Raw genomic sequence first — 144,179 nt, 5'->3', positions numbered from 1 at the left:
AGTAAATATCAGGGCTGGATGGGTTGTTGTTGATGGTTTTTTACTATTATTAAAAGAACTGTATGCCGTATAAATAGGAAAATAAGTTATTACCACCAGAGAATGTAGCTTTCAGCCTCTGCCATAAATCCAGGGTAGCAATTGACTCTGTGTTTATAAGCAAAGAAGACGAGAGTTGAAGGTGAACAGCAAGTGTAAGTGGAAGAATGTGGGGGGGGGGGAGGAAATGCAGCCTTTTGATTAATCAGGCTCTGAATATTAACCATGCATTGCGCTGATTTTATTGGAAATATATACAGTGGAAAGTGCTTTATTTGCCGGTTTGGCACCGCCCTTGCAAAACTCCAGTAAAGCGGAAGGCAGTTGGAATTGGCTTCCAGAAAACTCTAATCATGGCTCCAAAGCTGGTGTGGAGCATAGAATTATAGAGCTGGAAGGGACCCCAAGGATCATCTAGTCCAGGGATCAGCAAACTTTTCCAGCAGGGGGCCGGTCCACTGTCCCTCAGACCTTGTGGGGGGCCGGACTATTTTTTTGGGGTGTGTGTGTGAACAAATTCCTATGCCCCACAAATAACCCAGAGATGCATTTTCAATAAAAGCACACATTCTTCTCATGTACAAACACCAGGCAGGCCCCACAAATAACCCAGAAATGCAGTTTAAATAAAAGCACACATTCTACTCATGTAAAAACACGCTGATTCCCAGACCATCCGCGGGCCGGATTGAGAAGGCGATTGGGCCGGATACGGCCCCCGGGCCTTAGCTTGCCTACCCATGATCTAGTCCAGGGGTCAGCAAACTTGTTCAGCAGGGGGCCGGTCTACTGTCCCTCAGACCTTGTGGGGGGCTGGACTATATTTTTTTTTGGGGGGGGGAATGAACGAATTCCTATGCCCCACAAATAACCCAGAGATGCATTTTAAATAAAAGCACACATTCTGCTCATGTAAAAACACAAGGCAGGCCCCACAAATAACCCAGAGGTGCATTTTAAATAAAAGGACGCATTCTACTCATGTAAAAACATGATTCCTGGACCGTGCACGGGCCGGATTGAGAAGACGATTGGGCCGGATCTGACCCCTGGGCCTCAGTTTGCCTACCCGTAATCTAGTCCAACTCCCTGCAAGGCAGGAATCCCAGCTAAAGAATCCCTGACAGATGGCCCTAAGACCTATGTTTAAGAACATGCAAGGAAGAAGTGTTTACCACCTTCTGAGGGAGCCCATTCTGCTGTTGAAATGTCCTTACTGTCAGAAAGTTATTCCTGATGTTTAGTCAGATTCTCCTTTCTTGAGCTGGAATCCCCTTTCTTGAACTGCCAATTTCTGCAGCGGGGTAAAAGTAAATGTACCCCTGACCATTAGGTCCAGTTGCAGATGACTCTGTGGTTGCGGCGCTCATCTCGCTATACTGGCCGAGGGAGATTTTTAAACTTCCAGGTTCCCAGACTGACCCTTCAGAATAATAAGGGATTTTAATGGGGGAAATGGTGATTTAACATCTTGCTGGTGTGGAATTTGTGCAAGAGGCTCTTCCTCAATTTTAGCACACAATTCCCAAGTCCTGCCTTTTAAGGGGAACAGAGGGGGGAAAGGAAGGGCTGTGCTGGTGGAGGGGTGTGTGTGTGCAGAATGGGGCGATTTGACATTATTTGGGCAGTTGCCACACCAGAAGACGGCAGATGCTAGGCCAAAATCCCCCCCCCCTCGCATATGTAGAGCCCTCGAAGGTTACAAGAGTCCTGATGCTCTCCTTTGCATCTGGTCCATCAGGGAGGAAGTGAGGGATGTTGTAAGTGGTTGCTAAGCAACAGCCAATGACATTCTTCCTTGCTTCCAGATTTGAAGAGGAATAGGTGTTTCCCCCCAGTCCATCTTCGTCCATCGCTGTCAAGAGCTTGCAGCAGCCTCAGTTGGTTTTAGATGCTGAAGATCCATATCAAAGGAAGTGGAGAGGGAAGGGGCAGGATGCTGGACAGTTCTGGCCTGATTTTGGAGTGCACCTGAAGAACATCCACTGCTTTTCCCTCTGCCTCTTTCACCACTAAATAATTCAGCCCTAGATCCTTCCAGCTGAGAAGGGGCTGTGAGGACAGAGTCCTTTTCGGGATGAATTTTTTAAAAGCCAAGTGCTTTTGAAAAGAGCAGAGGAACAGAAAAAGCTGTCTTATACTGAGCCAGAGCATGGGTCCATCTAGCGCAGTATTGTCTACACGGACTGGCAGCAGCTCGCCCGGGTTTCAAGCAGGGAGCAGAGCCATCATGGCTGGGAACCACTGTTGTAAACAAAAACTGCCCTTTTCCCTTATGGATATCTAAGTGCCCATATAGAATCCTTACATAGGTTCCCTATTGGTAGGAGAAAATAACAGGGGCCCACCAGAGAATATTGAGAAGCAAAGCAGCTAGTAAGCTTGATCTTTATTGAACTGTTGCAACAGGGTGCTCCCCTCACTTGCAGGAGAAGGAACCCAGAAAAATGGCACACAAGGCCTTATAAAGACTTTTGAAATTGCCACCCTGTAGATCAAGACCACCCCCAGAAACATCATACATACATCACAGAAGGGGTGTAACCTAAGACCACCCCTCAGATATATCATACCTATATCACAAAAAAGGCGGCCTAAACAGAAATTTGAATGTTGTTTTTCTCCCCATCATTGTTTATCTCCTGTCTGGCAGGTTACTTGATTGGATTTCCTGGGGAGCCTGGCCAGTCTTTTGTAGTGATAAATACTTAGTTCCTGGGCCAGGTCACAGGCTCACACCCTATTCAAACACAGACATACCCTTAAGACAGGATTTGTGAAGGAAAAGACAATGGGGAGGCTTTTCCACTTTGACCTTGCAGAGAAAACATTTGCTCAGTTGAGGAATCAAAATGGTTCCAGGTTGGTCTTCCTGTGCTGATCTATGTATGTGCTTGGTTGGTACACTTATGAACATTATCATATATCTAAGACCATAAAATTCCTATCACGTGCTACGTGAAGGACTTTCTCTTATCTCTTCTGAATTTTCCAACGTTCAGCTTCGTTGCATGTCCTCAAGTTCCAGTATCTTGGAAATTGTATCTTGATGTGCTTTTTTAAAAAAGATTATCTTTATTGATTTTTTTAATTACATACTATAGATACATATATTACATTACATTTTACATTTGTTCTTGCTCTCCAGAGCTGACTTCCCTCCTTCCTTCTTCTGCCTTTTTTGTGTCGTCTTTAACTTTTCGCATTGTCTTTATCCATTTTGTATATAGTTCTTCTTCTTCAATTTTTGTCCATGAAATGTCTGTAAACAAATAAATCTTTCTATATGTACAATTCTTGTTGTCTGTCTATAGTCAAATACTGTTCAACAATGGTCATAATATACATTTTCAATTCATTTTGATATTACTATCCTATAAATTTCTTTGTATTTTCCCGTTATGAGACTTATTTCAATTCTACCGGTTTCCCTATTTCACATCATCTTCTCTATATATAACATAAATTTTCCCCATTCTTTTTGATATGTTTCATCACCCTGATGTCGGATTTTTGCTGTTAGTTTAGCTATTTCTGCATATTCCATAACCTTGTACTGCCACTCTTCTACTGTAGGCAATTGTTGCTGTTTCCACACCTGGGCCAGCAATAACCTCGCCACTGTTGTTGCATATAAGAACAGTTTCCGGTCATTCTTATCAATATCTTCTCCCACCATTCCCAACAGGGATGACTCTGGTTTTTTCAAAAGCATATACCGTATTTTTCGCTCTATAAGATGTACCAGACCACAAGACGCACCTAGTTTTTGGAGGAGGAAAACAAGAAAAAAAATATTCTGAATCTCAGAAGCCAGAACAGCAAGAGAGATCGCTGCGCAGTGAAAGCAGCAATCCCTCTTGCTCTTCTGGCTTCTGGGATAGCTGTTCAGCCTGCATTCGCTCCACAAGATGCACACACATTTCCCCTTTTTAGGAGGGAAAAAGTGAGTCTTATAGAGCAAAAAATACAGTACCTAAAAATCTTCTTTAGTTCGTTATATATGTTTTCCCAATATGTTTTCACTTTGTCACATGTCCACCACATGTGGAAGAAACTGCCTTTTTTCACCCCACACTTCCAACAATTCTTAGTTTCCAACATTCCCATTCCCGAGGATTACACAAATTGTGTGTGATTTTTCTGTGACTGATCGGAGTTCAAAGTGACCTGCTAGATTCCTCCCCCATCTCCTCTCTCTGGCACAAAGACCCTAAACTCCCTGCAATCTCATTTCCCCAATCCCCGTTCAATCTGAATAATTAAATATGAGCTTCTCTCTGCTTGGCAATATATTGGATGCAATGGATATTGCTTCGCCCCGGCTTGTCCTTATTAAGGAACTAAGCCCCAGCTTTAGTCATTAAAGGTTGTTTAAGCAGAGGTTGAACAGCTGATCCCTTCCATGGCTGAGAAGACATGCGAGGGAGACACTGATTGCTTTTGAATCCTTTCTGCTCATGGGGAGGAGGCGGTGGGGCATTGACTTTGGAGGAAGAGACAGAGAACGCTGTCGCTAGGGCCCATCAAATTTTAGAAAGGGCGATCAGTAAAGTTGCCAGACCTCCGTGGCTGACCTGAAGACTTTGCCTGGCGCTCTCCAGGTAGCAAGGGGGGCAGGAGTGCCTTTTTTTTTGTATATAATTTTTTATTAGTTTTTTAACATATCATTTTCAACAATAATTAAACATACTTTTACATCTTATTCAATTTTTTGACTTCCATCAATCCTGTCTGAAAATTTTCCAATCTAATCTCTCAGTATGCCTTTCTTATCTTCCCTATTACATTTCAAACTCATAACCAATATCTCTATCTTTATCTACTTTGTAACATTTTGTATATTTCTCCTTACAAAACTTCTTGTAATCCTACTAGCGTAATTTGTTGATTACAGTTGCTCTTCAAATAATTCATATACTTCTTCCAATCTTCTGTAAATCTCTGGTCCCACAGGTTTCTAATCCTTCCTGTCATTTTGTCCAATTCTGCATAGTCCATTAATTTCGTCTGCCATTCTTCTTTCATCAGAATTTCTTCTTGTTTCCATTTCTGGGCTAACAACACTCTTGCCGCAGTTGTTGCATATAAAAACAATTTAACATCTTGCCTATTAATGTCCTGACCTATAATACCAAGTAAAAATGCATCTGGCTTTTTAAAAAATGTATATTTCAACATCTTTTTCATCTCATTATATATCATTTCCCAGAAGTTCTTTACTTTTTTACATTCCCAGGCAGGAGTGCCTTTAAAATATTTTTACCTTTGTTATTAGACAGAGTGTGCATGCAGCTTGTCAGCTTCAGCTGGCAGGAGCTGGCATCGACACCCTCAGCTGGGGGTCTGCCTTCCTCTGCTCCCCTTTCCCAATTAACCTCCATCTCCAGGGCCCATCCCTGTGACATCATCAGGGACCACCCCTACATCTCAGGTTTGGGTCCTGAAATCTCAACAGCTGATATGCTCCTGACAGGGGAACCCTGGTGATCAGATACAAAAAGGAAATGGGGTCCTTGCCCCATTAAAACAGGCCTGGGAGAGCTCAGGCTCCAGAGCCTCAGGTTGTACTCTGCACCTGCCCTCCTCCATTCCTCACCTGGGTGCCTTGGCCAGACTGGATTGTGAGGGGTGGGTGGGTGTGTCTTTGTGTATATATCTTTGACTTTTCTGTGGCTTGGATTTCCTCTCACTGCCAGAAGTGAAGTTACAGGGAACCAGGCAGAGGGCCTTCTCGGTAGTGGCTCCCTTCCTGTGGAATGTCCTCCTATCAGATGTCAAACAGATAAACAACTACACCATGTTTAGAAAACACATGAAGGCAGCCCTGTATTGGGAAGTTTTTTTTATGTTTGAAATTTTATTATGCTTATATATTTGTTGGAAGATGCCCAAAATGGCTGGGACAACCCAATCAGATGGGCAGGGTACAAATACAGTGGTACCTCGGGTTAAGTACTTAATTCGTTCCAGAGGTCCATTCTTAACCTGAAACTGTTCTTAACCTGAAGCACCACTTTAGCTAATTGGGCCTCCTGCTGCTGCTGTGCCGCCAGAGCACGATTTCTGTTCTTATCCTGAAGCAAAGTTCTTAACCTGAAGCACTATTTCTGGGTTAGCAGAGTCCGTAACCTGAAGCGTCTGTAACCTGAAGCGTATGTAACCTGAGGTACCACTGTAACTTCATCATCATTCAGCCTACTCTACAGAAGTAGGGGTCTGATGTGCTGCTGTTCCCTCTGTCCTCCCCCTGACCCACAACTGATATGCAGCCTGAAATAAATAAATTAAGGTCTTACATATATAATAAAGGTTCATAAATGTACCAAGCAAACATGTACATAGATATATAGGCCACATGTCTGAAGCTGCACAGGAGAGCAGCCATGGAGCCATTTTGATTCCTAAACTGAGCAAATGTTTTCTCTGCATGGTCAAATGGAGGAGCCTCCCCATTGTCTTTTCCTTCACAAATCCTGTCTTAAGGGTATGTCTGTGTATGAATAGGGTGAGCCTGTGACCTGGCTCAGGAACTAAGTATTTGTCATTACAAAAGACTGGCCAGGCTCCCCAGGGTATCAGTCCAGTAAACATTAACAGGTGACTTGCCAGACAGGAGGTAAACAACCCACTCAGATTTCTGCTTTAGCCTGCCCTTTCTGTGATGTAGGTGTGATGTATCGGTGTGTGTGTGTGTGTGTGTGTGTGTGTTATGTACTGAAGTTCTCACCCTGGGCCAGCAGGGGGATACTGTAGATAGTTTTCACTCAGGTCCACGTCAGTTATTTTAGGCGGGAAACCCTGGGTTGTTGTTGCTACAATGTTGACAGCCGGCTGCCTATAAAAGCAGGCTGGCTGAGCTGTTTGCAGTCAGTTCTATTCCAGCTTACAAAATAAAGAGCTGCTTTGGAGAGATCGCTGTGTTGTCAACCCACAACTTAACAGGGGGAGGTGGTGGTCTTGGGCTACACCCCTTCTGTGATGTAGGTATGATGTTTCTAGGGGTGCTCTTGGACTCCAGGGCGGGTAATTTAAAATATCTATATAAGGGGGGACACACCTTGGTTCTGGGTCCTCCTCCTTCTCCTGTGTGTGAAGGGGGCACCCTGTTGCAACAGTTCAACAAAGATCAGGCTTACTAGCTGCTTTGCTTCTCAATATTCTCTGGTTGGCCTTTGTTTTTTTCCTCCGACTGATGGAGAACCTACAAAGGACTCTGTTGTAAATAAATATTGCCCTTTTTCCTTATGGGGTATCCAAGAGCCCATATAGAGTCCTTACGTAGTTTCCCTATTGGTAGGAGAAAATAACAGAGGCCAACCAGAGAATATTGAGAAGCAAAGCAGCTAGTAAGCTTGATCTTTATTGATCTGTTGCAACAGGGAGTTCCCCTCACCCGCAGGAGAGAGGAGGGACCCAGAAAAATGGCCTGCAAGGCCTTATAAAGACTTTTGAAATTGCCACCCTGTAGATGAAGACCTCAGATATGCAGATGACACAACCTTGATGGCAGAAAGTGAGGAGGAATTAAAGAACCTTTTATTGAGGGTGAAAGAGCAGAGCGTAAAATATGGTCTGAAGCTCAACATCAAAAAAACTAAGATCATGGCCACTGGTCCCATCACCTCCTGGCAAATAGAAGGGGAAGAAATAGAGGTAGTGAGAGATTTTACTTTCTTGGGCTCCATGATCACTGCAGATGGTGACAGCAGCCACGAAATTAAAAGATGCCTGCTCCTTGGGAGAAAAGCAATGACAAACCTAGACAGCATCTTAAAAAGTAGAGACATCACCTTGCCAACAAAGGTCCGTATAGTAAAAGCTATGGTTTTCCCAATAGTGATGTATGGAAGTGAAAGCTGGACCATAAAGAAGGCTGATCGCCGAAGAATTGATGCTTTTGAATTCTGGTGCTGGAGGAGACTCCTGAGAGTCCCATGGACTGCAAGAAGATCAAACCTCTCCATTCTTAAGGAAATCAGGCCTGAGTGCTCACTGGAAGGACAGATCGTGAAGCTGATTCCCTGGTGGCCCGCTGGAATGTGGAGTTAACCAGGGCTATTGACTGTTTGGCTCTGAAGCGCCCTTTCCGATTGCATGGAGCCCGGACAGCCCCGTGGTTTTCCACGGATTTGAGGGCAATGAAACAATCGTTGAGACGGCTAGAGCGCCGGTGGCGGATAACTCATTCCGAATCTGACCGGACACAGGTTAGAGCTCAACGTCGAGCCTACCAAGTGGCGATAGCGACGGCGAAGAAGAATTTCTTCACCGCCTCTATTGCATCTGCAGAAAACAGCAGCAGGAGACTTTTTCAGGTGGTTCACAATTTAGCGGAACCACCTGCAACATCGGGGCCCAGTACGGGCCACATGTTCTTCTGCAATGATTTTGCAAAGTTTTTTGCAGATAAAATCGCTCAGATTCGGGAAGAAGTAGACTCCACCGTGGGAGCAGGACTGGGGCGGGAGAGTGCTAGAGTTCTGTCTGGTCAAGCTGAGTGGGATCAATTCCAATCTGTTACCTCCGAGGATGTGGACAGGCTGCTTGGACGAGTGAAACCAACCACCTGTCTCCTGGATCCTTGCCCATCCTGGCTTATAAAAGCTAGCCGGGAAGGACTGGGCGATGGGCTTCGTGGGGTGGTGAATGCTTCCCTCCGTGAGGGAGCCTTCCCAGACCCGCTGAAAGAGGCGGTTATTAAACCGCTTCTTAAAAAACCATCTTTAGATGTGGCCACGATGGCCAACTATCGCCCAGTCTCAAATCTTCCATTCTTGGGCAAGGTGATTGAGCGAGCGGTTGCCGAACAACTCCAGGCACGCCTGGAAGAAGCGGACCATTTGGATCCCTTCCAGTCGGGATTCAGGCCTCATCATGGGACTGAAACTGCCTTGGTCGCACTGGTTGATGATCTCTGGCAGGCTAGGGACAAAGGTGAGAGCTGTTTCCTAGTTCTGCTGGATCTCTCAGCGGCGTTTGATACCATCGACCATAACATCCTTCTGGACCGTCTTGAGGGGCTGGGAGCTGGGGGCACTGTCATACGGTGGTTCCGCTCCTTCCTCCTGGGCCCTGTTCAGAAAGTGGTGGTGGGGGATGAGTGTTCAGACCCCTGGGCTCTCACTTGTGGGGTGCCTCAGGGTTCTGTCCTCTCCCCCATGCTTTTCAACATTTACATGCAGCCGCTGGGAGAGATCATCAGGAGGTTTGGGCTGGGTGTTCATCAGTATGCGGATGATACCCAGCTCTACCTCTCTTTTAAATCAGAACCAGTGAGGGCGGTGAAGGTCCTGTGTGAGTGTCTGGAGGCGGTTGGAGGATGGATGGCGGCTAACAGATTGAGGTTGAATCCTGACAAGACAGAAGTACTGTTTTTGGGGGACAGGAGGCGGGCAGGTGTGGAGGATTCCCTGGTCCTGAATGGGGTAACTGTGCCCCTGAAGGACCAGGTGCGCATCCTGGGAGTCATTTTGGACTCACAGCTGTCCATGGAAGCACAGGTCAAATCTGTGTCCAGGGCAGCTGTTTACCAGCTCCATCTGGTACGTAGGCTGAGACCCTATCTGCCTGCGGACTGTCTCGCCAGAGTGGTGCATGCTCTGGTTATCTCCCGCTTGGATTACTGCAATGCACTCTACGTGGGGCTACCTTTGAAGGTGACTCGGAAACTACAACTAATCCAGAATGCGGCAGCTAGACTGGTGACTGGGAGCGGCCGCCAAGACAATATAACACCGGTCTTGAAAGACCTACATTGGCTCCCAGTATGTTTCCAAGCACAATTCAAAGTGTTGGTGCTGACCTTTAAAGCCCTAAACGGCCTCGGTCCAGTATACCTGAAGGAGCGTCTCCACCCCCATCATTCTGCCCGGACGCTGAGGTCCAGCGCCGAGGGCCTTCTGGCGGTTCCCTCATTGCGAGAAGCAAAGCTACAGGGAACCAGGCAGAGGGCCTTCTTGGTAGTGGCGCCCGCCCTGTGGAATGCCCTTCCAGCAGATGTCAAAGCGATAAACAACTACCTGACATTCAGAAGACATCTTAAGGCAGCCCTGTTCAGGGAAGTTTTTAACGTGTGATATTTTACTGTATTTTTGGTTTTTATGGAAGCCGCCCAGAGTGGCTGGGGAGGCCCAGCCAGATGGGCGGGGTATAAATAATAAATTATTATTATTATTATTATTATTATTATTATTATTAGCTGAGGCTCCAATAGTTTGGCCACATGATGAGAAGAGAAGACTCCCTGGAAAAGACCCTGATGTTGGGAAAGATGGAGGGCACAAGGAGAAGGGGACGACAGAGGACGAGATGGTTGGATGGTGTTCTCGAAGCTACCAGCATGAGTTTGACCAAACTGCGGGAGGCAGTGGAAGACAGAAGTGCCTGGCGTGCTCTGGTCCAGGGGGTTACGAAGAGTCGGACACGACTAAACGACTAAACAACAACAACAAAGATCAAGACCACCCCCCAGAAACATCATACCTACATCACAGAAGGGGTGTAACCTAAGACCCCCCCCCAGATACATCATACCTACATCACAGAAAAGGCGGTCTAAACAGAAATTTGAATGTTGTTTTTCTCCTGTCCTTGTTTATCTCCTGCCTGGCAGGTTAAAGGTAAAGGTAAAGGTACCCCTGCCCGTACGGGCCAGTCTTGACAGACTCTGGGGTTGTGCGCCCATCTCACTTAAGAGGCCAGGGGCCAGTGCTGTCCGGAGACACTTCCGGGTCACATGGCCAGCGTGACATCGCTGCTCTGGCGAGCCAGAGCCGCACACGGAAACGCCGTTTACCTTCCCGCTGGTAAGCGGTCCCTATTTATCTACTTGCACCCGGAGGTGCTTTCGAACTGCTAGGTTGGCAGGCGCTGGGACCGAGCAGCGGGAGCGCACCCCGCCGCAGGGATTCGAACCGCCGACCTTTCGATCGGCAAGCCCTAGGCGCTGAGGCTTTAACCCACAGCGCCACCTGCGTCCCTTGCCTGGCAGGTTACTTGACTGGATTTCCTGGGGAGCCTGGTCAGTCTTTTGCAGTGATAAATACTTAGTTCCTGAGCCAGGTCACAGGCTCACACCTTATTCATATCTTAAATGTGCCCTTAAGACAGGATTTGTGAAGGAAAGAGACAATGGGAGGTTTCCCACTTTGACCCTGCAGAGAAAACATTTGCTCAGTTTAGGAATCAAAATGGTTCCAGGTCGGTCTTCCTGTGCTGATCTATGTACGTGCTTGGTTGGTACACTTATGAACATTACCATATATCTAAGACCATAAAATTCCTATCACAACTCAATAAGGGCTCCTGTGTCCCCCGTAAGGGAATAAGGGCAGATTTTCGTATATTACAAGCCCCACGGAAGTTTCCCTAAAGGGAACGTGGACCTCGAGCTGCACGAGTTTCCCCACCCTGCTTTTGCAAAATGTGTGCAGTAGCTCATGCTGGTTCTGCTTCAACAAGGCTTGTTCTTAACTATAATAATAAAAAGAAAGAAGTCAAGTATTACCCACTGTTTACAAAACCTTGAGTCAGCCCTCAAAGTGCAAGAGGCAGAAATGTCACGATCTGATACTTCTTTTGATTTCTGTTTTGTTGCAATAAATCAGTTCATCTGAATGGCCAGTTTGATGTCCCTCCCTGAGGTACATAAGTAGCTCTCTCACAGATCAATCACAGCAGTGACCAGGTGATGGTCACAAATGGCACAGAACCTTTTACAATTCTTCCAAAAAAAACCTCCCCTACCCGCCAAGAAATCTGGATTCATTTTCCTGCAACCTGGCTAAGCAGTTTATGGAAAGCCGCCCTCATTAGGTTAATGATTCTCAGGAAATTATTCCATACCCAGCCTGGTTAATCTCCCAAATGGAACGTCTAATGCTGGTGGATCAATTTTACGCAGTTATGCAATACTAATTGGAAAGAGATATTTATCAGGGTTAAAATTTCCTATTTGGCTCATTTGTTGAGAGTAGGCCTCCTTTGAGAAGGAGAAATGCCATGTGGTTTGTGGATTTTTGTTTTCTCCATGTCGGTTTTCTATCTTCTTTTGCTGTTAGAAGTCTAGACCGGGGACTCCTCAGATATTGTTAAGAACATCAGAAAAATTAAGGTGAAAAGGTCTGCATCATTATGGTGGCCAAATGGGCAGACAGAAGAAAAAATTTTCATGCCGTGCTTACCGTATTTTTCGCCCCATAGGACGCACCGGCCCATAGGACGCACCAAGTTTTTTTAGGGGGAAATAAAGGGGGAAAAAATTATTTCCCCCCCAGGCGCTTGTGGGGCCGGCAGCGGGGAGAAGCGCTCTTCTCCCCGCCGCCCGCCTGCAGACCAGGTCCGGGGACAGCGGGAAGACGCGCTGTGCCTCCCCGCTGTCCCCGGAGCTTGCGGGGCAGGCAGCGGGGAGAAGCGCTCTTCTCCCTGCCGCCCACCTGCAGACCAGGTCCGGGGACAGAGGGGTGACGCACTGTGCCTCCCAGCTGTCCCCGGAGCTTGCGGGGCTGGCGGCAGGGAGAAGCACGCGTCTCCCCGCCGTCAGCCTCCAAACCACATCGGGAGACAGCGGGATGGCGGCCTTCCGCCTCCCCGCTGTCCCCCGATCTTGTGGGGCTGGCGCTGCGGCTCTCCTGAAGCCTGGAGAGCGAGAGGGGTCGGTGCGCACCAACCCCTCTCGCTCTCCAGGCTTCAGCGAAAGCCTGCATTCGCCCCATAGGACGCACACACATTTCCCCTTCATTTTTGGAGGGGAAAAAGTGCGTCCTATAGGGCAAAAAATACGGTAGTTAAACTATGGAACTCTCAAAAGGGTAAAAGTGTACTGGGAAATGGTCTATAATGAATTGAATTGTTTAAAAGTACTTTCCCCCCCAAAACCCCAGTCTTTTCTGTTGGGGATAATTCAGAGTGAAATTTCCAGGTGTCAAAAAAGGTTATTTATGTATGCCACTACTGTGGCCCATGTTTCGTTAGCCCCAAAATGGAAAATGAGCGAGGTCCCAACTCAAGAAGAATGGCAACTTAAGTTGACGGAATATGCACAACTCGCAGACTTAACACATATAATAAGAGAACAAGAAGAACATACGTTTAAAGAAGATTGGAAAACGTTTATTGAATATGTGGGAAATAATTGTATACAGCTGAAAACGCTGGCAACATTAAGATAAAATCAACATTGTAAACAAGTCTTGATGGATGCAATAATGGAATATTGAATGGTATAGTTTTTGTAAAATATGCAGGGATTTATAATATGTAAGGAACGCGGGTGGCACTGTGGGTTAAACCACAGAGCCTAGGACTTGCTGATCAGAAGGTCGGCAGTTCGAATCCCCGCAACGGGGTGAGCTCCCGTGGTTTGGTCCCTGCTCCTGCCAACCTAGCAGTTCGAAAGCACGTCAAAGTGCAAGTAGATAAATAGATACCGCTTGGGCGGGAAGGTAAACAGCGTTTCTGTGTGCTGCTCTGGTTCACCAGAAGCGGCTTAGTCATGCTGGCCACATGACCCGGAAGCTGCACGCCGGCTCCCTTGGCCAATAAAGCAAGATGAGCGCAACAACCCCAGAGTTGTCCGTGACTGGACTTAACGGTCAGGGGTCCCTTTACCTTTATGATATGTAAAATGAACCATGGAAAGAGAAGAAGGGAAGTCACTGATATCTTAAGGAAGTAAAATGAGTATTTTAAACTGTAAAACAGAAAATTTTACACACCCACACACCATGGAACTCTCTCCCTCAGGAGAGACAGGGATGGTCACCAATTTAGATGACTTTAAAAGGGGATTGGACAAATTCATGGAGGAGGAGGCTATTGATGGATGCCAGCCACAATGGCATAAGAGAGAAGAATTAGGGTCAATGCCCAATTCATGCCCAGGGGTCTGAACCAGAAGAACATGGGAGAGCCTGCTGAATCAGGTCAGATACCCACCTCTTCCAGCAGCCTGTTCTCATAGTTAACCAACCAGTTGCCTGTGGGAAACCTGCAAACAGGACCCGGGTGCAAGAGCCCTCTACGCACCAGGAACTCCCAGCAACTTGCATCCAGAGGCATAATGCATCCAGTAGCCTTTAATTCCTGCGAGATCGCCTGACCCCGTGTTTGCCCCTTCTACCTGCTTTGACCTTCAGAACTGTCACTATTGAAGGCACCGCATAACACCGGTTCCGCATTCGTAAGAAATCGATCTGTCAGTGTGGCACTTTGGAACTCCCTGCCTCTTGACACCAGGCAGGTGTTTTCGCTGTATTCTTTCCTGCGCCTGCTAAAAAAGCTTTTGCTTCGGCAGGCCTATCTAGATATGTACGACAGCTTTGAAGCCCCCCCCCCCTACAATCAAGTGGTATGAAATAATAAATAAACAGAATGTAGACACGAGTTTCAATATGTTTTTAGCTTATTGCGGATTTTAATTATTATTTGAACGTTTTAAATAGCTGTTATCCACTTCTTTTCACGGACAACTTTTTCCGTTCCGTCCTTTCTGTAAACCCATCTAAGGTTTATAGCATGGGTAGGCAAACTAAGGCCTGGGGGCTGGATCCGGCCCAATCGCCTTCTAAATCCGGCCCACGGATTGTCTGGGAATCAGCATGTTTTTACATGAGTAGAATGTGTGCTTTTGTTTAAAATGCATCTCTAGGTTATTTGTGGGGCATAGGAATTCATTCTCCCCCCCCCTTCAAAATATAGTCTGGCCTGCCACAAGGTCTGAGGGACAGTGGACCGGCCCCCTGCTGAAAAAGTTTGCTGACCCCTAGTTTATAGTCAAGCGGTATACGAAGCGGTCCCAAAAGAAGGCTCCCATCCCTGGTCTAGAGAAACAAACAGTAGCTGCCTTTCTGTTGCAAGCGGCAAGTTCTTATTCCCCGGAACTGGAGAAATGGTATCTCCTCCTTTCAGACTAGGCTCTTGGATGGAGGAGAGTCTTCCATGGGTTTCCTCTCCAGGTATTCATGAGGCTGAGCCTTCCAGCTGAGACAGTTTTAAATCTTGCTCAGTCCTTCTCTCTCGAGCGTGTTAGAGATTGCTTCTGCCTGCGATGGGCTGACTTTCAAATCCGCCCATGGAAGCCACGAACAGCTGCCGCGATGCAAAGCCAACCAATTTTTAGATTAGTTTCAGCCACCCTTAACCCCTGGACCATCAAATTCATTTGTTCCCTGATCTTTTATATAAATATATATATATCTCAAGATGTCCAGTACTGCCTGATTCCTCCACTGGGGTTTCATAATGGTAAGGATTTTCCCTGTGAGGTAGAAATCTGAAATTTGAAAAACACAAATTTGGAGGGAGGCTGGGAATCCTCCTCTGTTTTGGATTTTGATCTGAGCAGGAGAATAACTGAGTGACTGAAAGCTTGCCTCTTGGTTGAGGTCAGTTCTTACGAGCTCCCAAAACACTCCCTCCCCATATATATATTATTTTTATATATTATTTAATCTTATTATTCCAGACAATAAAGTGGCTCACATCAGTCTTATTGTGTTTTTAATATTTTGTTGTGAGCCTCCCAGAGGGGCTGGAGCAATCCAGTCAGATGAGCAGCATATAAATTCTGAATAGTAATAATCATTATCATGAAGTCAGGAGTGCCTGGCGTGCTCTGGTCCATGGGGTCATGAAGTGTTGGACACAACTAAACGACTAAACAACCTCAGATATGCAGATGACACAACCTTGATGGGAGAAAGTGAGGAGGAATTAAAGAACCTCTTAATGAGGGTGAAAGAGGAGAGCGCAAAATATAGTCTGAAGCTCAACATCAAAAAAACTAAGATCATGGCCACTGGTCCCATCACCTCCTGGCAAATAGAAGGGGAAGAAATGGAGGCAGTGAGAGATTTTACTTTCTTGGGCTCCATGATCAGTGCAGATGGTGACAGCAGCCACGAAATTAAAAGATGCCTGCTTCTTGGGAGAAAAGCAATGACAAACCTAGACAGCATCTTAAAAAGCAGAGACATCACCTTGCCGACAAAGGTCCATATAGTTAAAGCTATGGTTTTCCCAGTAGTGATGTATGGAAGTGAGAGCTGGACCATAAACAAGGCTGATCGCCAAAGAATGAATGCTTTTGAATTATGGTGCTGGAGGAGACTCTTGAGAGTCCCATGGACTGCAAGAAGATCAAACCTCTCCATTCTTAAGGAAATCAGGCCTGAGTGCTCATTGGAAGGACAGATCCTGAAGCTGAGGCTCCAAGACTTTGGGTACCTCATGAGAAGAGAAGACTCCCTGGAAAAGACCCTGATGTTGGGAAAGATGGAGGGCGCAAGGAGAAGGGGACGACAGAGGACGAGATGGTTGGACAATGCCCTAGAAACTGCCAACATGAATTTGACGAAACTGCGGAAGGCAGTGGAAGACAGGAATGCCGGGTGTGCTCTGGTCCATGGGGTCACGAAGAGTCGGGCACGACTAAATGAGTAAACAACAAGAATTGGAAACCCAAGGGTCTTCTTTTTAAAAAATAATAATAATATTTATTCAAATTTTAAAGGTTACAAAGAGAAACAATACATAAAAACAAGTCACATCAAAGAGAAAAATAAAAGAGAAAAAGAGATAAAAAAGAAAAAAAAACATACAATCAAAAAAAGAACAAATCAAACCTTTACATAACTTTCTTTCTTTAGCTTATTTCCTTGACCTCCTCACACCTCCCCTCTATGTATTCTAGTTCAGTTAAATATTTCAGCAAATCCTTCATCCTTGTTTTTATCCTAATAATTTATCCTAATATACTGTAATTTTACATTCTCTTCTTTCACCAATTAACCATCCATTTTTACTTTATTTAATCTTATTTCTCATTAAAACTAATATATTTGAACTTGATCTCTTAAGACATTTCCCCTAGGGTCATAAAAATTTCATTCCACGATTTTTCCATCTCTCATTAAATTTTTTCCCTCTTCCCCTCTTCCCTCCTTCCCTCCGCCATTTTAAAAATCTCCATATATACACTTCAAATTCCCAATTTTCTTCCACCGTCTCCCCTCCCCAGTCTCGGCCCCTGCCGCCAGTTCCATCAACCAATCCATGACAGATGTCCCTCCAACCTTTGTTTAAAACCTCCATGGAAGGAGAATCCACAACTTCCCAAGGGAGTCCATTCCACTGTCGAACACTCTTACCCTCAGAAAGTTCTTGCTGATGTTGAGTCGGAATCTCCTTCCCTTGTCCTTTGAATCCATTGGTTCAGGTCTGAAATATACTCGGAGTCGAGAGTGGATTTCATGCTCTTTATTCAGCTCATAGTGGTGAGGAGGAATGGAATTTCCCCCAGAATGTCTGCTTTATATACATTATTTACACAGTGGGCCCCACGTGATTGGCTAATTCTGGGATTCACCTGTAGGCCAATCAGGTTGCGGATTCACTTCCACCTGGAGCTGGGTTGGGTGGCTCCTGTGGACCAATCAGACTGCTGCATTCTGGGTCCTATTGTTCTTGGACCAATCAGACTGCTGCATTCTGAATCCTATTGTTCTAGGACCAATCAGACTGCTGCATTTTGGATCCTATTCAACTCAGTACATAACAAGGTCCTACCTTCTGGAGCAGGAGAAAACAAGCTTGCTTCGTCTTCAATGGAGCAACCCTTGAGCTATTTGAAGGCAGCTATTATATCTCATTGGGACGCAGGTGGCGCTGTGGGTTAAAGCCTCAGCGCCTAGGGCTTGCCGATTGAAAGGTCGGCGGTTCGAATCCCTGCGGCGGGGTGCGCTCCCGCTGCTCGGTCCCAGCGCCTGCCAACCTAGCAGTTCGAAAGCACCTCCGGGTGCAAGTAGATAAATAGGGACCGCTTACCAGCGGGAAGGTAAACGGCGTTTCCGTGTGCGGCTCTGGCTCTGGCTCTGGCCAGAGCAGCGATGTCACGCTGGCCACGTGACCCGGAAGTGTCTCCGGACAGCGCTGGCCCCTGGCCTCTTAAGTGAGATGGGCGCACAACCCCAGAGTCTGTCAAGACTGGCCCGTACGGGCAGGGGTACCTTTACCTTTACCTTTTATTATATCTCATATCTTCTCTTCTCCACACATACCCAAATTCTTCAGCCATACCTTATAAAGTTCCCAGGCCTTTAATCATCTCAGTCTCCCTCCTCTGCACGTGTTCCCATATCTCAGGCTTGCTTTGGTAGATGGCTGTGATTCTTAATTTTGTCTGTGCAATTTCTTCACTCTCGCTCTCTTTTCTCCGCTGCCAGCTAGACCTTCAAAGGAAAGAAATTCCTTGTGAATAACAAAAAAACAATGCAAGCGTTTTGTTCCCTTGCATCTACATCACTGCTTCATTAGGAGCTACAGCAGGAGAACAGATGCGGGGAGGGTCGTGTTAATAAATCGTCGTGTAATATTTCTTTTCATGCCGCATACGTACGATTAACTGATGTTGTCGGCTCCCTGATTAACTTTGTTTATTTCTTAATTAGGTTGAGCATTGCCTGTCTCGTGGTTAAGAAATAATTGTTTGATTAATGCCTCCGCATTTGCATTTTCATTAAGATCCCAAAATAAGTTCCGCAGCAATTAGCTGCGATGTTGTGCACAGATTCGGAGAGACCAGAATTTCAATTTTGAACCCCATTAAGTAATAACTGTTATATTGATTGGTGATAATGGGGCATAGGCACTAAATACATATTAGGAGGGTCTGGAAGGATTTGTGACCCGGGTTGCCAGGGGAGCGACTTTGGAAGGCGGGGTCGTTGCCTTAAAAGCATGGGGAATTACTTTATCTTGGGTCAGAATATTTCTCCCTTGAGTCCAGTTACTGACGACTCAGATTGGCATCAACTCTCACAGAAACATAGAGTTGGAAGGGACCCCTGAGGGTCATTTAGCCGAACCCCCAGCAATGCAGGTACAGTGGTACCTTGGTTCTCAAATGCCTTGGTACTCAAACGCCTTGGTTCCCAAACACCGAAAACCCGGAAGTAAGTGTTCTGGTTTCTGAACGTTTTTCGGAAGCCGAACGTCCAATGCGGCTGTCGGCTATTGTTTCTGGGGTGCCTGCACCAATCAGAAGCTGAGCCTTGGTGACTTCCAGAACAGATTAACTTTGGCGCTTTTGTTTTTGCTATTTATTTTGCATTTTTGTTTTTGAGGCTTTTTCGGTTCATTTGTTTTTGTGACTGTGTGGAACCCAGTTCAGCTACTGATTGTGTGACTGCGGAAGTGGATAAAAGCCCCCCATCCAAACAATGACTATTATCAGTGCAGGTAAGAAAAAAAGTAATTTTAATAATAATAATAATAATAATAATAATAATAATAATAATAATATATTTATACTCTGCCCATCTGGCTGGGTTTCCTCAGCCACTCTGGGTGGCTTCCAGCAAAGTATTAAAGTATTAAAATACAGTAGTCTGTTAAACATTAAAAGCTTCCCTAAAGAGGGCTGCCTTCAGATGTCTGGTAGTTGTTGTTCTCTTTGACATCTGGTGGGAGGGCGTTCCACAGGGCGGGCGCCACTACCGAGAAGGCCATCTGCCTGGTTCCCTGTAACTTGGCTTCTCACAGCAAGGGAACCGCCAGAAGGCCCTCGGTGCTGGACCTCTGTGTCCGGGCTGAACGATATCTGACGCTCCTTCAGATATACTGGACCGAGGCCGTTTAGGGCTTTAAAGGTCAGCACCAACACTCATCACCTACAATTCTGTCTTATTTATTTTATAGTACAGTTCATTGATTATTGCTTTCATTTTATGGATCAGTGGTCTCGTTAGAGAGTAGAATTCATGTTAAATTGCTGTTTTAGGGGTTGTTTTTAAAAGTCTGGAATGGATTAATCCATTTTGCATTGCTTTCTATGGAAAAGCGTGCCTTGATCCACTCTCTCTCAGACCTTTGTGGCAGGCTGGAGAAGCAGCCCGGGGGGGGGGGAGCTGGAAGAAGAGGCAAGGGGGGCAAGTAGGCCTCCTCCCCAGCCCCCAGCCCCAGCCGCTGCGCTTACCTTCCCAGGGGCTCCCGCCGCCACCACCGCCACTGCCACCGCCACCACCGCTGCTGATTCTTGTGGATAGGCAGAGCGAGCACATCTGCTCCACTCTCTGGCTCATGGGAGCACCATGGCAGTGGAGGGAAGATGAGCGGCACGAAAGGGCTGGCTCTGGAGAGGGGCTGCTTAGCCAGCTCAGTCCAACATCCTTCCTCCTCTAGGCAGGGCAGGGAGAAGCCAGGAGGAGGGAGGGAGGAGGTGCCGCCACGGTGTGTGAGGGAGAGAGGAAAGAAACGGCACAGTCCGAACGAACAGAATCCCCATGCCGATCCACGGACAGTCCGTGGGCTGGATCCTGAAGGCAATTGGGCCTGATCCGGCCCGCGGCCCTTTGTTTGCTGACCCCTGTCTTATTCTATATGTTAGGTCCGTAAGCTGTACAAATTCCATCAGTTTCAGTTGCCATTCTTCTTTAGTTGGGACCTAGCTCGTTTTCCATTTTTTGGCTAACAAAACAGGGGCCGCAGTGGTGGCATACATAAATAACCTTTTTTGACACCTGGGAATTTCCATCTGAATTATCCCCAACAGAAAGGACTCTGTTGGGTGTTTTTTTTTGGGAAAAGTGCTTTTAAACATTGTCAGGGACTCAGCGGGAGCGCAGGGAGGAGAGGAGATGGAAAGCGAGGGGGAGCAATCCGAGGGCAGCGTAGGAGAATATGACAGCAGCCCGATAGATTCCATGAGCCTCTCCAGCGAATCGGAAGATTCACAGAAGGGGGCGCCGATGGGCAGGGCAAGGGGCGACCCAAGGGGGACACCCCAGAAGCAAGGGGCCAGCGGGGACTCCCAGAGCAGCAGTTGCAAATCAGGACCAGCTTCCCCACCAGAGCGTAGTGGGGGGGAGGAGTCACAGGTGTCAGAGCCCACATATGCACCACCAGCGAGAGAAGATGAGTCAGGGTGGACCACGCCTCCATCGGAGAGCGAGTTAACGGTTAAGAGGAAAGTTGCAGGCTGGGCGCGCGCGCCAAGTTCAAAGGTACAGGCGAGCGGCACAGAAGGTAGCCCGGATAGGGAACCAGGTCCTAAAGCGCGCCGGAAGGAGGGGCAAGAATCGTCAGGGTCAGCGTCAGAGGAGTCCAGGAAGGATGAGACCCTAGCGGGCAGGAGGGCCCAGAGGAGAAAGGAATTTAGGAAGAGGTGGAGCAAAGCGAGAGTCTTAAACTGGTGTGGAGGGGGAGGAGACTCAGACAGGACTTCGCCGGTCTAAGGTCGGGACGTAGAGCTGCACGCTGCGGCTTTGAAATGGAGACTGAATCTCAATAAAGACTTTTGTACATAACTACAGCCTAGCGTTGGTCCTCTGTGAGCTGGGACCTGGAGGCAGCTCTGACAGTAAGTCCTGTCTCAAATTTCAAAGAACCTCGCAACGTGAGAGGACGCAGCGAGGGGCGAAGATTGGTGCTTCGCGAGCTCACAAAAGCAGCACAAGATGACTACAGAAGAACGACTGGCAGCTTTGCAAGAAGCCGTGGTACAACTTAACGCAGAAATACGAGCGGCAAGGAGGAGAGAAGAGGAATCAGATGCTGTCTGCAAGGATCTGCAAAACAGGTTGGAAATGTTGACTAAACAGGGGCCACCGGCAGCCAAATCAGAAGGGATCGGGCTCGGGAAGAGAGGGGGGAGCCTGGTGTCGCATTTCGATGGGAGTCTGCAGCAATATCCTAACTTCAGAGCAGACGTAGTTTTTGCGCTAAAGTTGCTGGAGAAGGACTTTAGAGATGAGCAGGAGAAAGTAGGCTTCATACTAACGCATCTCCATGGAGAAGCTAAAGCGTGGTTGCGCAATCTGTGGAGAGATAATGATCCAGCCCTCCAAAACGCAAAAGCCTTCATTAAGGCGATGGACGATTGTTTTTTATCGGAGATAGATGTAGATGTCGCTAGAAAAGAGATTCACGGTCTGAAACAAGGCAGAGCCACTGTAAGGCAATATCATTCCCGCTTTTTTGCATTGGTCAACGCGCTGGGATGGGAAAAGGACTCAGCGTCCGTCAGGGACCTGTTCTGGGAGGGGCTCAACGGGGCTGTGAAAGACGAAATCGCAAGGGGGGAGAGGCCACGGAGCACTCAAGAAGTGGTCCAGAAGGCGTTGACGATTGGTGTGAGGCTGGAAGAACGTCCCTGGAGCAAAGATGAAGGGCGTTGGGGACGCACGCCAGCAAGGGCACCTCCTTTCTTCCCCAGAGACTCAGCGCGCGCTCAATCCACGCCTCCACTGGGAGGGGGAGAGGAGCCGATGGAGATAGGTGGTGCCAAGGCTCAGTCAGCGACCAGAGCCCTCACACCAGGAGCAGCCAAGGTGAAGCCTCCTAGAGGGAACAGGAAGTGTTACATCTGCGAAAGTGCTCAGCATATGGCAAAAGAGTGCCCCCAGAGGCTCCACAAGCACAATGCAGCCTCAGCAAAAGTAACAGAAGCAGCTCAGCAGAGGGAACCGCAGCAGGGAAACGACGAAGTCTGGCTGGAAGCAGAGCCGCTGGGGCCCAGCCAGACGAATCAGTGAAGCAGTCCCCAGGAATCTTACAGCCCACAGACCCCCTCCCGCCCAAACCAGTGGTGCAGCTCACCGCAACACTCCAGCTTCCCAATGGGCTCACCATGGAAGTGCCTATTACCATTGACTCTGGTAGCAATGCAGACTTTATGGGGGTGGATTTCATCAAGCAACATAGCATAGCGCTCCTGCCTGCCACGATGCCCCTGAAAGTAGTGACAGTCGATGGAAGAGAATTGCTGGGGGGACAGGTGGTACAGCAAACGCCGCCAATGGTGATGCGCATTGGAAATCACCGCGAAGTCATCAGCTTCAACGTCACCCAACTGTCAGACACGCCCATAGTGTTGGGCATGAGCTGGTTGGACAGGCACAGCCCGGCATTGGCATGGTACCAGCGTAAATTGACCTTCTGCTCCTCCTACTGCGCAGAACATTGCATCATGACTAACCAGGAGGACGAGGGGCAAGAGGATGACCCACAGCTACAACTGGGCATGCTGCAAGCTGTACCCGACAAGTACAAGGCGTTTTTGGAGGTCTTCTGCGAGAAGGAAGCGGACAAGCTGCCTCCCCACAGACCCTACGACTGCAAGATTGACCTCCTGCCGGGGGCAACGCTGCCGACCGGAAAACTGTACTCCATGTCTGAAGACGAACTGCAAGAGCTCAGGGAGTTCATAGATCACAATTTGAAGCGGGGATTCATCCGAGAATCCAAAGCAGTGGGGGGCAGTCCTGTTTTCTTTGTGAAGAAAAAAGACACGCCCCAGAAGAGGCTTGTAGTTGATTTCAGAATTTTAAATTCGAAAACCAAGCCCACGGCTTTCCCGATGCCCAAGATCGACGACTTGCTCGCGACGGTGAGAAAGGGACGCATCTTCACCAAGCTGGATCTACGAGGGGCGTACAATCTTATACGCATGCGGGAGGGCGACGAGTGGAAGACGGCCATGTTCACGCCCTTGGGCACCTATGAGTATAGGGTTATGCCTTTCGGTTTACAAAATGGCTCCCACTGCTTCCAAGCCTTCATGCATCACGTGTTAGCGGGGCTCCTATACAAGAAGTGCGTCTGCTTCCTGGACGACATTCTGATCTTCTCGGAATCGCAGGAGGCTCACGAGAGAGATGTCAAGGAAGTCCTGCAAAGACTACGGGAGCACAGGCTTTACGCCAAGCTGGAGAAATGCCAGTTCGACATGACGGAGGTGGATTTCCTGGGCTACAAGCTGTCCGACAAGGGAATCGCCATGGACAGCGCCAAGGTACGATCAGTACTGGACTGGAAGAGCCCGCGCAATCGGAAGGAGGTCCAGAGGTTTGTCGGCTTTGCTAACTTTTATCGCAAGTTCATCAAGGGTTTCGCTATGCAGACGGCGGCCATCACGGACACCCTCAGCTCCAAGAAGAAGAAGTTCATCTGGACGGACCAGGCGGAGCAGTCCTTTCAGAAACTCAAGCGTCTTTTCGCTTCTGAGGAACAACTGCTGCATGTGAACCCCAGCAAGCCCATGAGGGTGGAGACGGATGCCTCCGACAGAGCCGTGGGGGCAGTCCTGTTGCAGCGAGACCCGCAAGGGGATTGGAGGCCGTGTGCTTTCTACTCCAGGAAGCTCAGCAAGTCGGAGCAGAACTACACCATCTGGGACAGAGAGTTGCTGGCCATTCATGCAGCATTCAAGGCGTGGCGGCACTTCCTCATCGGAGCCAAACACACGGTGCAAGTTCGCACGGACCATAAGAACCTGGAGTACTGGCGCACGGCGCGGTTCCTGAACCAGAGACACATCCGCTGGGCGGAGTTCTTTGCGGATTTCGACTTCAGGATAGAATATATCCCCGGAGACAACAACGTCATGGCTGATGCGCTATCCAGGAAGCCGCAGTATCTGGAGGAAGCAGCACCGGTAGCGGCCAAACACATTTTCGCACCCAAGGCGTGGGCATGCGCTTCTGCCACAATAGACCTGGAAGCGATACGGCGCGAGCTGCGAACAGATTCCTTCGCGCGCTCCAAGATGGAGGAGGTGCGCAGCGGCACGGCAAAGGACGACAAGTTCCAGATACGCGACGGACTGCTCCTCCGCAAGGGGGCCATCTACGTACCGGGAGATGAACTCCGCGCGACAGTACTGCAACAGCTACACGACGCACCCAGCGCCGGACATTTCGGCAAGGAAAAGACGGTGGAATTAGTAGCCAGAGACTTTTGGTGGCCCAAGATGCGGGGAGAAGTCGCGGAATACGTCACGAGGTGCGATACCTGCCAAAGGGCCAAGCCGGTACACAGACCGCCGGCGGGACTGTTAGAACCGCTACAGACCCCGTCCGAACCGTGGGAGAGGGTAGCCTTGGACTTTGTCACTGACCTGCCCAGCTCGAGGGGCAAAACAGCAGTACTCGTGGTAGTCGACATGTTCACCAAGATGGCGCACTTCATTCCTTGCGCGAAGGTGGCCACAGCGGAACAGACGGCCAAGCTGTTCATAGACCACGTGTTCAAGGTACACGGCCTGCCACGGTCTATCCTGTCTGACAGGGGGCGCCAGTTCATCTCGAGTTTCTGGCGGAAGCTGATGGGGATCCTGAACGTCAAGGTCAACCTAGCGTCGGCAAGACACCCGCAGACCAACGGACAAGCGGAGAGGGTCAACGCCGTCATGCAGCAGTACCTGAGATGTTACGCCAACCAGCAGCCCTCGACCTGGGTGGACTATCTGCCCCTGGCCGAGTTTGCCTACAACAACACACAACACGTGTCCACGGGGGTGACACCGTTTTTTGCCAACCACGGGCGACATCCCAGGACCTTCCCGGGCTTAGAGAAAGAGGGGGAGGGGGAGCCACAGGGAGCAGAGGCATTGGCAGAGGAGTTACAGGAGGTCCATGAACAGCTCCGTAGACAGTTAGACCTAGCAAAACACGTATACAAGATGCAAGCAGACAAACACAGAAGAGTGGGGGAGGACATACGGGTAGGGGACTGGGTCTGGTTAGCGGCCCAGGCAGTGCCGGCCAGATCCTTAGCTAAGAAGAAGCTAGGACACAAGCAGTTGGGCCCTTACCTAGTCGAGGCACAGATCAACCCAGTGGCTTTCCGTTTGACACTACCGGAGGGTTCCAGAATGCACCCGGTCTTTCATAGATCGGTGCTAACGCCCTACAAGGCACCTCACAGGTTTCAGGAGCCAGGAACAGCTCCCAGTCCGCTTAGAGATGCACCCATGACAGGGGGGTCACCGAGGGCGGGGCCACTCAACGAGGTGACAGAGATTTTGGACTCGAGATGGGGGGAAGAGGGAGTCGAATATCTCATCGCAAGGGAAGGTGCCCCGGCCAGCGCCAACAGCTGGGTGCCGTACTATGCGGTGGAGGAGCACTACCTCAAAGACGAGTTCCACGCACTCTTCCCACACAGGCCCATGCCGGAGGATTATTTTGACGAATATCTTTTCACCCCCACACTCTCAGCCAGTACGTTTCAGGGGTTCTCCTCGGTTGAGGAGACGGTTCCAGAGACTACCTCGCCGGAGGGGTCGGTCTCAGACTTGGGTGCGGAGCGCTCTTATTGGTGGGACACTCAACCCGAGGAGGAGTGGCGCAGGAGACTGCTCAGAGGGCCCTGGCACGCAGACTACCCAGAGGAAATGGGGGAACAAGGGGGCATGGACGGGTTGGGGGAGGATCCTGGTTTCGAGCACGCCGGCAACGAGATGGAAGCGGAGGAGAGCGACGTCGATGTACCCGTCACGGACTGGCAGCATGCCAGGGGGGAAGACCGGTATCCGGCATGCACCCCCACAGCATTGGAGCACCCGGAACCCACGCCAGAAGAGGGGGAGGGGGGAAGGGGGGGCTTCGAGGGGGGGATGGATGTCAGGGACTCAGCGGGAGCGCAGGGAGGAGAGGAGATGGAAAGCGAGGGGGAGCAATCCGAGGGCAGCGTAGGAGAATATGACAGCAGCCCGATAGATTCCATGAGCCTCTCCAGCGAATCGGAAGATTCACAGAAGGGGGCGCCGATGGGCAGGGCAAGGGGCGACCCAAGGGGGACACCCCAGAAGCAAGGGGCCAGCGGGGACTCCCAGAGCAGCAGTTGCAAATCAGGACCAGCTTCCCCACCAGAGCGTAGTGGGGGGGAGGAGTCCCAGGTGTCAGAGCCCACATATGCACCACCAGCGAGAGAAGATGAGTCAGGGTGGACCACGCCTCCATCGGAGAGCGAGTTAACGGTTAAGAGGAAAGTTGCAGGCTGGGCGCGCGCGCCAAGTTCAAAGGTACAGGCGAGCGGCACAGAAGGTAGCCCGGATAGGGAACCAGGTCCTAAAGCCCGCCGGAAGGAGGGGCAAGAATCGTCAGGGTCAGCGTCAGAGGAGTCCAGGAAGGATGAGACCCTAGCGGGCAGGAGGGCCCAGAGGAGAAAGGAATTTAGGAAGAGGTGGAGCAAAGCGAGAGTCTTAAACTGGTGTGGAGGGGGAGGAGACTCAGACAGGACTTCGCCGGTCTAAGGTCGGGACGTAGAGCTGCACGCTGCGGCTTTGAAATGGAGACTGAATCTCAATAAAGACTTTTGTACATAACTACAGCCTAGCGTTGGTCCTCTGTGAGCTGGGACCTGGAGGCAGCTCTGACAAACATTTTGTTTCAATTCAAATTTTCCCCAATGCTCTTTTACCCTTTTACAGGTTCACCACATATAAAATAATGTACCCTCGACCTGATGTTCAGCACTAAAACCCACAACTCTAAACCCAAAACTCTAAAGCCGGCTATTGCTTTCCATCCATAAGGTCTAGAAACTTGAAAAAGAACATCTCAAACCCCCAAAATGACAAACCAAAATTCTAAGAAATTCTGCACTCAATGTGGTATTTTCTGCTAGCATGGAATTATGGGGTGTATGCAGCCGTGTTATCTTAAAAAGTAGAGACATCACCTTGCCAACAAAGGTCTGTATAGTAAAAGCTATGGTTTTCCCAGTAGTGATGGATGGAAGTGAGAGCTGGACCATAAAGAAGGCTGATCACGGAAGAATTGATGCTTTTGAATTATGGTGCAGGAGGAGACTCTTGAGAGTCCCATGGACTGCAAGAAGATCAAACCTCTCCATTCTGAAGGAAATCAGGCCTGAGTGCTCACTGGAAGGACAGATCCTGAAGCTGAGGCTCCAAGACTTTGGCCACCTCATGAGAAGAGAAGACTCCCTGGAAAAGACCCTGATGTTGGGAAAGATGGAGGGCACAAGGAGAAGGGGACGACAGAGGACGAGATGGTTGGACAGTGTTCTCGAAGCTACCAGCATGAGTTTGACTTAAATGCGGAAGGCAGTGGAAGACAGGAGTGCCTGGCGTGCTTTGGTCCATGGGGTCATGAAGAGTCGGACACGACCAAACGACTAAACAACAACAACATGCATCCGTGTTCCAGGGTATTCCCAGGTATTCAGGGTTGAGTTTTCCCCACGTGGCCAGTATTCCCTCTCTTTTAAAAAAGACAATCTCACCCTTGGTTGGAGATATGAGGAACTCAGACTTGACTCCTTTCTCCACCTTTTTAACTACCTGCCAGTGTGGACTCATTTGGCTCCTTCAATGGTGCACTTTTTTAAAGAAATCAATAGCTTGCTTAAGGAAATGGTAGACAAAGGCAGCAAGGCTGGAGGCGAGAGAGAGAGAGAGAGAGATTTACGACCTGGGTGAGAGGTACGTTTTTATTAATCCCAAGAGCTTTCAATTGCTCCTTTCCAGTTCTCAGGTGCTTGATCAATATAAGATTACTAGCTGCTGCTTTTGCATGGAGCAGGGAGGCGAGGGAGAAATGATGGGCAGCTGACGTCTGCCACCTTGTTTATGGATCAGTCCAGGAGCAAATGAAACTGTCTTATTACACCTCTGGTCCATCAAGCGCAATATTGTCTACACTGACTGGCAGCAGCAGCAGCAGCAGCTCTCCAGGGGTTCAGACAGGGGACGTTTCCAGCCGGCTATGGAGATGTCAGAGATCAAACCCGGTACTTTCTGCATGCAGAGCAAGTGCTTCAAGCTTCTATCTACAGAACTGGCAGCATTCCAGCTGCCACATAATCCTCATTCCACATCTGTAAGGAATCAGTCTTTTAGTGTGGCAGCACCTGGACTTTGGAACTCCCTGCCTGTTGACATCAGGCAGGCGTCTTCACTGTATTTAGGGACGCGGGTGGTGCTGTGGGTTAAACCACAGAGCCTAGGGCTTGCCGATCAGAAGGTCGGCGGTTCAAATCCCGGCCACGGGGTGAGCTCGCGTTGCTTGGTCCCTGCTCCTGCCAACCTAGCAGTTCGCAAGCACCTCAAAGTGCAAGTAGATAAATACGTACCGCTCTGGCAGGAAGGTAAACGGCGTTTCCGTGCGCTGCTCTGGTTCGCCAGAAGCGGCTTAGTCATGATGGCCACATGACCCGGAAGCTGTACGCCGGCTCCCTCGGCCAATAAAGCGAGATGAGCGCCGCAACCCCAGAGTCGTCTACGACTGGACCTAATGGTAAGGGGTCCCTTTACCTTTACCTAAAAACATATTTGCTTAGACAGGCCTATGTTGCATATATGCATTTAATCTGTTTTTGACATACAGCTGGCTCTAATTTTTATTCAAATGTTCTAAACTGCTATTTTTAACTGTTTCCCCCCCCTGATCATTCTATCACTTTATTCTTTTTTAAAACCACTCTGAGGATTTTCTTTCTTTCTTTCTTTCTTTCTTTCTTTCTTTCTTTCTTTCTTTCCAATCAAGCAGTATATACGTTTTATGAAATAAATAAAATAAATAGAATAGCACTGTAAATGTTGTGGTTTTTAAAAATTAAAAATAAATAATACATCAGGGGATGTTTACTGTTGATGGAAGAACCAAGAGGGGCAACTTGTTAGACGGAGAAGGAATCGGTTTATGTGTATTAGTAATTCTGTATTATAGGAACATTTTTGTATGCAACTGCATATGTATTTTTTGGGTAAAATTTGTTGTTTTGTACACCACCTCAATATATATTTTTATATAGAAGTTACTTCATCGTGCAGGTGAACAATGGAACTCACTGCCACATGAGGCAGTGATTGCCACCAACTTGGGTTGCTCCCCCCCAAAAGAGGACAAATTCATGGAAGAAGAGGGCTATTGAGGGCTACTAGCCACAATGGCTATGTTCTGCCTCCACAGTTTGAGGCAGCAATGCTTCTGAACACAGTGGTATCTCGGGTTACAGATGCTTCAGGTTACAGACTCCGCTAACCCAGAAATAGTACCTCAAGTTAAGAACTTTACCTCAGGATGAGTACAGAAATTGCGCGGCAGTGGTGCAGCGGCAGCGGGAGGCCCCATTAGCTAAAGTGGTACCTCAGGTTAAGAACAGTTTCAGGTTAAGAACAGACCTCCAGAACGAATTAAGTTCTTAACCCGAGGTACCACTGTACCAGCTGCTGGAAACTGCAGTGGGGAGTGAGCTCTTGTGTTCGAATCATACCCCAGGATTGGCAGCCATCTTGAGCCATCTTGTTGACTACTCTGGGAATCAGATGCTGGACTAAGTGGGCCATTGGCATGATCCAGCAGGTCTAAATAAAATAAATAATAATAAACTACGCCCTGTTAAACATGGGTTGGATGGCGATCTGTCAGGGATTGTTTCGCTGTGATCCCTGTTTTGCAGGAGTTTGTCCTAGATGACCCTTGGAGCCTCTTCCATTGCTGCAGTCCTGCGACTCTGGGTTCAGTAAGCCTGGAGGAACCTTTCTTCTTATCCATCTGGGTGCATCTTATACCCTTAAAGGACACGGGTGGCGCTGTGGTCTAAACCACAGAGCCTCTTGGGCTTGCCGATCAGAAGGTCGGCGGTTTGAATCCCTGTGACGGATTGAGCTCCTGTTGCTCTGTCCCGGCTCCTGCCAACCTGGCAGTTCGAAAGCACACCAGCGCAAGTAGAAAAATAGGTACTGCTAGTGCGGGAAGGTAAATTGTGTTTCTGTGCGCTCCGGTTTCTGTCACGGTGTCCCGTTGCACCAGAAGCAGTTTAGTCATGTTGGCCACATGACCCGGAAACATAGCTGTCAACGTTTCCCTTTTTTTAAGGGAAATTCCCTTATTCCCAATAGGATTCCTCGCAAGAAAAGGGAAAAGTTGACAGCTACGCCTGGAAAGCTGTCTGTGGACCAAGGCCGGCTCCCTTGGCCTGAAATCGAGATGAGCGCCGCACCCCATAGTTACCTTTGACTAGACTTAACCGTCCAGGGGTCCTTTACCTTTTAAAAGAGGTCCCACCTGGCCACACCTGCCCCATCGTTCAGATGCCAGGCTTTTGCTTAACGCTGTGTTTCAAGTCTGAAGGAGCCTCCTCGGGAAATACTGAACCCTTCGCCCCCACCTCTTCCCTCGGGGACTGTCTGTCCGGACTCCTAATCGATTACCCGCTGATCTGCCACTGCTCCAGCGGCTGGACCCACGAGAATCAATTAATTTGTTTCTGTCAAAGTGGAGTGTTGCTGCAGTTGACCTGCCGCGGCTCTCCTCGCCGCCTCTGCCTCCCCTTCCTTGTGCAGTGGCGCTCCAGCTTTACTCAGCTCCCATCTGATCGATACGGGCCTCATCGATAATGCCTCGGAATAACCTACAGCTACCATTGGGCGCCGTTTAATAAGGCAATCGCTCATCACAGCTCATCGGGCCAGTTTTATTGGGCAGGTAAGATTATATTTCAGAGGCAGCCCATTTCTAGCAGTACATAATTCTGGTCTATTATTACTTTTGAGGGGGAGGCAGCCGGCGTCGCCTCCCCAGTAAGCCAGAAGGAATGAATCAGCAGCCTGCAAAAAAGGAGCAGCAGCAAAAATGAGGTTCCTGGAGTTGGGACTGGCAGGGGAATACCACCTCAATCTCCAGTCTGTGAATATTCAAAACCTAGAGAATAGAAGTCTGAGAGGGGATAGAAGAGCCGCCTTCAAATATCTGCTTGTTTTCTCCTACTCCAGAGGGTTGCAGACCCTCCAAGTGTCCCCATTTTCCAGGGATGTCCCTGATTTAGAGAAGCAATCCCAATTTCTGATTTGAACCCAGAATGTCCCACTTTTCCTTAGGATGTCCCTATTTTCCTTGGAGAAATGTTGGAGGGTATGGAGTTATCTGACCCCTGAGCCGTCTGAAGGCAATCCTGTACAGTGGACACTCGGATTGCGAATGTTATCCATGCGAGAGGCACGTTCGTAACCAGCAGCGTTCGCAAACCATAGTGCCGTATCTGCGCACACGCGGGTTGAGATTCGGTGCTTCTGCGCATGAGCAAAGCGTTATTTAGCGCTTCTGTGCATGTGCGACCGCCGAAACCCAGAAGTAACTCATTACAGCGTCTGTAACCTGAGGTATGACTGTATAGGGAAGGTTTTTTGGTTTTTTAAAATGTTTCATGTTTTATTATGCTTTTATATATGTTGGAAGCCACCCAGAGTGGCTGGTCCAACCCAGTAAGATGTGTGCGGTATAAATAGTAAAATTATCAACATGGAATGGGAACATCCCTATTTTCATCGGAGAAAACTTGGAGGGTACGGGGCTGGACCCGAATCAGTGGGTTCAAATGACAAGAAACAGGATGCCGATTAAACACTGTGAAGAGCTTTCTTACAGTAAGAGTTGTTCAGCAGAGTACTGGATTCCCCCGGAAGGTGATGGACTCTCCTTCACTGGAGATTTTTAATCAGAGGTTGGATGGCCACCTGCCAAGGGATTCTTTAGCTCAGATTCCTTCACTGGTGGGGGGTTGGGCTAGATGACCTTTGGGGGACCCTTCCAGCTCCACAATTCACAATTTGATTTGATGAAACCCAAAGATCCATGAGTGCAGCCCAAAGTAGCCGACTGAACGACACTGGAAACAAGGAGGGCTCAAAGGCAAGAGCCTTCTCCTGTTGTTTAGCCCCAGCACCTGGAAATTAGGGATAGACTACCATTGAACATGTGACGCGGGTGGCACTGTGGGTTAAACCACAGAGCCTAGGACTTGCCGATCAGAAGGTCGGCGGTTCGAATCCCTGCAACGGGGTGAACTCCCGTTGCTCGGTCCCTGCTCCTGCCAACCTAGCAGTTTGAAAGCACGTCAAAGTGCAAGTAGATAAAGAGGTACCGCTCCAGCGGGAAGGTAAACGCCGTTTCCGTGCGCTGCTCTGGTTCACCAGAAGTGGCTTAGTCCTGCTGGCCACATGACCCAGAAGCTGTACGCCGGCTGCCTCGGCCAATAAAGCTAGATGCGTGCCGCAACACCAGAGTTGGTCAGGACTGGACCTAATGGTCAGGGGTCCCTTTACCTTTACCTTTACCATTGAACATGGAGGTTTTCTCTGGAAATCAGGTCTAAGAGCTCTTGACAGGACTATCCCCCTCCTTCTACATTTGCCAAACCCATTTCCAAAGCTATCTACCCATTCCAGTGAATTCCATAATGTAGATACAGCCTGCTACATCAGACTCCTGCACCCCCATGACTATATTGCATTACGGAGCTATTTCAAAATGATAGTTAATTTGCCACCAAAGGAAACCTTTAGAATCGGGTCCGCTTGGAAGTTATTTGAAAGGTACTTTCTGAGATCTGTAATCTGCCTTTTAAGCACTTCTCTCGCATCTTAGCCACACACATGGGATCTCACAGGAAGCTTCTTATTTACTTATTTAAATTTGTTTACCGCCCTTCACCCGTAGATCTATGGGCAGTTCAAAACATAAACACAACATCTGTCTGACCCCTGTAGGCGATGTTTCGGTAGGGGTGGGTGGTTGGGGTTTGAGAGGGCAGTGGGGGTGTGTGAGGCACAGAACTAAAATTTCCAACATGGTTAACAGTTAATCTCTCCTCCCAGGGAAATCTGGGAATTGTAGCTCTGGGAAAGGAATAAAGGGCCTTCTTACTGGCACTGTGGATTAAACCACAGAGCCTAGGACTTGCTGATCAGAAGGTCGGTGGTTCGAATCCCCGCGACGGGGTGAGCTCCCGTTGCTCGGTCCCTGTTCCTGCCAACCTAGCAGTTCGAAAGCACGTCAAAGTGCAAGTAGATAAAGAGGTACCGCTCTGGCGGGAAGGTAAACGGCGTTTCTGTGCACTGCTCTGGTTCGCCAGAAGTGGCTTAGTCATGCTGGCCACATGACCTGGAAGCTGTACGCCGGCTCCCTCAGCCAATAAAGCAAGATGAGCGCCGCAACCCCAGAGTTGGCCACGACTGGACCTAATGGTCAGGGGTCCCTTTACCTTTAACTACTCTCACTTCCCTTAAACTACAGCTGCCATGATTTTTTGGGGGAAGCCACAACCTTTTAAAGTGTTTTAATGCTGCTTTAAATGTATGCCGAACTGGAAGGCAGTTAAAGAAAGTTTGTTTTAAAACAAAAACAACAAAGGAAAAAATCTGTAACTTTTTCGTTTTCTGCCAGAAGTGGATGAAATTTGCAGGCCTGGTCACTGCTTATTGGAAGATGGATGACGTCTCCCAGGTTTCAGAATGAGCAGGGATCTTCTGGAAGGATGGGGGATAATGTAGCACCCAGTCAGGATGTAGCACCCTGTTCCTTCTCCTTCTAATTGGTCATTCTAGCATTTCTTCAGGTCCCTAACCTGGGAGTGTTATCTCAACTGCTTCCCTTTCTCTACCCAAACATTTCCTCCCTTGCCGCTCTCAACTGTCAAGGAACTCTTGCATTTGCTGCCTCGTCTCCTATGTAGCAGCTGAAATCCTTGGACGCTCCCTGCTTCCCCGGCGCATCGATGGTTGTAGCGGAGGGATGATCTTTCCTGGCAACGGTGGCTCAGGGCTTAATTAATTAATGTTTGCTAAGGAGTCCAGGAGGTCCCAGGGTGACACTTTGCAAAAGGGCAAACGGCGAGAGCATTACCAGGCTGCGTAATCTGCACGTCTGTGCAGACAGGTGTCTCCGCAGATCCGATTAAAGGCGTATCCCATTTGGAGAGGGGCCACTCAATTAAAGTCTGATGAGATGGGAAGGCTGGGCAGCTGGGGAATGCGCAAAGCCTCTTTCCCAGCCAGCACAACCTTCAGCGAGCCTCGGATAATGTTCACACATCTAAGTGCTACAATGCTACTTGAAACAGCCATGGCCATAGCTGTCAACCGTCCCTTATTTGGCGGGAAACTCCCTTATCCCAGTGCTGTGTCCCGCTGCTGTCCCTTATTGATGATGTCCCTTAAATTTCCCGGGTTTCAAAGGAAGCAGCTCCTCTCCCTCCCTCCCTGCCGGCCAGGGAGGAGGGAGGCTCCAACTGTGTTGCTTGGCTGCCCGGCCTGCCCCCCTCCAGCCTCCTTTCACCTGCCTCGGTCTCCGGGAGCCCCTCCCCGCCGGGACTGGCGGGAGCCTCGGGCCCTTCTGCCGCCATCCTCCTTGCGGCTGCCGAACTGAGCGTCTCTGCTTAGGGCCTCCCCTCTGCCTGCCGCCGCCACTCCAGCTAGGCCATACTGTGGCTGTGCTGCCAAAGGACCCGGATGAGATGGGCAGCCTGGTGTGGCCTATGAATTGCTGAGGAGCCTTGAGAGGAGAGCGAGGGCAACCATAGAGAAAGCAGTTCAGAGAGAGGAGGCGGAGGTGGAGGCGCGGGCAGGTGTTCCAAGGGCTAACCATAGAGGGGTAAAGCGGAGGAAGGACCGCAAGCGCTTCTCCCATAGATTTGTAGTGGTAGACTAGCATAGATGGTCTGATCTGCGGGTTTACTTCAGGTGCTATTTCCCCCCCTCCTCCCGCCCCGCCTGATGGAACTGAGAGCTGCAGATGGAGCATGAGAGAAAAGATACAGAACTGCAGCAGCATCTTCATAGCTTGGGCTTCGTTTTGCGCGAAAAGTGGTTGCTGCTTGTAGTTATTTAATTGCAGTCTTTCATCAGCTGGTGTCTTGAGCAGCAACCTCTGGAAACGAAGGGCTAAAAACCGGCGCTGCTCTCCCAAATTATCTGGTCCCTTTTAACTTCGTATTTCAGCTGGTTGACTAAAATCCCTTATTTTGGCTGCTGGTCCCTTATTTCCGAGGCTGCTGGTCCCTTAATTTCAAATCTGTAAATTGACAGCTATGGCCATAAAGGTAAAAGGTAAAGGTACCCCTGCCCGTACGGGCCAGTCTTGACAGACTCTAGGGTTGTGCGCCCATCTCACTTAAGAGGCCGAGGGCCAGCGCTGTCCGGAGACACTTCCGGGTCATGTGGCCAGCGTGACAAAGCTGCATCTGGCGAGCCAGCGCAGCACACGGAAACGCCGTTTACCTTCCCGCCAGTAAGCGGTCCCTATTTATCTACTTGCACCCGGGGGTGCTTTCGAACTGCTAGGTGGGCAGGCGCTGGGACCGAGCAACGGGAGCGCACCCCGCCGCAGGGATTCGAACCGCCGACCTTTCGATCGGCAAGCCCTAGGCGCTGAGGCTTTTACCCACAGCGCCACCTGCGTCCCTAGCTATGGCCATAGCTCTCCCCAAAGAATTCTGGGAGATGCATTTTGTTAAGGGTGCTGAGAGCTTTTAGGAGGTGCCTTTTTTGTGGCATGGAAATAAAAATGATAAGGAAAGCTCCCTGCTCGACATTTTTGCATGCCAGGCTACTGTTTAGGGAAGATGTGAAAGGAACAGGAATGGAGGCTGTTTTGAAAGCTGGCAATCCTAGTGGAAAGTTGGAAAGGGGTGAGCTCCTTCAGCGACTCAGATCAAAGTGTGGGGGTGGAAAGGGGAGGGGCCTATTTTCCCATGATGTTCTCTCCTCCCCCAACTTTCTGTTGCCCCCAAGTCCAGCCCCCCCACCTTCAATCCAAAGAGAAATCAGATCACTAGAAATGCCAACAGTACGGTTTTAGTTTTTCAACACGAAAAGTGTTACGTACTTAGAAGGAACTATCCACCTCCCAGAATAACAATGTCTATTCTGAAAAAAAAGCTGACATTTCGCATCACCAAAAAGGCTCGGAGACTTCAAAAGGAAACCTATTTTAATACATTCCAGCTCATTAGCAACGGAGAATGGGAACGCAGCGAGCCAGCTATTTAAATTTTAGATGATGCCCTTTCTGCCTTAATATATTTTCGTGCATTCTCTCGGATGCTGTTCCACTCATCTTTCACTCCTCGTAAGACCCTTTTCAGGAGAGGCTCTGTGCAACAACAATGGGGCAGAGAGGGAGAACATCGCAACAGGCTCCAACCCCTGCTTGCCCCACACATGTCTCTCTGTTTCCCTGGCCCCCTCCAGCTGTCAGGGGGAGATCTTGATTCCCAGGAGGGTGAGACTGCTTTAAATAATAATTATAAAAATTCTTAAGAAAGACTGTGTGTGCAGTTTTGCAAGCCTCTCTCCAGCAGGAGCTGGCTGCAAATGATAACATAGATACCCTGGTGTGTGGGTGGGTGTCTGCCTTTCTATTCTCCCCTCTCCCAATTAACCTCCATCTCCAGGGGCTGCTCTTAGGTCTCACATTTGGGCTGTGAAACTTCAGGGCCTGCCAACCTAGCAGTTCAAAATCACATCAAAGTGCAAGTAGATAAATAGGTACCACTCCGGCGGGAAGGTAAACGGCGTTTCCATGCGCTGCTCTGGTTTGCCAGAAGCAGCTTAGTCATGCTGGCCACATGACCCGGAAGCTATACGCCGGCTCCCTCGGCCAATAAAGCGAGATGAGCGCCGCAACCCCAGAGTTGGCCACTACCGGACCTAATGGTCAGGGGTCCCTTTACCTTTACTATTGCCCCCCACCCCAACCTTCACTCTTTCTTTTTCTTTCTTAGAAAACAAAACCCAAAAAAACACCTAACTGGATGACATAACAGAGATCCATGATTTGGTTGTGGGTTGTTTTTATATATATTTAAATTTACATTTAAATGGATAGCAATGGTCTGTGTTTGTGTGTGACCAGGAGCAGACAGAATTCCATTCAGTTCACGTTTAAATGCAAACCAACCTAATCTGTGCTTTCCAAAACAAAATGTAAAGCAAAAATGTAAAGTCTTCAAAATCGACACGTCTCTGAATTTTGCATAGTAGTTCTCTTGTCAAATAAAATTACATACAGGCAGAAAGTTCCCATTCAGATGGGAGATACGTTCTGAGGCAACGTGCATTTAAGTGAAATAGCGTATATTTGAAACACAATTGAAAAAGCTTGCAAACACCCCCTTCTGCCCCTGCCCCTCATTCTGCCCCTTTTTATGAAGTTTTCAAGTCACTTTTGGGTTCAGTGCGATGCGCACATGCGCAGTCACACACCTATCAGATGCGCCTATCAGATACAGGTGGCAACCTTTTTAGGCACAGCCATAAAAGGTAAAGGTAAAGGGACCCCTGACCATTAGGTCCAGTCGTGGCCGGCTCTGGGGTTGCAGCGCTCATCTCGCTTTAATGGCTGAGGGAGCCGGCGTACAGCTTCTGGGTCATGTGGCCAGCATGACTAAGCTGCTTCTGGCGAACCAGAGCAGCGCACCGAAACTCCGTTCACCTTCCCGCCGGAGTGGTACCTATTTATCTACTTGCACTTTGACGTGCTTTCGAACTGCTAGGTTGGCAGGAGCAGGGACTGAGCAATGGGAGCTCACCCCGTTGCTGGGATTCGAACCGCCGACCTTCTGATTGGCAAGTCCTAGGCTCTGTGGTTTAACCCACAGTGCCACCCACAGCCAATTGATGCACAATCACCAATGTGCAGGTCCATAGGAGCTGACTCTGAAGGGTCTCCACTCTCCAATAAAGTATTTGAAGTTCATGGGCTTTACCAGTCAACTGGTGTGCATGCATGTGTCATGTGATTAGTTATGTGGGGTGGGGGTTTCCTGGGTGTCCCAATATTTTATTCAAGTTGAGACCCCTGCGTGGGTCTTTTTGGACCCTGAAGAAGGTAGAACGGAGCATAATGGGTCAGGGCATGCTCCGCCCACATGTTTCGGGGCCAGGGACAGAATCTTCAAGTGAAATGGTTGCCACCTGTACTCAGGTGTTCATAAAATGCATGTATTGGTGATAATAAAATTTTCAAATTCACTAGATCATGGGAAATCCCTTTGCAAAAATGCATATTAAATAAAATGGCATAAGTACATCTACTTTAGGAGAAAGTTGCTGATTAATTTTCATCAGGACTTTTTAAAAATTGCAGACTGATGCAGAACTATGGAGATTCAAAGTTAAGATTGGAAAAATGAGAAACTGAGGAAAAACCAAAATGACAGATCTGCCCACCCCATGGCAGGGGCAGTTAACATTTCCCACAATGCCACTTTCCAAATGAAGACCCCTTGTCCTTAAGGGGTTTTCAGGTTGCACATATACAAGGTTGTGACCAGAATGTAGGGTGAAGCATCCCTGTATACGATAATGGGAACTGCCGGATTCGCAGAGACACGTGGGAGGTGTTCGTCTGCGACATAACGTATGCGCACGTGTCTCTGCATTTGTTGACGGGCCTACATTCATGTGGTAGCAATTAGTAACTGTTAATAGTGCAGTTGGGATGCGGGTGGCACTGTGGTCTAAACCACAGAGTCTAGGGCTTGCCGATCAGAAGGTCAGCGGTTCGAATCCCCACGACGGGGTGAGCTCCCATTGCTCAGTCCAGCTCCTGCCCGCCTAGCAGTTCGAAAGCACATCAAGTGCAAGTAGATAAATAGGTACCACTCTGGCGGGAAGGTAAATGGCGTTTCCATGCACTGCTCTGGTTTCTCCGGAAGCGGCTTAGTCATGCTGGCCACATGACCCGGAAAATCTGTCTGCCAGTAAAGTGAGATGAGCGCCGCAATCCCAGAGTCATTTGCGACTGGACTTAATAGTCAGGGGTCCCTTTACCTTTACCTAATAGTGCCATGGGCTGCAAGAAGATCAAACCTCTCCATTCTGAAGGAAATCAGGCCTGAGTGCTCACTGGAAGGACAGATCCTGAAGCTGAGGCTCCAGTACTTTGGCCACCTCATGAGAAGAGAAGACTCCCTGGAAAAGACCCTGATGTTGGGAAAGATGGAGGGCGCAAGGAGAAAGGGGACGACAGAGGACGAGATGGTTGGACAGTGTTCTCGAAGCCGCGAACATGAGGCAGTGGAAGACAGGAGTGCCTGGCGTGCTCTGGTCCATGGCGTCACGAAGAGTCGCACACGACTAAACAACTAAACAACAACAATAACAACAATAGTGCAGGGTGTTGTGATTGAAAATGGAGCAGAGAGTCAGTGTGAAATTTTGTTTCAGATTGGGTAAATAGGCATCGGAAACCCACAAAATGCTCACAGTCTGGCAGACTGTCGACGAGCAGAACGGTTGCAAATGTCGACAGAGTTCATGAGTTACTGATGCAGGATTGGCTTTTGTCCATCTGAATGATGGTGGAAGAATTGCATATTCCACATGAAATCGTTACTGAGGTTACTGAGCTGTCCCACCCTCCATAGTCTCTCGATCTGGCCCCACCAAATTTATTTCTTTTTCCAAAATTGAAATCTGCAATGAAAGGGCACGGGGTTTCCCAACATTTCACACGTCCGAGCTGCTGTGATGAGGGAACTGAAAGCGGTACGGAAAGAGGACTTCTCCAGAAGTTTACAACAGTTCAACGAACATTGTCAACGGTGCATTGTATCAGAGGGGGCCTACTTTGAAGGCCTGTAAGACATGTATGTTTGAATATTTCTCGCTGTCCGATTTCTGTGATCATTCACTGAACTTTCCAGTCACACCTTGTACACCTTGTACATTTTCCTGCATGGAGCAAAAAAAAAGGGAGAGTGAAACACCCACCTTCTGGAGTGCCATAGCCCTTATCAGAATTGGGGGGGGGGGAGGGCTTGCAAGCCACTACTTGCTACGATTTAAAGATGGGCGATCAGATCACAAATCTCTGTGGCCTTTCTAAGCACGCCATAAAAGGAATTCAGGAAGGGATCTCTCCCAGCTCTACACAGAGATCCCAGTGGGGCTTGAACCGGGATCCAAAATCATAAACTCATAGAATTATAGGGCTGGAATAAAAAACCCCAGAAGTTTTCCAATTAGGTATCACAGGAATGGATTTACCAAGATCACAAAAGAACTCGTTTATGTATGCAACTACGGCTGCACGAGCATTATTAGCACAACATTGGAAGGAAGCAAGTGTCCCAGCTAAAGAAGATTGGCAAGTTAAATTAATGGAATATGCTGAAATGGCAAAACTGACAATGAAATTAAGAAGAAGAGATGACAACGAATTTAAGGAAGAATGGATGGACTTTATTGCATATAGTATACAGAAGCAATGTACACAGGTTAATACATTGGAAGGGTTTTAAGGATACTTGTAATTGTATTAGGAATAGACAATAAGTAAGTCAAATGGTTAAAACTTTATAATGGACATGTAGTACATTGATATATAATGGAACCAAGGAAGGGAATAGGGGGAAGTCAATCTGTTTTGTTTTGTTTTTGTTTTTATTGATGTTTGTTTTGTTATTGTTTTGAAACTGCAATTAATCCAGAATGCGGCAGCTAGACTGGTGACTGGGAGTGGCCGCTGAGACCATATAACACTGGTCTTGAGAGATCTGCACTGGCTCCCAGTACGTTTCTGAGCACAATTCAAAGTGTTGGTGCTGACCTTTAAAGCCCTAAACGTTCTCAGCCCTGTACAGTGGTACCTCAGGTTACATACGCTTCAGGTTACATACGTTTCAGGTTACAGACTCCGCTAACCCAGAAATAGTACCTCGGGTTAAGAACTTTGCTTCGGGATGAGAACAGAAATTGCATGGCGGCGGCGGAAGGCCCCATCAGCTAAAGTGGTGCTTCAGGTTAAGAACAGTTTCAGGTTAAGAATGGACCTCCGGAACGAATTAAGTACTTAACCCAAGGTACCACTGTATACCTGAAGGAGGGTCTCCATTCCCATCATTCAGCCCGGACACTGAGATCCAGCTCCGAGGGCCTTCTGGCAGTTCCCTCAGAAGTGAGGTTACAGGGAAGCAGACAGAGGGCCTTCTTGGTAGTGGCACCCGCTCTGTGGAAGGCCCTCCCATCAGATTTCAAGGATATCCTATTTTTAAAAGACATCTGAAGGCAGCCCTGTTTAGGGAAGGTTTTAATATTTAATGCTGTGTTATTTTTAACACTTGATTGGGAGCCACCCAGAGTGGCTGGAGAAACTCAGCCAGATGGATGGGGTATAAATAATAATAATAATTGTTGGAAAATTAATAAAATGTTATGGGGGGAGGAATTACAGGGCAGGAAGGGACTATGAGAGTCACCTGGTCCAACCCCCCTGAAATGCAGGAATCTTTTGTCCAATGTGGGACTCGATTCAGAGTGATCTTTTTATATGGATTTTTAATTGCTTTTGTTACAAGTTTTTATTTTTAAAAATCAGATAAAAATAACCATGACCAAAACAAAGCCTAGATATCTTCTTTTGCACACCACCCTCCCAACTCCAGCACCTCCCTTTTTCTCTGATCCTCAAAATTTAGACTGTAGCCTCCTAAGGGCAGAGACTTGCCTTGAGAAGAAAAAAAGCAAACAAAACCCCAATGTCAGCCATGGTTACCTTGACACACAAACAAGAAAGTCTATTCTGTCTGCCTCCATAAAGCCTCCTTCTTTGCTCCCATTTAACCTGCTGTTTAGGCTCGGCACACTTGAGCCAACGGAGATAACGGGGTCTCCTCTTTTGCAATTTGAGCCCGTTTGTGGGTGTCAGGAGCCTCTTGGCGTGAACGAGGCCAGTGAGAAATGTTATCTGCCCCTTGCATGGAGCCAGCCAGCCGCTGCCTGCAAGGGAGCGTGAGAAAGATGGCAGTTAAGGAGTTAAGCAGTAGGCAGTGCTAGAGGCCTGCAAATAGAACGCAGCTCTGTGGCTCTGGCAAAGACGGTGGCAGCAGCAGCAGCAGCAAGAGAGAGAGGGAGGGAGGGAGAAGAAATGAGAGAGGCTGCCAGATAGAGATGTTAAATAAGGGAGCCCAGCAAATCACCTCGCAGCAGTTGAGAGCTGCATCCGAGAGCTGGAAGCATCCCCGGAGGCAGGAGGGCATCCCAACCTCCCTTTCCTGGGCTGGTGAGCCAGCAGCGGTGATGAAGACCATCTTTTCTGGCAAGGAGGGATCTCTGGGTGCGTAGCAGCTGAGAGAAGCCAGTGTGCGGCTCCGGGGAACTCTGCAGTGACTGGTCTTTTCAGCGTGACCATCTTTCCAGAAGCGAATCTGGCAGCAGGGTGGCTGTCTCTGGAGCTCTGGCCAAATGCATCCGGTCGACCGAGAAGGTGTCCCTGTGATCCGGGTGTGAAAGGCAAAAAAAGAGGAGACTCTGGGCCGGCAGAACTTGGATTTGAACGCTTGGTGGTCTGAGCTTCTCCATGCTAGCCGTCAAGGGAGCCAGGCAACCGCTGCCTCCTCAGCAGAAAGCCCAGAGTTGGTGAGAAGATGGATGTTCCTCCTCTTGAGGACCCCATGAAGGCTTCGGTGTTCAGGTAAGATGGGCCAAGGAGGGTGGACATCAGTGTGTTGCTGGCAGGACAAAGACTCGGGGACCTTTGGCCCTTGAGATGCATGCAGAGGCAGAGGAAAAAGGTTGCGGGCCAGAGGCTTGATGGGCAAAAGTTTCACTCTCTGGCTAGTTCTGATGGTTTGGAAGCGACCTCATTTTACCTGCTTTTCTCCTTTTCCTGGCAAGCAAAAGAGGCTTGTGGGCTTATGACACTTTTCGTAGGAAATTCTCTCTGGGAGTCAGCGGAGCTTCTTGCAAGTCCCTCCAAAAGACCAAGATGGGGAAGGTGTGTGGGGGGGGGGTGGCAGGTTGCTGTAAGGCTGTCAGGTGTCATTGCAACCCCCCCCCCCACCGTCCTCCCAAAGGCTTTTTAAACCTCAGGTGGGATGATGGGCTCTTGATGGGCACCTGGAATGACAGAGCATCCTTTTCTGGAAAAGGCGGCAGATAAAACCTTTTGCAGAGGACTCGGTGCTCATGCTGATTCCTGCTGCAAGGGGTTGGGGAAAGGGTTTCTCGATCCAGGGGGAAAAGGTCCATAGTACCAGTTTAGACTTTGTACTGATGGGGGTACGAGTCAGTCTTTCAGGTTAACTTTTGGGATTCTGTCGGCACCCGGGTCCATTAAGACAACATTTCTTGAATGTGCGGTGCTATGTTTGAGATGCACTCAAGGCAACTTGACGAAGATGAATCGCCCTTTAATGACCTTATAAACAACTTTTTGATCTCAGAATTGGGGTGGTGGTGGCCAGAGGTATATCTCCACTCCCCCACCCCTCATTGGAAGGCATGTTTATGGGTGTAATGGAGCTGTTTGTGATGTCGGGTGTGGAACAAACCAAAGATGGTCTAGATATTCAGGGCTGATTAACATGTGTGTTTCTGTGTCTGAAATAGGGATGGGTAGAGTACAGCTGAATTAATGGAAAATTAAACATTGGAAACAATTTTTTTAAAAATTAAAATGAAAATTAAGAAGCTGCATTTGTTCCCGGAGAGATGTATCAAAGTTATATGATGAGTGGGCATGGCTGAAAAACCTGATCATCTTAAGACTTAGGACTGGGGATATTGAGGGAGAAAGGGAAAAGGTGGACCAGACCACATCTTGCATGGGTTGTGGGCACAGAAGAACAACTGGTTTGACTGGAGCAGAGAGCTTGTCTTTTCTTGCAGTGCATTACAACAGTGAATTTTGCCCATAGCTGTGAAAAGGTGGTCACGTGCCTGGCATCCTGGCATTGCTGCCTTCTCCTAGAGAGAGAGAGTTCTTCAGGGCACATTTTCTAGTCTGTGTGTGACCATTCTTTGGAGTGTGTTCCTTTGGAAAAAAAGAAGCCTGCAAGAGACACGCTCAGGAGGCCAAGAATGGGCTGCCCTTGTTGATTTGAGTGCGGCAAATCTCTGATTTATTTTTTTTCATTCATTCAATTTCAACAAGCAGCAAGCAGGGGGTGAGGGACACTGCAGAAAGGAAAGGAAAGGAAACTGTAGGATGCGTGGCTCCCGTAAGCCAGCCATGCTACATGACACAAGGTCACTTGTGTGTGCGAATGGAGGAATCTGTGAGAGGATAAAGCAGGAATGCATAGAGGGGAGGGACTGGATGTGTCGATAAATTCTGATCGGTCCTCAATTTATAATGAGGTATCCTGTCATGCCTTCAGTGTACGGGATGCAGGTGGCGCTGTGGGTTAAACCACAGAGCCTAGGACTTGCCGATCAGAAGGTCGGCGGTTCGAATCCCCGCAACGGGGTGAGCTCCCATTGCTCGGTCCCTGCTTCTGCGAACCTAGCAGTTCGAAAGCACGTCAAAGTGCAAGTAGATAAATAGGTACCGCTTTGGCGGGAAGGTAAACGTGCGCTGTTCTGGTTTGCCAGAAGTGGCTTAGTCATGCTGGCTACATGACTCGGAAGCTGTACGCCGGCTCCCTTGGCCAATAAAGTGAGATGTGCACCGCAACACCAGAGTCGGTCACGACTGGACCTAATGGTCAGGGGTCCCTTTAGCTTTATATTGCCCCATCCTGTTATGCCTTCAGTGAATTAGCTTTCATTGTCTCCCATCAATAACCCGGCCACACCAAAGCTCACTGTCTGTGCGCCCTAGTTATTAATGGGTATGCAATGTACCCTAATGGACAATGAGCCCTTTATTTCTTTCAAACCAAGCTTTCAAACCAACCCAAACCCACGGGGCTTGGGTTCTTTTAAATCAATGTAAATTCACCCAGAGCTGAGCACTGGACCGGGATGCATATCAAATTCTTAGGATCTGATGCCGCCAATCAGATTGATTAAAGAACAATAAATCAAGTACTTCTTCATGCAGCACTCAGTTGAACTGTGGAACTCACTCCCACATTAGGCAGCAATGAATGGATAGCTTTAAAAGAGGATTGGGCCAATTCATGGAGGAGCAGGAGGGCCAACTTGGCCCTGCAACCGTGAGTGCCCAGGGCTGTGGGTCCAATGCAGCGTGCATGGCCCTGGCACTGAAATTTGTGGGTGCCCGGCCCCTTCACGGGGAATTGTGTGGGTGCTCGGGCACCCAAGGCCCCAGGGAGTTGTCACCTATATGCAGGAGGGGGCTATCGATGTCTACAGGTTGTCCACTGTGAGAACGGGATGCTGGACTGCGTGGGCCATTGGTCGGATCCGGCAGGCTCTTCCAATGTTCTTAAGGCAAACAGGGCTGCAGAGGAGCAAACGGCAAGCCCGTTTCTCAGCAGCACACCTATGACTTGTTTTTGCAACACAGTGCAGAATTTGCAAAGCCCCTTCACCAGAAAGCAGGAGCGTTTGGGAGCGATGGGGATGTTTTCCTCTGGGCTTCCATCACACATGCATTTCTCCAGTGAACTGGCGTTGCAAAACTGCATGTGGGGGATGAGTCCCAGGGTACTGCTGTTTGCTAGTTAGCCAAAATTTGCACAGGAGAAAGTGATCACCAGGTATCTGCAGGGCTGCTGGCCACACAAAAGATGGAACAGGCTTGCTCTCTGTGGCCCCAGAGTGGCAAAACTAGAACCACTGAGTGGCAATTGTAGGGAAGCCAATTTTGGCTTCAAATTAAGAGTGGCGGTGTGGGTTAAACCACAGAGCCTAGGGCTTGCCGATCAGAAGGTTGGTGGTTCGAATCCCTGCAACGGGGAGAGCTCCCGTTGGTTGGTCCCTGCTCCTGCCAACCTAGCAGTTTGAAAGCACGTCAAAGTGCAAATAGATAAATAGGTACTGCTCTGGCGGGAAGGTAAACGGCGTTTCCGTGCGCTGCTCTGATTCGCCAGAAGCGGCTTAGTCATGCTGGCCGCATGACCCAGAAGCTGTATGCCGGCTCCCTCGGCCAATAATGCGAGATGAGCGCCGCAACCCCAGAGTCGGTCACGACTGGACCTAATGGTCAGGGATCCCTTTAAGAGTACTGCTGGATCCAGCACCCTGTTCTGACATTGGCCAACCAGATGCCTCAGTTGGGAGCCCGAAAGCAAGACCCAAGTGCAGAAGCACACTCCCCTCCTTTGGTTTCCAGCAACTGGAATTCAGAAGGACCATGGATGCAGATCCTAGCCATCATAGAAGCTGTTGATAGCTTGATCCTCTATGAATTTGACTTTTAAAGCCATCTGGGCTAGTGGCCCTCACCATAGCTCAACTGTGCACTGCATGAAGAAGTACCATATTTTTTGCTCTATAAGACTCACTTTTTCCCTCCTAAAAAGTAAGGGGAAATGTGTGCGTCTTATGCAGCGAATGCAGGCTACGCAGCTATCCCCGAAGCCAGAACAGCAAGAGGGATTGCTGCTTTCACTGCACAGCAATCCCTCTTGCTGTTCTGGCTTCTGAGATTCAGAATATTTTTATTCTTGTTTTCCTCCTCCAAAAACTAGGTGCATCTTATGGTCTGGTGCGTCTTATAGAGCGAAAAATACGGTAATTTCTTTTGTCAGAATATTTTTTATTCCTTAAACTTCCTAATGCTACAGGTTGTTTAGGAAATGGGAGGAGGTGGCATCTCCTTACTGGAGGCATTTAAGGAGACAGCCACTTGCCAGGGTGCTGAAAGCCTTTGGGATTTGGATGGGCTGATCTCCCAAGGCTTTAAATTCTTTGATTCTGGAGAAACGTCCTGGAGAAATGTCCCACCTCTTCAGGGACCTTGTAGAGCACCCAGCCAGTTTGGAGTTAACGTGTTTGGATTGTAATTTCTTGATGCATTCCAATTTCCAGAGTGAATAATCCACGTGTGGCACATGTCAGTCTCCAGATGGAATGGCAGGTTCTGCATATCTGGAACGGGCAGATGTGCTACCGCGCTGCGGTGCCTGGCTTCTTCTCTCCCCCCCCCGCCCCCACCTAGTTAATTTTTGAAAGTGCATCCATCGTCATCGGCTGGAAAGATCCTCTAATGGGTCACATGATTGCCTTGCCCTTTTCCTCTCTCCGTTTGCTCAGTCAGCCTTTTGGAAAGTGCTCCTCCATTCAACTGGAACTGTGGAAGTGAAAAGTTCAGCTTGGCTTTTGCTGTGGGCATTAAAATACAACACTGGCCAAATGAACCTGTGATTAGCAGGGGGCGGGGGTCTTTGTTTGTGGTTCAGCCTAGGACTCGTGGTTCAGGCACACTTTCTTTTTTTAAAAAAATATAAATGTTTAATTTTTTAAAAAATATTCTTTTTCCAACAGACCATACAATCACAATATATCCCCTTTGACTCTGCCGAGTCCTGACTTCCCTCCCTCCCTCCCTCTAGTTGGTATATTTATCACAATTTTATTGCATATTTTATTCTTGTTGTTGTTTAGTCATTTAGTCGTGTCCGACTGTTCGTGACCCCATGGACCAAAGCACACCAGGCACTCCTGTCTTCCACTGCCTCCCGCAGTTTGGTCAAACTCATGCTGGTAGCTTCGAGAACACTATCCAACCATCTTGTCCTCTCTCGTCCCCTTCTCCTTGTGCCCTCCATCTTTCCCAACTTCAGGGTCTTTTCCAGGGAGTCTTCTCTTCTCATGAGGTGGCCAAAGTACTGGAGCCTCAGCTTCAGGATCTGTCCTTCCAGTGAGCACTCAGGGCTGATTTCCTTCAGAATGGAGAGGTTTGATCTTCTTGCAGTCTACTATTTTACACTGAAGTTATTCCAGTCCTGCTAGTGTCTTTAAACTTTTGCAGTTCTCTTTAAATACTCAATAAATTTACTCCAATTATTTTTGTGTCTCTGGTCCTCATGATCCCAGATCCTTCCTGTCAATTTGGCAAGTTCCGCAAAATCTGTCATCTTCATCTGCTACTCCTTGATGGTTGGTATATCTTGTGTTTTCCATTTTCGGGCCAGTAGAGTTCTTGCGGTGGCTGTGGCATACATAAACAAATTCTGATCTTTTATTTTAATCTCCCTTCCTATTAGACCGAGCAAGAAAGCCTCCGGTCTTTTGGGAAAGGTGTACTTAAATATCCTTTTAAGTTCATTATAGATTAACTCCCCCAAAATTTTCACCTTGTCACAGGTCCACCACATATGAAAATAATCACTATCCTTTTGTGTACCATTCAAGCAACAAATCATACATTCTAGATAACGTTTTACCTTTATATGGTTAAGGGACATTTTCAACACTTGTATGCCCTTCCCCGAAAAGGGTATGTATCCTTGCATTTAAAGATCAGTCGAATGTGTTTTTGTTTAGCAAGGCCTTTACGGCTTGATAGAATGCAGGAAGCTGCCTTTTACTGAGGCCTTGCCCACCCTTCCACTTGTCCCCTGGGAAAACCAGCTGTTGACTGCTGAACTGGAACAAACGCCAATTGGATTTTCAGCAGATTGAAACTGAAAACCTGTTAGAAACTCAGGTATATGAGCTAGACACCAAATGGCTCCTGAAACCAGGGTTTTGTTGTTTAGTCGTTTAGTCGTGTCTGACTCTTCGTGACCCCATGGACCAGAGCACACCAGGCACTTCTGTCTTCTACTGCTCCCGCACTTTGGTCAAACTCATGCTGGTAGTTTCTAGGACATTGTCCAACCATCTCATCCTCTGTCATCCCCTTCTCCTTGTGCCCTCCGTCTTTCCCAACATTAGGGTCTTTTCTCTTCTCATGAGGTGACCAAAGTATTGGAGCCTCAGCTTCAGGATCTGTCCTTCCAATGAGCACTCAGGGCTGGTTTCCTTCAGAATGGAGAGGTTTGATCTTCTTGCAGTCCATGGGACTCTCAAGAGTCTCCTCCAGCACCAGAATTCAAAAGCATCAATTCTTCGGTGATCAGCCTTCTTTATGGTCCTGCTCTCACTTCCATACATCACTACTGGGAAAACCATAGCTTTTACTAAACGGACCTTTGTTGGCAAGGTAATGTCTCTACTTTTTAAGATGCTGTCTAGGTTTGTCATTGCTTTTCTCCCAAGAAGCAGACGTCTTTTAATTTCGTGGCTGCTGTCACCGAAACCAGGGTTACAGTCCAGAAAAAGGAATGCCGAGTTGCGATTTTTGGGCCAGATGGCTCGAGGGTCGTATTTTTCAATACGACTTTTCAGTTCCTGAAATGCATTCTGATTGCACAGATATATAATGGATAGAATTCTACAGGATGTGTTGCCCGGCAAATTTCGAATGCTGAGGGTATTCCAACCCCCAGACAGGGAGATGCCAGGATTGAACCAAGTTTCTTCTGAGTGCAAGACAGGCAGCTACAGTTTTCCAATGCCTAACAATAGCATGTGTTTCTGTGTTTCTAATTGTTCTGATATTTTATGGATTTTTTTTAAAAAAAGTTTTTGCATGTATTTTATTTACTGGTGGGCTTTGTTGTTTTATCTTTGCCATAAAACACCTCAGCCTCCTTTGGGAGGAGCAGTGCTTGATAAAAGCAATGCACAGATAAACATCTTCTTTTTGTTTGTTCTGGACCGAAAGGTAAAGGTACCCCTGGACGTTAGGTCCAGTCGTGGATGACTCCGGGGTTGCACACTAATCTCGCTTTACTGGCCGAGAGAGCTGGCATACAGCTTCCGGGTCATGTGGCCAGCATGACAAAGCCGCTTCTGGCAAACCAGAGCAGTGCATTGAAACGCCGTTTACCTTACCACCGGAGCGGTACCTATTTATCTACTGGTAGTTTGACGTGCTTTCGAACTGCTAGGTGGGCAGGAGCTGGGACTGAACAACGAGAGCTCACCCCGTCACGGGGATTCGAACCGCTGACCTTCTGATCGGCAAGTCCTAGGCTCCGGGGTTTAACCCACAGCGCCACCCGTGTCCCCTGTTCTGGACCTACTGCCAATAAATTTCATTAGGTTCCAGTATGACAACTCCATTTCCTTCAGCCGCTTACAAGGAATGGTTGAGGGAGTTTGGGATGTTTTGCCTGTAGAAGAGGAGACTGAGAGGCGATAGGAGAGGCATCTTCAAATATCGGAAGTGTTGCCACATGGAAGATGGAGCCAGTTTGGTTTTTTGCTGCTTTGGGACCCGAACCAAGGGATTCAAATGACAAAAAAGGAGATTCAAACTAAACTTTAGGAAGCATTTTCTGAGAGTAAGACCTGTTCGCCATGGGAAAGGACTAGCCTGGAAGGTGGCGGGCTCTCCTTCGTCGGAGATTTTTAATCAGAGAGTGGATGGCCATCCATCGGGGATATCGTAGCTGTGATTCCTGCACAACAGGGGGTTGGACTAGATGACCCTCGCGATCCCTTCCAACTCTACAATTGATAGTGTGTCTCTGCTCAGAACTTCCTACATTGGCAGATTGGCAGGTAAAGATGGTTGAATATGTGGAGTTGGCAAAGCTGATGGGGAAGATCCAGAATCGGCGTGATGAACTGTTTCAAAAGGACTGGAGCAAATTTATACTTTCTATGAAAGTATAATTTATACTTTCTATGAAAGGGGATGCGGGTGGCGCTGTGGGTTAAACCACAGAGCCTAGGACTTGCCGATCAGAAGGTTGGCGGTTCGAATCCCTGCGACGGGGTAAGCGCCCGTTGCTCAGTCCCTGCTCCTGCCAACCTAGCAGTTTGAAAGCACATCAAAGTGCAAGCAGATAAATAGGTACTGCTCCGGCGAGAAGGTAAACGGCGTTTCCGTGCGCTGCTCTGGTTCGCCAGAAGCGGCTTAGTCATGCTGGCCACATGACCCGGAAGCTGTACGTCGGCTCCCTCGGCCAATAATGCGAGATGAGCGCCGCAACCCCAGAGTCGGTCACAACTGGACCTAATGTTCAGGGGTCCCTTTACCTTTACCTATGAAAGAAAATTGTAAACAGTTGAAAGCGTTTGTAGGTTTGAGTTGAAATGTTTGGTAATGGGAAAATAAGAAGCTGATTTACATATAAGAAGGTGAATGTTAAAAGATTGATATAAGGTAAAAAAGTGGATATAGAAATGTGAGAAATTGGTAAAGTTGTGTGGAAGTCAGTTAGAGAGAGGGAAGGAGGTCAATGCTTTATTTAAGCAATGTCTTAAGTTATAGACTTTTGATTTTTGATATGGAAATGTAATGAAATATGGAAAACTTAATAAAAATCATGTTAAAAAGAAAAGAAAGGGAAGTGTGTCTCTGCTCTTTGATGGTGGCACAGAAACAGCCCAAACAGTTTGGCTTCTTTGTAAAAATGCTTGCAGTTTCTGGTATGTTCGTGTTTGTAAGAATTATATTGCAAACAGAAGATAATAAGGTGCCTTTCCACCCCTTGGCTGATGCCATCATAGGAGCATACTTAATCTGAAGTCTCTGGAGCCAGAGAAGAAGCTGGTGTGTCCGCCCAAGGCGATCCTGCACTTTTTAGAGGCGAGCTTGAATCAGTCTCCTTCAACGGCGAGGCTCTCGTTGGCTGTGGTGGGGAGGAGGGGGAATTAATCGCTTGTCAGCACAACTCTGGCTTGACCTTTGTGGGAGTCTAAAGGCAGAACATTGTGGCGATGATGAGCAGGACTTATCTCCTACTTTGTACCAAGTCAGATTAACTGGGCAAGTTCGTCAGGAGCCACCGGTAATTGGCTGGCTCTGAACGAGGGATGGAAAGATGCCTCAATTTCTCTCCCAACTTCTTGTTGTTCTAATCCTCAATTCAGTTCTCCACATTTCTGCAGCAACTTGCTTTTTTTTTTTAATTTAAAGAAACATCCTCATGAACACGCCCCCGCCCCCTAGGAACTACCACACAAAATGGCACAATGCAATGGACTCACACACTGGGGATAAGTTCCTAGATTTCCTACAGCGTAGACTGGCATGCATGCACAACGCTCAGTTTCCTTTTTTAATACAGTATATACAGTATATAAATTTATTTATATGGTTTTTCAGATTAAAGTTTTACAATCACATCTCCAACATACAAATAAAAACAAGATTTCAAGGAATCCCCTGGACTTCCCTCCTCCTCTTTGTGGGTCCTACTGTTAATTGTTTCCTTCTGCATCTTATATGATCATCCAAATCTTTTACATCTCCATTATGCCCAAAATTCACCATTAAACTACAAGTGTTATTCCAATCCTACTTCACGGCTTTAGCTGTTTACAATGGTTTTTAAGATTAATCATAAATTTTCCCCATTCCTTATTAAAATTTTGGTCTTCTCCATGTGGTGGTGGCCCAAAGGGCCACGATAAATGTGATAATGTGTACCCCTGTAAATCCTTCAGTGTGCTTCTAATAGAATATGGTAGCCTGCTACTTTATGGAACTGATGATTTTGCAAGTTGCCGCCCTGCATTGGGGCAGAAATACAGCTAATATGTGAATCACGAAGATACAGCTCAAAGCTAGAACGTAAGTTGCTACATGGTGCAAATGGCTCCACGTAACACAGGTTCCCAACATGCACACTAACACAACGTAACAGAAGACGGTGGAAATCAGACCTTAATCAGCAGGAATTGCTAGTGCTTATTGCGCTTCTTGGGAGAAAAGCAATGACAAACCTAGACAGCGTCTTAAAAAGCAGAGACATCACCTTGCCAACAAAGGTCCGTATAGTAAAAGCTATGGTTTTCCTAGTAGTGATGTATGGAAGTGAGAGCTGGACCATAAAGAAGGCTGATTGCCGAAGAATTGATGCTTTTGAATTCTGGTGCTGGAGGAGACTCTTGAGAGTCCCATGGACTGCAAGAAGATCAAACATCTCCATTCTTAAGGAAATCAGCCCTGAGTGCTCACTGGAAGGACAGATCCTGAAGCTGAGACTCCAATACTTTGGCCACCTCATGAGAAGAGAAGACTCCCTGGAAAAGACCCTGATGTTGGGAAAGATGGAGGGCACAAGGAGAAGGGGACGACAGAGGACGATATGGTGGGACAGTGTTCTCGAAGCTATCAGCATGAGTTTGACCAAACTGCGGGAGGCAGTGGAAGACAGGAGTGCCTGGCGTGCTCTGGTCCATGGGGTCATGAAGAGTCGGAGACGACTAAACAACAACAAATTGCACACGTGTAAAACATGAAATGAGGTGATGATGTTACAACACTGATTTCTGATTCTTCTGGTCATTTTTGCCATTTCAGCATAATCTTTCAACTTAATCTGCCTTTCTTCTCTGGTCGGGACTTTATCTTCTTTCCATCTCTGGGCCAATAACATCCGTGCAGCCATGGTTGCATACAAAAATAGTCTTTTCTGCTCCCTTGGGATTTCGACACCTAAGGTTCCTAAAAGAAAGGCTTTGGGTTAGCGCTCAATTTCCAGGTTGAAACAGTTCCCGTCTCTCATTGCTCCCCTCCTCTTATCAGTTTCCCAGGCAGTGAAACCAAAGGGAAGCAGCAAAGTTCAAACAATTATATGATTATATTACGTAAGGGGAGAATCGCAGATTGAAGCGAATGTCAAGAGAGCTACAGAGCAATGGCACTCCCACAGAGCCGCCATCCTCTGACCCCAGAGAGGAATACTGTACAGTGGTACCTTGGTTCTCAAACTTAATCCCTTCTGGAAGTCCATTCCAAAACCAAGGTGCGCTTTCCCATAGAAAGTAATGCAAAATGGATGAATCCGTTCCAGACTTTTAACAACAACCCCTAAAACAGCCATTTAATGTGAATGTTACTATCTAACGAGACCATTGATCCATAAAATAAAAGCAGTAAACAATGTACTGCAGTCAATCAATCAATCAATCAATCAGTAGCTGAACTGGGTTCCACACAGTCACAAAAACAACAAAAAAGTCGCAGAAACAAAAATGCAAATTAAATAGCAAAAACAGACAGACCTCAGCGTAACACTCAAATCAGAAGTGTGGAACTCAAATTGGAGGCGTAACACTCAAAACGGAGCATGCTCAGCTTCTGAAAAATGTTCGCAAATCGGAACACACACTTCCAGGTTTGCAGTGTTTGGGTTCCAAATTGTTTGAGTACCAAGGTGTTTGAGAACCACTTCTGTACTTAAAAATGCAGAAAAGCGAACTTTGTACATGGCAGAATTGCAGCAGTGGTGGCAAACATCAGTCCATTATTCCCAGAATCACAAGCTCAAGAGCAAGGGGTGGATGTAAAATAATCCAGGAGCACCCTCGTTTTTGTTCATTAGCATGTGAACCCAACTGCACTTCTTCCTCTTCCCTAATCCCTCCCTTCCTGAAGTGCATGAAATCGCAGGATTTGACTCCCTAGAGGCCTGTTTCTGTGTGCCTTCAGTGAGGGCACCTTGTCAATCACCTCTTAGCCGTGATGACTAAACTGTTCAGGGCAGTAACTCTGAATGCCCAGGGCTGGAGGCCAGCAAGATGAGTTAGCGATGGGTTCAACTCCCTGCTTATTGGATGACTTGAGCAACATGTTAAAGCTATGGTTTTCCCAGTAGTGATGTATGGAAGTGAGAGCTGGACCATAAAGAAGGCTGATCGCCAAAGAATTGATGCTTTTGAATTATGGTGCTGGAGGAGACTCTTGAGAGTCCCATGGACTGCAAGAAGATCAAACCTCTCCATTCTGAAGGAAATCAGCCCTGAGTGCTCACTGGAAGGACAGATCCTGAAGCTGAGACTCCAATACTTTGGCCACCTCATGAGAAGAGAAGACTCCCTGGAAATGACCCTCATGTTGTGAAAGATGAAGGGCACAAGGAGAAGGGGACGACAGAGGACGAGATGGTGGGACAGTGTTCTCGAAGCTACCAGCATGAGTTTGACCAAACTGTGGGAGGCAGTGGAAGACAGGAGTGCCTGGCGTGCTCTGGTCCATGGGGTCACGAAGAGTCGGACACGACTCAACGACTAAACAATAAAAATCACAGGTGTACTTCAGGGGTGCAATAGTTGATTGACCGCATACCCTTTTTAAAACAAGAGTTGAAATATTAGAAATGTAGTTTTGGTTGTGTCAGGGTCATTTTCATATTTTGAAACTCTGCATAGTTCTGGTTAAAAGTCCAGTCGTGTAGAGGTCAAATTCCCAAGTGCAGGAGCTCAACATGTCTGTCCCCTTAAAAAGGTAAAGGTACCCCTGACCATTAGGTCCAGTCGCAGACGACTCTGGGCTTGCACTCTCATCTTGCTCCATAGGCTGAGGGAGCCGGTGTTTGTCCGCAGACAGCTTCCGGGACTTATGGCCAGCATGACTAAGCCGCTTCTGGTGAACTAGAGCAGCACACGGAAATGCCATTTACCTTCCTGTCAGAGCGGTACCTATTTATCTACTTGCACTTTGACATGCTTTCGAACTGCTAGGTTGGCAGGAGCAGGGACTGAGCAGGGACCCCATCGTGGGGATTCAAACCGTCAACCTTCTGATCGGCAAGCCCTAGGCTCTGTGGTTTAGACCATGGCGCCACCTGCGTCCCCTTCTGCCCCCTTAGCTATGCCCAAAAGGAGAGTCCACAGTGTCAATCTTATTAGAAATCAGCCTGAGTGCAAATCTGAGATCAGATCCACTGAACCTGGTGAAGCTTATTTCTGACTGTGCAGCTTCTGCTTGTTAAACAGAGGGTTGTATCAGTCAGGGATTCTTTAGCTGCATTGCAGGGGGTTGGACTAAGGTGAAACGGTAAAGGACCCCTGGACGGCTAAGTCCAGTCAAAGGCAACTATGGGGCTGTGGCGCTCATCTTGCTTTAAAGCCGAGGGAGCCGGCGGTTGTCCACAGACAGCTTTCCAGGTTATGTGGCCAGCGTGACTAAACCACTTCTGGCACAACAGGAACACTGTGACAGAAACCAGAGCACACGGAAACACCGTTTACCTTCCCACCACAGTACTACCTATTTATCTACTTGCACTGGCGTGCTTTCGAACTGCTAGGTTGGCAGGAGCTGAGACAGAACGACAAGAGCTCACCCTGTCGTGGGGATTTGAGCCGCTGACCTTCTGATCGACAAGCCCAAGAGGTCCAGTGGTTTAGACCACAGCACCACCCTCATCCCTAGGGGGTCAGACTAGATGACCCCTGGGTTCCCTTTCCAACCCTACAACTCTGTGATACGATGATTTGTGCATGCAAAGTAGAATACAGAGGGGCAGTGATTTACCCGGCGCACTTGGAGCACAGTTTTCCTTTTGATCTGTAAGTAAATGCACAGCTGGTTAGCAATAAAGGTATCTTGGTCTGCGATGTTGGACTCTCCTTTGCTCCGCCGTTTTGTTCCACCAGAATATCACCTTGCAAGGGAAGAATGCAGTATTCTTAAGCACGCCAGGGGATGTTATTTCATGCTGAAACTAGCACCTAGCAGAGTAACCCAATGCAGGCTTCTTCGTTCCCCAGGTGGCTAAGCAGCCTGCTTAACGAAGCAAGCAAGGGATTTGTTCTCAAAGATCCTGACCTCAGCACCCTTTCTTGCCGAGCACGGGGCTAATGTTGCTTCTCTTCCCAGTCCAGGCCCAACACAATTGATTTGAGAGAAAGGGAAAGAGGCAACACGGTCGAAGTGTATAACAGTGATATGTGGTGTGGAGAAAGGGGACAGAGAGATGTTTTTCTCCCTATCTACAGTTTGGATTTGATATCATGCTTTATCCCTACCCTAAGGAGTCTCAAAGCGGCTAACAATCTCCTTTCCCTTCCAGTGGCGTAGCGTGGGGGGTGCAGGGGGGCCCGGCCGCACCGGGCGCAACATCTGGGGGTTAGGGTTAGGGGTAGGGCTAGGGGGCACAAATCCACGGGTTAGGGGGCGCAAATTACTTGCCTTGCCCCGGGTGCTGACAACCCACGCTACGCCACTGTTCCCTTCCTCCCCCACAACAAACACTCTGTGAGGTGAGTGGGGCTGAGAGACTTCAGAGAAGTGTGACTGGCCCAAGGTCACCCAGCAGCTGCATGTGGAGGAGCAGGGAATCGAACCCGGTTCCCCAGATTACGAGTCCACCTCTCTTAACCACTACACCACATTGGCTCTCTATCTAGAGTTGGAAGGTGAGTTCAACCCCCTGCAACACAGGAATCACAGCTAAATAATCCCTCTTTCATGACATGAGAACTCACGGCCATCTAATGAAGCCAAATGTTGGGAGATTGAGGAGGAGAAAAGAAAGGACTTATGCACGCAGCACAGAGTTAAACTGCGGAACTCCCTCCCACAAGGAGGCAGCGAGTGCCACTAATCTGGAAGGCTTAAAAAAAGGATTGGACAAATTCATGGGGAAGGCTTTCAATCGCCACTAGCCACTATGGCTCTGCTTTCCTCTGCCTCCACAGTTTGAGCTAGTAATTCTTCTGAATACCAGTTGCCAGAAGCTACAGGAGGGGCAGTGGCGCTGTGGGTTAAACCACAGAGCCTAGGACTTGCCGATCAGAAGGTCGGCGGTTCGAATCCCCGCGATGGGGTGAGCTCCCATTATTCGGTCCCTGCTCCTACCAACCTAGCAGTTCGAAAGCACGTCAAGTGCAAGTAGATAAATAGGTACCACTCCAGCAGGAAGGTAAACGGCGTTTCCGTGTGCTGCTTTGGTTCGCCAGAAGCGGCTTAGTCATGCTGGCCACATGACCTGGAAGCTGTACGCTGGTTCCCTCGGCCAGCAAAGCGAGATGAGCATCACAACCCCAGTCATCCGTGACTGGACCTAATGGTCAGGGGTCCCTTTACCTTTACCTTTACCTTTACCTTTATAGGAGGTTCAAGTGCTCCTCTGCTCGGGTCATACTTGTGGGTTTTTGTTTAGGGCATCTGTGAGAGCTGGTATGAGGCCTGTAGCAAGGTCAAGTGAGGTACATGACAGAGAATCTCATGTCCTATTTCGCCCTGTATACTTATGCTACGATCTGCAGAAATAAACCATAGATATCAGTTCAGATTCACAGTCCCAGATTCAATACCCATCATCTCCAGGCGGGCTGACAGAGATGCCCTCCTTCAAAGCCCTGGAGAAGTGCTGCTGGTCACGTAGACAACCCTGAGCTAGATGGACCAGTAGTCTGACTCAGCAGAAGGTCGCTTCTTATGTCCCCTGCACTCCAATGTTCTTCCTAATCTAGTCAGTCAAGCCTAACTCACAGGGTTGCTGTGAGGATAAAAGGGGAATGGGGAGAGACATGTACACCACTGGGAGCAACTTGGAGGGGAGCAGGAGGGGATAAAAATGGATATATATATATATATGATGTGTGTGTGTGTGTGTGTGTGTGTGTGTGTGTGTATACACAACCTTGATGGCAGAAAGTGAGGAGGAATTAAAGAACCTTTTATTGAGGGTGAAAGAGGAGAGCGCAAAATATGGTCTGAAGCTCAACATCAAAAAAACTAAGATCATGGCCACTGGTCCCATCACCTCCTGGCAAATAGAAGGGGAAGAAATGGAGGCAGTGAGAGATTTTACTTTCTTGGGCTCCATGATCACTGCAGATGGTGACAGCAGCCACGAAATTAAAAGACGCCTGCTTCTTGGGAGAAGGGCAATGACAGGCCTAGACAGCATCTTGAGAAGTAGAGACATCACCTTGCCAACAAAGGTCCGTATAGTTAAAGCTATGGTTTTCCCAGTAGTGATGTATGGAAGTGAGAGCTGGACCATAAAGAAGGCTGATCGCCGAAGAATGGATGCTTTTGAATTATACTGCTGGAGGAGACTCTTGAGAGTCCCATGGACTGCAAGAAGATCAAACCTCTCCATTCCGAAGGAAATCAGCCCTGAGTGCTCACTGGAAGGACAGATTGTGAAGCTGAGGCTCCAGTACTTTGGCCACCTCGTGAGAAGAGAAGACTCCCTGGAGAAGACCCTGATGTTGGGAAAGATGGAGGGCACAAGGAGAAGGGGGCGACAGAGGACGAGATGGTTGGATAGTGTTTTCGAGGTTGCCGGCATGGGTCTGACCAAGCTGCGAGGGGCAGTGGAGGACAGGAGTGCCTGGCGTTCTCTGGTCCATGGGGTCACGAAGAGTCAGACACGACTAAACGACTAAACAACAACAACATATATATATATATATGCGCTGTGGGTTAAACCACGGAGCCTAGGGCTTGCCAATCAGAAGGTCGGCGGTTCGAATCCCCACAACGGGGTGAGCTCCCGTTGCTCGGTCCCTGCTCCTGCCAACCTAGCAGTTCAAAAGCACGCCAGTGCAAGTAGATAAATAGGTACCGCTCTGGAAGGTAAACGGCGTTTCCATGCGCTGCTCTGGTTCGCCAGAAGCGGCTTAGTCATGCTGGCCACATGACCCGGAAGCTGTACGCCGGCTCACTTGGCCAGTAAAGCAAGATGAGTGGCGCAACCCCAGAGTCGGCCACGACTGGACCTAATGTTCAGGGGTCCCTTTACACACACACACACACACACACACACACACATGCCCATGTATTTTTGTTGTCATTGGTTCTTTTTTAAAAAATTTAAGTTTTTGTTCTGTTTTTGATCCCTTTTCTGTTTTCATTTTGTTGTCTTGTATTCTTTTGTTTTCAAGTTGCATTCCGGTGCTGTGTGAATTTTATTCCCACTGAATCTTAGTCGCACTAGGATCTGCTGAGAAATGGCGGTTTCAAAACTGACATACAAGCTAGGGGACAAGGATAACTGTGACTTTAAAGATGAATGGGAACCCTTTACCAAGTATTTGAAGATGCAACAAAGCAAACTGGACTCCTTGGCTGGCTTTGAAGAAACATTCACATACTTTTTATTGATAATAATCAGCTAAATAGTTTGAGGATCTATACAACTTTGTAACATGCAGAAAACAGCAGTCTCGGAGAAACCAAAGACTGGAACTGAGGGAAGTCGGGGGGTGGGGGTGGGTGGGTTTTGTGTGGGAGGGTGGGAGGAGGGAGGAAAAATGGGGGGGGGGGAATAAGGATGATATGTTTCTGGATAATATGTTTTGTTTTAATTCTGAATATATTTTTTTTTAAAGAAAGATTTCAAATCAAAGATGGCGGATTGACAAAAGACAGTTAAATAGTGCCTCCTATTATAACCATCCATTCTGTGCAGTAGAGATATCATGCTGATATCGACAAGGTCATGATGCTGGCATGAAACCAGTGGAGGTGCCCATTGCCTTCTGTGCTCAGCTTGTGTGCTCCCAGAAACATCTGCCAGGAGCTTGTTGGTTCTGTTCCCTGTGAATTTTGCTTTGATGCAGCAAGTCTCTTTGATTCTTGAAATCTAGGCAGCTTGCCAGACCAGGCCAAGAGTCTCTTACTATGCTGTCTAACGATCTCCAGCCTTTGGGAAGTGCTCTCAAAAGCAAGGCAGGAGGGGTGGTCCTCTCCTCCTGGTCTCCAGGATCTGGTTTGTTGACATCCAAGATTTGAGAGGACACTTGGCGGCCTATCTGGTCCATCTCCTTGCTTGATCCCTGATGGACCGCTCTCCAGCCTGTAGCCAAGAAAAGCCCACCAGCTCCTAAGACAGCCTGCCCCATCCTTGGACAGTTGTGTGGCAAGTTCCCGCCCGCTACCCCAGTGGAAATAAAGACACATGACACAATTATTTAGGTTAATGGGCTAAAATTGGCCACAACTTTATTGGTTACAGGAATGAGCGGTATTGGCTTAGGCATTGGTCCTAACGACTATCCGGCTTCAGCCATAGCTGTCAACTGTCCCTTATTTGGCGGGAAAGTCCCTTATCCCAGCGCCGTGTCCCGCTGCTGTCCCTTATTGATGATGTCCCTTAAATTTCCTGGGTTTCAAAGGAAGCAGCTCCTCTCCCTCCCTGCTGGCCACAGAGGAGGGAGGCTCCAAGTGTGTTGCTTGGCTGCGTTGCTCACCCAATAAGGAGTCTGAGAATGACTGGGGGGTGGAGCTTGCATGCCTTGTGCCGATCAAATCGGCCACGTTGCCTGGGGACTCGCCTTTGCTCAGCGCTTCCCAGCGGAGAGGTGACGGTGGTTTTCCTTGCTGCATCCCCTTTGCCGGGTTGCTGTGCTGTGGGAACCACCGCTTGAGGCTTTGTTTGGCTTCTGGCTGGGCTTTCTGCCTTTGGCTCGGAGGGGCTCAGAAGTTGAACATATCTGTGTTCTGAAAATCCCTTATTTTGGCTGCTGATCCCTTATTTTCAATTCTGTAAGCTGACAGCTATGGCTTCAGCCTGTTTGCTTGAAGTCCGGGAAGGGTTAACCACCAGTAGGGGGAGACCTGCTGATGCACATCAACTAGGCACTCCCCCAGGGTCACCAATCAGGGGCGTGCCTTAGGCCCTCACCTCCATAGGCTTTGGACAGGGCCATGCCCCCCGGAATCCTTTACTGGACTACCCTTCAATATTTGGGGGAGGTGATGGCGCTTCCTCCCCGCTTCATCGACATAACAATACCCTTACCAATGCCTAACCGCCAATGCCGAGGAAGTTGTGACGATTTGCTACGAGGTAGGCAGAAAAGCAAGTGGCTGGTGCCAATTTTCCAAGTGGGAATAATTCCTACCAGGCCCCTTAACGGCGACCAACCGGGGTCCATAGCAAGGTCATAAGGAAGCTGCGGCGGCAAAAGAGGGAGATCCCCGGCCGTGCCAGTGTGATATAGCGCAAGCCACGCCCCCCTCCGGCCGGCCGATTGGCTGGCTAGGGGATGATGCGGCCGGGGATTCCCTCAATCGCGCGGAGGCTGGGAGCCAGCCCCCGCACACGTGGACAGGGCGAGAAGCCCGCAACTCCACCTCCTCTCAAGTTTGGAAGTGGTTTCTTGGGAGGTTTCTCCTAATGCTTCATCAAATTCTGCTTTCCTGAAATTCCCACCCACTGCCTTCCTCTCCTGCGAGCTGGAGCAACAAGGAACAAGCCTCCCCCGTCTCTCATGTGACGAAGGACGTTGATATAGATGAAGCCAGCTCGGTCACAACATTGGGAGAACTATGAAATGGTGTTCGCAAGTCTGAGAGGGGTGGGATCAGGTCCTCTTGTAAGGGAATGCACAAGGATTGAATCCCTCTGGTAGCCATAGAGTGACTTGATTAAGATCACCTGGTGAACTTAGTGGCTTTGAAACCTGCCCTGCTTCCCAAAGCTTTTCTGTTTCCTCAAAAGACCTTGGAGGTGAAGGTTCTTGTTCAGGAAAATGCAACATAACTCCAGTTTCACGAGAGATGGAATCCTGTGCTTAATCTACTCCATGCAAAAATTCTGCCTCGTTCTGTGCAGCTTTTGATTAAGGTTAGGAGACCTTTATCAGCCCAAGGGCCACATTCCCTCATGATGAACCTTCTGGGGGCCGTGTACTTGTTTAAAATGTGGGCAGAGCAAAGGATGTGACCCTTATGTTTGTTCGGTAGGCTGTACTTCATACTTGGCCCAGTATATCTGAAGGAGCGTCTCCACCCCCATCGTTCAGCCCGGACACTGAGCTCCAGCTCTGAGGGCCTTCTGGCGGTTCCCTCACTGCAAGAAGTGAAGTTACAGGGAACCAGGCAGAGGGCCTTCTCGGTGGTGGCACCCGCCCTGTGGAACGCCCTCCCATCAGATGTCAAGGAAATAAGCAACTATCTGACTTTGAGAAGACATCTGAAGGCAGCCCTGTTTAGGAAAGTTTTTAATCTCTGATGTTTTATTGTATTTTTAATATTTTGTTTAAAGCCGCCCAGAGTGGCTGGGGAGATCCAGCCAGATGGATCGGGTATTATTATTATTATTATTATTATTATTATTATTATTATTAATATGTATGTATGTAAATGAGAGTCATCATAGTGATCCATAGTTAAAAGTAGAAGTCAGCAAATGTGTCCCCTTTTTTGTTCTTCAAAATATGGCAACCCATCCTTTCCTCAGGCTAACAGGCCCCCATTGGAGAAGGGCAGCTGCACAACAGAAAGGTTGCAGAGAAGCAAACTACCCATCTGAATAGCTGTAATTTACTCTCCAGACAAACTGCTTGAATGGCACGTTGCCGGTCCACAGAACAAAAACTGGCGCTTGGCTGAAGCCTGGCTGTAGTATTTAAAACAAAGGGAATTATGCAACCAGGCAAAACAGGAGATGAACGTTGCTTCAATACACTTCCTTCTGCTTCTCCTACTCTCAGGGGAGAGGGCTTGGGTGGGATTCTGAGTCTGAGATTCTGGAGGGAGAAAATCCATCTAGCATCCTTCCTCACTGTGGGCAGCTGGAGGCCTTGGGGAACTCCCTGTCTCCCTCTCTCTCACACACGCCTGTTTGTGATCCCCAGGGAAGGGACCCTGCCTGGCACAGAGGCTTACCTTTGCGTCCTTGGCAAGGAGCTCCATTGGTGCCACACACATCCAGTCTCTCCCAGAGCAGTGGAGGAGCGGCCTGGGGAGCGCATGTGTGGACAGGCTCCTAGCCACTCCAAGACAGAGTGGAGAGGCATAATTTCACTCCCCCACTCCCTGGTCCACACCTAACCAACCCCTAGGTATTGCCCTTGAGACTGTTCACGCTCTTGGGTTTCCTTCCTCCAGGAGAGCCAGTGATCTGAGAGTCTGTCATGTATCTTGACCTGGTGGGCAGTCAGATGTAGAGGCAGTCGGGGGCGGGGGGCAGTTCACCCTGGGTGCCCTGTCTGGGGGGATGACAAGAAGGCACCCCATGGCGGCTCATGGCGGCGCGAGCAGCCATTGAGCCACTGCAGCCGCATATAGAGGATCCTCCATTCGTGGCTGCAGCCACGAGCAGAGGGCGCTGGCGGCAAACCACTATGTACAGCACATGTGCGGCGTCGCATGCATGCGCTGTATGTAACGATGCCACACATGTGCTGTACATAGCGGTTTGCCGCCAGCGCTGCTCGAGCGCTGTACGGACCCTCCGTTGCCGCTATAGCTGCATGTAGAGGATCCTCTGTTCGCGGCTGTAGCGGTGATAGAGGGATCCCAACACTGTCTGTATGGTGCTGGAGTGGCGCTGCTGGCAAACCGCTATGTACAGTGCATGTGCAGCGTTGCTACATACGGCGTATGCGTCATACGTAGTGATGCCCCGCCCTGTGTGTCACGACGCCTTCGTTCACTCCTGTGTAGAGGCATTGCTGAGCCTGGGATCAGCCCATTCTTGATTTAGCACCAAACAAATGAAATACCGTGAAAATCCCTGAAATGAGAAGTAATCGACTAGAAATATTATGGAAATAAACTAAATAATAAAAATCAAAAAGTTTAAGGAAAAAATGAGAAAAACCTAAAATTAAACAAAGCCTTAACAGGATGCCGGCTACAAATCTCGTTTTGCTGAACTATTCAGTTTCCTCAGAAGGAAATAGAAAAATCATAAACCTTAAATGACCAAAATTCAAAAAAAGGGGGTGACAGGGAGGGTGTTACAAATCAAATAAAATGGCCAGGGACTCCGCCGAGCCGATTTCTTTGTCACCTGCTTGCCCTCCCTGCTGACATGTTGCCCTCCGTCTCTAGCAAGGTGCCTAAAATTTGGGAGGAAGAGAAAGGGAAGGAAGAAAGTTAAAGCTGGTGGCTGCCAGGCACCCAAGTGGCAAGCCTCTGCGGACAGCTCGCGACAGCCCGTCCGGGGACCCTGAGTGCCTGCTCGCTTCGGTCCTGCGGCACCTTAAGACTTTGACGATAATTCCTCCATCAGATGTTGGGCAGGAGGGTTGGGGGTTGAGGTGGAGAGCCACCCGTAGCAGAAGAGCCCGCCGCAGCACTCCGACCGATGGGAGGGCTCTTCCCCGGACTCAACTCTCAGGCCCTGGACTCTCAGCCTGGCACCCCTGAGAGCCCGGCGCCCGGGTGCCCCACACCCCTAGTGCCTATGGGTAAGACAGCCCTGGCAGAGATCACAGCTAAGGAGTGAGAGCCAGCCACTTTTGGAGGAAGTTCATTCTCTGGTTGCACAGCAACACTGGCGGAGGAACGGGAGTGCGGAGGGAGTGGACCGTCCCTGGCACCACTATTCCGGTAGGGAGCCATCGCGGTGGCCCCCCACAATCACTGTACACCCCCTGTGTGCCAGGTGCCATGACCCCCACAGGTGGTGCGTCACGCCCCCAGAATGTGTGTCACGCCGCCGGGATGTGCGCCATGCCCCCGGGATGCGTGCCACGCCGCCGGGGTGTGCGTCACCCTCCGGGGGCGCCAGTCACGCCCCCGCCTGCCCTCCACCCCCAGTAGCAGAGCATGCAGCTTTGCCACTGCACAGCAGCAGAGAAAATCGCGAAGTCCACATCCATGCAACTCCATGCACCTCTGCCTGGCTCAGAGAAACCCCCGCAAAACCGAATCAAGCACTGCTCCATAGCAATTGTTGTTCTACAATTCCGTTCACCATATAGATGGGTTTATGAAGCATTTCTGTATCCTTCTGCTGTGCTGAAGAAGAATTCCACGAAACAGTGGGTATATCCGGAATCACTGGACGTCATAAAACAAAGCTTTATGGCTTGTTTTCTCCAGATAAGAATCTGACCCATTGCTTCTCTCAGAGACTTGTTTAGCCCACAAAGACCTATAAGACTTACTTTTATTTGGTTCTGTTTTCAAGAGAATCCATCAAGAGTGCATATTTTGTGACTTTCAGAGATTTAGAAGATTTCTGTTTATTTGGTTTTGTAGAGAGTGCATATTTCATATATTTCATATTGTTCAATGTTCTTTATAGATTATATAAAGAGTTTATATTGACATCGCATTGTTGTACTTGGTCATCGTGTTGCCTTTGGATATTACTGATATCTGTTTGCAACACAGGGGTTTAAGTGTTTGGTTACTCAGAGAAACCCCCGGCAGAGATGAGGTTGCCAGTCCTCCCCAACTTTCCTGTGTAGGTTGAAGTGGAAGATTCTAGAAGGCCAGTTAGCTATCCCCCCTCCCTCTTGGAACAATGAAAGGGCCCTGAAGTTGGTCTCAATAAACTTCCCGCTTCAGAGAGCAAGATGTGTTTGAATAATTACAAGAGGAAGCAGAATTAAAACATTTATTTATACTCCATGCCATCTACACCAGCGATATTTTAAACTTAATCATCTCCAGACAGATGGTGGAACATTTGGGCCTATTAAATTAATGGCATTCAATGTTCTCCATTTATTTTCTTCTCAGTTATTTTTGGACATTTGTCATATATTTTTTTCTTTTCTTTTTTTGTGGTGGGAAACAAATGAATAAAGGTAAGCAATCATAGAATCATAGAATCATAGAATCATAGAGTTGGAAGAGACCACAAGGGCCATCGAGTCCAACCCCCTGCCAAGCAGGAAACACCATCAGAGCACTCCTGACATATGGTTGTCAAGCCTCTGCTTAAAGACCTCCAAAGAAGGAGACTCCACCACACTCCTTGGCAGCAAATTCCACTGTCAAACAGCTCTTACTGTCAGGAAGTTCTTCCTAATGTTTAGGTGGAATCTTCTTTCTTGTAGTTAGGAACCATTGCTCCGTGTCCGCTTCTCTGGAGCAGCAGAAAACAACCTTTCTCCCTCCTCTATGTGACATCCTTTTATATATTTGAACATGGCTATCATATCACCCCTTAACCTCCTCTTCTCCAGGCTAAACATGCCCAGCTCCCTTAGCCGTTCCTCATAAGGCATCATTTCCAGGCCTTTGACCATTTTGGTTGCCCTCCTCTGGACACGTTCCAGTTTGTCAGTGTCCTTCTTGAACTGTGGTGTCCAGAAATGGACACAGTACTCCAGGTGAGGTGGCTATGCCCAGAGCGGGGGTCCACCACTACAAAATGCCAGAGTCTCTTCCATGGAACACAGGAAAAAATGTTACTAATTATGCATTTATTTAGGACTTTTCACAAAATTGGGAGTATCCATTGTACTGTCACAATGGTGACAACAACCCCGTAAGGTTGTTGTTGTTTAGTCGTTTGGTTGTGTCCGACTCTTCGTGACCCCCTGGACCAGAGCACGCCAGGCACTCCTGTCTTCCACTGCCTCCCACAGTTTGGTCAAACTCATGCTGGTCGATTCGAGAACACTGTCCAACTATCTTGTCCTCTGTCGTCCCCTTCTCCTTGCGCCCTCCATCTTTCCCAACATCAGGGTCTTTTCCAGGGAGTCTTCTCTTCTCATGAGGTGGCCAAAGTATTGGAGCCTCAGCTTCAGGATCTGTCCTTCCAGTGAGCACTCAGCGCTGATTTCCTTCAGAATGGAGAGGTTTGATCTTCTTGCAGTCCATGAGACTCTCAAGAGCCTCCTCCAGTACCATAATTCAAAAGCACCAATTCTTCAGCGATCAGCCTTCTTTATGGTCCAGCTCTCACTTCCATACATCCCTACTGGGAAAACCATAGCTTTAACTATACGGACCTTTGTTGGCAAAGTGATATCTCTGCTTTTTAAGATGCTGTCTAGGTTTGCCATTGCCTTTCTCCCAAGGAGCAGTCGTCTTTTAATTTCGTGATAGCTTTCACCATCTGCAGTGATCATGGAGCCCAAGAACGTAAAATCTCTCACTGCCTCTGGCTTCCCCAGCCCCTCTGGGCGGCTTCCCACAAAATATTAAAATACAGTAATGCATCAAACATTAAAAGCTTCCCTAAATAGGGCTGCCTTTAGATGTCTTCTAAAAGATATAAATTCAACAGGTGCTGCTATTCCCTGCAGGGTGATGCAGAGATAGGGAAAGCTGCATCTGTGGAATTTCTCCCTGAAAAGTTGTTTGAGGACAGGGAACGGTAGATTGCAAGGATGGAAAAAGAGCCTCCTGTTGATTTCTTGAGTCCTTGAGACAGTTACTGTGTTTCATGTGGAAAGAAAAAGCTGTCTGTTGTCTGGGTGTGTTTTTCCCCCCTTTCCCAAATGAGCTGCAGAATCCATATTGGCCTTTTCAATTCTGGCAGTGGTGAACTTTAATTTTCAGTTTGGGTATTTGCAGGGAAATTGCAGGGAGGCACAACACAAACGGACCCCTTCACAGTCTTTGTGGTATCAAAATGCTTCCCCACCCCCTCCCTCCATCCTGTGTGTCTGTATTTAAGAGAGAAATGAGTCACAGTTAGTTAAACACCTCTTTGAAGTGTTAAAACTAAAACTTATTTTCACATACACACACACCAAAGAGTTGCGTTTTCCACTCAATAAACATTTCTGGGGTGAAGCAGCCCAGAACAGAGTAAACTTTACTTCCACCTCTGCAATTCGTTTTGTCGTGGAGCAAAATACCCATAATAAGCGTGGGCCAAATAGAAATCTTCTCCCACATGTGGAAGGGCTTGCAAACAGTAAAGAAATGGGAGATTTGGCCTGACAGCTTGAAAAGTTACATGGAAATCCTGAAAGGAGAAATGTAACAAATGGTGAAAATATGCAGTGCTTTTTTTCCCTGTGGGGACGCATACACCTAAACATGTTGTGAATCTTTGTACTTTTGTCCATTTACTTTATTTATTTCCCTCGATTTGAACTATAATATGGTGATTTTCTTGAGTCAAAATGAGAGTACAGTGGTACCTAGGGTTACATACGCTTCAGGTTACAAAAATAGTGCTTCAGGTTAAGAACTTTGCTTCAGGATGAGAATAGAAATCATGCTCTGGTGGCACGGCGGCAGCAGGAGGCCCCATTAGCTAAAGTGGTGCTTCAGGTTAAGAACAGTTTCAGGATAAGAACGGACGTCCGGAACGAATTAAGTACTTAACCCAAGGTACCACTGTACCCCTAAACATTTTTTTTAAGAAAAAAAGCACTGAAAATATGGATTATCTGGCTAATGGGATAATCCCATCTCTCAAGGAGTACGGGTTTGAGGGTTTGAGCCATGGCCTCTTCATTCCAGGTTCATTTTATGGTGAGCGGCATCTGTCTGTCTTGAGAGACAATGGCGTGCACCTCTGGGGGTGGAGCCAAACCGCTCTCGGCAGCACCTGGAGCGCAAGCCTGGGCAGTGTGTTTGGAGCTCCTGGGCTGCCCAGGTGATGGGGCAGAGGAAGGGGTGTGTGGTGGGTGCGGGCAGCCCTGGGTGTCACCACTGAGGGGGGTGACAAAATGCTGGGTGGTAATGGGACACAGGTGGTGCTGTGGGTTAAACCACAGAGCCTAGGGCTTGCCGATCAGAAGGTCGGCGGTTTGAATCCCCTTGATGGGCTGAGCTCCCATTGCTCGGTCCCTGCTCCTGCCAACCTAGCAGTTTGAAAGCACGTCAAAGTGCAAGTAGATAAATAGGTACCGCTCCGGCGGGAAGGTAAACGGCGTTTCCGTCCGCTGCTCTGGTTCGCCAGAAGCAGCTTAGTCATGCTGGCCACATGACCCAGAAGCTCTACACTGGCTCCCTCGGCCAATAAAGTGAGATGAGTGCCACAATCCCAGAGTTGTCTGAGACTGGACTTAACGGTCAGAGGTCCCTTTACCTTTACCTTACTCACCACGGGGCCTGCAGCGCGCCCGAGCCACGCGTCTCTCCTGGGAGTGATGTGGTGGATTGGCTGCACACTGGCTCCGCGCTGCCCAAATGGTCCTCCTGCTGTCACCCCCCTCCTCAGCTATAGCGAAGCTGAGTGGGAGGAGGCAGTCAGAGTCAAGGGGAAACTCGCCCCGCCCCTTGCCCCGCCCCTATGGCTGGCTCACCCCTCCCCAGGTGCCCAATTGGTTTCCTCCGCCATTGCCAGGTAACAAGACACACCCACTCCTCAGTCTTGCTGATGTGGTCCAAAGGAAAGCAGAGCAAGACATTTGCCACCAACTCGGCTGCAGGAGTCGCTGGAAGGAGGCTTACAAGGTGCCATTCAACCGCCTTAGGGACTCCACTCTGGATTTGTGTAGGGTTGTCCCTAGCTCACCAAGGGTTCAAGACCCATTGGCTCCCCTCACCTGGTTTAACCGGCCAGTCGAAACTCTTCCCGTGTTGTGGTTGTTGCCACATGCTGACAGCTTCTAGGAGCCACAGGTGAGAACTGAGTGGAGGGTGGTGGCCAGACTGTCCCAGGAGGAGCACAATACGTCTCCCAGCAGAGGAACAACCCCTCCTCTAACACCACATACACCCCTAGGTTTATTATATACCAAGAATAAAGAGCCTCTGGGCATGTACAGAGGGACTTTATGCACTTACGTAATTATTGCATTTCTAGCCCACCTTTTTACATACTAAAATGTCCCTTACCCTAGCTCAGTCACCTTGTAGCAGCACAGTCTCTTTGGGAACTGCTGACCCCACATTGTAGAGGCATGGTGGGCTATTCAGCAGTTAGGCAAAGACACTCTTTGTGTGCTCAGAGATACAGTGTTCTCTGTGGTTCTCTCACGTATCTGGGCTCAAATTGAGCTGTGCTTATGCTTTGGTTCTGTCAAGCCATAGAGTTGCCTCTCTCTACTGGAGTCAACCTGTTCAGGGAGACAGGAGAGGATATATTGTTTATTAATATCCTTTCTAACTTGCACTAGCAAGTTCTATAACTTAGCAGAGTTTTACATTCCCCTTTTAAACAGGCACAGCAGAAAGCTGGTTGCAGGCTTGTGTAAGCCTCTCACTATCATACAATTCAGTATTGAATTGTATGTTCCTGGTAAGTTCCCTTTTAATCCCTCTTAAAAAGAATAAACATGCCACAATCTTATTTAAAGTATATAAAAGAAGTTTACTCACATCATCAGTTCACAGTTGGATCCCTGAAGGCAGACTTAGTTACAAAGTATGTACATTTGGATCTATCCCATATGGGGAAATAATCCCAGTGACTGCAGGCTAGTGGTTCTGCAGTTCACACGACTAAAGGAAGATGGAGAAGAGTCAAAAAGAAGTGTGTTGCGTGCCTTGCCCTTTTGTTACCGGGAAAGGTAAAGTCACACCCACCTCTAGTCACATGCAAAGGAGGTATGTCCCAGCCAGGAGGAAACAGGAAGTTTTTGACTGACTGGACCAAACATTCCCCTGCATATCCACTCTAGGAAAACAAGGAATGTTGTACTTGACTGCTACTTATGTATCACATCCCACAACCTACCCACCTTAAACTTCTGTTTCGCACCTGGGACATATCAAATGGTGCAGAGGCGATTGGAAATAGTTGGGAGCTGTTGTGTGGACTTAAAGGGCCTGTGAGAGGGGAGAGAACAACAGCACTGCTCTGAGAACGCGACAAGTGAAGTGCTGCAGGGATCTCAGACCTTCTTCTCTTCTGAAGTGCTGGACACAGTACCTTTACGACGAGACATTTCCATGTTCTCCATTGGCTTTAAAAACTCTGAGAGGAGGACATTCCCTTGGGGGTTCAAAAAGAGACACACACAGAGGAACTGGAAACAGTTTATCCTGTGTACAATAGGCTCTGCTTTTGTATAAAAGCACTTTCTCCCAACCAAAGGGAGCTTTTCTTCTCTCTGCAGATCCAGTGTCGTGTAGTGGTTAAGAACGGTGAACTAGTAATCTGGGGAACCGGGTTCGCGTCTCCGCTCTTCCACATGCAGCTGCTAGGTGACCTTGGGCTAGTCGCACTTCTTTGAAGTCTCTCAGCCTCACTCACCTCACAAAGTGTTTGTTGTGGGGGAGGAAGGGAAAGGAGAATGTTAGCCACTTTGAGACTCCTTCAGGTAGTGAAAAAGCAGGATATCAAATCCAAACTCTTCTTCTTCTTCTGCACTTCCCTAAATTCACCCCAAACCAACTGGGCAACACCGTACTCCATATGCAGACTTTTCATCTATTTATTCCAGAATATATAAAGGTAAAAGGTAAAGGACCCCTGGACCACTGGTGGAGGAAGGGGTGTGTGGTGGGGGTGGTCTGCCCCGGGTGTCATCCCTGAGGGGGGGTTGACATTGCCGGGGCCCCCTGGGATGCTTGCGGCAGGTGATACCCCATGGGCAGCTCGCCGTGGGTGCCACTGTGGGCAGCTAGTCCGCCTCTGCCCTGGACAGTTAAGTCCAGTCAAAGGTGACTACAGGGTTGCAGCGCTCATCTCGCTTTCAGGCTGAGGGAGCCGGTGTTCGTCCACAGACAGCTTTCCGGGTCATGTGGCCAGCAGGACTAAACTGCTTCTGACACAATGGAACACCGTGACAGAAACCAGAGTGCAAGGAAACACTGTTTACCGTCCTGCCACAGCAGTACCTGCTGCTACACATTCAAGAGCACCCCAGACTGAGAGTTCAGGGCCCAATCCTGAGACCTAGGGGGGGGGTAAACTGGGAGGGGAGGGAGGGGAGGAGGGTAATGGGGATTAAATTATGGGGGTTTAATGAGGAGGAGCAAGACCATGTGTGCCACCTGGAGTTCCTCAGAGAAGAAGGTGGGATTTAAACATAGTAAATCAAGAAAATAAACAAATCAATCGCATGTTGTCCCAGGAGTCCTTTCTTTCTCCTAGCCCAACTCACTTCTGTTATGAGAACTCTTGTGGGGAAAGTTCAGGGTCACAAAAAAAGAGGAATAAGATCCTCAACGGGGATTATGTCGATATATTTACCCTGCTACCCCCGACTAAGGTAATGGGAAAGGGCGAAAAGAGGCGCTCTTACGGAAAAAGGAGGTATAGAACCCCAAAGGCGGAACGCACATTTGAAAATTGGCTAGATGGGTATCAGGTCTTCATGGGGGTCGTTTCTGCCGCGTATCCTCGGAGATCCATGGATTTAGTGGCCTACCTGGCCCATGTGAGGAATGCGTACTCACTCGCGGGAGAAAACGCGGCTTTGACCTACGATGAGAATTTTCGTAGGAATGCCTCTCTTGCCTTCCACCCGTTGGGACTTAACCGACCCTAATTACTGGGGAATGGACGTCAATCCATACATAGACAAGAAAAACCAGGACTCAGCCAAAAATGGTAAAATCGAAGCGAAAAGACGCCGTCTATGTTGGGAGTTCAATCGGGGCGTCTGCTCCCGCCCCTTTTGTAAGTATACCCATGAATGTGAGAGGTGTTGGGGAAACCATCCGGCCTCCTCGTGCTTTAAGTCCAAACAGCAGCCCTTTCGGGGGGGCAGGGGGTACTTCCACAACAATGCCAGAGGCACCCCCGGCCCCTCTCACAGGGGACAGAGTAACCGCCAGTAATCCAGAGCTCGGTTTGGCCTATTCCCCTATCCGTCTCCAGCCCCTAAGAGCACTCCTTGACCAGTATCCAAACCAAAAAGCCGCACAATATCTCTGGGAGGGTTTCTCTCGTGGGTTCAGAATACCCGTTGCGGTTCCCCCTACTCCTAGAGATCCTCAGAATCAAAATTTAGTTAGGGACAGACCCGACATAGCAAGGAAAAAGATAGAAAAAGAAATTAAGGCTGGTAGGGTAGCAGGCCCCTTTCTGGTTCCTCCATTTGAAGGACTCCACATTTCCCCGTTAGGCATAGTCCCGAAAAAGTCCCCAGGGGAATTTCGCATGATCCATAACCTATCTTACCCGAAGGGAGGCTCCGTCAACGATGCCATTCCCCAGGAACTTTGTACGGTAAAATACTCCTCTTTCGACCATGCAGTTAAAATGATTCGGCAGTTTGGGAGGGGTGCGCTGCTAGCGAAATGCGATATCGAGTCAGCTTTTCGTCTCCTCCCGGTCCATCCGACCGACTTTCGCTGGCTAGGCTTTAAATTCCAGGGGGAGTATTTCATTGACAAAGCGATGCCTATGGGCTGCTCTGTAGCCTGCGCGGCATTTGAGTCATTCAGTACTTTCCTCGAATGGGCACTCCGCTTCAGAACAGGGTCTAGGGGCGTGTCACATTACCTCGACGATTTTATCTTAGTGGCTGACAGCAGGCAGGGCTGCTCTGCTCTCTTGGGCGCCTTCACAGCACTCTCGGAGGAACTAGGGGTGCCCCTGGCTGCCGAAAAAACGGAGGGCCCATCCACTTCCTTGATTTATCTAGGCATTGAATTGGACACGGTGGCTCAAACATCGCGTTTGCCCGCAGAGAAGCTATCCGCCCTTAGTGCGGTCATCCACCAGCTTCTGCCCCTTAAGAAGATCACCCTTAGGCAAATTCAATCCTTGCTGGGCCACCTTAATTTTGCCTGTAGAGTTGTTGCGCCGGGCCGCCCCTTTTGCATCCGTCTAGCTAGATTGGCCGTGGGACTTAAGGCTCCTCACCACAGGGTTCGCCTTTCCAAAGAGGTAAAGGCGGATATGGGCATGTGGCTTCAATTCCTCAGCAAGTATAATGGCATATCTTTATGGCAGGATTCCTTGTCTCTAAAAGCTGACTTCCAAGTTCAGTCGGACGCTGCAGGCACCCTGGGCTTCGGGGTTTATTTCCGGGGACAGTGGTGCGCTCAAAGGTGGCCTTCAGAGTGGCAGGGCCAACCCATCACCCGAGACCTCACATTCTTGGAATTCTTTCCCATAGTGGTAGCGGTACATCTTTGGTCAGAGCAATTCCGTAATCATAGGGTTTGCTTCAACACGGATAATCAGGCTGTGGTAGCTGTTCTATCTAGGCAATCTGCGCGTTCCACCAGAGTCGGTAATCTCCTCCGGTCTTTCGTCCTGCTGTGTTTAGAGCACAATATATGCTTTTCGGCCAAATTCGTACCTGGCATTAACAATGATATCGCGGATGCTTTATCTCGCTTTCAGATGGAGCGCTTCCGCTCGTTAGCGCCAGACGCGGAGCCATCATCGATGCCGTTCCCGGAGCATCTCTGGAATCTTGGGAGCAAGAAGTGATAGAGGGGTTATTCGGTGCCGTGGCCCCTTCCACTATGAGATCTTATAAGAAGGCCTGGGCCGACTTCTTAAAATTTCGCAGCAGCAGGCCCAACGCAGGGCCGTATTCCATTCCCTCAACGAGGGAGGTTCTCCGCTACTTGGCTCACCTGAGGGGGCTGGGCAGGGCGCCAAAAACACTCAACATTCAGTCCGCAGGGATTTCTTATTTCTGCAAAGCCTTTTTTGCAACAGACCCATGTGCAGCTTTTATCGTTCGTAAGACCCTTGAGGGCTGGCGTCGGCAGCAACCCCCCAATGCGGATAGGCGGAGGCCCATAACTATTGACATTTTGACACAGATTCACAAGAAATTACGGGCAATCTGTTGGTCGAAGTACGAGGCGCGCCTGTTTTCAGCCGCTTATTCCATTTCTTTCTTTGGCGCTCTCCGCATTGGGGAGGTAGTCTGTGAGCGCGGAGCGTCTCAATCCCAGAGGGATTTGCTGATAAGTGATTTGTCCCTGTCTGAGTCCGAGCTAATCGTTCAAGTGCGGAGCTCTAAGACGGACCAGCTCGGTAAGGGTGCGCTCTTACGTTTAGCGGCGGTACAAGGTTGCGGACCCTGTCCCGTAAGAGACACACGACGTTTCCTCTATTTGAGGCCCAGCGGCCCTGGCCCACTGCTGATACACGAGGATAGGTCACCTTTGGCCAGACACCAGTTCACACGGGTACTGCGCACCGCGCTAACAGCCTGCGGTTTTCCCGCGGCGGAATTTGCAGCCCACTCCTTTCGCATCGGGGCCGCTACCACCGCAGTGCATTTTGGGCTCTCCACGGAAAGGATTAAGGATCTTGGGAGGTGGAAATCTAATGCATACAGAACGTATGTTAGAAAAAATCTATGACTTGCAGCAATAATCCTGATCTCGGTATTTCCGTCTACTTTCCTTTCAGAACCCAAGAAAATACGCATTTGGTTGGTGGGCCACAGCATTGTTTACTGGGCCAGAAATCGTGCTTTGAGTTCCGGAATGGGGCACAATTTGAATCTGCCTTCGAATGTTGAGCTGGCTTGGATTGCGCGTAGAGGGATGCGCTGGAGTGAATTTAAACCAGCCGTGATGGCGAGAACTGCTATTGAGGGGCCGCCAGATGCATTAATAATCCAGTTAGGCGAAAATGATTTGGCATACCGAAAAGCCATCGATTTGAGATGGAGCATTTTTGATGATTTGACAGATTTTGTGGCGGCTTATCCAAGCGTTACCATCTTGTGGTCCTCGCTGCTTGAGAGGAGGACATGGAGAGATTGTGTGAGCCCGGCTGGAATCAATAAAGCAAGAAAGGTCTTGGAGCGGGCCGTGGCACGTAGAGTGGCGGATCTGGGCGGGTGCGTCATTGGCCACCCAGGCATCCAGTACAACAATGAGGCCCTCTACAGATGGGATGGTGTGCATCTTTCGGATGCGGGAAATGACATTTGGTTGGGGGACATCATAGCTGGGATTAGGGGTTGGTTACGGGCCTGAAGGTATTGGCGGCGAGCCTTGCTCTTGTGGCGGTTAGGCATTGGCATGGGGCAAATTATAGGAAAAAGGAGGGGGGAAGGGAGCGCCATCACCTTCCCCCAATGAGAAGGGGTAGTCCGGTAGAGGACTCCCAGGGGGGGCGTGGCCTTGTCCGAAGCCTGGAGAGGTAGGGCCTCCGGCACGCCCCCGAGCGGTGACACCCGTGGGACCCTAGTTGGCGTACTTCAACAGGACTCCTGCGGTGTGTTCAACCCTTCCCGGTCACCATGCCGGGTAGTCGATAGAAGCCAATGCCTAAGGCCAATACCTTCAATTCCGTAATCAATAAAGTTGTGGCCTTTCACGCCCATTAACCTTAAAGCAACGTGTCCGTGTCTTCATTTCAACTGGGGGAGGAAACTTGCCACGCAAAGCCCTTTCCGAGCATGGAGAGGAGAGGACGTTGCGGGCAGGACCCTCCCACATTCGCGGGGGCTTCCCTTGCCCCCCGCGAGAGTTGGGGAATCCCTGGGCGTGCCTGCAACCCAGCCCGCCAATCGGCGGGCGAGGGGAGGCGTGGCCTGGGCTACTTAAGGCCAGGCACGCCCAGGGACCGCCCTCTTTTCCCCTCGCCCCAACAGCTGAGCGGTTTTCCCATCCCACCCACCCTTAGGTTTAGCTAGAATTGGCCTTGCTATGGACTTCGGTTGGTCGCCGCAAGGGGCCTGGTAGGAATTTTTCCAAATTGGCGCACTTCCTGCCAGTTGGTTTTTTCGCCTACCTCGTAGCAATCGTCACAACTTTCACGGTGTTGGCGGTTAGGCATTGGCATGGGACAAATTATAGGAAAAAGGAGGGGGGAAGGGAGCGCCATCACCTTCCCCCAATGAGAAGGGGTAGTCCGGTAGAGGACTCCCAGGGGGGGCGTGGCCTTGTCCGAAGCCTGGAGAGGTAGGGCCTCCGGCACGCCCCCGAGCGGTGACACCCGTGGGACCCTAGTTGGCGTACTTCAACAGGACTCCTGCGGTGTGTTCAACCCTTCCCGGTCACCATGCCGGGTAGTCGATAGAAGCCAATGCCTAAGGCCAATACCTTCAATTCCGTAATCAATAAAGTTGTGGCCTTTCACGCCCATTAACCTTAAAGCAACGTGTCCGTGTCTTCATTTCAACTGGGGGAGGAAACTTGCCACGCAATGGAGCCTGCAAGCGAAACCTTCCCCTTTACCTGCAAGATCCTTTTGATGCCAACATGACACAGGTATACTCCCAATTTTATGTGTAGCTTGGCTTTGTGAGGGGAAGAAAAACAGGCACCAGAACCCAGGAGCTCCAGAGATGAATATGGTTGAAGTTCACTGTTTCATATAATAAGCAGCCACTCGCTGGTTTCCAGCCTCCAGCGTATAATTCATCCTCCTGTTCTCTCTTCCTGACACGTTTTCTCCTCTTTGATTTCCAGGTAGAGCGTTCTCGTTTGGATGCTGCAGCAGTGAGCGGAGGTTTGTTTCGCAAACTTCCCAGTTCCTTTATTCCTAGGAAGTCCCTGGATATGTTGCCATTCTTCTCCTGAAAGGGGAGCCCCTCCTGCCTCTTCTGTTTGAGGTGTGACGTCAAAACAACCCATCCCATCAGCAAAGGGAATCCAGTTGGCTTTCAGAACACATCACTCTCCCAAACATGATCCCTCCGTCGATGGAATCTCTGGTCCAGATTCTGAGGGGATGTGAAGGGGAGGCAAAGGCGCCAACAGAAAACGATGCTTTGAGAAAGGACCACCTTATCTCAGAGCAAGACTGATATCTAAAATAAGACAATACACCTTTCCTTTCCAAGTCTAGGCCTAGGAGACCATTAGAATCGTGGGGTGTTTGGGGCACCCAATATGTCAAAATGCCGCATTTGAGCCATTGACAATAGCACACCGTCTCCCTTCCGTTTTGGCCTTTGACATCCACCACAATTTATTCCGCCTGCTTGGGAATTCCTGGGCAAGCTCAGAGCTGGAGCCCTTCTGCACGCTGTGGATTTGTGCCCAGTCGAGGAACGTAATGAAACCGGTATGGCCAAGCTCCTGCTAAAGTTCCAGCGGTATTTTCGGCGGAAACCCATCCGCTTCTTCACCTTGATTGCCCTCTACCTGACGGCTGGGAGTTTGGTGTTCCTCCATGCTAGCTTCACTGGAGAGGTGAGAGTCACGGAGAATGTGCCCAGGGCCAATGACGGCCCCGGGAATGGGATGGAAGCCCAGTCTTTGGTGACGCTACAACTTGGCCGGGAGTTTAAAGAGACATCAGAATCGCTGACCGTGGCCCGGAGATATGGATCTTGGTTTAAGAGTCCTTCCAAGGATACTGCGGCGAGGAGCAAGATAGGGGACTACGGCGGGACTTGGAGTAGAGCCCTCAAGGGCAGGAACGTACGAGAGAAGGAAGAAGACAGAGGTAACATCTCCTTTGAGCAGTTATATGGGAGGCAAATGAAAGCTTTTGGTTTGGAATGGAACGTAAATGTTTTGCAGGGTTTTCTGAAATCCAGCCTCTTTTCCTACCCTGTTTGTTTGTTTGTTTGTTTTTCAAAATGTCTACTACGTCAAATGGGACACGGGTGGCGCTGTGGGTTAAACCACAGTGCCTAGGACTTGCCAGTCAGAAGGTTGGCGGTTCAAATCCCCGCGATGAAGTGAGCTCCCGTTGCTCGGTCCCTGCTCCTGCCAACCTAGCAGTTTGAAAGCACGTCAAAGCGCAAGTAGATAAATAGGTACCGCTCCGGCGGGAAGGTAAACGGCGTTTCCGTGCACTGCTCTGGTTTGCCAGAAGCGGCTTAGTCCTGCTGGCCACATGACCCAGAAGCTGTACGCCGGTTCCCTCGGCCAATAAAGTGAGATGAGTGCCGCAACCCCAGAGTCGGTCACGACTGGACCTAATGGTCAGGGGTCCCTTTACCTTTACCTTTACTACGTCAAATATCCCCCTGGTTTGAATTTGGGGTCAAAAATAATGATTGTCAAACGTTCAGAATCTGAAATTCAATTCTGTCTCCTGCTTTTGCTTTTGTTCCATTCTGCTGCTGCTTCCTCCTTCTCCCTGGTTGGGTGATCCCGACCAATCAGGGATCACAGTGCAGCCAGTTCCAGCCAATCAGGAAGCCCAGCAAATAAATATATCAATGTTTTGTTGTTTCTTTCTTTATTTTACTTTCATATTTTATTTCAATATGTTTATAAATGACCCATGTTGGTCCTTTCTGGTCTAAAAATAGGGGGAAGTGTGGATAATAAAATAAGAAGAAAAAGAATTAGAATAAAAATTTGAAAAGAAGAAGCAAGCAGTAACCTGGTTATGATTTTTGCTTGTTGTAGTTGACTGGGGGAGTGGCTGTTTACAAAACTGAATTAGGCTGCATTCACAAAGCAATTTATTCTGCTTTCATGACATTTCACTAACTCTGAGTTTCTGCATTTCATTTGAGCTTTCACGGGACATAGAAACCTCTTCCAGAAATATAGCAGAATATGGTACAAGTTTAATGCTTATTTCCATATAATTTGCTTCCAGAAAAAAAGGTTTATAAGCAATATGGAAATGAGTGCTGAACTTGCTCTGTGCTCCTTATATTTCTGGAAGTGGCTTTTCCATCGTATGAAAGCTCAGATATAATGCTGAAATAACAGTTATGGAAATGTCGTGAAAATGGAATAAGCGGTCATGAAAATGCAGCCTTAGTGAATTGGATGATTTTCTGATACTATGAAAAGAAATCATAGTAAGCTCCCTTCTACAAAGTCAGGACATTGGTCTTTGTAGCCCAGAACGGTCTACTCAGTGATGGAATTCTCTCCCCTTGGTGTTGATTTTAAAGCAGGTTACAGTAAGCCACACTCTTTCAAACGGCATCTTCTTCAATAAAACTGCCCCTCCCCCATAGCTATCAACTTACAGATTTGAAAATAAGGGACCAGCAGCCTCGAAAATAAGGGATCAGCAGCCAAAATAAGGGATTTTCAGAACACAGGTAAGTTCAACTTCTGAGCCCCTCAGAGCCAAAGGCAGAAAGCCCAGCCAGCAGCCAAACAAAGCCTCAAGCGGTGGTTCCCACAGCGCAGCAACCCGGCAAAGGGGATGCAGCAAGGAAAACCACCGTCACCTCTCCGCTGGGAAGCGCTGAGCAAAGGCGAGTCCCCAGGCAACGCGGCCAATTTGATCGGCACAAGGCATGCAAGCTCCACTCCCCAGTCATTCTTAGACTCCTTATTGGGTGAGCAACGCAGCCAAGCAACACAGTTGGAGCCTCCCTCCTCCCTGGCCGACAGGGAGGGAGGGAGAGGAGCTGTTTCCTTTGAAACCCAGGAAATTTAAGGGACATCATCAATAAGGGACAGCAGCGGGACACATTGCTGGGATAAGGGACCTTCCTGCCAAATAAGGGACAGTTGACAGCTATGCCCCCCCGATCTGTTTTTTAAAAAATCACTGTTAAATGTGGCAGCCCTCGTCAGCTTTGATTATTTTTATACATTATTTTATATTTATTTTTATTGGGAACCACCTTGGGTGGGCTAGTGCCCCAAAAGGTGGCTTAGAAACAATTTCATAAGAAAATAGAAATCACAATATTTGTTCTCCAAAAGCATCCATTAAAATGTGCCAATGAATTCTTTTAAAAACCAAATCAATTGCAAATGAATGTGGACATTAAGAGAACCAAACTTAAGACTGAAAAACACTCTGCTCACCTCTGCTCCTTGCTCCCCCAGAATTTGCCACCTGAGGCAAGCGCCTCACTCTGCCTAAGGGTAGGGCCGGCCCCGAGTGTTAGGGGTGGCTGGAGAGCCTTGTTTTCCTATTCGAAGAGTCAGATGTGGGGCTGATTTGGCTCAGGTCAGGTGTTCTTCAAAGCCAAAAGCCCAGGCATCATCACATCCCTTTCATTTTGCTCCGCTGATGGTGTCTTTTGACTGGTGACTTATGGGGACTGTCTGGAGAGCACTTAGTGCCTTGAAGGCCTCATTTACTCTACCTGACAGGTTGCTTATATTTTTGGAGAGGAGAGGATGCCGCCGTGCCGCTGCTTCATTCATTACAAAGTAGAAGGGCAGCTCAGAGGCTCCTCTGTCATTCCGATGCCATAGTCCCCAGAACCCTTGTTAATATGTCGTAAGCAAAATGTGGGGACAGAAGGAAGCTTTTTCTCCCCATCTCACACCCCAGAACATCCGAGGAACCTGAATGTTGGAAGATCCAGGACTTAAAATAACAACAACAACAATTTTTATTTATATCCCTCCCTCCCCAGCCTAAGCCGGGCTCAGAGCGGCTAACAACAATAAAAGTAACACAGCATTCTAAAATCAATTCATTCTAAAATCAATTCAAAATTAAATTAATGGCAACCATTGGGCTAGAGTTCTGTGAGGATTACCAAAGGAGGGGGTCAGACTGTGCCTTGGCCAAAGGCCTGGTGGAACAGCTCTGTCTTGCAGGCCCTGCAGAAAGATGTCAAGTCCCGCAGGGCCCTAGTCTCTTGTGACAGAGCGTTCCACCAGATCGGAGCCACAGCTGAAAAAGCCCTGGCTCTGGTTGAGGCCAGCCTAACCCCCCTGTGGCCTGGGACCTCCAAGATGTTTTTGTTTGAAGACCATAAGGTCCTCCGTGGGACATATCAGGAGAGGTGGTCCCATAGGTACGAGGGTCCTAGGCCATATAAGGACTTCTGCACACAGCTCAGAGTTAAACCCTGGAACTCCCTGCCACAGGAGGCAGGGATGACCACCAACCTAGATGGCTTTCAAAGAGGATTGGACAAATTCATGGAGAAGGAGAAGGCTACCGAGGACCACTAGCCAGGATGACTTTGTTCTGCCTCCCCAACCAGGAGCAGAAAGTGCTTGGGTCACACTTGGGGGCTTCCATTTGGGGCAGGATGCTGGACTAGATGGGCCACTGGCCTGTTCCAGCAGGCTCTCCTCCTCAAATCATAGAATAATAGAGTTGGAAGGGAGCACGAGGGTCATCTAGTCCAACCCCTGCAACGAGGGAATATTTTGCCCAAAGTGGGGCTTGGACCCACAACCCTGAGATCAAGAGTGTCATGTTCTACCAAACTGAGCTATCCCAAAAATAAAAAAATTGCATGGATCCCATACGGGACTCAAACCCAGACCACCTGGGTGAAAACCAGGAATCCTAACTGCTGGGTCTTATGTTCTTATAATTTGCAAAGGAGAGGGCTATCGATGGACACCAGGCAATGGTGACTACGCTCTGCTTCCACAGTCAGAGATGCTTCTCAATGCCAGTTGTGTCCCCCCCCGCCCCAGTGGAATTAAAGACACCAGACACAATTATTTAGATTAATGGGCTAAATAAGGCCACAACTTTATTGGTTACAGGTGATGAGCGGTATTGGCTTAGGCATTGGTCCTAACCTACTATATCAGGCTTCAGCCCGTCCGCTTGAAGTCCGGGAAGAGTTAACCACCAATAGGGGGAGACCTGCTGATGCACATCAACTAGGCACTCCCCCGGGGTCAACAATCAGGGGCGTGCCTTGGGCCCCCGCCTCCATAGGCTTCAGACAGGGCCATGCCCCCCGGAATCCTTTACCAGACTACCCTTTAATATGCCAAGTTACAGGGAACCAGGCAGAGGGCCTTCTCGGTAGTGGCGCCCGCCCTGTGGAACGCCCTCCCACCAGATTTCAAAGAGAAACATAACTACCAAACTTTTAGAAGACATCTGAAGGCAGCCCTGTTCAGGGAAGCTTTTAATGTTTAATAGGTTATTGTATTTTAGTGTTTTGTTTGAAGCCGCCCAGAGTGGCTGGGGAAACCCAGCCAAATGGGCGGGGTATAAATAATAAATTATAATAATAATAATAATATTATTATGTGGGACAGGTAATGGCACTTCCTCCTCTCTTCCATCTACAGAACAATACCAATGCCTCACCGCCAATACCAAGAAAGTTGTGATGATTTGCTACGAGTTAGGCGAAAAACCAAGAGGCTGGTGCCAATTTGCCAAGTGGAAAAATACCTACCAGGCCCCTCAATGGTGACCAACCAAGGTCCATAGCAAGGTCAAGGAATGAAAACCTTATAGGATGGGAGGATGGGAAACAGGAACAGCTGGTAGGCGGCAAAAGAGGGAGATCCCCGGCCGCGCCTGCCTTAAATAGGGCAGGCCACGCCCCCAGTGCCAGCCGATTGGCTGGCCAGGGGGTGACACGGCTGGGGATTCCCCCAATCGCGCACGGGCTTGACTCCAGCCGCCATGTGCGTGGTAGGGCTGTGAAGCCCTCAACTCCACCTCCTTTGCAGGGCGGAAGTGGCTTTGCTGGAAACCACAGGAGGGGAGAGCCCCACTTTTCTGCTCAGATCCTGCTTGCCACAGGGTATCTGGTTGCCTTCTGCGAGAACTGGATGTTGGACTAGATGGGCCACTTGCCTGATTCTGCATTGGCTCCCAGTACGTTTCCAAGCACAATTCAAAGTGTTGGTGTTGACCTTTAAAGCCCTAAATGGCCTCGGTCCTGTATACCTGAAGGAGTGTCTCCATCCCCATCGTTCTGCCTGGACACTGAGCTCCAGCACCGAGGGCCTTCTGGCAGTTCCCTCATTCCAAGAAGTGAGGCTACAGGGAACCAGGCAGAGGGCCTTCTTGGTAGTGGCGCCCGGCCTGTGGAACACCTTCCCATCAGATGTGAAGGAAATAAGCAGCTATCCTATCTTTAAAAGACATCTGAAGGCAGCCCTGTTTAGGGAAGTTTTTAGTATATAATGCTGTATTGTTTTAACACTCGATTGGGAGCCGTCCAGAGTGCCCGGGGAAACTCAGCCAGATGGGCGGGGTATAAATAATAAATTATTATTATTATACGGTGGTACCTCTGGATGTGAACGGGATCCATTCTGGAGCCCAGTTTGCATCCAGAGCAGAACGCGACCCATGTCTGCGCATGCGTGGGTTGCGATTTGCCACTTCTGCACATGTGCGAGTGGCGAAACCCGGAAGTATCACACTCTGTTACTTCCGGGTCGCCACGGAGTGTAACCTGAAAACGCTCAACCTGAAGTGACTTCAATCTGAGGTATGACTGTATATTATTATTCAGCCGGCTCGCCTTATATCCTGATATTCTTATGTTCATATCATGCCTTTCTGAATAATATGCCAGATATCTGGATTAGTGCAAAGCTAAGATCCAGGGCAGGGAAGCCTTTTCAGCCTGAGGGAACGATTCTTCATGTGGCCAGAGGCAATAGTTGATGGAGCATCGGATGCGAAACTTGCCAGGCATGAGGCATCCTCACACCTCAGGGATAAAGCAACTCAAGGAGGCCCTAGGGAAAGGCCAGAGAGGGCCGTGTCCTATGGAAAGTTCAGAGGGCCAGTCAGAGAGACAGACCCATTCCGCCCAGTTTAGACGAACATCAAAGCTTCACTTGGCCATCTTTAGGTACCAGCAATGAAGGTGTTCTCCAAACGCCCATCACAAAAACAGCACCACCTGCGAACAAGGCCACAGAGTCATAGAGTTGGAAGGGACCACAGCGATCATCTAGTCCAACCCCCTGCAATGCGTGAGACTTGAACCCGTAAGAGCCAACTCTTAGGAGCCATGGGGGCTTTGGCCCCCATAGTAAAATATTAGGGGGGGCGCCACAAAGTTGATGTGCATTCCCATTCAAATGGTGTGTGTGCGCACTGTGTCATGTGATCGATCGTGCGGGGGGGTGTTATATGAGCCCCCACAATATTTTGTTCAGGTAGGCACACCCAGCTTGAACCCACAGCCCTGAGATTAAGAGTCCCATGCTGTACTGACTGAACTATAAGTGTACGTATAAGTTTGTGGGGTCGGCACACTCAGGAGAAGGGTAAGGTCTGCAGAAGGTTAAACGTTCTTTCGGAAAGAATCAGGAGCGGCGACGGGATGGTTGGTTGGTTGGTTGGGTTTATCCAGAACAGCCCGCTGAAAGGTTAGCAGGCTCAGTGGGCACAGAATGCTGGCAATCTGGGAAAGGGTGTGGGATGGAGTCTCAGAGCCAGCCCACCTGTGAGGCACAGTGAGGTGGTTGCCTGAGGGTGGCACACTTCCAAGGGTGATGGTGGAGCATAGCAGGGTTGGGTGTGGATATGAAACATCCCACCCTCGGCCCATCCCCCTCGGAAGAAGGTGTGGGTGGCTGCTGGGAGATGGGGCGCTCATGCTGCAGCATTTTGTTGCAGTTCTGATTTGTCGAAGAGTCCACCCTCTTTCCTTTCCCTGCATGTTGTTGTTTAGTCGTTTAGTCATGTCCGACTCTTCGTGACCCCATGGACCAGAGCACAACAGGCACTCCTGTCTTCCACTGCCTCCCGCAGTTTGGTCAAACTCATGCTGGTAGCTTCGAGAACACTGTCCAACCATCTCATCCTCTGTCGTCCCCTTCTCCTTGTGCCCTCCATCTTTCCCAACATCAGGGTCTTTTCCAGGGAGTCTTCTCTTCTCATGAGGTGGCCAAAGTATTGGAGCCTCAGCTTCAGGATCTGTCCTTCCAGTGAGCACTCAGGGCTGATTTCCTTCAGAAGGGATAGGTTTGATCTTCTTGCAGTCCATGGGACTTTCAAGAGTCTCCTCCTGCACCATAATTCAAAAGCATCCATTCTTCGGCGACCAGCCTTCCTTATTGTCCAGCTCTCACTTTCCCTGCGTAAGATCTTGCAAAAAAGCTTGTTACACCCTGGTGTCATCTTCTCAGGAATTCTCCAGTTGCCTCTAGATTTGCTTCCCTCGTTCGAAGTCACCAGGGCACCCCTGTCCAACGACAGCTCCCCTCCAAACCAAAACAGTGGCGCCATTTCCCTCCTCCTCCTCACGAGCTTTTGGCTTGGTTGCCACGCTCTGTGAACAAAGGAGAGGGGGCTGGACCCGTTTGGTGGAACATATTTGGCCGGGCTCATTAGTTTAATTTGAAATGACAATCAGAGAATCTCTACCAGATGGTGAGTGAGGACTCCACTGTCAGTGGCGGCACAGTCGGCCATTGCGTTCCCAGCCATATGCAAGGTGTCTGCAACAATTAACCTCCGCTAGGACGGCTCCTAATTCCTAATGATGGTGACAGCGATTGGCCTTGGGAAATAACGGCATCACTCGACGTGGGTGAGCAGTGTCTGTCGCTGACACACGCCCCTCCGTTGACTCTCGTAAAAAGGTGGGCGAGGAGATGCAAATCGTTCCCCCATTCAATGCAACAGCTTGCCCTTTCTAGACGCCTGTGTTTGCTTGGAGTAGGGCTGTGTCGAAAGGCAGCTCCAGCCGTGCTCCTCTGCAAGAGTCTCCAAAGACCCTGCCAATGGGCGCCTCTCTGGCCCACCATCCTCTTCTCACAGTGGCCAAGAAGATGCTCCAAAGGGAAACTAGTGAGCAGGACCTGAGCACAAGAGCAACTCTCCCTGGTTTCCAGGGGCGTAGCGTGGGTTGCAGGCACCCGGGGCAGCCTCCGGTAGACTGGCCAGCGGAGTCTCTGCTTGCAAACTAGCCCCAACCTGGGAGCGGAGAAACATGAAACCAGGAGCGCCAGTGTGTTGCATCACCCTCCTGTCCTTGCAGCTAGGCGCTCTGGACGATGCATGTGGCTATAGCAGGGCTTTCCCACCTTCCACTCCCTCCATCCTCAGTGGGTGGCGATGGCGTCCTCGGCTAGCCTAGGGATGAGACATGCAGAGGTGTCCCTTTGCTGGCCACGAGGAAAAGGAGTCACTGCAGCAACAAAGGACCAGCTTGGGCAGGGATTGCCTGCATGTGGCTCCAGCCTCAGTGAGGAAGTCTCGTTGTACTGCCTCATAAATCTGTGGTCGGGGCCACGGGCCCCCCCTGCCCCCGATGCTATGCTACTGATGGTTTCCAACAACTGGTACAGATCCTCCAAGTGTCCCTATTTTCCAGGGACAGTCCCAGATTTACAGAAGCCGTCCCGGTTTCTGATCTGATCCCCAAATCTCCCACTTTTCCTTAGGACGTCCCTATTTATATCAGAGAAATGTTGGAGGGTATGGAATTTTGTGACACCCGAGCCAATAGATAAGTAACTATGCAACCTTTAGAAGACATCTGAAGGCAGCTCTGTATAGGGAAGTTTTTTAAAAATATTTAATGTTGTATATATATATATATATATATATATATATATATATATATATATATATTGGAAGCTTCCCAGAGTGACTGGGGCAACCCCATCAGATGGGTTGGGTATTATTATTATTATTATTATTATTATTATTATTATTATTATTTAAAGGTAAAGGTAAAGAGATCCCTGACCATTAGGTTCAGTCGTGACAGGCTCTGGGGTTGCGGTGCTCATCTCGCTTTACTGGCCGAGGGAGCAGCAGTTTGTTCGCAGACAGCTTCCGGGTCATGTGGCCAGCATGACTAAGCCGCTTCTGGTGAACCAGAGCAGCACATGGAATGCTGTTTACGTTCCTGCTGGAGTGGTACCTATCTATCTACTTGCACTTTGACATGCTTTCGAACTGCTAGGTTGGCAGGAGCTGGGACCGAGCAATGGGAGCTCACCCCATCATGGGGATTCGAACCGCTGACCTTCTGATTGGCAAGCCCTAGGCTTTGTGGTTTAGACCACAGCACCACCCGCGCCCCATTATTATTTAGGACACCCCTATTTTTAATGCAGAAATGTTGGCGGGAATGCTGGTGTTCAGAAGCATTACAGCCTCCGACTGCAGAGGCAGAGCACAGCCATTGCGGCTAGTAGCATTTTGGCTCTCCGTACTTCCATATTATCACCTCAGTGTTTTTCTTCATGGACATATGTGTGTCAGTAACACAGAGCGACGAGGGAATTGAACTGAAAGTGGTAGCAAACTGTGAATGCTCCCATTCCAGCATTAATTTCAGAAGCTCTCCTGCTTTAGGTCAAAATTCGAGAGGAGGAGAGAATAAGAGAAAGGCAGAAGGAATGGAAGGGGATGGAATCTCCCCCTTGTAGCCATTTTGTGCATCCTAGGGCTCTGGTTCAGCTCAGAGGCTAGGCCAAAGCCTTCCCGTGTGAGGTGTCCTTTAAGGAGAGATTTTGCAGTAGGGACTTGCCCGTTTTTTTAAAAAAACACGGAGTGGCTAGAGATTTCTTTCTTTTTCCTTTTGGGAGCATGGATGCAGAATGAACACCCAGCATGTTTTCCTCACAGAGCCTGATGGCTTGTAAATCAAAGCATCGTCTGTATGCCGGAGAGCACTCTCAGCAGCCATGCCTAGCCTGTGGCTTAACAGGGCTGTCACCATGATTGATGATTCCCCAGACAGGGAGTGGAGGTTTTCGGGGAGAAAGAGGCTGGGAGAGTGGGAGAGACTGAGAGCTCGCACGCCACTTTGCGATGGCCATTGTTTCTGTGACACTCCGTCACGATGGAGAGATGGAGTCAGAAGGGGCTGTGCTGGATAGCAACGCCCCGTCATCAGGGGCAATGGAAGGTGGGCCCAGATCCTTGCATCCTTGGGCATCATCGTGTTGTTGTTGTTTAGTCGTTTAGTCATGTCCGACTCTTCATGACCCCATGGACCAGAGCACGCCAGCCACTCCCGTCTTCCACTGCCTCCCGCAGCTTGGTCAAACTCATGCTGGTAGCTTCGAGAACACTGTCCAACCATCTCGTCCTCTGTCGTCCCCTTTCTCCTTGTGCCCTCCATCTTTCCCAACATCAGGGTCTTTTCCAGGGAGTCTTCTCTTCTCATGAGGTGGCCAAAGTACAGCTTCAGGATCTGTCCTTCCAGTGAGAACTCAGGGCTGATTTCCTTCAGAATGGATAGGTTTGTTCTTCTTGCAGTCCATGGGACTCTCAAGAGTCTCCTCCAGCATCATAATTCAAAAGCATCAATTCTTCGGCGATCAGCCTTCTTTATGGTCCAGCTCTCACTTCCATACATCACTACTGGGAAAACCATAGCTTTAACTATACGGATCTTTGTTGGCAAGGTGATGTCTCTGCTTTTTAAGATGCTGCCTAGGTTTGTCATCGCCTTTCTCCCAGGAAGCAGGCGTCTTTTAATTTCGTGACTGCTGTCACCATCTACAGTGATCATGGAGCCACTGCTTTATTCCCGTGGTTTTCCAGGCTAAGGGGGCTGCAAACATCGTTTCCTTTCCTGGATCCCAATAACATGGAAATGGACACTAAGCACTAATTGTATTCCATTAGTTTTCCTGAAGTGAATTTCGTTTCATGTGAATGGACATCTTCTCCTTTCTTCTTCTTTCGCGATTCCTCGTAGCGGAGTAAGATTGTCTTCCATAAACACGGTTATAACAGTGAGTGCGTAAGTGATTGTGGAGGCCAATTTTGGATCCACACATCCTTCCACAGTGGGGACATAGGTTTCCGGGCGGGAGTTGATCACGGTGAGGGTTGGCCAAGCATGCCTTCCTCTTAGCATGTTTCTCCTTTGTGTCCTGAGTTCAAGTGTCTTCAAAGCTCATGACACCTTTGGTAAAGGCTGTTCTCCAACTGGAGCGCTCGCAGGCCAGTGTTCCCCAGTTGTCAGTGTTTATACCACATTTTTTTTTAGATTTGCCTTGAGACAGTCTTTGTAACTCTTTTGTTGACCACCAGCATTATGCTTTCCATTTTTAAGTTCGGAATAGAGTAGTTGCTTAATGAGGAAATCAGGATTACATTTACATGGCAGTGAATTCCATTTGCACAATGTGTTAATTTCCCACATTATATCTGAACTTTCGCACAACGTAAATGCTTCTTCTTGAATATAGCACAAGTTTAGCACTCGTTTCCATATTATTTGCAAACAGATTCCCCACCCTACCCCCCGGAAGGAAATGACACAGAAACGAGCATGACACTGCGCTATATTCCACAAGTGGCTTTTACATCATGTGAAAGCTCAAATATAAAGTAGAGCTTGACAGTCAGAGAAAAGTCATGAAAATGGAATAATCTGCTGTGTGAACAGAGCCGGAGAACATAGCCCTCCAGATGTTTTCGCCTACAACTCCCATGATCCCTAGCTAGCAGGGCCAGTGGTCAGGGATGATGGGAACTGTAGTCTCAAAACATCTGGAGGGCCGATGTCAGGGAACTGCCATCGGAGCCAGAGGCAGAGGGAAGGCTCCAGAGGGATGCCGGAGAGGGTCCCAGTAGGGAGAGAGGCAGCCCATCCGCTGGGGAAGGAAATCAGCGTAACACCAGTGGAGGAGAGGGGCAGATGGGGGAATTGGAGAGAAGGCTCCAGGACTCCTCACAGGAGACTAGTGGGGAGAGCACGGGTCCTCCGCTGCCCACACCCTCCCTGCGCAGAAGACTTCCGCGCAGGGAGAGTAGGAGGAGACTGGGCGTCAAAGAACTTCTTTGCTGGAAGAAGTTCAAGAAACGCCCACGGATTCTGCCAGCAATTGAGACAGCCACGGATGGGTGGCTGTCCGGACAGAAAGGGTTCACCCAGGTAACCCAGCCAGGTGTGGCGCCAACTTACGCACGAGCAACCCCCTAGAACCATTACAGCCGAGTTTGAGGAAGCCTGTTCTAAGTCATTGTTGCAGTGCCCTCTCGGCTCGGCGCCAGGTGTGGGCGAACCGACCGTGCTCCCCTAAACCCTCCTCTGCTTTGCGGGTCCCTTCCAGTTCTATATTTCTGTGATTCTGAGGCTGGCTCAGCAGGTGATATTTTCACAGCTTCCTGCCTCTGGCAATTTCTGTCCTAATCAGTAAGACTTCAGGTTCCTTGTCAGGCCATATTAATAGGCATGGCTTTAACAGATTACAGAACAGCTGACTGCCCACCTGGCACTTGGAGAGGAATGTCCTCCCCTCCTTCCGCCCCCCCTTAATAGGCGTAAGAAATGGCAGTAGCTACGCTTCGCTGAACAAACAGCCTGAGCGATGCGCACTGCCGAAGTTTCTGCCCAGCAGGCCCCCGCTGCATTCTTTATTGCATCCAAGGGGGTGGCTGGGAGGGTTGGAGGAACTGAAGATGGGGAAATGAAGCTTTGTTTGAGCTGCTGTTTCAGGGACAAGAAATTCCAGCCATAGCTGCAAGCCTCCTCGTTGCCACCAACTGCGCTGGAGCCACCCCCAGGAAGTGTAGGCAGGCTGTCTTCTGTGCCAACCAGCCAGGATCATACTGACTCAAGTGGCAAAGCTGACTTCTGCCTGGTTGTCTCGATAGGAAACTTGAAACCCACCAGTTTCCACCCTGGTCCTGCCTTTTCACTTTAGGCTACTTTACAGATAGCACAGAAAATGTGTGTTGTGTTTCTGGCCAGAGACGATGATGATGATTGTTAAGTTGTGGGTGAACATATCAGACGACACAGTGATTCTTCAAACAGCTCTTGTTTATTCAGAGGCCAGAACAGAACTGAACTGAACGGCTCAGTCAGCCTGCTTATATAGAGCTCCAGTACAACGTAACTGTAACAATTTTCTAAAACTATCCAATCACTGAACGTCACTTTCGATCCCTTATTTGCATAACTATCTACAGTATCCCCCTGCTGGCCCAGGGTGAGAACTTCAGTACATAACAATGATGATGATGATGATGATGATAATTATAATAATAAAAATTTTTATTTATACTCCGCCCTCGCCAGCCAAGGCTGGGCTCAGGGCAGCTAACAACCAATAATAAAAACAAGTTGATTGAAATGCAACTTAAAAAACAAGATTAAAATACAACATTAAAACATTAAAATGCAGCCTCATCACAGGAGGAGAAAGGAAAAAGAAAGAGGGGGGAGGGAATCAAATTGATTCCAAGCCAAAGGCCAGGCAGAACAACTCTGTCTTACAGGCCCTGCGGAAAGAAATCAGATTCCGCAGGGCCCTGGTCTCATGAGACAGAGCGTTCCACCAGGCCGGAGCCAGTGTTGAAAAGGCCCTGGCTCTGGTTGAGGCTAATCTAACTTCCTTAGGGCCTGGAACCTCTAGGCTGTTGCTATTTATGGACCTTAAGGCTTTTCAGACTCACCTGGAAGGTGGTGGACTATCCTTCACTGGAGGTTTTTAAGCAGAGGTTGGACGGCCTTCTGTCATGGATGCTTCAGTTGAGATTCCTGCCTTGCAGGGGGTTGGAATACAGTGGTACTTCGGAAGTCAAACAGAATCCGTTCCAGAAGTCCGTTCGACTTCCAAAACATTTGGAAACCCAGTTTGCGGCTTCCGATTGGCTGCAGGAAGCTCCTGCAGCCAATCAGAAGCCATGGAACATGCGTCGGACATTTGGGTTCCAAAGAACGTTTGCAAACTGGAACACTCACTTCTGGGTTTGCGTTGTTCGGGAGCCAAAATGTTTGGCTCGCAAGGCTTTCAGCTTCCGAGGTACAACTGTAGATTATGTTTGGTGTCGCTTCCAACTCTACAATTATACGAATCCGATTCCATGCTTTAAGCCTATAGATCAGAGATGCTGTTTCGTTGTGATTTCGTTGTGCTGTTAGTTCAAAAGAATCCCGAGCCACTTCCTCCCTGCCAAAAGGCAGTAAGGCATCGTATCGTGACAGATGTCTGCTTTTGGGCAAGTTGTACACAACAATGGATAATTTCTTCCCTGAAAGTTGTTCAAGGCTCATTTTTGAAAAAGGAAATACAGAAATCTGGGACACGGCAGCCTTGCTAAATGCCTGATCTCTCCCCAGGCGCTGGGCGGCTGTGCTAAGGACCACGCTCTCTTCACAATCCCTTTAAGAGCAGCCACCCCGTGACTTTCTCAGTAGCAAACAAGAGAATTCCTACAGAGGAGGCAGCGCTGCCTCTGCTCTCAGGCACCCAGTGTGTCGTGTGTCGCTAAGCGGAACGGATGCAGCAACTCAGGTCATCCTGGCTGAACGTTAAACTCTGTCTTTGAATGCTCTGAGGGGGCTTAGCAAAAGTGGAAGATTGAGGTGGCGGCAAAAAATGGCTGCGAAAAGGGACTTAGTGCCTGTATGACACGCGTCAAACGGCTCTTGTCCAGTCCATTACCAAGCCTCTGCTCTGCTTCCACAGCTGGAGGCAGCAGGGCTACTGAATCCCAGTTACTGGAAACCCTGGGAGAGGAGATGACTCTAATAATAATAATAATAATAATAATAATAATAATAATAATTTATTATTTACACCCCGCCCATCTGGCTGAGTTTCCCCAGCCACTCTGGGCGGCTCCCAATCATGGGTTAAAAACAATACAGTGTTAAATTTTAAAAACTTCCCTGAACAGGGCTGCCTTCAGATGTCTTTTAAAGAGAAGATAGCTGCTTATTTCCTTCACATCTGAAGGGAAGGTGTTCCACAGGGTGGGCGCCACTACCAAGAAGGCCCTCTGTCTGTAACCTCACTTCTTGCAATGAGGGAACCGCTAGAAGGCCCTCGGCGCTGGATGGGGGCTGAACAATGGGGGTGGAGACGCTCCTTCAGATATACTGGACCGAGGCCGTTTAGGGCTTTAAAGGTCAACACCAACACTTTGAATTGTGCTCGGAAACGTACTGGGAGCCAATGCTCTTGCTGGTTTTGCTTTGGGGCACCTTGCTGGCCGCTGTGAGAACAGGATTGGCCTGATCCAGCATGTACTTCTGACGTTCATGAGGAGGGACACTGCCCTGGTTTCCTTGAATAAAAAAATGTGAAGCATAAAGAATGATTTTGGTTGTTTGTGGTGTCCCTCAACAAGGACCGGTGACACCAGTAGTGGGAAATTAAATTAAAATTAAGAACAGCTCCTTTTAACACCTGTCTCCCTTTCACAGCAAAATACATCGGCTGTTACGTCGACAACACCCACCGGAGAGCCCTGCGCGGAGTGTCCTTCTTTGACTACAAAAAAATGACATTGTTCCGTTGCCAAGACAACTGCGCCGAACGGTAGGGTGGCGCGAGAGAGCTGGGACTTCATTAATTCCAAGGCATCAAATGTATTTCTCTCCTGTCAGCTCCGGAGGCTCGACTCTTTCCCCGTGGTTGTTTTTCTTCCTCCCACACCGCCTCCCGATAATTTCAAAAGATCGATTTTTTCCCCACACTGGGGTGGGGGGAGGCAAGGCCTCATTTGCAGTGGAATGGCCTTCTCTCGACAAGATGGGGAGCCTAGAAACTCTGGCAAGAGGAACCTGCAGTAGCTGTGGAAAAAGAGTAGGGAACCATTTTAAGTCATGGCTTCTTCCCCCAGAGAATTCTGGGAGCTGTGGTTTTTGTTGAGTTATCAGGAGGACCCTGTTCTTCACGCAGAGCTACGTATCCTGGGGCGCTTTAGCGAGTCCGTCTCCCTCCCCAGGGAACTCTGGGAATTGTAGCTCTGGGAGGGGAAGAGGGTTCTTCTAACAACTGAAGGAGCAAAGGTCGCAGGCAAGGCTCAGTTGGGAGATAAGGATCAAAAGAGGCCATATTTGCACCATGCCATGATGCCATGATGCTACTTTAGGGGACGCAGGTGGCGCTGTGGGTTAAAGCCTCAGCACCTAGGGCTTGCCGATCGAAAGGTCGGCGGTTCGAATCTCTGCGGCGGGGTGTGCTCCCGCTGCTCGGTCCCAGCGCCTGCCAACCTAGCAGTTCGAAAGCACCTCCGGGTGCAAGTAGATAAATAGGGACCGCTTACCAGCGGGAAGGTAAACGGCGTTTCCGTGTGCGGCTCTGGCTCGCCAGAGCAGCGATGTCACGCTGGCCACGTGACCCAGAAGTGTCTCCGGACAGCGCTGGTCCCTGGCCTCTTAAGTGAGATGGGCGCACAACCCCAGAGTCTGTCAAGACTGGCCCGTACGGGCAGGGGTACCTTTACCTTTACCTTTACCTTATGATGCTACTTTAAACAGTCACAACATCCTCCAGAGAACCCTGGGAGCAGACCCCTGTTCCCCTCAGAGAGCTGTAATTCCCGGAATGGTTTAACAACCAATTCCTCTCCACAGGGAACTCTTGAAATTGTAGTTCTGGGAGGGAAACAGCGGTCTCTTAACAAATATCAGCATCTTTAGCAAATGACAGCTCCCGGGCTTCTCTGGGGGAAGCCATGACTGGTATTCACAGAATCACAGAATCATAGAATTGTAGAGTTGGAAGGGCCCCCAAGAGTTATCTAGTCCAACCCACTGCAATGCAGGAAACTTTTGCCCAACGTGGGGCTCGAACCCACAACCCTGAGATTAAGAATCTCGTGCTTTACCAACTGAGCTTTCCCAAGTCTATAGTGCTTTAAACGTATGATGGGAACGTGGTCTCTGTGGACCTTTCACACCAGCTTGGGGTACCAAGAGAGAGTTTAGCCAGTGGCAGAAACATGGTTAGGGTCTGCTTTCCCTAAAATCTCATTTTGCAGAAGCAAAGGCCAAAGATTGATTGGCAAATGGCGAGGGGTGAGGGAAACTGGAGTCCAATGACACCAGGAGTGGCAAAGGACCTGCTTCCCTGGTGTGGAGAAATGTGAGTGAGGATGTAGCTAACTTCTCAGATGTGGGATTCTGGGTTAAAAGAAAACATCTCTGGAGCCTTTCCATGCCTTGTTTTTCTGGACCAGGATCTCGCCACATCACTAGCAGCTGCTGGGTCTCTTTTACTTATCGCTTCAATTGCAGAACACACATCATACTGGCTTCCCCAACCTGCCTAGCCTTTAAGTAATGTGTTCGTGTCCCACTCTATGATCTATAAGGCACGTGGAGTTTTTTTTGTCTTGAAAAGTGATGCATCCTCCTGCTCGCTTTGAGTAAATCATTCAGCGCCGAGTGCCAAGAAGCAACCCAAATTGCTTCTTTGCACAGACGACATCTGTGCAGCAAGAACTGCAACAGGAAATTGGCCCAATGGACATTTGGCCCAAGACAATTCCATTTCAAATATGAATTAATTATCATGGATTGTTTTTCTTTGCCTTCCTCCAGAGATTTTAGGGCTATCGTACATGGTTTTCTTCTCCCCACCACACACCTATTTTTCTCCTCACAACAACCCAGTGAGGTAGGCCAGGCTGAGGGATGGTGGGTGGTCTTGGCTCATCATTTTGTTTTGTGCTAAACTGTTTCACCATCAGGTATTTGAGGGTCTCAAAGAGTTGGGCTCAGTAGGGAAATTGAGAATGACTTAGTTGTGAACGTCCACCCATAATTTTATTTCTGTGCCACCATTCCAAAGTTAAAAGCGTCTTACAAAATGTAAAAGAAATACATAACTACAAACATAACAAAAATACAGTGGTACCTTGGGTTAAGTACTTAATTCGTTCTTAACATGAAACTGTTCTCAACCAGAAACACAACTTTAGCTAATGAGGCCTCCTGTCACCGCCGCACCACTGGAGTACAATTTCTGTTCTTATCCCGCAGCAAAGTTCTTAACCTGAAGCACTATTTCTGGGTTAGTGGAGTCTGTAACCTGAAGTGTATGTAACCTGAAGCATATGGAACCTGAAGCGTATGTAACCCGGGGTACCACTGTAGTCATAAACAAAACATTTAAAAAGTACACAACCAATTTGAACAATTTCAACATAAATCGTAGGATTCAAAATAAAGATACCAAAAATTAACAGCACCCTCCGAACCCCTAAACAATACCCCAGCCCAAGATTTTGAAAAAGGACCTGCGAATGGGGAATCCAGATTGAAACAGCCGTGTGGCGGGGGAGGGGAGAAGGTTTTCAACCCTCCCCCCATGTTATTTTCCCAGTGAACACAGCCCCCCCCCTCAGCTGCTATTTGTGTCCATGACAACGGGAGCTTTCCTAGCAATGCAAATAGCATCTTCAGAGGACCAGTTTCCAGCAGGACTGTAGCGAAGACACTGGATGTATAGGAGATCTGGTATCTGTCTGGTATCATCAGAGGGTCCCCTGTCTCCCCGAACACAGCAGGCTCTGAGGCCTAGGGAACAGCAGGAGGAGCACTCTCGGAAACTGAGGCAGGCAATGGCCCACAGCCCAGCTCTCTAACTGGCCAGGTGTCTTCCTTCCTTTGGCTCCCAGTATGTTTCCGAGCACAATTCAAAGTGTTGGTGCTGACCTTGAAAGCCCTAAATGGCCTCGGCCCTGTATACCTGAAGGAGCGTCTCCACCCCCATCGTTCTGCCCAGACACTGAGGTCCAGCTCCAAGGGCCTTCTGGCGGTTCCCTCACTGTGAGAAGCCAAGTTACAGGGAACCAGGCAGAGGGCACCCGCCCTGTGGAACACCCTCCCACCAGATGTCAAAGAGAAGAACGACTACCAGACTTATAGGAGACATCTGAAGGCATCCCTCTTTAGGGAAGCTCTTAATGTTTAACACACTACTGTCCTTTAATACTTTGTTGGAAGCCACCCACAGTGGCTGGGGAAACCCAGCCAGATGGGTGGAGTATAAATAATAGATTATTATTATTACTATTATTACTATTATTATTATTATTATTATTATTATTATTATTATTATTTGTACTAGGGATGGGGAATACGTCACTAAGGATGGAATTTCCTAAATATACTTGATATTGAGGACAGGGTTCAACCCACCCCACCCCAAAATCCCTATCTTGCTGCTTAATCTCAACAAGAGAGTCCCCATCCGGTTTACTAAAAATACAAACAATTCTTGCGTATTATCTTCATTATTATACATATAATGCTCTATGCCTATTAGGATCACAGGTTCAGATAGGGTCCTGATTCAGTTTGGATCAGTACGGACCTGATTTAACCAGATTCAGACCCCCAAATCTGAATCAAAATTCAGCAATCCCAATCTTCAGTGGTCTTCGGATTACAGGGGAATCTTCCCGGTGTGTGCGAGAGAAATTTTGAGGTTGTCCCACGAAACTTAAGAAGACACAGCGCCGCATTCGGAAGCGTACAATGTTTTTGAAAACGGGAAGAAAAGAGGGGAAAGTGGGAAAGAAAAAGAAGGAAGGAAAGGAATTTTGTGAGGCAAAGGCCTCCAGGGACCATAGAATGTGTTCCCCCATAGAAAGCAGCATTGACACACAACTCCCTGCCAGGGCCGGCCCAGGGCATTTTGCCACCTGAGGCAAAACTGAAAATAACACCCTGCACAATTTCCTCTTCCACAAGTCCCGCACTGCCACGGCCAGCTCCTCCTCCTGCTGTTGCCCAAGGAGACTGGGGACGGGCCAGGGAAGGCCTGGTGCACTAGGAGAGGAGAAAAAGGAGGCTGAGAAGGGCAGGTGGTGGAGGAGGAGACAGCCCAGAAGTCCAAGAGGCAGTGAGTGCCAAGCTTCTCAGAGGCTGGATCTGCTACCCCTCCCAGCTACCAGGAGCTTAATACCTGGGGCGAAGGCTTCACCAACCCCCACAGGTGGGCCAGCCCTGCTCCCTGCGCATAGAAAGCAGTTCCCAACTTCCGTGTGCAGGCAGCCTTTCCGTGGTGAGGCAGTTACGGTGGAAGCACCCCTCGCCTGATTGCTATCTGCACAAAGATGGCTTAGCCATGTTCAAAGAACAGCTGATAAAGCTCTTGGATGTGGCTGAGATGGGAACGTTAACGTGTTTAATTAGAGGAAAGTCATTAGTGACATTTGTTAAGGATAGGACATTTCTTATGGACTTTTTGCACGTGAAAAGAGAAAATGAACTTGTAATATTTGTATTTGAAGATTGGAAAAATACTGGCTTATAGCAGATAGAATGGTTGGATCTTAAGGAATGAATATCATATGTAGCGGCAGCAAAGAGAGCCAGAAGTCCTTTTATTTTTCTTCTTCTTCTTTTTCTCTTTTCCTTTTTTCTCGCTTTCTCTTTCTTTAGCTTTCTCCTTTTCTCATCTTTCCTTCCTTCTGACTTTGTTCTCTTTTAAGACTAAGCAGCTGTTTTATCTCAGCATATTATAAAAAGGAGGACATCCTTCACCTGCAAAGGCCAATTTCTAGGTGGGCTGCGCAGCATGAGATTTTGGAAGGTCTGTTCAGCACCAAGGACAGCTGCACAAACGTTCAGCTTTCGGGTAGCAAAGTCCAGCCACTGAATCAGAACACAGGCCGCCGCTACCACCACCAAAACCTCCAAACAAAATGCTCTCTCTCCCTCTCCTTTCCAGGGGTTACCTCTTCGCAGGCCTAGAGTTTGGGGCCGAATGCTATTGTGGCCACAAGATCCAAGCGGCGAACGTCAGTGATTCCGAATGCAACATGGAGTGTAAGGGAGAAAAGAGCAACATTTGTGGTGGGGTGAACCGACTCTCAATCTACCGCCTGGAGTTGGCCCAAGAGTCTGCAAGGAGGTGTAAGTACTGACTTGTTTGGGATCAAGAACTAGGGCGGCCCAAGGGAGCAGAGCCTGGGGCTGATGGCATTGAGATCAACATGTCCTAATAGCTCGAGGGAAGTAACTCTGATGCTGTTGGCTATTAGGGATGTGCAGGTGGAGCTGTGGGACGCAGGTGGCGCTGTGGGTTACACCACAGAGCCTAGGACTTGCCGATCAGAAGGTCGGCGGTTCGAATCCCTACGATGGGGTGAGCTCCGTTCCTCGGTCCCAGCTCCTGCAGACCTAGCAGTTCGAAAGCACATCAAAGTGCAAGTAGATAAATAGGTACCACTCCGGCGGGAAGGTAAATGGCATTTCCATGCACTGCTCTGGTTCGCCAGAAGCAGCTTAGTCATGCTGGCCGCATGACCCAGAAGCTGTACGCCGGCTCCCTCGGCCAATAAAGCGAGATGAGCACCACAACCCCAGAGTCGGCCACGACTGGACCTAATGGTCAGGGGTACCTTTACCTTTAACTTTAGGCATGTGTCTTGCAGAACACTAGACCATGGGTCCCCAATCTAAGGCCCGCGGGCTGGATAAGGCCTGAGGGACTTGTTTATCCGGCCTGCAGCAACCCCCGCTGCTCGCTGCCACCACCTGCTCTCACTGGCGCTGCGCTTTGTGGCTGCCCACTTTCGGGTCAGAGGAGCACCGGAAATAGCTTGTGCGTTATTTGCGCATGCGCAAGTGTTATTTCCGGTGCATATCTGGGTGGGAGGAGGCCCATGCACATGCGCACAAGCTATTTCCAGTGCTCCTCCGACCCGGAAGTGCGCCGGAAATAGCGTGTGCACACGTGTATGGGCACGTGCTCCCCCGCCCTCTGGCCCGTCGCGCAATCTGCGCTGGAGACACCAGCCCGAGACGCAGTAAGTTTGCTGACCCCTGCACTAGACCTTCCACCCTGTACCCTCACTACAGCTGAAGCTATATACCCTATGGTATTTTTAAGGTAAAGGTAAAGGGACCCCTGACCATTAGGTCCAGTCGTGGCTGACTCTGGTGTTGCGGCGCTCATCTAGCTTTACTGGCCAAGGGAGCCAGCGTACAGCATCCAGGCCATGTGGCCAGCATCACTAAGCCGCTTCTGGCGAACCAGAGCAGCACACGGAAACACTGTTTACCTTTCCACTGGAGTGGTACCTATTTATCTACTTGCACTTTGACGTGCTTTCGAACTGCTAGGTTGGCAGGAGCAGGGACCGAGCAACGGGAGCTCACTTCATCGCGGGGATTCAAACTGCCAACCTTCTGATCAGCAAGTCCTAGGCTCTGTGGTTTAACCCACAGCACCACTTGCATCCCCTGGTAATTTTACTAGACTGTTGGGAAAAAAAAGGTAAAGGATCCCATGATGGTTAAGTCCAGTAAAGGCGACTATGGGGTTGCGGCGCTCATCTCGCTTTCAGGCCAAGGGAGCTGGTGTTTGTCCACAGACAGCTTTCCAGGTCATGTGGCCAGCAAGACTAAACCACTTCTGGCACAACAGAACACCGTGATGGAAACCAGAGTGCATGGAAACACTGTTTACTTACCAGCCGCAGGGGTACCTATTTATCTACTTGCACTGGCGTGCTTTTGGACTGCTAGGTTGGCAGGAGCTGAGGCAGAGCAACAGGAGCTCACCCTGTCATGGGGATTCAAACTGCCAACCTTCTGATATTTGCAAGCCCAAGAGGGTCATTGTTTTAGACCACAGCGCCACCTGCATCCCTTACCTTACCTTACCTTTACTAGGCTGTAGTTAAACTATGGAACTCGCTCTCCCAGGAGTGCATTGTGATGGCTCTATGTTCTGCCTCCATGGTTGGAGACAGTTAAGCTTCTGATTACCAGTTGCTGTAAATCATAGGCAAGAAGAGAACTCTTGTGCCTGGATCCTGCTTGCTAGTTTCCTACATGCACCAGGCTGGCCACTTGATGGGCCTGATCCAGCTGGCTCTGTGTTCTTATTTTCACAAGGAAAAGCAATGACAAACCTAGACAGCATCTTAAAAAGCAGAGACATCACCTTGCCAAGAAAGGTCCGTATAGTTAAAACTATGGTTTTCCCAGTAGTGATGTATGGAAGTGAAAGCTGGACCATAAAGAAGGCTGATCACTGAAGATTTGATGCTTTTGAATTATGGTGCTGGAGGAGACTCTTGAGAGTCCCATGGACTGCAAGAAGATCAAACCTCTCCATTCTGAAGGAAATCAGCCCTGAGTGCTCACTGGAAGGACAGATCTTGAAGCTGAAGCTCCAATACTTTGGCCAACTCATGAGAAGAGAAGACTCCCTGGAAAAGACCCTGATGTTGGGAAAGATGGAGGGCACAAGGAGAAGGGGACGACAGAGGACGAGATGGTTGGACTGTAGTTTGGTCAAACTCATGCTGGTAGCTTCAAGAACACTTTCTTGAAGCTACCAGCATGAGTTTGACCAAACTGCGGGAGGCAGTGGAAGATAGGAGTGCCTGGCGTGCTCTGGTCCATGGGGTCACGAAGAGTCGGACACGACTAAATGACTAAACAACAACAACAAGAAAGCTTGGGTTTCAAAACCAAAGCTGAGGTCCTTTGAATGCTGTGCCATGATCTCAAATCCTACACGTGAGGTGCATTTGTGAACACTGGCAATCTACAGCCTTGGATAATCGGGGTTGGAAAAACGTGAAGGTGTTCGTGGGAGGGAAGGAATCCCTCCCAGAGCACTCTCAGCCAACCAATTGAGTGCAATGCAGGGAAAGGAAGGCCTAGGTGCTCGAGCTGCCTTAATGAGTTTGAAATGGGCTTTTGATCTCTTCCCTGCTCTCAAAGGCTTTTCTGCATCTCGCCTCTAATTTTGCATTCATTGCGTTCCTCCCTGTCTTCTGTATTTAAGGAGGTGGGCCGGGAGGCTCATTAGCTCATGCTTAAATGTCAAAAGCAGAGAGGAGAATCCAGGCAGGCAGGGGAAGAGAAGAGATTATGGGGGAACCTTGGTGGGCCGTGGGGCAGCGAGATCAAGCTGGCAACCTGCAGGAGGAAGCACAATTGTCCATAGCAAGCCTGCGAAGGAAAAGACCAAAAGGAGTTTTCACAGTGCCTTTCCTACTTCCTGTGCGCCAGGGGATGGGCGCCTCTTCCAACACCACAGAGAGAGGGAGAGACAGAGCTAATCAGAAAATGACGGGGGAATGGCATTTTCTGCATTCCCCTTTGGTGGAAAGAGGAACCTGTCTCTCACCTGCAGTTTGCCTGGCGGTCTGGAACTCGCTTCCCCATGGAATGTGAGGGCAGGCAAAGCCACTGGGTGCACGGAGCACTCGGGCTGCCAGGACCCTCCAATCCCATTCTTGGACGCACCGTCGATCCTGCTAATTGGGGTTTTTGAACTGGAGTAAACTACAAGCACGTGCTAGAGATGACGTGAAACTGCGAAAACGAACCCAGCTACAAGGATTTAAAAGGTTTGGATTGAGAGGGGATTTCATTCGGTGAAAGAGACGGTGCGGTTTTTCTCTACGTTTATGATATGCAGTGGCGTAGCGTGGGGGGTGCAGGGGGGCCCGGCCGCACCAGGCGCAACATCTGGGGGGGCGCGCTCGCCGCCTCCGGAGTCGCCGAAGAGCCTCGGGCGCAGGCTGTAGCAGAGCCCCATGTCTCGCGGAACCGACGAGCTGTGCGAGCGTCCGGGCTGAAGGCGTCCGGCAGGCAGCGGCTCTCAGCGCTCACCACGGTCCCCACGCATCAGGGCCACGGAGGGCGCGCCAGGCAGCCCCTCCTCACAGCCCAGCCGCCGCCGCCGCTGCAGCTGCTGGGCCATGTTGCATTTTCCTCGCCTCTCTGCCCTCCTCCGGGCAAGCGGCGTCGTTTGGGCGGCAGCGGCAACTCGCCTCAGATCACCTGACACGGACCCGCCGCCGCCGCCGTGGCTACCTTACCGTAAATACCCCAGCCCAGGCAGCAGCAAGAAGAAGCTGGCAGGTTAGGGGTTAGGGGCGCAAATTACTTGCCTTGCCCTGGGTTAGGGGGCGCAAATTACTTGCCTTGCCCCGGGTGCTGACAACCCACGCTACGCCGCTGATGATATGGCAACCCTCCCTGGAATGCAATCTACACGTACAAGTGAGAAAGGAAGAAACTGGAATGTAAATTTGGAATTTAACAAAACTGGAACTGTGTGCGTGAAAGAAAGGGACTGAGAGGGAAGGGGTGGGGGGAAACACTATGCTTTGAAAATATGCAGCAAAGTCCTCCCAAACCTCCGTTATTCATAAAGGAGTGTGTTTGAGATAAGGACAATTGGCCATAAATCTGTGGCAGGGAAGAAAGGAGTCTACCAGCCGTGGGAATAGAAGCTTTCGGATTAACTATTTGCAGTCTGGATTCAGACCGTTCTTCCTAGGCTGGAGAAATGGCGAAGATGGCTTGTTTACTGGAAGCCAAATCACAGGATGAAGTGATGCAGTGACTTTTGGAAACTGTGAGATAACCGCTTCTCCCAAGGCGTGGCAGAAACCATCAAAAGTTGTAGGGAGGAAGGATAAAACACCATAGATAGATGGGGAAACATCATGGGGGGAAACTTGTCATGTGCAGGAAAGAATAAGGATTACAGAGTTCCTCACTGGAAACTTTATAAATTACCTGACATAACAACATGAACGAAACCACAATATTGTAGCTGTCATATAAGGGATTATTATATCTGAATGGAATACAATGGAAATTATTAAGATTTTGGAATGCAGAAAAAAATGTAGAAGAATGAAGCCATCAGATCTAACAGCAACTCTTCACAGCGTTTTGCAACAAAAGCCCCTGCGTTTTGCACCCCCAGTTTCATGAGATCTCTGACAGTGGTGGTAGTTTTGGGGATCATTCTGAGTTTGCATGATTTTGCCTTTAAGTGCAACCCCTGGAAGCATAAGGCATACATAAGTTGCAGTCTTACTGTACAGTTACAAGGGCTGATGCTGGAGGAATAAGTTGTCTTTCTATCTATCGACCCCCCCACTGGTTCAGGTAACCAACAACAAGTGTTGTTGTGATACTCTCAACACACACACACACACACACACACACACACACACCAGTGCTTTTCAAATTCAAAAATCGAAAGAGGAGCCCATTGGGTCTAACCTTAGTGACTGTTAACGATTGATGGCCAGTGGCCATGAGAGATTAATTTTAGCTTTTGATTTGTGCAGAGTTCGTGAGAACTGTAGAATTCCCTCGAGAGAGAAAGAGAGCTAAAGAGGGAGAGATCAATATTGGAGAGCTGTGGTTTGGCATAAAAGTGGCGAAACAGGAGCTATGGCAGCTTGCTTAGAAATATTCCGGATGTTGGTGACAGATGCAATTTTCCAAATGACAGGAATAAGAGTTTCCATTGGCTTCATGGCTTATAGCGCTGTTAAAGAACTTGGACAAATAAATTGGAAGGGGGTCGGTTTTTTCTTCATTATATTTATTTATTTTCTATACTAAAATTAACATTGCTTAAAATATAAATATAAATTAAATCCCCCATTAACTATGATGAGAATGATGATGATGATTATGATGATGATAATAATAATTTTATTGTTTATACCCCACCCATCTGGCCGGGTTTCCCCAGCCACTCTGAGCGGCTTCCAGCAAATATATATATATATATATATATCAGACATAAAAAACAGGGCAGCCTTCAGATGTTTTCTAAAAGTTGTGTAATTCTTTATCTCCCTGACATCTGGTGGGAGGGCGTTCCACAGGGCAGGCACCAACACCGAGAAGGTCCTCTGCCTGGTTCCCTGTAACTTAGCTTCTCGCAGCAAGGGAACTGCCAGAAGGCCCTCCGTGCTGGACCTCAGTGTCAGGGCTGAACGATGGAGGTGGAGATGCTCCTTCAGGTATACTGGGCTGAGGCCATTGAGGGCTTTAAAGGTCAGCACCAACACTTTGAATTGTGCTTTTAGGACTACTATTATAAGGTATCGGCGGCCACTCCCGGCGGCTGCATTCTGGATTAGTTGTAGTTTCCGAGTCACCTTCAAAGGTAGCCTTTGAACAGTATTTCAGGAGTGCCTGTTGCAGCCCAGAAATCAGTAGAAACCACAAAATATTGTGTGTGTTTTTAAAAAACCAAATAGTGTCATTTGTGAGTTTTGACCATCACACCAAAAAAATGAGTGAAGTCATGCCACAGACTCATTTTTCCGTTGTCTTAAATCAAAACAGCACCCAGAACCCAAGCTTTTCTGCAGTGACTCTCTGCTTGTGGAATGATCTCCTCAGGAAGACTCCTCTGACACCTTCATTACAAATCTTTAGGCAACAGGGAAAAACATTACTCTTCTCCCAGGCCTTTAATTAAACAATTAATTAAACTGGGGGGGGGGGTATTGTATTTGGGTTTTTTTTACCATGTTTTGTATTCTTGTGTTTTTATATTGTAAACCACCCTGTGATCCTCAAATGAAGGGCAGTATAGAAATTCAATAAAGAAGAATAAAAAAAAATTAACAAATACCTTCACCCCACTTCCATACCCAGTTTGGTGATGATATATTGAGAGTTGGCCAAACCTATGCCAAAGGACGGGTGAAGTCAAGCCAAACTCACGTTTTGGTCCGCCATCTTGATTCAAAATGGCACCCAAATATTGACAAAGTCCATTGCCTCCAGCTTGGGAATGCTTGTGCCAAGTCTGACGATGATATCGCTATTCTGCCTTGGTCAGGCGCTATCTGGCATCCTGGTGTTCTGGGCACCACAATCTAAGAAGGATGTTGGCAAGCTGGCGAGTGTGCAGAGGTGAGCAACCAAGATGATCAAGGGTCTGGAAACCAAGCCTTATGAGGAATGGCTGAAGGAGCTGGGCATGTTTAGCCTGGCAAAGAGGAGACTGCGAGGAGATATGATAGCCATCTTCAAATATCTGAAAAGCTGTCACACAGAAGTTGAAGCAAAGTTGTTTTCTGCTTCTCAGGAGGGGAGAACCCAAACAAATGTAATCAAAGGGCAAGAAAGGAGATTTCAACTGAAGATTAGGAAGAACATTCTGAGTGTCGGAGCTGTGCAACTCTACAATTCCATGCTTTCAGTGGCGACTGAACCTATGCCCCCAAATGGATGAAGCCATGCCAAAGAAATGTTTCAAGCTATCAACTTGTTTCAAAATGACTCCTGGCGTCCACCTTGGGAAGCTTTGTGCTAAGTTTGGCAATGATAACTTGAGAGGCGGCCAAACCTAAAGAGAACAGGTGGACAAAACGCTTTCCAAAAATTTATAGTAGATAATACTAATTTTTCTTTCACATCATTCTTTTTCTTCTTCTCTCTCCTATGCCTGGAGCTGCCCAGGATTTTTTAGAAACTAAAAAAATATTGTGTTTTTAAGTGGATAGTGTAATTTGTGAGTTCCACCACACCAAAAATGGAGTAAAGTCATGTCAAAGCCACATTTCGGTCTGCCATCTTGAGTCAAAATAACGCCTGGTATCCAAACATCAACACAGATCCTCATCCTCAACTCTGGGACCATCATGCTGACTCTGCTGATGTCCCAAGAGGTGGTTGAAACCTTGTGGGCAGTTAACGCCAAAAGGATGTTTTGGATCACCATCTTGATTCAAAATGGTGTCTGTTGTCCAAACAGTCACAAAGCCGGCCATCTCACCTCAGGAAATCTTGTGCTAAGTTTGGTGACAATATCTCAAGAGGTGGCGAAACCTATGTCAAAAAACGGATGAAATCACCTCAAACTCCACCATGTTTTGGTCCACCATTTTGATTCAAAATGTCAGCCAATGTCCAAACAGCAACAGAGATTACTGCCCTCCTCATCAACCCTCATACTAAGTTTGGGGAAGATATCTCAAGATATACGCAGAGAAACTGCATTCCAAAATCTATGTTGTTGTTGTTGATGATGATGATGATGATGATGATGTTTAGTCGTTTAGTCGTGTCCGACTCTTTGTGACCCCATGGACCAGAGCACGCCAGGCACTCCTGTCTTCCACTGCCTCCCACAGTTTCGTCAAACTCATGCTGGTAGCTTCGAGAACACTGTCCAACCATCTCGTCCTCTGTCGTCCCCTTCTCCTTGCGCCCTCCATCTTTCCCAACATCAGGGTCTTTTCCAGGGAGTCTTCTCTTCTCATGAGGTGGCCAAAGTATTGGAGCCTCAGCTTCAGGATCTGTCCTTCTAGTGAGCACTCAGGGCTGATTTCCTTCAGAATGGAGAGGTTTGATCTTTTTGCAGTCCATGGGACTCTCAAGAGTCTCCTCCAGCACCATAATTCAAAAGCATCAATTCTTCAGCGATCAGCCTTCTTTATGGTCCAGCTCTCACTTCCATACTTCACTACTGGGAAAACCATAGCTTTTACTATATGGACCTTTGTTGGCAAGGTGATGTCTCAGCTTTTTAAGATGCTGTCTAGGTTTGTCATTGCTTTTCTCCCAAGAAGCAGGCGTCTTTTAATTTCGCGGCTGCTGTCACCATCTACAGTGATCATGGAGCCACTGCGTTATTCCCGTGGTTTTCCAGGCTAAGGGGGCTGCAAACATCGTTTCCTTTCCTGGATCCCAATAACATGGAAATGGACACTAAGCACTAATTGTATTCCATTAGTTTTCCTGAAGTGAATTTCGTTTCATGTGAATGGACATCTTCTCCTTTCTTCTTCTTCTTTCGCGATTCCTCGTAGTGGAGTAAGATTGTCTTCCATAAACACGGTGATAACAGTGAGTGCGTAAGTGATTGTGGAGGCCAATTTTGGATCCACACATCCTTCCACAGTGGGGACATAGGTTTCCGGGCAGGAGTTGATCACGGTGAGGGTTGGCCAAGCATGGCTTCCTCTTAGCATTGTTTCTCCTTTGTGTCCTGAGTTGAAGTGTCTTCAAAGCTCATGACACCTTTGGTAAAGGCTGTTCTCCAACTGGAGCGCTCGTGGGAGGCACTCCTGTCTTCCACTGCCTCCCGTAGTTTGGTCAAACTCATGCTGGTAGCTTCGAGAACACTGTCCAACCATCTCGTCCTCTGTCGTCCCGTTCGCCTTGTGCCCTCCATCTTTCCCAACATCAGGGTCTTTTCCAGGGAGTCTTCTCTTCTCATGAGGTGGCCAAAGTATTGAAGCCTCAGCTTCAGGATCTGTCCTTCCAGTGAGCACTCAGGGCTGATGTCCTTCAGAATGGATAGGTTTGATCTTCTTGCAGTCCATGGGACTCAAGAGTCTCCTCCAGCACCATAATTCAAAAGCATCAATTCTTGGCGATCAGCCTTCTTTATGGTCCAGCTCTCACTTCCATACATCACTACTGGGAAAACCATAGCTTTAACTATACTGACATTGGTCGGCAAGGTGATGTCTCTACTTTTTAAGATGCTCCAAAATCTATAGCAGAATCAAAATCAAAATCAAAATGACTCAGTGAATCAGATCCATATTCCATTTTCTTTAATTCATCTAACCCTTCTTCAGTTGATCCTATTTCCCCTTTTAAAAGACCAAACCATTTTATATGGCGTTGGAACTGTTCTACCAGATTCCTGGCTATTTAAAAAATCAACAGATGCCAGAGTGCCAAAAACTGTCCGACTTTCTTTGATCTCTCATTTGAAGAAAGCTATTTGCCAAACATTACAGAACCAATATTCTAGATTCGAGAGCTTTAATTATTATTATTTTTTTGAATGGGGTCAATTTTCAACATATAAGTACATTTTCAAAGACCAGAAAAATGGTAATTGAAAAGCTCTCTTATCAGTGGATCAATAAATCCTAGGTAATTTAAAAAACAAAACAAAACCAGAAATTAACCTACGAAGCAATCCTTTGGTGTCTGCTTACATCCCAGTAACCCATAGGATTTTTCACATCTCCCTCTAGAGATGTGCAGTGACCCAAATATTCACCTTGTAGCTGCATTTGTAGCATCTGAATGAAACCTAATCTATTTTGTGGAAGCGAAGGCACAGAAAAAACTCAATGTGGAGGCCAAATGGCCGAAATATTGGGAAATTTTGGAACAAAATGGAGACAGAATAAAATTGCAGAGCTTTGAAAAATTGAAAAATAAAGTGCGAGATTGGTTTCATTATTACCAAATAATGGAGGCATACAACTCGGACAAAAAAGTTGGCTTCCAGGTGGAAAAATCAAAATTGGAAACAGAATTGTTTGATCCAAAAACTAAGCATTTGTCAAGAATGTATAACTTGTTGCTGAGATGGAACACTCAGGATGAAATGGTGAAATCAGTTATGATTAAATGGGCACAAGATGTTGGACATAACATAATGATGGCTGACTGGGAACAGTTATGGACCACAGGTATGAAATTTACCGCATGTAATGCCCTAAGAGAAAACCTAATGAAAATGATTTACAGGTGGTACATGACACCAGTCAAGCTTGCAAAAATTTACCATTTGCCCAATAATAAATGTTGGAAATGTAACGAGACTGAAGGTACATTCTTTCACCTTTGGTGGACATGCCCAAATATTAAGACATTCTGGGAGATGATTTATAATGAAATGAAAAAGGTATTTAAATATACCTTCTTGAAGAAACCAGAGGCCTTTCTCCTGGGCATGGTCGGCCAACTGGTGCCAAAGAAGGATAGAACATTTTTTATGTACGCAACAACAGCAGCAAGAATACTCATTGCAAAATATTGGAAGACACAAGATCTACCCACCCAGGAAGAATGGCAGATGAAGTTGATGGACTACATGGAATTGGCGGAAATGACTGGCAGAATCCGAGACCAGGGAGAAGAGTCGGTGGAAGAAGACTGGAAAAAGTTTAAAGACTATTTACGGAAATACTGCAAAATTAATGAATGTTAGAAAAATGTTGGAATGAAGTTATATGGCTTTAGTAGAAATAACATTAAGGACATTAGTAGAATAGTAGAAATAACATTAAGGAATTAAGGACAAATAGATTAATAGAGTATTAAAGGGAAAATAAGGTTAGAATGTGTTAAGATAATTATAGGATAAAAAATAGAGGAAGATGGAAAGGAATTGCTGAAAGAATTAATAGAAGTGGAATACAAAAAGGGAGGTGTGAGGAGGTCACGGAAATAAGGGAATGAAAGATAAGATATTGAAACTATTTGATGTGTTTTAAATTGTGTTTGTTTTGTTTTGTTAGTTTAATGCTAGTGTTTTGTTAGTGTAATGTATAGTTGTTGTTTTTTTGTTTTTGTTTTTGTATTGTATTGTATTGTATTGTATTGTATTGTATTGTGTTGTGTTGTATTGTGTTGTATTGTATGGTTTTTATTCTTTGTAGTGTGTAAACTGCTGGAAAAGGTAATAAATATTATTTTTTTGGGGGGGGAAAGAAACCTAATCTATTTTGGATCCGCTCTGTCATTCCAGTTCGAGTCGTCATTTGGGTTAAATCTGCAAAGAGGACTGTTCAAATATTATTTCAGGAAGCCTTGATAGAGTTTGATTGGTTAACTCATGAAGCAGTGGCTTGGTTTGTAGCTCCTAAGAAGGCAGTCCAGATGTTTTGGACCACAACTCCCATCAGTCAGGGAGGATGGGAGTTGTAGTTCAGCAACATCTGGAAGACAGCACATTGACCACCCCTGCCCAACACTGGCACTTGGGCACCATAGTCCTGCTTGGGTTGGAAGAAACAGGGAGTGCCAAGAGGTATCCTGAAACACAGGGCTAAAGGTTGCCCACCCATGGCCCACAAGTGGGTGGGTAGGGAACTCTGTCAGGGAGGAAATGGTTGGCTTTGTCACATGGTCTCCCGGTTGGTTTCAAATATATTTTTTATATGTTGTGGTGGTGGGTGTGGGGCCCAATGCTTGACCACATAACACCGGTCTTGAAAGACCTACATTGGCTCCCAGTACGTTTCTGAGCACAATTCAAAGTGTTGGTGCTGACCTTTAAAGCCCTAAACGGCCTCAGTCCAGTATATCCGAAGGAGCGACTCCACCCCCATCATTCTACCCGGACACTGAGGTCCAGCGCCGAGGGCCTTCTGGCGGTTCCCTCATTGTGAGAAGCAAAGTTATAGGGAACCAGGCAGAGGGCCTTCTCGGTAGTGGCGCCTGCCCTGTGGAACGCCCTCCCACCAGATGTCAAAGAGAACAACAACTACCAGACTTTTAGAAGGCATCTGAAGGCAGCCCTGTTTAGAGAAGCTTTTTAATGTTTGATGCATTACTGAATTTTGTTGAAAGTCGCCCAGAGTGGCTGGGGAAGCCCAGCCAGATGGGCGGGGTATAAAGAATAAATTATTATTATTATTATTATTATTATTATTATTATTATTATTATTATTAAGAAACACAACTTTGAAGTCCCCCAAGAGCCTTGCTGGATCAGGCCCATGGCTTTTCTCCAGCCAGAACTCAGTTCCAGTACCTCTGAAGTGGGCATCATTGCCATTACAGTGGTACCTCAGGTTAAATACTTAATTCGTTCCGGAGGTCTGTTCTTAACCTGAAACTGTTCTTAACCTGAAGCACCACTTTAGCTAATGGGGCCTCCCGCTGCTGTCGCGCTTGCTGCTGCACGATTTCTGTTCTCATCCTGAAGCAAAGTTCTTAACCTAAGGTATTATTTCTGGGTTAGCGGAGTCTGTAACCTGAAGCGTATGTAACCGGAGGTACCACTGTATAAGAGAACAAAGGAGGCGTTCATGGTGAGTTCCAGCACCTCTTTTCCTAGAAATGATGATCTGGGCTGATCTAGATGATCAGTCTCAGAAATCCTAGAAATCCTGTTCAAACGCTCAATCTCAAAGGACGCTTGCCAGCACAGTTTGGGAATCTTGCAGGATCATCTGTGCCTTTGACCTTGGGAGCTCAGCCATTAAATGCTTCCTTCCTTCCACTTTTCTCTTCTCTCCCGGTTAGATGGCAGCGCCATATTCCGCGGATGCTTCCGCCGGCCGGATAACATCTCCTTGGCTTTGCCGGTGAGCAGGGTCATGAGAAACATGTCTGTGGACCGGTGCGTTGACTTCTGCACAGGAAAGGTAAGCTAGCCAAGAGATGAAGGATGCTATGTCCCAATCTCCTAAGCTTGGGTCACAAGCCCTCTGGTGTGACCAAGGATTGGAACCCAAGGGGCATGATCTTGAAGATAGAAGGAGGAGACTGTCAATGATTGGCTGCATACAAAGGAGGGAGCCATCAGCTTAGGAACCCCCAAGGGGAGAAGTCTCAGAGGCAGGATTTAGGTTCAACTCAAAATAGTCCTTGGGGGTCTTTTGAGCTTTATTAACAATCAAATCGTTTCTCAGTAAAGCATCATTCATCCACCATCTAAGAGAACCCTGTAGAGGCAATTTTAATTCTGTCAACACTGCATTATGATCAGAACAACTTCTTGGGCAAATCTCAGATTTAGTCACTCTTGGGGTCAAGTCTTTAGTTAACCCTATAGTCCAGGTGACTGCACGATAAATTTGTATCTGCAAAAAATGTAAAATCTTTCTCCATTGGATTCCTCAATCTCCATATGTCTATCAGGTCAAAATTGTCCACCCTCTCGAAAAACGTCTTTGGTAGCCTCCCGTCATTAGTAAGTTTTTGCCTTTGGGTTCTATCCATCATTGTTGAGACTACGCCGTTCAAATCCCCCATCAAGACAATTTTGTAATCCAAATAGTCCATAAGAGTGGCCTGCAGATTTTTTAAAAATTCTGACTTGCCTTCATTGGGTGCATAGATTCCAAGCACCAAAAGCTTTTCACCTTGTACTGTCAATTCCACTGCAGCATATCTTCCAACATCATCCTTGAAGATCATTTTCGGACTGAATTTCTCTTTAACATAAATCACAAGGGGAGAAGAAATAATAGAAACTGTGAGAGTGATCAGGAGACAGCAAATCCTATTGAACCCAGTAGGATTTAGCTCTGAGTAAAATGCTTAGGTCGGCGGTTCGAATCCCTGCGGCGGGGTGCGCTCCCGCTGCTCGGTCCCAGCGCCTGCCAACCTAGCAGTTCGAAAGCACCTCTGGGTGCAAGTAGATAAATAGGGACCGCTTACCAGCGGGAAGGTAAACGGCGTTTCCGTGTGCGGCTCTGGCTCGCCAGAGCAGCGATGTCACGCTGGCCACGTGACCCGGAAGTGTCTCCGGACAGCGCTGGCCCCTGGCCTCTTAAGTGAGATGGGCGCACAACACCAGAGTCTGTCAAGACTGGCCCATACGGGCAGGGGTACCTTTACCTTTACCTTTTTTAAAATGCTTAGGATTGCCATGTAAGGCTACCCAGTCTTGACCCAGTTACGTGGGAGCAAGCACCATTGAATACAGTGGGACTTCCTTCTGAGTAGACAGTGTAAGTCTCCATTTACAACAAAGGAATCAACACTCCCTGCGTTTCCTGAGAAACAGCTGGCTGTGGAAGCATGGCAGTTGAAAATATAAAGTGGATTGGTGACCTTTTCCTTCAAAATTATAGGAAGACCATCACAGTTTCCTTCATTCTGGTGCAGGTATTCTCTCACACACACCCCGAGTAGAAACAGGACTCTGTTTTTGTACCTACACACGCCGCTTTTGATTGTTCTCCAAGAAAACTGGGAAAAGGAAAACCGAGGCAGCTTTTGTAATTCCAGGACTATCCCTGGCAAATTGGGAGATGTTGTAAACAAAAATCTGCCCTTTTCCCTTATGGGGTATCCAAGAGCCCATATAGAGTCCTTAAGTGGGTTCCCTATTGGTAGGAAAGAATAACAGAGGCCAACCAGAGAATATTGAGAAGCAAAGCAGCTAGTAAGCTTGATCTTTATTGATCTGTTGCAACAGGGAGTTCCCCTCACCCGCAGGAGAGAGGAGGGACCCAGAAAAATGGTGCGCAAGGCCTTATAAAGACTTTTGAAATTGCCACCCTGTCGATCAAGACCACCCCCAGAAACATCATACATACATCACAGAAGGGGTGTAACCTAAGACCACCCCCCAGAGACATCATACCTACATCACAGAAAAGGTGGTCTTAAAACAGAAATTTGAATGTTGTTTTTCTCCTGTCGTTGTTTATCTCCTGTCTGGCAGGTTACTTGATTGGATACCCTGGGGAGCCTGGCCAGTCTTTTGTAGTGATAAATACTTAGTTCCTGAGCCAGGTCACAGGCTCACACCCTATTCATATCTTAAATGTGCCCTTAAGACAGGATTTGTGAGGAAAGAGACAATGGGGAGGTTTCCCACTTTGACCTTGCAGAGAAAACATTTACTCAGTTTAGGAATCGAAATGGCTCCAGGTTGGTCTTCCTGTGCTGATCTATGTATGTGCTGCTATGAACATTACCATATATCTAAGACCTCAAAATTCCTATCACAGAGACTTGGAGAATATGAGCTTCAGGGCCAAATGGGGATTCGAACCCTGGTCTTCCACACCCCACCATGGACCATCTCTGCTTTCTTACGGCACACAGTTTGGGCCTTGCCCCTGCTGTTGTCAGCCAGCTCTCTGAGACGGCAGCACAAACTCATTGTGGCGTGCCCTTTGATTAACCCAGTCTTGCTGCCTTCCTGGGTATTAAATTGCCTGTCAGGCCTCACCACGGCCTTCATAACTCTGCGCTTTAAAGCTCAAATGAGGGCACGGATGTCGTACTCCATGGGCTTTTAAGTGGCCTTCGTCCAGGTGACAAACTCGCGCATTATCCAACTGCCACTGGGCCGTGATTTTGAAAGAGGTGCCATAAGCCTGGCCGTATAACTCTTGACTGTAGTAAATAACTCTCTGACGGCAACAGCAATTTCCACACCACTGCTTTGGGAAGGGAGAGATGAGGATATCCCCAACTCAGCTGCGCAGAAGTGGGGAAAGATATTTGGTTTGCATTTGCAATGATGCAAAGCTGCCTGGTCCACATTTCTGAGCAAAAACGCATCGACTCAACTACACCTTCAAAATTTGCACATCCGCAAATGTTTGCAACGCGTTACCCAGCCAACGAATGCATGCAAAGAAGGAAGATGGGGTACACAAAAAGCGTACGTTTGTGAAAATTACCTCCAAAAATGCATTACTTATAGGGGATGGCTTTCAACAATGCATCTGATAGGGGGAATTGTGTGCAAAAAATTTTTGCACATATCTGGAGGGAATGTGCAGGGAAGCAACCCTGTGAAATATACATATAATTTATTTTTTCCATAAAATTTATATACCTCTTGATTGTTAAAAAAAACCCAAGTGGCTTACAAAAGGAAGAAAACTATCAAATAATCAGTACAGTTAAAAGCCACTATTTCTAAGAAGATAATTAAAACGAATGATAATCTAAAAACACATCAAAACACCTATAAGCATTCTGCATATCCATGTAAGCTTGTCTAAACCAAAATGTTTTTATCAGGCGCTGAAAAGAGTAGTTGCTGATCTCTAAACAGGGGTGTTATATGGTCTCACTCTTGTCAGAAACTGTAGCCTCAGTTCAACTGCAGGGGAAGCCCCACATGGAATGCATTGGTAGGGATGTCTTAGAGCAGCAGATGGAAAGTACCCCTAAATTATTCAGTTCAGTTTCACAGCTTAGTGGAGATTCGAACCCAGGACAGCCACAGCTGAGCCCAACACGATGAGGGCCTCCAGATATTGCTGTGGCCTTCCTTTTTTCATGTTTTATTTTTAATTTTCAATAACTTAGCAATTTAACATCCAAATTACTTATTTATTCATCACTTCTAGACCAGGGTTCAGCAACCTAAGGCCCATGGGCCGAAAGCGGCCCGCAGAGGTCATTTGACTGGCCCACGAGCCGCACCCAAACCAAGCCGCCCACTCGCCCGCTGCGCTAAATTGGAGCAGCGCAGGGACTCACTTCTGCAGGGCCAAATATCACATTTGCACAGACGCCGAAAACCCAGGCGTGCGCGCTCACGTGCGCACACAATCCAGCCCATTGAGGGATCTTCACAGGACCGATGTGGCCCAGGCAAGATAAACTATGCTCTCCCCTGTTCTAGACTTCACACACACACACACACACACACACACACACACACACACCGGTTTCCAATTTCTCCCCCTTTTTACCTTACACATCTTTAGTTTTCCATTCAGTTACAAATCCATTGATAACCCTAATCCACATTACTTCATAGATGCTATGTCAATCCTGCTAATGCTTTTAAGTTTTCAAAGTGGACCTTAACAAAATAAAAAAATTCCTTCCAGTAGCACCTTAGAGACCAACTAAGTTTGTTATTGGTATGAGCTTTTGTGTGCATGCACACTATCTGCCAACCTAGCAGTTCGAAAGCATGTCAAAGTGCAAGTAGATAAATAGGTACCACTCTGGCGGGAAGGTAAACGGCGTTTCCGTGCGCTGCTCTGGTTCACCAGAAGTGGCTTAGTCATGCTGGCCACATGACCCGGAAGCTGTATGCCAGCTCCCTCGGCCAATAAAGTGAGATGAGCACTGCAACCCAGGTCATGACTGGACCTAATGGTCAGGGGTCCCTTTACCTTTTTAAGGTGCTACTGGAAGGAATTTTATTCTTTTGTTTCAACTACGGCAGACTAACACGGCTACCTACCTGTAAGTAGACCTTAAGATATTCTATAAATTCAGTCCAGTCTTGTATAAACCTTTTTTTCATCTTCGTCCTGGATTTCACGGTAGTCTTTGCCATTTCGGCATAGTCAATCGCCTTAGTTATTCATTCCTCCATCATTAGTACTTCCTCTCCTTTTCTGTGGCCTTCCAGAGGGACTACAACTTCCATCGTCCTGCACCACTGGACATTCTGGGGGTTGGACTAGATAACCCCCCCCGGACCCTTCCAGCTCTACAGTTCTATGATTCTAACTGCACTCCTCCTCAAAGGCATTGCACAAAATTATTCTCCCGTTGCTTCCACCAGGAATACCCACTTGCGGTGCTGGCTGCCACCTCCTGCCACTGCGGCTTCCCTACGACCCTCTTCACATTGCACGAGAGGGAAGATGAGCAGCTCTGCTCCCAAAAATGCAGCGGCGAGGAATTTGAGAGCTGCGGCACCTCCAAGTATTTCATCGTTTATCAGACTCAAGTTCAAGGTAAGGTAAGGTAAAGGGACCCCTGATCATTAGGTCCAGTCATGGCCGACTCATCTTGCTTTATTGGCCGAGGGAGCCGGTGTACAGCTTCCGGGTCATGTGGCCAGCATGACTAAGCCGCTTCTGGCGAACCAGAACAGCACATGGAAACGCCGTTTACCTTCCCACCGGAGTGGTACCTATTTATCTACTTGCACTTTGACGTGCTTTCGAACTGCTAGGTTGGCAGGAGCAGGGACCGAGCAAGGGGAGCTCACCCCGTCGCGGGGATTTGAACCGCCGACCTTCTGATCGGCAAGTCCTAGGCTCTGTGGTTTAACCCCCAGCGCCACCTGTGTCCCCTTAAGTTCAAGGTAGAGGGCTGCTTTGTATGGAAGTGATTTGCAGGAAGAAGGTCCCTTTCTCAACCCATCTGGCATCTGCGTAGGACTGGGGAAAATCCCCACCCCACCGCCGTCTGAATCCTTAGAGAGTCAATTGTCTGTTTAAAACAAAAAACAAAAAAACCTCACCCTTTTATTTCTTTTAATTACCAAAGATATAAATTTCGCTTTGGAAGGAAACAGTAATTAGTTCCGGCTTCCATCAGATGGATAGCTGCTTTGGTTAGATGCAGGAAACCGCTGTTTGACTTTTGCAAGAAGCGGTTGCCCGCTTCCTTTCTCCATTTCCCTCTCGTTCCCTTCTTCTTCTTCATACTCTATTAACTCAGTTCCCTCTCCGGATTTGTTCATGCATTGCATTTCTATGTCTTCCATTCAGACCAATCTCCTTTTGGCTCTGTTGAAATGGATGTAAGACATTCACAATGAGTACTGCGGATTTCAGGGGGAACAAAGTTCCAATAACTTAGGCAGCAAATCCTATGCATACTGTTACTTGCACCCCTGTATGTATGTATGTATGTATGTATGTATGTATGTATACCCCGCCCATCTGGCTGGGATTCCCCAGCCACTCTGGGCAGCTCCCAACAGAATATTAAAAACACGATAAAACATCCAACATTAAAAACATCCCTAAACAGGGCTGCCTTCAGATGTCTTCTAAAAGTCAGTTAGTTGCTTATTTCCTTGACATCTGATGGGAGGGCGTTCCACAGGGCGGGCGCCACTACTGAAAAGGCCCTCTCCCTGGTTCCTTGTAACCTCACTTCTCGCAGTGAGGGAACCACCAGAAGGCCCTCGGAGCTGGACCTCAGTGTCTGGGCTGAATGATGGGAGTTGAGACGCTTCTTCAGGTATGCTGGGCCGAGGCTTTTTTGGGCTTTAAAGGTCAGTACCAACACTTTGAATTGTGCTCGGAAACATACTAGGATCCAATGTAAATCTTTCAGGACCGATGTTATATGGTCTCGGCGGCCACTCCCAGTCACCAGTCTAGCTGCCACATTCTGGATTAATTGTAGTTTCCTGGTCATTTTCAAAGGTAGCTCCATGTAGAGAACATCGCAGTAGTCTCTCCATCGGCCTTCATTCCAAGTAAACCAACCCACTGGTAGGTGCAAGAACCCCTCGTGTCTCTTGCCACTCAGAGATTGGGGTGCATGCAACAATACGTTTTTAATTTTATTGTGAAATCACTTTATAGGAAGTGGTTTCTGAATGAAAAAATAATAAAGAAACTAGCAGAGAAAGGCAGAGCCTTTTCAGTGTTGTCCCCTCACTTTTAGGATTCCCTCTCCAGGGAGATGTCCAAGGCCTCCTCTTGATTTACTTGGTGTTTTGTGCACTTATTCACTCCCAGTGACTGCAGGATCCCTCCATTCCTAGCTAACGCCTTCGTTTTGATCTGCTCACAGATAACCGCTGTATGGACCGGAGATTTTTAACGGCTCGGGCCAAGCAGTTTGTTGCCCTTGCAAGCTTTCCTGGGGCAGGCAATACCTGGGCAAGGCACCTCATTGAACTGGCAACAGGTTTCTACACTGGCAGCTACTACTTCGACGGCTCTCTTTATAACAAAGGTGAGAGGGGAGTGATTGTTTTCTTTTGGAATTTATCAGTGTTTTTAATATAAAAAGAATCAGAAAGGGGGTGGGGGCTGAAACCCTTTCCTGTAGTGAATCCACATCTGCACCATCCATTCAAAACATTATGGTAATACTTTAAACAGTCATGGCTTCCCCCAAAGAATGCTGGGAGTTGTAGTTTGTGGTACCGAGAGTTGTTAGGAGGCCCCTGTTTTCCTCCCAGAGCTGCAATTCCCAGAGTGGCTTAACTATCAGTCTCTCTTCCCAGATGACTCTGGGAATTGTAGTTCCCAGATGACTCTGGGAAATAAGGGTTTCCTAAGAAATCTTTTGAATTATGGTGCTGGAGGAGACTCTTGAGAGTCCCATGGACTGCAAGAAGATCAAACCTCTCCATTCTTCAGGAAATCAGCCCTGAGTGCTCACTGGAAGGACAGATCCTGAAGCTGAGGCTCCAATACTTTGGCCACCTCATGAGAAGAGAAGACTCCCTGGAAAAGACCCTGATGTTGGGAAAGATGGAGGGCACAAGGAGAAGGGGACGACAGAGGACGAGATGGTTGGACAGTGTTCTCGAAGCTACGAAACATGAGTTTGTCCAAACTGCGGGAGGCAGTGGAAGACAGAAGTGCCTGGCGTGCTCTGGTCCATGGGGTCACGAAGAGTCGGACATGACTAAACGACTAAACAACAACAAGAACAAAGAAATCTCAGCACCCTTAACAGGCCACAGCTCCCAGGATTCTTTGTGGGAAGCCATGACTATCTATGGTCTCTTGAACACTCTTGAACAGCTCTTATTGTCAACAAGTTCTTCCTGCTGTTTAGGCAGAATTTCCTTTCTTGTCAGTTGAAGCCACTGGTTTGGGTCCTACCCTCCAGAGCAGAAGAAAACAAGCTTGCTCCTTCTCCCAGGGCTGAGAGCCACTGTGAAACAGGCTGACTTCAGACCCTTTTATGTGAATTGTGATCGGTTGCCTGGAAACTAACTGTGATACTCCCTTGGAAGTTCTGCATCGTCAGAGCTTTAAAATATCCACGGTATACAAAGGCAGATCAGTCAACAAGAGGAGTCTTCCTGGGGAACCAGGCGGAGAATCCTCAACGCCAACTCAGAATACCAAAGAAAAGCCCCATTACATCAATCAATCTCTGATAATCTCCCAGAGAGTCAAGGAATGTGCAGAGACTCGGCTTATTGACACAGTCAGGGCCAGCTACATGCAGCTTGTCTGTGACCATAAAAACAGCTCGGAAGAGCAGGGAGCAGGATTAACGGCCTTAAACAGAGACGCGCAAATTGAGAAGTAAGAATATCTCCGGAAGCGTGTCTATTAGGTTTAATAGGAATGGAAATCAAAATGGGAGACCAAAATCTGTTCGTGTACGCTACGGCCGTCGCAAGAACCCTCCTGGCCCAAAGATGGAAAACACAAGACATACCAACCATCCAGGAGTGGCAGGTGAAATTGACAGAATACGCAGAACTTGACAAATTGTCAGGGAGGATCCGGGACCAGGAAGACCAAAGATACCAAAATAATTTTTTTCCCCAAATTTTTTTTATTAGTTTTTACAATATCAATGACAAACAAAAACATAAAACAAACAAGACATAACAAACATAAATCATAACCTTATTGAAAATAACAGTTATTTACTTTGTAAAACGACTTCCTCGTTTCCCCTTAGTTGAATTTCATTGCATATCCTTATAACGGTTTTCCAAATCCCAACTTTAATACCCTTTAAATTAAACATTAACATCTTTAAATCTTCTCCTTCTTGTATTAAACATATTATTTTATCAATTAACATAAATACAATCCTAAGCCCATTAAGTATCTGGACGCTATTTCCAGTTATTTTAGCTTAACAAATTTAGCTAAATAATCATTAAATTTCTTCTATTCTCCGTGGTGTTCCTCCTCCTTCTGGTCGCGGACTCTTCGGGTTAGATCAGCTAGCTCCATAAAATCCATCATCTTCATCTGCCATTCTTCTACTGTTGGTAATTCTTGAGTTTTCCGCTTTCTAGCTAACAAAATACGAGCCGCAGTTAAAGATACCAAAATAATTGGAGTAAATTTATTGAATATTTAAAGGAGAATTGTAAAGAGGTCAAGACACTAGCAGGATTGACATAATACCTTCAATGTATAATAGTACTATTGTGAGAATGATGTGCGCGATAGAAAGGGGTTAAATATACCAATTGCAGGGAGGGAGGGGAGTCACGACTCGGCAGAGTCAAAGGGAATGTATGGCATTAATATGGTTTGTTGGAAAAGAATATGTAAGGAAAACAATAAAAATTTACTTGGAAAAAAGGAGAAGTAATAATATCTTCAGATCCTGGTGTGAAAGAGGCCAAATATTTTGGGGAGTGGGGAGCAGTCAGTTTAACCTCTCACCCCCCCCCCCCGGTATGTTTCTGTCAGAACTGCATTTAAAATGTCTAGGGTGGGGGATGGGGAGAAGCAACATCAATTTCCCAGTCAGATTTATAATACTTCTAATGCACATAATGTTGGAGGGAGAGGTTTGGAAGAGAGATCCCTGCTCTCCAGTAGCAGAGTTAAGCACAATGGTGATCACTCCAAACATTTTAAAACTTGGTTAGGTTTGCAGCTGCCCTCATCCACCTTAAAACAAACATTCCGCATCAAAATACTTAGGCTAGAATAAATCACAGGTGCTTAGCATCTGTGTTTCCAGACGTGTTACTTGGTTTCCAGAAGTTCCAGCATACAAGTCTCCATATATTGGCAGTAAAATGAAAATGAAGAAGAAGAAAAAAAGGTTCAAAATGACTTAAAAAGAAAAGTACTTGGTTTCCTTACAAAAGGTTCATGCAGTTTTTGGGTTAGCAAAGATCCAGGCTGTAAAATCTTCCTTTTATATACCATTTGACGGTTAAAAAGAACAAAGCCTCAAAGTGGTTTACAAAAAAGGTCAAGCAATAAAATTATCAGGAAAATAATTAATTTTTAAAACATACAAATAATAATCAGAACCAGTGATAACCCAAAACCCGATTAAAACACACACCAGCTTTTTACATATCTGGGTAGGCCTATTTGAACAAAAATGTTTTACGCAGATTCATAGTTCTCCCCCTCTCTATTTTATCCTCATAACAACCTGAGAGGTAGGTTAGCTGAACAGACCAAACTTACTCAGTGAGCTTCAAAGCTGTATTGGGTGTTCCATGACATCATAGCAGCAGCACCAATGGCTGGAGAGCGTCACGGGAGAGAAGGGTCAGGTGACAGCTTTCGGCTTCAGTTGTGAGTGGAGAGAGAGAGAGAGAGAGAGAGAGAGAGATATGAGTTGGGTTTTCTTAAGATTCCTCCAGCTCAGTCATAATCCTATGACAAAGCTGGTCATTTCACCCCAAGTCTGAGAAGACTCCCTGGCAGAGCAGTACAGTAAATCTCTCTTACACACAGGTACCGTACTCTGCTTGTTTGGGCAAGAAAGAAATCTATTACAAACGGGGCTTTCTCCAGAGCAAATACTGCAGCTCAAAGCTTTTTGGAATAATGCAGCACATTTCTCTGTCATGTGTATGCTTTGGGTTGGATCATCATGTTTCTCCTTGCCCTCGCTGATTCAGAGGCCATCTATCTTTCCGTTCCTATGGGAAATTATTTACGGAGTTAATATTTCATGGGCAACAGGCTCATCCTTTACTTCTCCCCCTAAGGCGGTTTAAGGGACAGGGACAAGGCAGCCCACGTGAATGAAAGGTTGGCAGAGGAAATTCCTCACTGTAACAGGGAAGGTTACCATTCTATTCTGTCTCAGGCAGACCACACCTAGAGCCCGGTTTCCAGTTCTGGCCACCCCAGTTTAAGGAGGACCAGCTGGAATGTGTACAGAGGAGGGCAACCAAGATGGTGAAGCATCTGGAAACCAAGCCATATGAGGAATGGTCGAGGGAGTGGGAGATGTTTAGCCTGGAAAAGAGGAGACTGCGAGAAGATATGAGAGCCATCTTCAAATATCTGAAGGGCAGACACATAGAAGACAGAACAAGCTTGTTTTCTCCTGCCCCAGGGGGTGGGACATGAAACAATGGATTCAAATGATAAGAAAAGAGATTTCAACTAAACATCAGGAAGAACATCTGTTTGACAGCAGAACAGATGGTGGACTCTCATTTCTTGGAGATTTTGAAGTTGGATGGCTATTTCCCAGGGATTTTTTAGTTGTGATTGCTGCATTACAGGAAATTGAACCTTGGGGTACAATCCAACTCAATGATAATAATAATAATAATAATAATAATAATAATAATAATAATAATAGCCTGCCCATCTGGCTGGGTTTCCATAGCCACTCTGGGCATCTTACAAATAAAATAAAATAAAACCATAGACATTAAAAATTTCCTGATACATGGTTGCCTTCAGATGTCATCTAAAAGCGAGATAGTTGTTTATTTCCTTGACATCTGGCGGGAAGTAATAGTGCCACTGTATTCTGCTCTGGTCAGACCTCACCTGGAGTACTGTGTCCAGTTCTGGGCACCACAGTTCAAGAAGGGCACTGACAAACTGGAACGTGTCCAGAGGAGGGCAACCAAAATGGTCAAAGGCCTGGAAACGATGCCTTATGAGGAACGGCTAAGGGAGCTGGGCATGTTTAGCCTGGAGAAGAGGAGGTTAAGGGGTGATATGATAGCCATGTTCAAATATATAAAGGGATGTCACATAGAGGAGGGAGAAAGGTTGTTTTCTGCTGCTCCAGAGAAGTGGACACGGAGCAACGGATCCAAACTACAAGAAAGAAGATTCCACCTAAACATTATGAAGAACTTCCTGACAGTAAGAGCTGTTTGACAGTGGAATTTGCTGCCAAGGAGTGTGGTGGAGTCTCCTTCTTTGGAGGTCTTTAAGCAGAGGCTTGACAACCATATGTCAGGAGTGCTCTGATGGTGTTTCCTGCTTGGCAGGGGGTTGGACTCGATGGCCCTTGTGGTCTCTTCCAACTCTATGATTCTATGATTCTATGATTCTATGATTCTATGAGGGCGTTCCATAGGGCGTGTGCCTCTACCAAGAAGGCCCTCTGCCCGGTTCTCTGCAACCTCACTTCTCGCAGTGAGGGAACCACCAGAAGGCCCTCGGAGCTGGACCTCAGTGTCCGGGATGGATGATGGGGGTGGAGACGTTCCTTCAGGTATACTGGGCCAAGGCCATTTTGGGCTTTAAAGGTCAGCACCGACACTTTGAATTGAGCTTGGAAACGTACTGGGAGCCAATAATCCTATGTGTCTATGACATGTACCTGCAAAGTCAGAGGCTATGCTCTGTCATGATGGCTATGCTCCGCCTCCACAGTCAGAGACTGTCCAGTGGCTGAAAACCACAGGAGAAGAGTGGGCTTTTCTGCTTGGGTCTCGCTTGCTGTTTTCCCCACAGGCATCTGGATGGCCAGTGTGGTGTAGTGGTTAAGAGCGGTGGACTCGTAATCTGGTGAACCGGGTTCGCATCCCCGCTCCTCCACATGCAGCTGCTCTGCACACATGCAGACTTCTCTGAAGTCTCTCTGCCTTACTCACCTCACAGAGTGTTTGTTGTGGGGGAGGAAGGGAAAGGAGAATGTTAGCCACTTTGAGACTCCTTAGGGTAGTGATAAAGCGGGATATCAAATCCAAACTCTTCTTCTTCTTCACTCTGAGAATTGGATGTTGACCTAGATGGACCACTGGCCTGATCCAGCACAGCTCTTCTTATGTTCTTATTTGTTAACCATCAGTATTGCATTACATGCCCCATGCAGCTCACTGCCAGCTGGTATTATAAAACCCAAGAGTTACTTATTCCTGGTGGTAATAAAAGTCATCGTCATGCTACGCGATAGCAGTAATGATGATTCGTAATGAAGCACTGAAATTAATACCTGGCATATATGCAACCCAATCCTATGTATGCCCACTCAGAAGTCAGTCCTATTATGTCCCTTAATTTGGGCTGATTGCATAGTTTGCAGCCTATGTGACGACGACCACAACAAAGATTTACAGTTATTTATTTAGAATTAGAATGTATAGCTATTATATTCGTGTATGAGCACTACAGTTACATCACTTGATATGAGATTAAACCTATGGAACTCATTGCCACATGATAATTGTGGTGGCCAATCATTATGACTGTTTGCTTCTGCTGGCCAGATATCAGAGATGGTAGCTTGCGGTTGTTTATTCTAAGCCAGTCTCCACTTACCTCGCTGGGTCAAAGCATATCCGAGCAATGAGCAAAGGAGCTGCCACGAAACTCTTTTGTGCATGTTCTAATTGGAAGAAGCAAATTACATGTATGTAATTAATATCTTGTATCTCCTGCCATCTGATCTCTCCCCGTTGGCTAGAAATAGTAGCTAGCATGGGTTAGTGTCCCAATCTGTCCTCCCTCCCAACATCGCTGAGCTTTGTCAGTCGTTGACTGTGTTGACTGAGAGCCAAACAGATGGTTTCCAGATGAAATTGTGCTGACAGATGCCCACTGTCTGCCACAAAGGAAACTGGTTACTGGGCCAACTGATGGAGGGATTGCAAAGGGTGTTCTGTCCACCCCTCACTTGAGGGGATGCTCACCCAGGGCTTTGTTCGCCTTAAATGTCACTTGTAAAGAAGCTGGACCCTCGAAAGGAAGCAGGTCAATGCAGGAGTCAGGATGCAGAACATTCCAGGTGTCCAGAGGTGGAGCCTTCAGGACCATGGAAAGCTCCAGAGAAGCAGAGGTGTTGCCCCAGCAAAGGGAAGGACCAAGCCTTATGAGGAATGACAGAAGGAGTTGGGGGTGTTTAGCCTGGAAAAGAGCAGCCTGAGAGGTGACATGATAGCTATCTTCGTAGCCATATCTGAAAGGCTGTCCCAGGGAAGATGGAACAAGTTTGTTTTCGGCTGCTCCAGAAGGTGGGACCCAAACCAGTGGGTTCAAATGACCAGAAATGAGTTGACAACTAAAATGTTAGGAAGAACTTTGTAAGAGTTGTTTGACAGTGGAACAAACTACTTCAGAGGGGGGTGGACTCTTTTTCACCAGAGCTTTCAAAGCAGAGTTTGGATGGCCACCTGTTAGCGATTCTTCGGTTGTGATTCCTGCACTGCGGGGGGTTGGACTAGATGGTCCTTGGGATCCCTTCCCGGTGGAGTATAAGGTCAGGTTCAAGGTGCTGGTCTTGACCTTTAAAGCCCTTTGTGGCTTTGGCCCCTCGTATTTACGGGACCGCTTCTCCTGGTATGCGAGGCAAAGGACCTTAAGGTCCATGAATAACCATAGTTTAGAGGTCCTGGGCCCTAAGGAAGTCAGACTATCCTCCAGCAGGGCCAGGGCCTTTTCAGTGATGGCTCCGACCTGGTGGAATGCTCTGTCCCACAAGACTAGGGCCCTCCAGGATTTAACCTCCTTCTGTCGGGCCTGTGTTGTTGTTGTTTAGCCGTTTAGTCGTGTCCAACTCTTCATGACCCCATGGACCAAAGCACGCCAAAGCACATCGGGCCTGTAAGACAGAGCTATTCCTCCTGGCCTTTAATTTGAATTCAGCCTGATCTTTTATTTCCCTTCTCTTCCCTCTCCCTCCCCTTTTATGAAGATTACCCACTCTGAGACCCCACAGCTAATTCTCCAGTGGCCGCCTCGCTGGCCCAAGTAGGACCAATTCAGCCAGCTAGCCCTGGGATTATCTAATGCTTATTTCCCCTAAAATGATTTCTGAATTTTGAATTTTATTGTTATTCATGTTTTTATACTGTATTTTATGCTGTTTTTACAATTAAGTGTTTTAAATTTGTTCTTAGCCGACCTGAGCCCGGTTTTTGATCCGAGAAGGTCGGGGTATAAATAAAAAATTATTATTATTATTACTATTCCAACTCCACAGTTCTATGATTCACCTAAGCCCCAAAGTACCAGATGATGGATCTCATGTCACCTCGCGGTCTCCTATTCTCCAGGCTAAACATCCCCAACAGACCATTCCTCTGTTTCTCTGGAACGTGGCATGAGGCCATCATCTTCTGTTCAGCTACTGTGGCATTGGGTGCCCGCTCACACACCCACACACCCCAGTTTCTCTTCTTTCTTTAATGAACAAACTGCTATAAAGCCCCAAGATGAACCAATCTGTGGAGAGAGACAAAGACCATTTGACATTAATGGGCAGGATGGTTACGGATGTTGGCTGGTTGGCTTTTCAAATGTTTTTCCTCACTTTAAGAATTCTCACCAGAGCTCCTCTCTCTATCTCTCTGCCTCTCTCTCTCACACACACACGCACACAAACCACCGTTTTCTGAGTTATGAGGCCCATTGAAATGTCTTAGCCAGGAAGACACAATTGAAACAAATCTCTTTGACCCTCACTGCGTTTGGCCCTGTTGGGCAGTGGTAAGGGAGAAAAGGATTTGTGTTTGTAAGGAGCCACAAAAATGTCAAGGAGAACGCAGGAAAATCAGCTAGTCAGAGATAGCAGACACAACAATGCTGAGAATTAGGAAATGTGTGGGCTTTACGCACATTTAGAGCAGGGGTCAGCAAACATTTTCAGCAGGGGGCCGGTCCACTGTCCCTCTGACCTGGGGGGGGGGCAGACTATATTTTTTTGAGGGTGGGGATAAACGAATCCCTATGCCCCACAAATAACCCAGAGATGCATTTGAAATAAAAGCACACATTCTACTCATGTAAAAACACCAAGCAAGCCCCACAAATAACCCAGAGATGCATTTTAAATAAAAGGACACATTCTACTCATGTCAAAACACACTGATTCCCAGACTGTCCGTGGGCCGGACTGAGAAAGTGATTGGGCCTCATCCGGCCCACGGGCCTTAGTTTGCATACCCATGCTTTAGACCCTGGGCTCAATAGGTTCACAACGATGCCCCTTTAAATAGCTTAGGGGGATTAAGGAAAAACTGCAGCAATTTGTTGCAGACTCCCCTGCAAAGTCATGGGCCAAGCCAGGAGCGATTGGGCCAGATCTAGCCCCCAGGCCTTAGTTTGCCTACCCATGATTTAGAGGGTAAGCTGTTTGTTGGGTCTTCTTTCATTCTTTTCTTCCTCTTTAGCTTTACTCCATCTTCCCATATTTGTCCCTAGAGCTCATTCTTTGATCTTCCATTTCCTCCCCCCCCCCACTCCCCAAAACAGGGTTCAAAGGTGAACGGGACCACTGGCGAAGTGGGAGGACGATCTGCATCAAAACTCACGAGAGCGGGCAGAAGGAAATTGAGGCGTTTGATGCAGCCATCTTGCTGATCCGCAACCCCTACAAAGCACTTATGGCTGAATTCAACCGGAAATATGGAGGCCACATTGGGTTTGCTGCTCATGCCCACTGGAAAGGGAAAGGTAAATACGGGGATCCACCCCATCAGCTTCTATCTGCTTATTAAAAGATTATTTTTTAATCTACCTTTTAGGGCACAGTGTCCTCACAAGGCGGCGTGACAAAACTCTCAAAAGCACACAAGCACATAGTCTGGCCATATTCACACCACATATGTAAAGCACTATGGCAGGCATAGGGATGTGGGTGGCGCTGTGGGTTAAACCACAGAGCCTAGGACTTGCCGATCAGAAGGTCGGTGGTTCAAATCCCCGTGACGGGGTGAGCTCCCGTTGCTCGGTCCCTGCTCCTGCCAACCTAGCAGTTCGAAAGCACATCAAAGTGCAAGTAGATAAATAGGTACCACTCGGGCGGGAAGGTAAACGGTGTTTCCGTGCGCTGCTCTGGTTCGCCAGAAGCGGCTTAGTCATGCTGGCCACATGACCCGGAAGCTGTATGCCGGCTCCCTCGGCCAATAAAGTGAGATGAGCGCCACAACCCCAGAGTCGGCCACGACTGGACCTAATGGTCAGGGGTCCCTTTACCTTTACCTTTACACTGTCAAATAACTGCATCGTTGAATGCATTGCCAAAGTTTCAACTATCCATGATATAGCCTTAGGCTTAGGGTTTTTGTTTTGGTGGAAGAATGTTGCAGAAATGTGGAGACCTGAAATGTAAGACTAAAAGAAAAATGGAGAGAGCTGCAATGAACGGATCCAACTGTCCCTGGTTAAGACACAAACTGAATGAATTCCTGCCCCATGTCTTCACCCTTGCAAGGGAATTTAAATAGATTGCCCTGCAGAACTGCACAAGTTCAGCCAAAAGAAATAAAACCAGACTGGTTGCACTGGCAACTCCAGGCTTTAAAAATGCACCTAGTCAGCTTCTTGCTAGGTTGCTGCAGCTGTCAGTTGTATTACCATGTGGTCAGATGGGCAGATCTTTGATGCCCACCTTAGTGCCAGGCTGCAGACTTACCCTGCTCCTTTCCTTCCGATTATACTTTTCCTTCTGGCTCCCCCAAGCTAAAGTCTATGTGATTTTTACTTTATTAAAAAAAAAAAAAAAGTTCTGTGTTTTTGTTCCATGGCATTAATTTTATGATATCCCTTGGATCGGTTCCAAAGCAAAGTTTTATGTGATATGATTATGCAAGGTGAATTGTCCCGCTTCTGTTTAATGGAACAGAGAGTCCATTTAATAATTCAGAGGTAGGGGATAAAACACAGTTCAAGAGGATTAATAAGGGATGTGGGGAGGGGAGGGTGGACAAGGTTGTCTTTTCCTCAAGGAGGCGAAGGCGAAAAGTTCAAGGGTCCAAACTTTTCCTGCACCGCAAATGAGGCATCGGGCCCGTTACAGTTGCAAACGGAATTCTGGCAGATTATATCTGGTTCATTATCCATTTTATCACCCGTTTTTAATGTGAGGATCAATTAGCAGGAAACCTCAGGGGTAATTGAAAGATTTCCTCTCCTTCTTTTCTAAAGCAAGGGAGCATGTTTAACTGAGCCCAGGACCTGGTGGCTAACGGAGCAGCTTGCTAATGAGATCGTATCAATCATCAACAAAAAGACCCTAGCCAGGAAAGGCCTTTTCTTAGGGAATGATGCGTTTATGGCAACAGGGGTAAGGTAGACATGATGAGATGACCCTCCCAATCAGCCCCTCCCCCCCGAAAGAGCATTGACTATATTAGACCCACGTCAGGAGCTGATCTGCCTGGAGCCAATAACTCATTCTTCTCTGGGTTGCTGCCCTGGTAGTGAGGCTGGAGCAACCCTTATAAACGGGTTCCCAGGTACGTAGAAACAAAGAATGGAAGAGTTGGGACGGATCCCAAGGGTCTTTGAGTTCTGCAATGCAGGAATCACAACATGAATGATTCCAGCCAACCAAACTGGTTATTATTCATTATTATTGTTGTTGTTGCATCTATAACCAACTTTCCCTCTAAGCAGCTCAAGGTGGCTATCATCTTCACTCTGCTTATCCACACTTGAGGAACCTCAGAGCTCCAATATAGTCCTACTTCAGAACATCTCTACAAGAATTCAGGCTTCCTTTTCATCGTTGGGCTCCTTTATCCAGCTTGCTACTCCAGATTATGTTCCACCAATCTCCTGTAGGTTTGCCCCAGACCCTGGGACACACACACACACACACACACACACACACACACACGTGGGGTGCCACAGGGTTCTGTCTTGGGCCCGGTCTTATCCAACATCTTTATCAACGACTTGGATGATGGACTCAAGGGCATCCTGATCAAATTTGCAGATGACACCAAACTGGGAGGGGTGGCTAACAACCCAGAGGACAGGATCACACTTCAAAACGACCTTGACAGATTAGAGAACTGGGCCAAAACAAACAAGATGAATTTTAACAGGGAGAAATGTAAAGTATTGCACTTGGGCAAAAAAAAATGAGAGGCACAAATACAAGATGGGTGACACCTGGCTTGAGAGCAGTACATGTGAAAAGGATCTAGGAGTCCTGGTTGACCACAAACTTGACATGAGCCAACAGTGTGACGCGGCAGCTAGAAAAGCCAATGCAATTCTGGGCTGCATCAATAGGAGTATTGCATCTAGATCAAGGGAAGTAATAGTGCCACTGTATTCTGCTCTGGTCAGACCTCACCTGGAGTACTGTGTCCAGTTCTGGGCACCACAGTTCAAGAAGGACACTGACAAACTGGAACGTGTCCAGAGGAGGGCAACTAAAATGTTCAAAGGCCTGGAAACGATGCCTTATGAGGAACGGCTAAGGGAGCTGGGCATGTTTAGCCTGGAGAAGAGGAGGTTAAGGGGTGATATGATAGCCATGTTCAAATATATAAAAGGATGTCACATAGAGGAGGGAGAAAGGTTGTTTTCTGCTGCTCCAGAGAAGCGGACACGGAGCAATGGATCCAAACTTCAAGAAAGAAGATTCCACCTAAACTTTAGGAAGAACTTCCTGACAGCAAGAGCTGTTTGACAGTGGAATTTGCTGCCAAGGAGTGTGGTGGAGTCTCCTTCTTTGGAGGTCTTTAAGCAGAGGCTTGACAACCATATGTCAGGAGTGCTCTGATGGTGTTTCCTGCTTGGCAGGGGGTTGGACTCGATGGCCCTTGTGGTCTCTTCCAACTCTATGATTCTATGATTCTATACACACACACACACACACTAAAATCTGTGTCTTGTTGCCTTCTTATTTGTTCAAGTATAAGAGGGCTCTGTCCTCTTATCTCTGTTCCCTCCAAACCCGTAGCAAGGGTGTAGACATGGAGCAGGAATTCATTCAGGTTTGTGTTTTAACCAGGGACAAATGAATCTGTTTATTGCAGCTCTCTCCATTTTTCTAGCCTTAAATTTCTGCTCTATGTGCAGCTGTTTTAAACTGTTTTCATGGATGATTTGATTGTTTTGTTCCTTTTGGTTTTTTTCTTGTAATATAAATTTTATGTGGGGGTGCCGGGGGTGGAAAAAAGCAACTTAAAAAAATATTGTCTTGGGTCTCAGGAAGCTAAATATCTCTGGCCCGCCTCCCACTCGTACCTTTTTGAAGCTGAGCTGATCCAGCTCTGTTCAGAGACTAATAATAAATAATAAGTTTTTATTTATACCCCACCCTTCCCGGTTCAGAAAACCGGGCTCACAGCGGCTAACAACAAATTTAAAACACTTAATTGCTACAACTACCTCATTTCTACCATCATGGACAAAGGGCAAGCTGTTTCTAACGTGTGTCTGTTGTGGGTCCCATTGCACTTGGCACCAAATGTGCTCAGAATCCCACCCTGTGTCCTGCTGCTGATTAACAGGATGCCCCCCTCTCTTCTTACAGAATGGCCAGAATTTGTCAAGAACTATGCCCCTTGGTGGGCGACGCACACCCTTGACTGGCTCAAATACGGCAAAAACGTCCTGGTGGTGCACTTTGAGGACCTGAAACAAGACCTCTTCATTCAGCTGAAGAGGATGGTCAGCCTCTTGGGCATCGCAGTCCTTGAGGACCGTCTTCTGTGTGTGGAAGGCCAGAAGGATGGGAACTTCAAGCGATCCGGGCTCAGGAAGTTGGAATACGACCCCTATACCCTTGAGATGAGGAAACTGATCAATGGCTACATCAAAACAGTGGACACGGCCCTGAAACTCAGAAACCTCACAGGGGTACCAGAGGACTATTATCCAAGATGATGGTCGTGTTGGGTAGGGACATCTTTTGGCTGGGAGGAACGGGATCTGCCCAGGCAGGTGCGGCTTGGTTTCACCTGGCGAGTCACCATTTCCACCCAGTGGGTGGCCCTTTTTTGGACTTCTGCTGCTCGCTGTTAACGAATCCCCTTGCATGAGCAAAAAGCAGTCAACATCCACCATTGCCAGTAGAAGATGCCTTGGCAAGCCCGCCCACACAGATCTACGTTCACTAGGGACCAACATTAACATACAGTTGGGGGAGGTTTGCAAAATGAAGATAGATCTTTGCTGCTGCTGTTTGGAAGAGTGTTGTCTCTCCTGCCCCACTTCATAATACGGATCACCTCAGCTCTGTTCCAGATGGTTGCAGTACCCAGATCTTTGGGGCCACTGCAGAGGCGTCGCTGGGGCCTTAGCTGAGCCAGGCAGTGTTCTGTTCCTGGTCAAAAACCCATGGTCCATTTGGCTGCCCTGACACTCCTCAAGATTCAGGTCTTTCATTTGGACCTGGCTGGCACTTGTACGCACATCCTGGGTTCCTCTACTCTGTACACTTGAGCCTGGTTCACATATCTGCACACACCTGGTGACAGTAGGCTGGTCTCCTCATACAGTACAGTACGGTTGCAGACCTGAGGTGGTTGAGTGGGTTGTACCACTTTAAATTTCAGCTGGAGGATGCCATTTTTTAATTCCCTTCCCCGGGGGAGGGGGAAATACAACACACAAGTTCCTGATTTGTTGGTGGTTGGATAAAAGGTCAGGGATAAAAGGTCTCCATTCTCTTCCTGTTGTTGACTTCATTTTCTGCTTGTAGGGGAGCGTTCCAAAAAGTGTTACCATCCACCCTGAGCACCATCTACCTCCTCATTACAGGAAGCTGCCTTACATAAAGTCAGATTCTTTGTTTGGTTGAACCCAGGACCTTCTGTGCGCATGGCTGATGCACTAACAATGAGCTATGGCCCTTTCCCACATTCCCAGAGTTCCCTGGGAAGAGGGACGCATTGTTAAACCACTCTGGGAAGTGTAGATCTGCGAGGGGAATAGGGGTCTCCTCATTCCAGTCCCACTTACTGTATTTTTCGCTCTATAGGACACATTTTCCCCCTCCAAAAATGAAGGGGAAATGTGTGTGCATCCTATGGAGTGAATGCAGGCTTTTGCTGAAGCCTGGAGAGTGAGAGGGGTCAGTGCGCACTCACCCCTCGCTCTCCAGGCTTCAGGCAGCTATCCGCAAGCCTTCTGAGCACGGCAGGAGTTCCCGCCGGGCTCCGAAGTCTTGCAGATAGCAGCCTGCAGCCTGAAGCCCGGGGAGCGCAGCGCCAACTCCCACTGCGCTCCCCGGGCTTCAGGCAGCTATCCGCAAACCTTCGGGCTCCAAAGGCTTGCAAACAGCAGCCTGTTCTGGCGTCTGGGGTCGGGGAAGCTTGAGCTTCCCCCGTCCCAAGCCCCAAAAGCTCTGGGAGGCGGCGAGGTTGCGTGCAATTTTGCCGCCACTCCCGGACCTGTTCTGGGGGCTGGGGTCGGGGGAATATTTTTTTTTCTTTATTCCCCCCCCCTAAAAACTAGGTGCACCCTATGGTCCAGTGCGCCCTATGGAGCGAAAAATACGGTAACTACCTGGGCCAGACCTGCAGTTTTGCATGTCAGAATGGGCCATCGCCTTTTATCACATTCACTTTGGGGGCATCAAGGCTTAGTTCACAGGCCTCCATGTCCAGAGCTGTCCTTGATGATGTTTGGTGTGTGGCAGGTGTGTGGAACCTGTGACCCCTCCAGATGTTGGTGGACGACAGCTCTCATCCTCCCTGGCCATTGGCCATGCTGGCTGGGGCTGAGGAGACTTGTAATCCTACAAAATCCTGAGGGTTACAACAGCCTCATCCCTAACACATGGAATTCATGTATTCTGGGATGGATTTGGAAGCCGGGACAGGAACCCAGTCAGATGGATGGGCTACAAATAATAAATTATATTATTATTATTATTATTATTATTATTATTATTATTTAATTATCTTCCCTCCTATTCACTTTAGTAAGATCGGTGTTTAGTTTCGCAGAACTGAAAATATGCCACCCTTTGCAGCATTAACACAGCAACTTGGGGAAAAGCTGTGTAACTTTCTAGAATCATCCAGGATGCCTGTGGCAGACTGGATCTTCCCCTTTATTTATCCCTCTAAACAAAATAACAACAAGGAAGTCTGTAATGTAAAGATATAAAAATATTGTTTACTTACATAAAGTTGCAGACTCGATTCAAGCAGAAAATATCAGTGAAATAAGTAAATCAGGCAAAATATCCTTCTAGATTACAAAATAGATCACCTTCTCCCTACAGCTGCATGACAAGAGAGTGACTGTTCCTCAGGTGTGAGGAAATGATGAAGATTATCTTCCTATTGTTACCCTTCTCACCTGGGCAAACAGAGGATGTGACCTCACAGAGTGCCCTCTAGGAACTTGCAGGGAACTCTATGTGTCCTAACCCTTTTCTCACCTGACAAACATGGAATCTTATATTTATATTTTGAATCTCCCTTCCACGTGGCCAGTTGCAGTGGCAAAAGCTCACTACAATGACCTATGAAACTGATTAAATCACCAGCATCTATTGCTTTTTGCTTTCATACAACCTGGAATGAGGGCCTCTTAGGAGCCAGGAGGTAAAAAAAAGCCCAAAAATGATGAGGGTTGCAGAGACCTAGAAGAGAAAATGGCCTCCAGTTGATAGAAAATCCCCAGGTTGTGGCTCTTCCCTCACTATCATTTCTCAGTCTCTACAGAGCATCTCAAAAATGAGAAGCTTTTTGCAGTTCTCCTTTTTTCGCAAGGAGGTCGAATGAAATATACACAGAGTCGAGAGTGGATTTCATGCTCTTTATTCAGCTCATAGTGGTGAGGAGGAATGGAAGTTCCCCAGAATGTCTGCTTTATATACATTATTTACACAATGGGCCCCACGTGATTGGCTAATTCCGGGATTCACCTATAAGCCAATCAGGTTGCGGATTCACTTCCACCTGGAGCTGGATTGGGTGGCTCCTGTGGACCAATCAGACTGCTGCATTCTGAATCCTATTGTTCTAGGGCCAATCAGACTGCTGCATTCTGAATCCTATTGTTCTAGGACCAATCAGACTGCTGCATTCTGGACCTATTGTTCTAGGACCAATCAGACTGCTGCATTCTGAATCCTATTGTTCTAGGACCAATCAGACTGCTGCATTCTGAATCCTATTGTTCTAGGACCAGTCAGACTGCTGCATTCTGGCTCCTATTCAACTCAGTACATAACAGTGAAGCAAACTGTATTTGCAGGGTCAGGGGGGAAGGAAGCAGCCAGGAATGGAAATCTCTGCCCACCATCCAGTGCATCTCAGATGGAGATGAGGCGCAGGACAAACAGGCCCCACTTCCCAGCTTGACGCCTCCTGCCCACATTGGATGTAGACGCAAAAGCCATATGTCGAACCCGGATTCTTTTCTCTCTCCAGTTAACTTAGATCCGAAGTCTTGGCTGCACAATTCTCTCTCCATGTTCAAGGACAGCAAAGATATTTCTGCTGCAATGACGGATGTTGCAAGAGAACTCTATTTTTTTAATGCACCTTCGTGGGGGGCGGGGGGGACTCACAGACCGTTTGCACTGCTTGGGGCTGCTGCTGCTGCTGCTGGGTTGTGTCGATGCTGCTGTCTACATTGGCTTCTTATTTCCTCTTGCTTTTCTTTTATTGTTTTGATATTTGACCAAAAGGCTCCAACAGAGCTCCTGCGCTCCTGAATGTATTTGATAAGGAGCAACAGCAAAGTTATTGTGGGGGGGGGCAGGGGAGTGTGGGGTGTTTTATTTTTGTGTGCTTTGAGCCTTTGTGAAGCAAGATTATTTATGGGTTTTCTTTGTTTTTTGGAGACCAAATAGTTGTAGTGAAAACGATATGATTTCTACCTTTCCCCTTCATTCGTGGGGTAGCCCCAAAGCTGCCGGACTCTCTCAACAATCCTCAGGTCAAATGCCGCTCATTAAACAAACGTTTTCTTAATATTTCTACTGTGTGCTTGGGTGTCTTTTGTGAAGTGCCCCAAAACGCCAGATGTTTGCTCATTCTGATGTTAAAAAGTGCGCCCTGTGGAACTATGTAGCCCAAGTGCCGGGGGGGGGGCGAAGCATTCCCCCTACACAGCACCCTCCAAGTTTCCTTATTTTCCAGGGACAGTCCTGGATTTACAGAAGCCATCCCAGTTTCTCATTTGATCCCGGAATGTCCCACTTTTTTCTTAGGACGTCCCTTTTTGATTGGAGAAATGTTGGAGGGTATGGTGGTTGTTGTTGTTTAGTCGTGTCCGACTCTTCGTGGACCAGAGCACTGCCTCCCGCAGTTTGGTCAAACTCATGTTCGTAGCTTCGAGAACACTGTCCCACCATCTCGTCCTCTGTCGTCCCCTTCTCCTTGTGCCCTCCGTCTTTCCCAACATCAGGGTCTTTTCCAGGGAGTCTTCTCTTCTCATGAGGTGGCCAAAGTATTGGAGCCTCAGCTTCAGGATCTGTCCTTCCAGGGAGCACTCAGGGCTGATTTCCTTCAGAATGGAGAGGTTTGATCTTCTTGCAGCCCATGGGACTCTCAAGAGTCTCCTCCAGCACCATAATTCAAAAGCATCAATTCTTCGGCGATCAGTCTTCTTTGTGGTCCAGCTCTCACTTCCATACATCACTACTGGGAAAACCATAGCTTTAACTGTACGGACCTTTGTTGGCAAGGGTATGGTAAGAGGTCCCTATTTTCATTGGAGGATATGGAGGGCTATCAATAATGAAATAATAATAATAATAATAATAATAATAATAATAATAATAATAATTGAATAGGACGTCCCTATTTTCATTGGAGAAATGTTGGAGGGTGTGGAGTTCTCCGACCCCCTAACCATTTGAAGGCAGTCCTACAGGGAAGTTTTTGAATGTTTAATATTTTATTGTCTTTTTATATATATTTGCAGCCACCCAGGATGACTGGGGCCACCCAGTCAGATGGGTAGGGTATAAATAGTAAAAGTATGATGATGTTGAAGCTGATGATGATGGAATAGGACACCCCTATTTTCCCTGGAGAAATGTTGCGGGGAGTGCCTCTACACCATGCAAGTAGGAACGAGAGCATAGTCATGTACATCTTTGCCACTAGAGGTCCATGTTTCCTCGGTGGTTCGGAGTGCCTTTGGCCAGCTTTGTCTGGTTCTCCAGCTACAACTCTTCCTGGACAGGGATAGCCTGACCACTGTAGTCCAGGCACTGGTAACCACAAGGCTTGATAACTGCAACGTGTTATTTGCGGGGCTCCCCTGGGAGCTGGTTAGGGCTCCAGGTAGTGCAGAAAGCAGTGGCCAGATTGCAGGTGGGGACATCTAGCCAAGAACATGTGACGCCATCGTGGAAGCACCTGCATTGGTTGCCTACCTACTACAAAGCTCCAAACAACTTAAGTCCATGGTCCACCCTGCTATCCCAGCTCAGTCGTCAAGATCATCGTCAGGAATGACATTGGCCATTCCTTGAGTTGCAGTAGCTTCCCTGTCCCCACGGAAGTTCACCTGGCGCCTTCAGTATACAGTGGTACCTCGGGTTACAGACGCTTCAGGTTACAGACGCTTCAGGTTACAGACTCCGCTAACCCAGAAATAGTGCTTCAGGTTAAGAACTTTGCTTCAGGATGAGAACAGAAACCATGCAGCAGTGGCAGCCGGAGGCCCCATTAGCTAAAGTGGTACCTCAGGTTAAGAACAGTTTCAGGTTAAGAAAGGACCTCCAGAATGAATTAAGTTCTTAACCCAAGGTACCACTGTACACCTTTAGGTGCCAGGCAAAAACGTTCCTTTTTAACCAAGCCTTTGGCTGATTTGATTGACATCCTATGCCCTTTTAAAATGTGGTGTTTTTTTGGGGATGGGGGAAATTATTGGGTTGTTGTTTTTATTTTGATTATATATTTTGTGGTTTTATATTTTGATTTTGTTCTGTGAACCACCCTGAGACCTCCGGGTATAGGGCGGTATAATAATAATAATAATAATAATAATAATAATAATAATAATACAGTGGTACCTCGGGTTACAGACGCTTCAGGTTACAGACTCCACTAACCCAGAAATAGTACCTCGGGTTAAGAACTTTGCTTCAGGATGAGAACAGAAATCGCACGGCTGTGGCGGGAGGCCTAATTAGCTAAAGTGGTACCTCAGGTTAAGAACAGTTTCAGGTTAAGAACAGACCTCCAGAACGAATTAAGTTCTTAACCCGAGGTACCACTGTAGCCGAAAACTTTCCTAGTCTGGCTCTCACACTGGTTATGGAAACCGCTTTCATGGCTAAAAGAGTCTACTTTGGCCAGATGTATCTGATGAAGACTTTTAAGAAATATGCAAGTCTTTAAGGTTGCCACAAGACTCGTTCTTTGCTTTTCCGGAGCAGGTACGCGTACCAACCTCTCTGAAAGTCGCCCAGGGAGCTTAGCATTTTCAGCGCAAATTTCTAGCAACCCTGTCTCTACCCTATCGAATTAGCATGGGTGGTTCTGACTCCACTTACAGGATCCTAGCCATTTGAGTCCAGGGCGTGCATGGAATAACGCCGCCCACAGCTGTGGTTGTGTCACAAAACTCCGGTTCCACACAAATGTGCATTGAGAGAACTGGGTGTGAGTGTGTGGATTAAGTCCCCTTTTCGCACGGCTGCAATGTGGCTGAAGAGGCCAATAAGCCGATTGATGCTATCCTGGCTGATCTCTGAACCAAAAAAAAAAGGGGGGGGGGTCTTTCAAGGTCAGGGATAAGGTTATACCACGTTCAGGGAAAGGCAGATGGAGTTCCCTGCTGTCTTTTGTCTCCCTTTTACTTCTCTCTGAGCTGAACTCCCCCCTGCCATTTTGATTGTTTCCATGGAACCTATTTGGAATCTGGTGTATCAATGGATTTGGAATCTGAGGCCCACTGGTGTGTGTCCAATTACGGGTGTGTGTGTGTGATAAATATTTGTTTGCATTATACAGGTGTGCTCACCAAACTCACAAAACAGAAATGTTTCTTTAAAACTTAAATGACATTCTTTGCTTAATGGCAGGAAATCACAGGACATTAATATAAATGGGATATTTTATTGTTGTCGTTATCCAATCAATTAACTTTACAGGTTATCAACACAACGCTCATCTTGATGAAGAAAAATAGAACGTTCTTGTCTTAAATGTTACAAAGCCTTCCTGCGCCTCTCCTTCTCAAGAAATCTGGCTCCTGCATATTCCTGACATAATTACAAGCATGGCTTTCTGAGTTATAATCTTACAATCACAAAGATAACTTGGTTGAAACCATCGTTCTTCAAAAACAAGCATCTAGAGGCAAGTAAAGCTGCCTATTTTTCGTAGATGCTCAAGAACAGGAGCTCATCAGTCCCAACTGATGGGATCTGGAGAGCTTTGAAATGCAAAAAGGAAACAGATAAACTCTTCCTGTCCAGCTGTTTGGCATAAAAAAGGACAAGATCGGGATGGATGCATCTGTCCATTGGGGTTTCCGTTCTGTATTTCACCATATTTCCACATCTGTTTTCTTAAAAGACCGCACAAAAATTCACCGGCATCTTAGGCCACATTAATATCATACATTAAAAGCACCGGAATGTCACATCAAGCTGTCATGGCTCTTCCCCAAATAATTCTGGGGAGTGTAGTTTGTTATGAGTGCTAAGAGTTGTTAGGAGACCTTGATTCTCCCCACAGAGCTACAATTTTCAGAGCGCTTGAATGATCAGTCTGTCTTCATGGGGAACATCCATTTCTATATGCAATTTTGCCTAACATAAATACATTTGCTAGCCATTTCCCATAATACGATGCTTGTTTTTCACCAATATATGCATTTCTAGGCAGACTTTCTCACAATACACAATTTTCTGTGCACATTCTATGGTTAAACAGCACCGCAAAATTCAAAGAAGTGCAGATTTTGAATGACAGTGGGGTATTGTTTTGGGAAAGGCAATTCAGGTAGTTTTGCATTCAGATGAGAACCAAATCAAAGTTCTCTGCCGTATCTATGGTCAGAGTGGGAGGAGATAGGCTAGGGAGCCTGAATGCTTTCGAGGGGCTTCGTGCAGATTTTCTTGGCAGCTTTGCCGTGTTGGTTGACAATGTGAGCTCCACGCTATCCATCTGGCAAAGTCACATAGGAGGAAGGCTGTGTATGCGACGAGCCAGCAGTAAATCACACCCCGCAACTTGGAGTTAACTCTTTGCTAGCCAAAACACGATTGGCACAGGAGTGTTACGCCTAATGAGAACAGCAGCTCGTGTTTGGCAGGTCTTGGCCCCCATGAAGCAGTTGCAGAGACTGAAGGTTCCCACATCCCCACAGCTGCCTAAATCCCCTTCCTCTCCAGAGCAATTGGAAACTGTATCTGAGCATCACCAATCTCTCCTCCACCCTTTTCCTGCATCTTCTGGTTCTGGGAGACTGGGGGGGAGGGGAGCTTGTCGGGGGGGGGGAGCTTGTCGCAGCAGGAGGACGAGACACCTGTGATGTTTCACCAGCCAGACTCATCTGCTTCTTGGTCTCCCTTGTGGGCTTTTGGATGGAGCCCGGCACGCTTCCCTGTGCCCCACTGGACTCCCGTGGATAGCTCTCCGTCAGCTTCCTGTAGCAGAGTCGTCGCAGCGGTAGAAAACTGTTGCAGTGTGTGTGTAATAAATCAGACTGCACGCAAGCGTTCTTGCTTATCTCTAACAGTCTTTAATCGTGTAGAAAAACATTATAAATCAGCCCAGCGAGAGAGCGCACATCCTGCTGCCTCGCCGCAAAAGCGAAAGGAAAAAAGACACAGAGAAATCACTCCCCTCTGCGAACATGGCCACGCCTCAGAATGTGAGACGTCACTCAGAACTGTTTAACCCTGTAAGTTCTGATTCTCTTCACATCCCTCATCCCACTTTCTTGCTTTAGCTTTTGCCTGTGATTCCGGACTTCTCTCTGCCACAGTGTGCTGGTCCCGGGGGGTTACCGTGTGGCGTGGTCCGAGGCTGAAGCTGGGTCCAAGGTAGGGAGTCAGGCATGGACAGGAACTCTGGCAGAAAGCAGGACAGGGTGCCGGCAGGAACAGGCTACCAACAACATTGCTCCCGCAACCTGGGACTGGGCTGGTTGGCTTTTATCTGCCCCGAGGCATTGGGCGGCCCCAGTCCACAGGTGACTCACCTCTCCTGGCCTGGAGACGAGCGCTCCTCCTGTGGGAACTTAGTTCCCTCCGCCTCTCTGCCCTAAGCCTCTGCAGCCCAGGAGAGGCTGGAGGGTTACTGGACCCAGAGGCAACCTCAGCTTCCCCTGACGGGGCTGAAAGTGGAGCACCTGCAGGCAATGGGTCCTCCATCACCTCCAAAGCCGGAGCAGATTCAGCTGGTGTCTGCTCCTGAGGATCCAGCACAGGTGAGGACCCTTCAGATTCCAGCCCCTGCCCCGGCTCAGCTGGCCCCGGAGGCGGGGACTCCTGTGCAGGCTGGGATTCCTCCAGTTCAGCCTCTGAATCAGATTCCTAGGCTTTCACACACAGACTCTCCCAGCTCACTAAGGCCTGTTACCTCCTCAGCTTCTGACACCGCCTCCTCGCTGTCTTCTCCCTCTTCTCCCTCTCCGTAGTCCCACCACCAGTGCCTGTTCTCTGAGCCTTTTTCTCTTGGGGGTTCCCCAGCAGGTTCTCCCCACCATTCCTCTGTATCCAGCCTGTCCACAACAGGCTGTAACTCATTGGTAGAGCACCTGGTTCGCATGCAGAAGCTTCCAGGTTCAATCTCCAGGCAACTCCAGGTAGCATTGGCAGAGACTCCTTACCTAAAGCCCTGGAGAGGTGCTGCCAATCACTCTACACAATTCTGATATTGATAGACCAATGCTTGACTCTGTTATAGGAGTTTTATGATCTTAGATATATGGTAATGTTCATAGCAGCACATACATAGGTCAGCACAGGAAGACCAACCTGGAACCATTTTGATTCCTAAACTGACCAAATGTTTTCTCTGCAAGGTCAAACTGGAAAAGTCTCCCCATTGTCTCTTTCCTCACAAATCCTGTATTAAGGGTATGTCTGTGTTTGAATAGGGTGTGAGCCTGTGACCTGGCCCAGGAAATAAGTATTTTACCACTGCAAAAGAATGGCCAGACTCCCCAGGCAATCCAATCAAGTAACTTGCCAGACAGGAGATAAACTGGGACAGGAGAAAAACAACATGCAAATGTTCTGTTTTAGACCGCCTTTTCTGGGATGTATCTGAGGGGTGGTCTTAGGTTACACCCCTTCTGTGATGTATGCATAATGTTTCTGGGGGTGGTCTTGATCTAGAGGATGGGAATTTCAAAAGTCTTTATGAGCCCTTGCACAGCATTTTTCTGGGTCCTCCTCCTTTCCTGCATGAGAGGGGAGCACCCTGTTGCAACAGATCAGTAAAGATCAAGCTTACTAGCTGCTTTGCTTCTCAATATTCTCTGGTTGGCCTCTGTTATTTTCTCCTACCAATAGGGAACCTATGTAAGGACTCTATATGGGCTCTTGGATACCCCATAAGGGAAAAGGGCATATTTTTTATTTACAACAACTCCATATAAGGCCACTTCCCATGTACCATTTGTGATGACTCCTGATTGTTTCGGGTTGCCTTCTCTGAAAATAAACTACTCTGTCTCCCTTGGATGTGTTTTGGTTCCAAAGACCCCTCCTTAACTCCCCTCAGCTTTGTTCCCTGAGAACCTGATAGCAGCCAGCCCTTTTTTACTGAATTGCTCCCCCTGCAACCACCCACCCGCTGTGTTTTTTATATTGCCTCCTTGGAGTGAGTCAGAGCTTCAGCACTGCCTCTCCTCCCCATTTAATTTTCTGTTGCTGGTCTGTTGTGGTGCCTTGCTGCAAGACTGCACACCATTCTCCCGTTCCTTTGCAACGTCTGGATTCATTCCAG

The 144,179-nt window shown here is 47.9% G+C and overlaps 1 protein-coding gene across 1 annotated transcript; it reads left to right on the top strand.

Moving 5' to 3' along the window:
* The first annotated feature begins 42,265 nt into the window (after positions 1–42,265).
* Positions 42,266–134,239, top strand: WSCD2 (WSC domain containing 2). The gene is made up of 9 exons (XM_079987028.1): positions 42,266–43,040; positions 77,892–78,873; positions 94,178–94,292; positions 99,441–99,625; positions 112,511–112,632; positions 117,489–117,663; positions 119,465–119,629; positions 128,803–129,003; positions 132,824–134,239. The coding sequence occupies exons 2-9, from the start codon at positions 78,492–78,494 to the stop codon at positions 133,174–133,176; spliced, it is 1,698 nt and encodes a 565-aa protein (XP_079843154.1). The 5' UTR covers positions 42,266–43,040; positions 77,892–78,491; the 3' UTR covers positions 133,177–134,239.
* Positions 134,240–144,179: the final 9,940 nt, after the last annotated feature.

This window comes from Podarcis cretensis (assembly GCF_951804945.1).
Source record: "Podarcis cretensis genome assembly, chromosome: 8".
NCBI classification, from domain to species: Eukaryota; Metazoa; Chordata; class Lepidosauria; order Squamata; family Lacertidae; genus Podarcis; species Podarcis cretensis.
This window is presented reverse-complemented; position numbering and strand designations above follow the sequence as displayed.

Coding starts and splice junctions, on each gene's coding strand:
- WSCD2 (XM_079987028.1), top strand. CDS start 78,492: ATGGCCAAGCTCCTGCTAAAGTTCCAGCGGTATTTTCGGCGGAAACCC. Junction 112,633..117,488: donor TTGACTTCTGCACAGGAAAG/GTAAGCTAGCCA, acceptor TGCTTCCACCAG/GAATACCCACTTGCGGTGCT. Junction 117,664..119,464: donor TTATCAGACTCAAGTTCAAG/GTAAGGTAAGGT, acceptor ATCTGCTCACAG/ATAACCGCTGTATGGACCGG.